A 113,622-nucleotide genomic window follows, 5' to 3' on the forward strand; every position below is an offset into this window, starting at 1 on the left:
AAGCTATTTTCTACAGTGGATTTGAGCCTCTCTGCAGGAATGCTCAGTTTTTATGGGCGTGCCACGCTGGAGACTTGGAAGTAAACGCCCACGGCTAGGATTGGATAAGATTTGCATATTTAATATGTAATAAGGTCACTGTAAAATAAAGTGTTACCAAATTGTGTATGTTGCACTGATACAGCACATCATAATCCATGTATTGTTACACCCAAGATAGCCTGGTACATTTCATTTGTACAGAGAGTCGGGCCACTCTCCAATGACAGGCGTTAACTTCCTTGAAGGCTCTGGTTAACTCTGTTGAAGTTTAAAACGACTGGCTCTGCCATAACCAATCGCTAACGTTTGGTCGTGACGCATGACATCTCAAAATAGCACACGACACTGTTTGCTGATTGGATCAGTTAACATTTGTTCGGAGAAAACCTAATACACCGCAATCCCAGACGGAGTACTGAAAAATTGAGCGGAAGAACGTAGGAGGGAAGAGCCACGCTACACCCTAGCACCCTTCCTGATGTAATCCCAAAGGATGCATTTTAATACCTTTACACAATCAATGCAAATCACCAAATCAAGCACATCAAGACAGAGTAGAGATTCTAGTAAGGAACGGGGTACTTTTAATGTAAATAGCAGAAAAAACAAAACATGGCACTACAGGGATTAAACGTGTATCACAAAATCAACCTCAAAGAACTCTTCATTTAAAAAAAGTAAAAAATAAGGGTCAGATCCAATTTTCTATACATTTCCAAACCGCTCGGCACGTTTTCGCTTCTTCGCCTAGAAGAGAAAGAAGGGTGGAGCTTGAGGAGAAACTGGAGATTGTAACATGGCTTGCTTTCAACACAAATCAACAACCAATCCTACAGTTAAATAAAACCTTTACACCAATTCTTAGAAAATGCACAAACATTAAAGGATTAGTTCACTTCAAAAGGAACATTTCCTGATCACTTACTCACCCTCATCTCATCCAAGATGGTCATGACTTACTTTCTTCAGTTGAAAAGAAATCAAGTTAATTAAATCCTGGAACATTTTTTTTTTTGACTGAAGAAAGAACGACATGAGGATCTTGGAAGAGATGGGGGGGGGGGGGGGGGGGGGGGAGTAAGTGATCAGGAAACGTTGAATTTGAAGTCACCTAATCCTTTAATAGGACTTGTGGTTTTCTTCTGATCAGAAGTGCTTCTCCAGCAGATCTCATACCTCTGAATCCTCGGCTCCAGCGGAGGCTGCACTTGTGACAATGCCAAATCTCTCCTTCCTCTTCTTAAGCTTTTCATCATCCTCAAACTGTAAAACACACAAAAAGTACCATAACAAAACATCCACAACAGCTGTACAAGACACCAGTCTGTATGAAGCACTTCTGTTATTGAAAGGCCCTTAAAGCGACACTGTGTGATATTTTCCCCCATCTAGCGGTGAAAAGGTTTATGACCATCCAGTGAATAAAAGTTTCTGTTCCTCTCAATTCTGATTTCGTTTTAACTCCTACGGTGGCCGATTTAGTCCAAGATTAACATGACAATCCCACTCTTCACATTCGACACGGTGCCATCGAGTGTTAAAACGCGAAAGGCGAAGCTTAAATTTACGGGTATGTCCCTCTTTGGCTAATATACTTTCAAGATGGAGGGCTAACATGGCGACCGGCATTCGAACCCCTCACCCGTTTGTATTTTCAACGGCATATTATAAACTTACGAGAATACTTTATTACTTGAAAGAAAGAAATATACATTAATGAGCACATATATTTTTGAAAGAACTACGTGTTTTTAGCTAAGAATAAACTAAAAAAGTTACACAGTGTAGTTTTTAAAAAAAAAGATCATTCAAGTGAGGAACAGCATGAAGATTACATTACTTTCTGAATTATCCTAAAATTAGATAATAATGATACATTTATATAGTGCTTTTCTAGGTGCTCAAAGTGCTTTACATGGAAGGGGGAATCTCCTCAACCACCACCAATATGCAGCACACACTCCTGCAACGGCAGCCATTTTGTGCCCACCACACACCAGCTGATTGGTGGAGAGGAGACCGAGTGATGAAGTCAATCAGTTTATGAGGATGATTAGGAGGCCATGATGGACAGAGGCCAATGGGCCTGAGTTACACCCCTACTCTTTATCGAAGGACATTTTTAAACTGAAAGTCAGGACCTCGGTTTAACGTCGCATCTAAAGGACGGTGCTCTCTGACAGTATGGAGTCCACTATTCTGGGGCGTCAGGACCCACACACACACCAGGGTGGTCAGACGGCCCAGGCTGTTGTGATTGGTCTACTCTGCTCTGGTCAGACGCCCCAGTCCCAGATTTCTATAAATAAATAGTCAGGATTGTACAGTCTTGTTCAAAATAATAGCAGTACAATGTGACTAACCAGAATAATCAAGTTTTTTAGTATATTTTTTATTGCTACGTGGCAAACAAGTTACCAGTAGGTTCAGTAGATTGTCAGAAAACAAATGAGACCCAGCATTCATGATATGCACGCTCTTAAGGCTGTGCAATTGGGCAATTAGTTGAATTAGTTGAAAGGGGTGTGTTCAAAAAAATAGCAGTGTCTACCTTTGACTGTACAAACTCAAAACTATTTTGTACAAACATTTTTTTTTTCTGGGATTTAGCAATCCTGTGAATCACTAAACTAATATTTAGTTGTATGACCACAGTTTTTTAAAATCTGTGTGGCATGGAGTCAACCAACTTGTGGCACCTCTCAGCTGTTATTCCACTCCATGATTCTTTAACAACATTCCACAATTCATTCACATTTCTTGGTTTTGCTTCAGAAACAGCATTTTTGATATCACCCCACAAGTTCTCAATTGGATTAAGGTCTGGAGATTGGGCTGGCCACTCCATAACATTAATTTTGTTGGTTTGGAACCAAGACTTGGCCCGTTTACTAGTGTGTTTTGGGCCATTGTCTTGTTGAAACAACCGTTTCAAGGGCATGTCCTCTTCAGCATAGGGCAACATGACCTCTTCAAGTATTTTAACATATGCAAACTGATCCATGATCCCTGGTATGCGATAAATAGGCCCAACACCATAGTAGGAGAAACATGCCCATATCATGATGCTTGCACCTCCATGCTTCACTGTCTTCACTGTGTACTGTGGCTTGAATTCAGAGTTTGGGGGTCGTCTCACAAACTGCCTGTGGCCCTTGGACCCAAAAAGAACAATTTTACTCTCATCAGTCCACAAAATGTTCCTCCATTTCTCTTTAGGCCAGTTGATGTGTTCTTTGGCAAATTGTAACCTCTTCTGCACATGCCTTTTTTTTAACAGAGGGACTTTGCGGGGGATTCTTGAAAATAGATTAGCTTCACACAGACGTCTTCTAACTGTCACAGTACTTACAGGTAACTCCAGACTGTCTTTGATCATCCTGGAGGTGATCATTGGCTGAGCCTTTGCCATTCTGGTTATTCTTCTATCCATTTTGATGGTTGTCTTCCGTTTTCTTCCACGTCTCTCTGGTTTTGCTCTCCATTTTAAGGCATTGGAGATCATTTTAGCTGAACAGCCTATCATTTTTTGCACCTCTTTATAGGTTTTCCCCTCTCTAATCAACTTTTTAATCAAAGTACGCTGTTCTTCTGAACAATGTCTTGAACGACCCATTTTCCTCAGCTTTCAAATGCATGTTCAACAAGTGTTGGGTTCATCCTTAAATAGGGGCCACCTGATTCACACCTGTTTCTTCACAAAATTGATGACCCCAGTGATTGAATGCCACACTGCTATTTTTTTGAACACACCCCTTTCAACTAATTGCCCAATTGCACAGCCTTAAGAGCGTGCATATCATGAATGCTGGGTCTTGTTTGTTTTCTGAGAATCTACTGAACCTACTGGTAACTTGTTTGCCACGTAGCAATAAAAAAATATACGAAAAACCTTGATTATTCTGGTTAGTCACATTGTACTGCTATTATTTTGAACAAGACTGTATGTTACAATCTATAATATTAATATTACCAGTCATGTCACTGTTTGAAATTTATTGGCAAATGAAAATGTAACCATTCTAGCCCTTTTTGCCACCTGGTGGTGTTTTTTTTGTGTGACAGAGCTGTAACTACCACCATGGCCTTGAGCACTGCAGCATTTCAGCTGACATTGTTGGTAGATTTCTCATTTAGGTTCATTAACTAAATATCCCAACAAAAAAAAAAAACAGAGGTAAAACATGAATTCACTGTAAAAAGGCAGAGGAAGAAAAAAGACCAGTGGCTCTCTCATTTAAAAATATTTTAGCTTCACTTAGCATACTACTTGTCATTTGTGACCAAGATTTTTTAATATATATGGAAAAAAAGTTACCTTTTTAGAAACTGAGGACACATTCATGCCAAAACGTTCTGCTCTCTTCTTTAAGACATCAACGTCAACCTAAAGAGTGACATGTTTAAAAGTGATTTAAGTCAGTAGTTTTACATTCCAATTTCAAAGTTCTCTCCAAATTTGCAAGAAAATTACTTACATTTACTTTCGCTGGCGTTCCTAAACAAACAAAACAAAACACATCACTGGGTGGGCATGTCCAATACATTTTCATTAATTAACCATTGAACATGCGGCCTTAAATTTGCAGAGAGAGAACACGCAACGCTCAACTGCTCTGCCCTCACCTGCTGTACACAACACACACAGCGCAAGCACTGACATATGAGCCAGGAAATAAAGGCTTACTTTAGTCTGAGAGTCTGTCTTATTGTTTAATACATTTTTAATAAATATACTATTCAGAAAGTGAATAAATGGCCTAAACGCAGATATTTTTATTGACCGCATTTTCAGTTTTAATGCTTCACAAATGAATCGTAATAACGTTTAAAAAAACATGGTATGATACTATTTTAATTGAACATCGTAAAATAAAAGTGGATTAGTGTAACAATTAATGTGTGGACGTAAAAGATAAATTATGCGGAACATATACATATACATATACATATACATATACATATACATATACATATACACACACACACACACACACACACACACACACACACAGCACAAGGCCTCTTGGGAACACTTGAGGTGCACATGTCAACTCACCTTTGGAAGATTCAGGTGCTGTCAACCCAAACCTAATAAAACAAGAAGAAGAATTCAGATTTAAGATGTTTCACAACAAACATCACAATTCCACAGGTTAGTTAGTACATCTATCTTTGTGAGGACATTCATTGGCATAATCCCCTTATCCTGACCTTAAAGGGGCGGTGAAACACTCAGTTTCAGTCAATGTCAATCTTGAGTACCTATAGAGTAGTATTGCATCCTTCATATCTCCGAAAAGTCTTTAGTTTTATTATATTTATAAAAGAAATATAGGCTGTACCGAGTCTTTCCAGAAAAAACCGAGCGGCTGGAGGCGTATCGTGTGGGCGGAGCTAAAGAATGACGAGCGTGCAAAGCGGTGACATCCTCAAGCGTGGAGAAACCCAAGGCTATTGATCAGATTCAGTTAATAGATATGATCCAGAATCAAATCTGGAGGATGAAATAAATTGAACAGTAGAAGCAAACCAGGAGGACGTCCGTCTCTGTGGTATGGACTGTATTTAGTGGCCTGTCAACATTTGTGTGTGTTTACTCGCAGTCTATGAGGACATGATTCGGTTTATGGACTATTGTATGCGACTAAACCTTAGCAGTAGCAAGCAAAACGGTTTTCCACGTCAGACTAGTGTAACGTTATACAGAACAACAATGGAGTAACGTTAGCGCATTTGAATGATGAAGCACGCGATCATGTCGTTTACTGATGTTTACTCACGCGACGATAGCCGACAGCACAGACATTTGAAGCAGTTTTACTCACCGGCTGCTTCCAAAGCAGGACCGAACCTTTATCGCTGGGACCGCTCCGTCAAAAACACACTTCTTTGGTATGATTTGGTGAAGTCCATCAGCAGTGAACGGTGGAGATCCACTTTGCGTCGCGACTAAAGCGATGTTGTGAAGCTTCCCGTCATTTCTGCGTTCAAACAGTGCAGATACAGTGTTCACGGACGAGTGGATCTGCAGCTGAGCGAGTGTTTACGGGCGTGCATTTCCTCTCTCGCTCTAGTGACGCGCGCGCACCCTACCGGGAGAAGAGCCCGTACGGCCCATACAAGGACCTTCCGTTCTGTTCACGTCAAGCCAAGCCATACTCGAAAAAACCGGAAGGAGTATTTTTAACACAAAAATACTCCATCAAACGTCCAACATTAGTTTTTGAAACTTTGTCTATGTTTAGGATGGGAATCCAAGTCTTTAACAGTGTAAAAAGCTCAGTATGCATGAAACAGCATTTCACACCCCTTTTAAGGTGTCCGACCATACATGATTACATTACTTGCCCACAACGGCACCAACCCTTACTGTCGCTTTGCTTTTTTTATAGAAATAAAAACCCATTTAGTTTAGTTGGACAACAGATGCTACAATTCTAAACTGAAAGCCTCTGCACTGCTCCATATGGAGTTAGATTTCACTCATTACATGACAGACGATGGTGGAAGATTTAGTGCCACGTGTCAAATGCGAGTTTTTACATTTGTATAAATTCTAACAATGCAATGTTGAAAGAACATTAACATAAATGTATGACGTTTAAGTCTTGGTCATTTAAATAATTAAGAGCAAGGTGCAAAAGGAAACTCGATATCGTTACTCATTACTCGCGGATTATTCCCTGTGTGAAGACCAAAGTGAGTTGTTTCACAACTTCTTGTGCTTGAACAGACAAATTCACAAATTAAACTCTGGTCTCTGCGAGTATCCTAGTAAGCTATGGCTTAAGTTAACGTAAACAATAGAGAAAGGTGTTATCAGTATATTGGATCCGTGCATTGGGGTGTATTCCAGAAAGCAGGTTGTGTGACATACCTGGGTATGCTTACGGGTAAGTGAGCGTAATATATTAATTCTAAATTATAACAACCATTATAACAAGGTAATGTTTAAATGTTAATTAAGTTCAAATATATTTATTTCTTATTTTATTCTCATCTCACACATGGAATTGCATTTAATAAATTAGCATCAAACAATATAATTCAGGGGTCTCAAAACTCAGCTGATTTTTTGTGGCGCCCTCCTTGACATCAAAGTTTAATGCTAGTGCGGCCCACACGTTGTTCTGAAAAGCACCTTTTTGCTGAGTCGTCGCTTGCTGCCTCACTTTGTGTGTGTGTGTGTGTGAGTGTGTGTTAGCTCGGCCCTCCATCATGTATGCAGTATAATTGGTTGACACCGTGTGATTGAGAGGAACAGAATTTGAGTAACAAAAATATTATTAGTCCTGTGATTCCATGATTGAATAAATATGTAGATCTGCTGCTAATACTAGAGTTCCCCAGCGGTCTAGACTTTAAGTAAATCGTCTTAAAAGTTCCAGTTTCTAAATCGCTCATATAGTTGTTTTTTTCTTCTTCATTAAAATCAAAGATGTTCATCAATGATTGTATATTAGGAGCATGGGCACGTTGCATTTTGTGTGTATTTAGTTTTGCGATTTCACCGGAAAGAATAGTCTCTCTCCACAACAGAATTAAGCAATAGATTGATGCACTTGTGTGTATGTGTGTTTAAATGTATATTAGTTAGGCTAGTAGTTTAATCTGGGGTAATAATTGGAATTAAGAATTGTGAATTTTCACTGGTATCTAAAATGTGTCGTAACTGCCCGTTTTTGCAACAACAGGTTCATGGTCAGTAAAAAATATTTACGGCTGAAAAATCTTAAAAGTTGCAGTGAACGATTTTTCAAACAACGCTGTTGAAAAGCTGGTTCAGCTCCATACCCAGAACTACAATGAATTACAATGCAGTTGTTGTAATTTTTAGCCATTGTTACAGGACAGTTGGTCATTATTTTTCTCAAACTCTTGCTTGTATTTGCTCATGTACTGCATATTAATTTAGTTTGTGCTTCGTCATACAATCATCATCTTAGCAAAATTTTGCTTCATGAAAAAAAGCAATGATAAACAGACATCTACTCTGGCAAAACATGAGTAATGGAGGCCAGCTAGTGACACTAGACTGGAGAATGCGATGTTTAGCATCCTTTTTAGTGCGCCGGCCTCGCATGCCGTGGATCAGTGTTCGAGACCAGGCTGTGTGGGCTGTAAAGAGTTTGTGAATTTTGGAGGTGGAGCAATAAAGAGAGGGGACGGGTTTGTATGAGTTGATTTCAAATATTAACAGAGTTCAACAACAATTCTGGGAGATCACTTACTGCACCTTTAAGTCAGCGGCCATTGGCAGATGTGGCAAAATGTTTTTGCCCTGTGCGCAACAGATCCGTAAACCTCAAACAGTACTTTAAAGATGTGTCAGAAAGTAAGGACCAGCCAAAAGATCCTAACAAAGATGGTCTAAAATTCAAACTAGTTTAACAGTTACAAAATCAAATGTAAAGCATATGGAAGAAATAAGCCACACAGTAGCATATATGATCACAGCACAAAGCAATTGTTCAATAATTCTTCAGTTTTTGACCCTCTTTTAAAGACATTTCTCCACTCTCTAAAATAGGCAAACCTTGCAGCTCGTGCGGCCCTTTTGGTGTCCACAGTCGGTGGAACATTAAAGCGCTCCGCTCTCTTCTGAAGTCTCTGCAATGAACAAAATTGTAATAGTTTAAACAAGAGCACATTCAACATAAATTGCCTCATGACAATAATGTAAGTCTGTCCCGTTACTGTTCCAAATATTCTAAATGAATTGTGTTCAAGTGGAAAAAAGTATTTTTTTAGCCAGACTTTTTTTTATTTAAAATAACACATTTTAGTGATAGATTATCGTACCGGCCCATACCTACCAGCTCATAAACAAAATCACTCCATTGAGTGCATGGTTCTCCAAATCAAATTGAATTTATATTCATGAATGATTAACAATTCTTAAACGATTTCATAATTTCAATAGTTAAAGGGTTCAAATAAACAGATGCTTTGCTTGGTCTTAAAGGGGTCATTGCCTGAAAAATCAAAATTCCCTTGATCGCTTGACATGTAAGAGGTCACTGTACTATAAAAACATCCTGTAATTTTCAAAACTCTCATTAGTCTAAATACTGTTTATATTGAAGCCAATCTACCATAACGATTGGATGCGAAATGCGGCACTTTATTTCAAAATAGTGTAGCTAAACCCCACCTCCACAGAAGAAGATCAGCCTGCCTCTACATCACTACCTGTTTAGCCCCGCCCACTGAATCAGTCTTGCCAGTCAGGATTATTTGGTAAATTTGCAAACAGACTTTTATGATATGGACTCAACAATAATACCACAATATTTAAAGTGCCTGTGTTAAAGGAAGTGTATGTAAGATTGTGGCCAAAACTCGAGGCTGCCAGATCAGGCTGCAGCATCTGCAGGAACGTTTGTAGATCTGCAGCTGTGGTAACTAGAGCAGATCTGGCAACCCGTATACCGAAACACTACTGACTTTGTGATTGGTTGATAGGTGGAGGGCGGAGCTTTAGGCCAAAACACAACATGTCAACATCAACATCAGTTGAGGGCTGCAACAACACCTTTTAAATGACAATATCCTGGCCAGACTACTGTTGTCAGTGATATTTGAAATTAACATGATTTCTTAATGTCTAGTGACATATCAGGGCCATTTTATGATTAATTTGAATACATTTCTCACATACAGTTCCTTTAATTCTAATACCTGATCTGTGATCTGAAATGTAATTTTAATGTACAGATTGTTTCTCTTAGTAGGATGAAAATCTTATTTAAACTGAAATAATATATAGAGAGCGATCCAAGAAAGCTCCCTTTACAATCGGTAGAGCTGTCAATCAAACAGCACGAGTGACACTCGCCAAAAGTCTTGTTATAGTCCACAAATCTCTTATTTACATAGTGTTTGCACTGTAAGTTATGATGAAAGCATTTGTTAGTGTGCAGAAATTGAGTTCCAATGATGAGATTACTGAATTCATGAGCTCAACATGGCTGTGATTGGCTACAGCGCTCATCACTGCAACCTTTCATGGCACAATCTGACTATAATGTCACAGATCTAAATATACTGCTATAATCAACAGTTAACACGATTAGTTAACCTTGAGAATTGTAATAGTTAAAACATGCTAAGAGCTTTTGAGAGAGTTCTACATGTAATACTTTGCCATTTACAAAGATGTCAGCCAATCACAGCAGTGGTACTTTGTGCTTTTAACATTTTATTCGTTTTTTTTTAATATTGCCATTTTTGCTTGAGTTAGTTTTAGTTGTTTATTTCAAGTTTATAATTTTAGTGCTTCAACTTAAACTTATCTCAGTTTAGTTTATGTTTTTCAACTCATATTTCTATTTTATTTCAGCTTTATTTTGCTTTTAGAGAGCAACTCTGGTGTAGAGCCTAAACTCAGTCGCTCAGTGAGAATATTTAAAGGGGTGATGAATTGAGAAATCAACTTTCCCTTGAGCATTTGATGTATAAAAGTTTATCGTGATATGGGAATATCCTGTAAGTTTCAGAGCTGAAAACTTCCTTGTTGGTCAAAGAAAAGCTTTTATAGACACCAGGCCCAGAAAACGATAGATCTCAGAATATGCCGACCCTTTACGTCATCGTAACCTGAAAAGCCGCCTCAACAGAAAAATATGTACGTCTGCTTCTGTAGCCCCGCCCTTCAACTCTTGGAGCTAAAAGGATCGCGTTACCGAGCATTAAACAATAGTCTCAGTTTCTGAGCCATACGTCTGTATGGGCCATTTGGTTCACTCTTTGGTTCAGACACAGAGCTTATAGCATTTTGAGGCACAGTCACAATGTAAAGACTAAAGATGACTGAAAATACACAATCTTTCAATATATAAAACATCCATTAGATAATTACCTCAACAACTGTAGCAGGAGGGCTCATCTTCACCAGTTTTTTCTCAGTCACCCTGAAATCATAAGCACAATAAACAATTTGCTTCCCCAAAATGCGTTAACAATAAGCCTCAGACAAAGCTAAAAGTTGCCATTTCAAAAAAGTACTATGGTGCTAAAGGAAAAACTTTAGTATTCTAGGACTAATGCTTTCCATCGTTTTGTTGCTATTACAGTAAGGCCGATTTATTCTTCTGCGTTGGACCTGAGTAGGTTATGCGTTAGTTTTAATTTATACATCTACGTTGTTGTCCGCGTCAATGTGCAATTACACACGCAAACTGCTAGTAGGCAGCGTCCACGGGCATGTTGATGGTATCAAGGTAAAAGCCTAAGAAGTATCAAGGTAAAAGCCTAAGAAGCAGGAGCTTCTTGTGTGTGTTGTCGGAGTAAAGGCTGATTTATACTTCCGAATCGGACGCACACTCAACATTGTGTATTAGTATTTTCCAGTAAATATCCTGTATTTTAACCTGGGTTATTAAAAAAAATTATAATACCAGAGGTAAAAAACAAAAACCTTTCCAATCTGAGCTCTGTAACTAGCCTCGCGATAACTGCCATCTGCAGTAGCCTACAGTACTCTAGCGGCCGTTATCACGAGGTCAGTGTGTGAGGTCAGATGACGAGTGACAACGCGGGAAAAAAACAAAACAGAGACGGATGATGGACGTAAGAGACGGAAGGCACTCCTGCCAAAAAACAAAACCCTCATGTAAATACCGTGATCAATGGGACTGCGAATTTATTTTTTGTGAAGGAGCAGGTGGGGGACAGTCACGCGTTTGGTAAGTTTTGTAACTGCGACTTCAGCATCTCATATCCATATCATGTGCGACAGCAGAAGATATTTTAAAGTGACAGTAATCACTTATGACAATGTAAAGAACGAAAGTAATTGCTCACAAAATATGCTCTGCTCTTGACTAAATAACTTCAGTTCCTTTAATAAGGAACTCTATATATAATTCATAACTTATGCAGTGCAAACTGATAAGTTATGAATCAGTGATGATTTGGTCTTAAAGTGACCTGTTGCAGTCTGTGTCATTAACGTTAATCGAACAACAAAAGAAAAAGACACAGTCTTTGAAAACCCCTGGTTTAAGTGGTTAATTGCAAAATCAGCTTTATGTTAGCTGACACAGATGTTGTGTCTGATGTATTAAAGGAAGAAGTCCTTATTGAAAAAAAAAAAACAACTACATACGTTTCAGGTGGACTGAGCTCTTCCTTCTGGTCAGCGCTCTCTTCTTTGGCAAATGACTCCTAAAACACACGTGAAGTATGTTTACTTGAGCGAATCAATCACTATGACTGTTTGTGCCATCTGGAAACACTTGTACATTAAAACCCATCTGAGCTGATCTGACGGCCACGGGCCCAAAACATTTTGTGATCTGATTAATGAAAAACAAAAAGAGGCAGTCATAGATCCACATGATCACACTAGCTTATAGTGTAAACTTTTATTTATTTTGATGCTTCCTGGACATAAAATAACACCTACTCACCAAGTGCCCTCTGTTATGCTTAAATAAAACTAGATGTATGATATGACAGTACATCTTGGAGATATAAAGTGTCTGCCGCCATAAATAAATATAGCCAATGTTAGAACTATAAAGGAGGATTTATGAATGGAAAAAAGAATGGGATGTAACTGATGTTAAAAGTTGTTATTAAGGGCAATTATTTCTTCACGTGTTTTCGAAGCTTTGATTATGTTTACAGTGTGCAATATAACATGAGTTCATGTTTCGCGTGTCAAAAAACACAGTATTTTTCACACAATTGACTTATCTGTACAGCGCTGTTTCCTCTGTCCTAAAAACGGCCTGATGATTTCCTTGTTCTATGAAGTCCCTCCTTCAGAAACACGTAACGAGTTCTGATTGGGCCAGCGCTTCCCGTGTTGTGATTGGACAGCAGCTTAGCGCTCTTTGCCCGGAAAGGTCCCGCCTTTTGCCATAACGGGGAGATGCAAGTGCTGAATGCGTGCTCTTCCCCACGTGAGAGAGCAATGAGACCACGGCCCCTATTTTGCGAGTTCTTGTGTGCGGAGGGTTAGTCAACAAACGGTTCTAGTGACGTCATTAAAGCAGGAAGTGCAGCGGTGTAGTCCAAACCGGCCGTTCGCTGTAGGCTTTGAAAGGGAACTTCTGTTAAATAAAATATCTCGCTTGGCATTGAACTTTGAGCTTTATAATTTTACAGGTATTATTTATGCTCCAACAGCAAAATTTCACACTAACTAAAGTTTGAAAGATGGAATCGCGAAGAACAGGACCTTTAATGTACTATATGAGAACTTGAGACCAAAACCTGACTAAAACCACATGATTACTTTAAAACTCTCTAACTCTCGCAGGTTAATTACCATCAGCTGCAACTCGTTGTGAGCATGCCTAATGCACCGTGCACACTGTGCGATTTTGGCCACGATTTGGCCGTCTGAGACAAATTTAGCAAATCCTAAAAGATTCCTCTGATCCTAGGCTAAAATCTGACGTCTTTGGTCGTTAGTTTGACATGTACACCGGCAGCCGATTAATGAGCGCTGCGATCAAATTTTACCTCAGACGAAATTCTGGCAGTGTCAGAAGATTTGGCACACAATCCTGCAGTGTGACTTCTCCTACGACGACAGTCAAATATCTCCGTTTTTCAAGACAAACTATGACCAAAACGAGTGCTAGAGATTTCTTTGTAGCCAGCATTTCAGCCCCGTGTGTAATGCAGCTCACTGTCACTGAACGCGTCGTTCATTGATGATATAAAACTCCAGGTGAGTTTTCTTGCGCGCGTCCGTTTTTAGCGCGCCTTCACTATCGTGCAGTCTGACATTAATGCCAACTGAGATCTTACAGTGTGACATGGCGATCATGTTCGTACAGTCTGACAAGGGACATTCGCAAAGGATTTTGAAAAATCGCACAGTGTGCAGGACCCATAAGACTGAGCAGAGGGGTATATAAGGATCAATCAGAACATGCAATGGAGAAGAACACTTATCCCCAGCCTCAAGCTTGGAACATACTCTGCAAGAACAAAGAAATTTGTTTGTTTTCTCGAGGTGGCAAGAACAAGAACAAAGTTCGTTTTGGCCAGTGCATTCATACTTCACGAGAAAAGCAGGACCCAAATATCTGCATTTCTCCACATTAACCTCGCCCACTTTAAATGTCTGACCAATCACACAATAGTTCTCGGACACCCGCAAGAAAAAAGTTCTGCTCAGACGATGTGTCGAGAACAAGCTGCGAGAACTCCCAAACCAGGGCTGAGAGAACAACATGACATTTTGTTCTCGCAGCCCTGGGAGCGAGAACTTTTTACTCTGTTCTTGCGGAGTATGTTGCAGCCTTTAGACTGCAAACAATCTTTCTGTATGTGTAGCAGAGATCAATAGTGATGGCGAAGTGAAGCTTTTTTGAACCAGTGAAGCTTTCAGCACAATTTAATTACTCGAAGCTTTTTATTATTAATTTCATCGAGCATCAGAGCTCGATGAGGACCTCTTCTGTTGAAAGTGAAGGAAAGCGATGTGTCGCAAAATGTTTTAAAACCATTGTCTTATAAGTAAAAAAAAAAAAATAATAATTAATGAATAGATGTTTAAATGAATTAATCAATATGTTAAATACATGACAACGTGTTCCATTGCATACTCCTAAAACCTAAATTTTGTAAAACTTGATACAGAATAAAGCAAGTAGACTAACACACACACACACACACACACACACACACAAACTCAATAAACTAGCACAATACAAGTTCTAACCACCCGTGTCGCGCTTTTTGAATCTGAGTACGAAGCAGTCACGTGGGCGTGTGTGAACCGAAGCTTTGGACGTCATAGCTCACATGATTTTGATAGAACGAATCAAGCATCGATACAAAGCTTCACTGAAAATCATTTCATTTTTTTGACACAAGCTTCGGAGCTTTGGTATCACTGTTAACATCACTAGAGACCAAGTGTTTATCTTTGCGATAGAAGTGGAACCTATACTCAATAACTGTGTCATCTACCAAGTTTGTCCTCTAGTCTGTGAAGTGGTATAATTTTAGCTGACTTTTGTGGGTAACTAAAAGGTAGTCACATTTTGTCACCTCTAGTATTTTATTTGTTGTGGTTTCTTGGGAGAGGTAGGGAGAGTGTGCCTTTTTATTTTGTGTAATATTTTTCTCCTGTTTTTTGGTTAGAGAGGAAGCTCAGGGAAGTTTATGTTGTTCATTTCCATCTTTGTTTTTGTGCAGGGTAGTTAGCTCTTTTAAACCTTAGTTAGCTTCCGTTTTGTTTATTGTTTTAGGCCACACTCTCTCCTGAAGATTTATTCCCAAGTTTTTTGTTAAGCTTTTGGTTATACGTAGAAAATAAATAGAATTACTTTTACTTAAAATGGTGTTTTGTTTTCACTCTGAGACTGAGGTTGAAGTGTTTTCTCTACGTTTCTCTCATTTATTTACATATCTATGTTAATTTCCAGGTAATATCTTTGCTTTTCAGTTATCATCTACCCTCCTGGCCCCTAGACTCAGAGGGGAACGTAACAGTTGGCATGAAACAGAAGTTGCAATAGTCACTTCCCTTTTGTGATGTACACTCTACAGGGATAACATTGACCACTGACAGGTGAAGTGAATAACATTGATTATCTCTCCATCACAGTACCTGTTAGTGGATAGGATATATTAGGCAGCAAGTGAACATTTTGTCCTCAAAATTGATGTGTTAGGCTGCATTTACACTGCAGGTCTTGATGCACAATTCCAATTTGGTGACTATATCCAATTTTTTTGACGACCCGCCTACATCTTTTCAAAAGCGACCCGTATCCGATATTTGCATTTGCACTGTACACTGGCGAAACAGCCCAAGACGTTCTTAACCGGGGAAAGGAAGTAAAACAGCGCGATATGCAATGGACGCAGACAAAATGATTGCACAATGTTTTACTGTCTGCACTGTTCCACACATCTTTAAAGGACGGCAAAACATTTCTCTCGTAAGGCGAAGAAAAAGAGGAGAGCCCTAGACAGAACAAAACCCGTCCAATTGCAACTTCCGTGTGGTCCAATCAAACAGACTTTAGTACTGGAGCTCAAATTGCTCAAGAAGTTAATGCTGGTTCAGATAGAAAGGTGTCAGAATACACAGTGCATCACAGTTTGTTGCGTATGGGGCTGCACAGCCGCAAAATCAGTCAGTGCCCCCTGTCCCCCGCCGAAAGTGCCAAGAGTGGCACGTGAGCATCAGAACTGGACCACGGACCAATAGAAGAAGGTGGCCTGGTTTGATGAATCACGTTTTCTTTTACACTTGGATGGTCGGGTGCGTGTGCATCACTTAACTGGGGAACACATGGCACCGGGATGCACTATGGGAAGAAGGTAAGCCGGCGGAGGCAGTGTGATGCTTTGGGCAATGTTCTGCTGGGATATCTCAGGTCCTCCATCCATGTGGATGTGACTTTGACACGCTCCACCTACCTAAGCATTGTTGCAGACCATGTTCAGCCTTTCATGGAAACGGTATTCTCTGGTGGCTGTGGCTCTTTCAGCAGGATAATGCGCCCTGCTACAAAGTAAAAATGCTTCAGGATTGGTTTGAGGAACACAACAACGATTTTGAGGGGTTGACTTGGAGTCCAAATTCCCTAAATCTTAATCCAAGCCCCACCGCACAATTTATAGGACTTAAAGGATCTGTGCTGCTAACATCTTGGTACCAGACACCACAGCACACCTTCAGGGTTATAATATATATAGCAAAAGGTTAAAATATTAGGTTATAATGTTATGCCTGATATCTTGTGCATATCCGAGTTAAACGGCTTCCTGAACCTTCCTGAAATGTAGGGCAGGACTTGATATTGTCCTGGGGAATTAATTAAATGGTTGGATGTTTGTGGTTAGCGATTTTTTATGCACGATGTGATAAATCATTTAGTATAAATATAGCAATATCCCAGAAGAAATTTAAATAAATGTTGAATTCGTTGTGACTTTAAATGAGTAGGGGAAGGTGTTGCTAGAATTTCTCATTATATTTTCAATGTTACTCAGAGGTCTGATTTCAAGTACAGTTCTTCTGAGCTTTATATTATGTTATCTAGTGTAAAAAAAAATCCCTTTTGACATTTGTACTGGCTACTGTATACAGGTATCCACACATCAAAGAGTTTGCTGACGTTCTATCAAAGAATGCAGATAAAGTCTTAAAGTTCTGAGTCTGACTAACGAAAATGTGTGCATGTAATCATACCTAGAGGGGCACTGTAGGGTACAGGGAAACCGGTGCGTGTTTCGTGATGCATGTAGTCATGAAATCAGAGAACCTCCCCTCAAAACCCATTCATGGCCACATGTGATCAATCAGCCAAGACAGATCTTAATACCAGGTGTAAACTAGTTGAGCACATTAGTGCACACACACTCTGTATTGCTCTTAAATAAAAACACTGGAGCTGGTAAATTCAGTGTATCTATTTTAGCTTTTGCACTGAAACTACCATAGAAATGCATTACATCCAGGATATCTTACCTCACCCTCACCCTCGCCCTCACCCTCAGCATCAGCATCACCATCACCAAACACTCCCAGAACTTCCTCTTCATTCACTTCTTCTAAAAAAATAAAATAAAAAACACATGCATACACTTCAAATGTTAAACAGGCATTATAACAAGGGTGCGATATTACCATTGCCAATCTGACACTTGCAGGTGAAAATAAACAGTGGCAAGTCATGCAAATCGACTCACTATCCAATTTAGTGCATGGCAGGTTGTGATTCATAAATTATGTCCTACCACCACTTTGCATGCTCTCTTTATCAGAGTCCCTCGCCAAAGAGGAAGCTCCAACATTAGCTAAATAAAGTATTAAGAGGACCACACAATGATAGAAAAAATGCAAACATTGTTTTCTATGAGAATACTGCTGTAAATGTCCTCTATGATTTACATTCACATTTATCAACAGAAAAAGGAGTACATTGATAATAGGACCAGCAAATACACTTTGATATGAAACATTTAAGAGCATAATTTTAATCGCATCTGTTAAAGAGCTGGACCATGATGAGAAAACACCTACCATGCTCTTCCAGGTAAGCCTGCAGCCGAGCAATCAAATCGCTTTTATTTCCTTTGGCATCCAGTCCTCGAGCAGTACATTCTAGCTTCAGCTCCGCCAACTGAGGAGATCAGTTCAATTTTAATGACTGGAGTGACATTTTAATCAACCACAAATAACACATCAGCTGTGTCAGAACCAATGCTTTGTAAGTCCATAAAAAGATCTGAACACACACAGCTATTTCTGTTAGACAGCTGTGTGTGAACAAACTGAACGCTATATGAAATTTCTAGAACAAAAGAATGAGAAAGACAGAAAGAAAGAAAGAATAAAGACAGATGGTCAGACAGAAACTTCTAAATAGATGAGTTAAACTAAACTGAATAAAATATGACATTTCTAGAAAGAAAGAATGAGAGAGACGGACAGAAAAAAAGAAAGACAGAGGGACAGAAAGAAAGACGGACGGTCAGAAAGAAGAACGGACAGACACAGACAGACAGACACACAAACAGACGGCCAGAAAGACAGACTGACAAAAGGCATACAGTGACAGAGACGAACATACATACATTATATATATATATATGGCTTTTATTTTAAGACTGAAATGTGTGAATGAAAAAAAAGTAACCAATGCATGAAAATGTTTAACTATGCTGTTAAAACAAGTAACGTTAATCCTAATATATTAGCTCGTGATTCTGCAGGCGGTATCAAGTATCGAGCTTATCTCAGTAAAAAAATTTAGGTGGCGATATGTACATATAATGGCAAACACGTTCTTACGCAAGAAGCTCGCTAGTGTTTCTAACCATCAACGTGTTACTCCCAAAAATAGGGTTTAGGAAAGCAGGTAAACTATATGCTGGTGAACTATGATGGCCAAACACAGCTAACTTACTTTTAATACTATGATGGCAACAACTCACTTTTTAGATGGACAGGCACGGACAGGGAGAAGAACGTATGCTGTTAGGTTTTATTGTATTTTGTTAAGTTAATAAACCACAGCAAGAGTAGATTGTAATATGTGAATGGTGAGGGAACAAAGTAAAAGTCGCATTTTTAGAAAGTTCTTAAGAAATGCTGTTTAGGTGAACAGGTTACCTAGAGTCAAAACGCTGTCTGTCTATTGGAAGCTCATTGGATTTCAAGAAACAGAAGTGCTGGATGAACATTGAACTGTTGAATCAATTATTATCTAATCATCACAATTCAACTTAGCAAAGCTTACTGCTATGTTCATATCTAAACACTAATTAGAAAGTTAAACAGTCCTTTGTACTAATCTCTTACCTTGAGTTTATGCAGCTCCACGACTTCCGCCATTTTCTCTGAGAGGTTTGTATTTTGAAATCTGCGTTCTTCCGGTTTTAACGTGATTAACGACAATTTTGCGCTGCAGCGCCACCGGTTGGTCAGGAGGACGAGACAACCGGTTAGGTTGGACGTTAGTTAAAGGGATAGTTCACACAAAAAGGAAAATTCGGTCATAATTTCCCCCCCCTCAAGTTGTTCCAAACACAAAAGAAGATATTCTGAAGAATATCTGTAATCAAACATTTTCCCCATTGACCTCCGTAGTAGGCCTATGGAAAAACGACATTCTTCAGAATATATCTTTTGTATTCAACAGAAGAAAGAAATCTATATAATATATTCTATATATAACATATTCTAATTATTCTTTTGTAGAATAATATAGAATATATTCATTATAGAACAATATACAATGTTGGCTACTATTCTCTGCTGTTTCCTGCATTATAAGTTGCTTATGTCTTGTTGATCAAAATGCATTATAATGGGTCTCTGTTGAATAGTCTCACCCCCCACAACATTTAATGTCATAGCGTCTTTACATGCAAAATGGTTGAACTAGTTAACATAATATGTCAAGCATGTTTCTATACATTTACATTAGACGTTCACATTTCTACTTTAGTTTTTTTCTTTGTGCCATGCAGTGCTGTCTTTTCCTTTCTGTATCGCAATGACATGGTCTGTCAACAAATTACAGTACAGTAAAAGCTTAAATGTGAATCCTGCCCAGTCTCTTGCGATCAAACTTCCACATACAATAACCTACAATTTACAGTAATTGTCAAACCTTTTGCCCCAGTATTGACAACATGACTTAAGCAATTGGACTGTCTTATCCGTGCAAGGACTTGTCATTCTGATGGCACTGGCATGTTCATTGACAGATATTTACTTCTGAGAGATGAACTAAGGATTTTGAGCAAGAGAGTGCTTTTGCTGGAAATCCATTATGTTTTTCTATTTGTACGAATTGTTTTGAGAAATGCATTTACTGATTTGCAAAATTTCGAGGATGATTCAAGAAATGTACCAAATCAACTGAAAAAAACTGTGCAGATTTAATGCATGAATAATTCTGACGACTTGAGTCTGCAGGGTTGCCAGGTCTGCGTTAACTAGCCCAATGGTCAATCAAACATAGGCCAAAAGTAGCCCATGACCACATCCCAAATATTATCCAAAATCAAAATATGCCTTTTCCATACCCAAAATACATATTTTTAGGATCCCGTTTTCAAAATGTTGGTGTCATTTTACAGGAAACCCTTTGAAGTTACATAAAACACTGCTAAAAGTGATAAACATGTAAGTAGTTTGTCTGTAATACCCCCCCCCCCCAAAATTTTTTTTTTTAAAAAAATTAGACACTTTTTGATTTGTTTGTTATTTTATAAATTCAGTTTGTGTAACTCAGGCCCAGTGTGCTCTAGGTTCCTGCAGACAGTTTGGGCTGTTTCCACTAAATTCCAGAAAATAGTGGAAAAAAGAAGTCATGTTGTATGCAAGATTTATTCAAATTGATCTGAAGAGAGGACCCCAAATAATATAATAAACACCAAACTTTCCGCAGGGTGCTAGAGCTCTGAGTTACATACTTTCACAAATCTTTTTTTTCTTCTTTTTCCCAAGGTTTACAGCGTAGACAACCTATACTTCGCCTGTTTAGAAGTAGCTCAATTCTGTGGAAAACAGATATGATAACAGATAACGTGAAATATGCGTTGATTAATAGTCCAAATTATGCCATAAAAACATATGAGATTTTTAATCTCACCTTTTTAGACAGACGGATGGGCAGAAAGACTGACGGACAGACACAAAGACAGATGAATGGACAGAAAGACTGACGGACAGACACAAAGACAGATGAATGGACAGAAAGACTGACGGACAGACACAAAGACAGATGAATGGACAGAAAGACACACAAATGGACAGAAAGACAAATGAATGGACAGAAAGACAGACGAAGTGACAAAAAGACAGACGGATGGACAGAAAGACACACAAATGGACAGAAAGACAGACGAAGGACAGAACTAGGGCGTAGTATGTCGTAATTTTGAATTAAAAGTTGAATTTATGCCATAAAAGTCACTTATGACATATTAGATCTCACATTTCTCACAGAAAGACAGACACATCTCACAATCTGAAATTTTAATCTCATAAATACGATTTATGTCATAATTATTAGTAGCATGGAATAATTTTGATTTTTTTACACAATATATATTAGCCTATATATAACAAGGTATGACATAAAATTGCAATTTTCCATAATTATTTTTTTAGTATGTCATAATTTCAAATGAAAAGTTGAATTTATGCCATAAAAAGTCACTTATGACTTAATAGATTTTTTAATCTTACATTTTTATCTCATAATTATGACTTTGATTTTGTATAATTTTTCCTTCCCGATGATGGGGCTCGAGCATAGACAGTAAAAGAAAGGGCTCGAGCGGTCGTTATGTGGGAGGCTCGTTCATTGGTTTACGTTGGAAGGCTGACGTTTCTTCGGAGGGCGGGGCCTGGTTTTGTGCTTTGTCGCGAGGGCGTGTTGTTTGAAACGCGGGAATTGGCGGTAGTGATGTTAAGTTGTGACATGACTTTCGGTCGCCTGTATTTTTACGTATCAAATGAACGATTTTAATGTTTTTGATCTCCGTTTTGCAGCTAAAAGTACTCTCGCCACACATCTGTTGTTTTAAATAGATTTAGAGTGGAAGTTTCCCCGGAAAAGGGGGAGTTTGACATGGAGTCCTTTCAGAAAGTGGAGAAGATTGGAGAGGGAACATACGGGGTGGTTTATAAAGCCAAGAATAAAATCACCGGGGAGACCGTTGCTCTGAAGAAAATACGGCTAGATACGTAAGTGTTTGTCATTAGTTTCGTGTAGTTGAGAAGCTTTTCAAATTGAAATAACGTTAGCTCGCATAACGTACAGTCAGACTCTTAACGGTAACGTTAGCCTAGTGACCGACTGTTTATTTTATGCTTACAAGCGATACAAACTAATCTCTTCCGTGATTTACGAGTATACGTGCTTTTTAAAGTCAGTTCACCTCTTAGAGACGATCTGTCAAAGCTGTTGTTGATGTACTGGATTCTGTAACGTTACGTTTAAAATGGTAACACTTCACAAAGTTTCCCTTTGTTAGCATTAACGTTATCGTTAGTCAATGCATCGGGTGTCACGACTCACGAGCAAACAATGAACATTTCCTACAGAAGTTGGTAATAACTCATAGGTTCATAAATGTACTAATGTTCATTAAGTCATGTTTGTTTATAATACATGGACTGTTAATATATTCAACTCAACATGTAAAAACATATTGTGTATGTGGAAAAGAGATTAGGTACAGTAGTCATATTTGTCTTAGATGATGGATGTGTTTGATTGACATGATTGTTTGTTTGGTTTCAGGGAGACTGAAGGTGTTCCCAGCACTGCCATACGTGAGATCTCTCTGCTAAAAGAGCTCAATCACCCAAACATAGTCAAGTATGAGCAATGTCTAAACCTTAGTCCGGTTCATGATTTTAACCAGTACAGAACTAGTCCTTCACATCATGATGTAGAGTCCATGCTCAGTTGTAAACATACTAGGCTTCTTGAGTCTTACAGCTGTTTTCTCTCCCACAGGTTGCGTGATGTGATACACACAGAAAATAAGCTTTACTTGGTGTTTGAATTTCTTCACCAAGACCTGAAGAGGTTTATGGACTCATCCTCTGTTGCTGGGATATCCTTGCCACTCGTGAAGGTGAGTTTAAACAGGTCATGGATTGAGAAATCTTTTGACATATAAGAAGTCATTGTACCTCACTTTAGTCCAAAAACAGCCAGGGATGCAAAATTTGCCATTTTGGATCCAAAATAGATAGTGATCCGTCTAGATCAGATGAGTTTGTCTCTGAGGGCAGGCTTTAAGCAGGAGACCAATCACAGACTACTCTGGGTATGACATCAAAATACTAAGGGAGTGATTCGAAAGCATACTTTAGTTTGCTCTCTAATTGCTATTGTGGTAATTTGATGTCATACCCAGGTCGGTCTGTGCAGCACCGCATCAAATCAAACACACCCAGGGTTCTCATAAAATCATGAGAATTATTTTGTTAGTTGTTCAAAAAAAAAACCTCCTCCTGGTTTAACTCATGCAAAAGAGTGAACAGACATAAAAGGGCTAGTTCACCCAAAATGTCAAAAAAGTTCTGTCATCATTTACTCACCCTCATATCGTTCCTAACCTGTAAGAGTTTCATTCATCTTCAGAACAAAAATGAAGAGCTTTTTGCTGAGAGCTTTCTGTTCCTCCATTGACAGCTACACAACTGACACTTGGACGCTTCAAAAAGTTCATAAAGTGGATCCATATGAATTGAACGGTTTAGTCCAAATTCTCTGAAGAGACTCGATCTCTTTATATGATAAACAGATTTAATTTAGTTGCACATCATTTGTGGTAAATCAAGGATGTTCGTTTGAAATGTGAGAACCAATGAGGTTCATTCTTGTGTAATGCAGCACGTTTGAGCTTCAGCTCTGTTATACTATACTGTCATAACCACAGCGTAATTAAATAGTTATCTTTTGCACACACAAGGTGTTTTGTGCAATTTTATAATGATAGGGTTTGAAATTGACTTGAAATTAGTGGTTGAAGTAAAAATCTAATTTGGCCAGTGACGCTGTGAATTGGCTAGCACTGGCAAAGTTTATGTAATCCGTGCAGATTTAGCACACATACTCCACTCAATATGAATATTTAATATAGTTAATATTTAATACGCGCATTTCTGGCTTACTTCAACATCCAAAATGTTTTTTCACGCTGCTGGCTGGTGTTTTCAATTGTTTTCAATGAGAACGCCGCGTTTTTAGAACGCCTGGAGCACGAGGCGCTGAGCGAGTATTTGCTCAGCGTTTTTTACTGGTCGCTGAGAGTTGAAGAATGTTCAACTTTGAGTAAAACGCAGTGCTCCTCACTGTCACCATGGAGATCCACTTTTGCGACACGACTGAAGCGTAATGTTGTGACGCTTCCCGTCATTTCTGCATTCAAATCTGTTCAAATGCAGCGCTGCCTTCCCGGAATGCTGTGCGGGCGCGTTAAAGTCGCTTGACGTCACCCATAGGAATAAAGTGGAGCGCGGCGCAACAGAAGTGTTGCACGGACAAGTGGATCTCCACCTTCACTCTTCACTCAGTCATCCAATCACAGTGGAGGAGGGGCGGGACCAATACTACACAGACCAACTGGCACATTCTGCGTGTCATCATCAGATAAAAACAAGCAATAATAACAGAACAAAATGATTTAAAACAAAAGACAGAGCAAATACTTTACATTGGATCTGCATTTTTATATTGAATCAATACAGAAACAAACTACCTGTGAAATTAGTAAGACTTCCGTGGATTTTCCGTATCATAACAAGCAAAGAGTCTCAACTGAAGAAAAAAAAACGCTGCCTGCCAAAACGCTCTCAAGCGCTCACAGCGAGGCGTTTTCAGCCGGCTAAAAACACTTTGGTGGACACACGGCCTAAGGAACAAACTTAGACGCACTGGTTTGTATGCTTTGAAGTGAATAGTGCAAACCCAAGAAACATAATAATGTGGGCTAACTAACCCCAGTATAAAAAACAAAACCACCTAGCAACGATGAAAGCCTCTGCCGCTTTTTAGCAGACCCTGACCTATCCTGTCTATTTGTCTATTTTTCCTTTTGTGTCTAATGTCTCTCTGTCTGTTTGTGCATTTTTTCAGAGTTACCTGTTCCAGTTGCTCCAGGGATTGGCTTTCTGTCACTCCCATCGGGTTCTTCATAGGGATCTGAAACCACAGAATCTCCTGATCAACGCTCAGGGCGAGATCAAACTGGCTGACTTTGGTTTGGCCAGAGCGTTTGGTGTACCTGTGCGGACTTATACGCATGAGGTGAGAGGCAGAAACATTGATCTTGAGTTTTAAAGCAAATGCTTGGTGTGTTTCTATCCTAAATCGGATGGAATAATATATTGCAAAACGTGTTTGCTACGGCTGAAACTTCTTTTTAGGTGTTTGCTGGGAATTAGAGCCGCATTATTCTGGATAAATCACAATCACGATTCTCCCATGATGCTGAATAGACAACTAAACAAAATGCTAATTTCTGCAGTCCTTACATTTTTTTAATTTGATTTTTACTCTGGATGCCAGCCGAACTCAGCCCCGCCCACAATTTTTTTAGGTTGGGCAGTTCGGTCTGGGCTCGATCCATAGAGGAGTAATTATCCCCGAACAGAAACTGTTCGGACCAATGAAATCATCAGGACGGGCTTTAGACGATGACGGACAGATGATCAACAGTAACGTAATCATCACGTCATCAAAGGGGCTTGGATTATATTATTTGATTTGTTCAAATCCTAAACGGAGAGCTTGTTTGTAAATGCATTCACCTTCACTATTTCTCTCAGAAATGATGATCATGTTGGGTAAGTGCTCTGTATCAGTAAAATATTTTATTTTTTTACAACATCGGAAAAGATTGTTTATTCCAGCCTGATTCCAGCGCACATGCAGACAGGGTTGCCAAGTTTTTACAACAAAACCTGCCAACTGCTAGCCCTAAACAATGGCTTCTGGGTTTTCTGGGGAAAAATGGCGTTTGGGGGGTAAAATGTGTGTTATTTTGGCAAGGTTGCCTGCTAAAATTCACACTCATGGGTCTAAATATCACATAATAGTCGCTTCAACCCGCGGACATAGAAAACAACCCGCGGAAAAAACGTGGACTTGGCAACACAGTGAACTCAGTGACATTTGACAATGCCCTGCTCGGTTGCTCTGATTGGTTGTTATTCTCTATCCAATTGATGTCTTTCCTGGTTCGGTTGAAACACGCCTCAGTTGGAAAAATATTGACCTATTCAATTGTAACTATATCATCCTGACCTAATCACTAGTAAAAATGTGAATTGTTGTTGTGCCTTTCTTAGGGCTGGACAATAATTCAATATCAATATATATCGCGATATAATTTTTTTCAATAACGGTGATATGATTTTTAAACACATTTCCGATATTTCGATAAATACATTACAGCGTTCCTCACTGACTGACGTTCTGGGCGCAGCCGTCAGAAAGAGCAGAACACGATTGGCTACTTGCGCGATGACGTACACCACAGAAACGCAGTCAGTGCTCAGCAGTAGTACATTCAGAACAGTGCTGCCAGGATCCTAATGAGGATAAGAAAATATGACCATATCACACCCATCCTTCACTCGCTCCACTGGCTCCCTGTTTCATACAGGATTAATTATAAAATCATCTTACTTACCCATCAATGCATCCACGGAAACGCACCCCCCTACTTAAAGGAACTACTCGTCGCAACACAAAACTCTTCACGCAACCTCCGTTCTGGAAATAAAGCCCTTCTTCAACCATCCACAACTAAGCTCCGCACTATGGGGGATCGAGCCTTCTGCTCAGCCGCACCGCGTCTTTGGAATTCCCTTCCAGAAAACCTAAGGGCTCCTCAAGCCATAGACTTTTAAGAAAGAACTAAAAACCTTTCTTTTTAAACAAGCATTTTTTACTTTTTGCTAATAATTTTTATTATTTTTATTTTTTTTGGTTTTTAATTTTGTTTTATTTGTTTAATGTGTAGCACTTTGGGATTGTTTTTAACTATGAAAAGGGCTTTACAAATAAAATATATTATTATTATTATTATTATTAGTAGTAGGCTGATAGATCCAACCCGGCAAGTTTTAGCTACAAAAGAGTTTCCCTGACCGCAACACAAATGTGACTGAACGAACTTCCACAAGTAAGGAGAAAGAAATAGTTGATAAGAGAAGAAAGACTAACGTTAATTCAGTGGGGTGGAAGTGGTTCGGCGTGTCCCCGGCACTTTTAATAAAGTGTATTTTCATCCCCCGCACTTTTACTGGGTCTCACCGGTCCTAGTCGACCCGCTCCGAGCGGGATTCGAAACGGCATTACCCGGAGCGAGCAAGTTAACAGGGACGCTAAAGACCGCTTTCTCTAACCTCGGTTGATTGCGCGCTTCTTGGGGTCACGGGCAAGTGTATACATAGAAACCAACGTGAATACATCAAGATTTAATTTCAGAGAAAAAAATAATCTATTCATGACCTGTCATTTTATTCGTGTCTAAATATGAGGAGGGCGCTCTCACAGATCCTAAAGTGGAATCGTAGAAACTTACTGTCACACTGGAGCTGCAGCTGAAGGAAAACAATCGTTATGAGCTGAAAGGTGACGACGACAGTCAGACGATTGCGACAATATATGAAAGCAATGAAGGAGCATCATGAGCAACAAAACTGTTTTCAACACTGATAATAATCATAAATGTTTGTTGAGCATCAAATCCTAATATGAGAATGATGAGTGACACTGAAGACTGGAGTAATGATGATAAATTCAGCTTTGATCACAGAAATAAATTACACTTTACTATATATTCACGTAGTGAACAGATGATGTAGATCAGAATAATATTTCACTGTATTACGTTTTTTACTGCATTTTTAATTAAATAAATGCAGCATTAAATATATGCTATAGTTTTGCATAAATGGAAAATAGAGCGCTATGAATTGTTCTTCACTGAAATTTAAAACTTAAAAGAAAATGCTCAATAAACTGCGTCTGCGGCATAGGAGCGCTGTACGCTGTGAAGCAGATCCACCATCTGAAGAAGATCCATCCGCTAGAATATTCTGAGTCAGGCTGAATCCTGGCTGAAGCACTTTTGTTTAATCTATATTAAGAATAATATAATCAGCCTATATTATAGTTTAAACTTAAAGATATTAATATTAATAAAGTGAGAGTCTTATGTTTATTTGATGTTGATTTCACATTTCTTTTTCATATAAAGGCTAAATACAAATAAAAGGTGAACATTAATTTATTTGTACTGGTTTTATTTCTAAAATATTATATAGTTTTATAGGAGGACTATTCATAGACTTGGCAAATACATTTTTCAGAAGTTTGTAGGTACAGACATTCTTTGTGGCAGTTCTTAGTAGTTTTTTCTAAAGCTTTTATATAGTTCATATCGATATCAGAATTATATCGTATCGACTGAAATTAAGAAAAATATTGTGATATGAATTTTGGCCATATCGTCCAGCCCTAGCCTTTCTCAATTGTCAGCATTCCTTCATCTAACCAGCACTAAATTAACAAGCGTTATTATAACAGGCCAAAAAAAACAAAAAACAATCAACACTTACTGCTTCACAAAATCATCCTGGGACCTTAAAAAAAACTTCAAATGGAGACTCTTCATCTCTACTTGTAAAGGCAATATGTAAAACAAAACATAAGATTAAATTACAATATGAAAAACTAATGAAAACAAGAATCTGTAACACAGATGTATATTTGCTTGTTTAAAGCAACAAGCCTCCATAGATTACTATTAAGAAATCAAATGATGTTCTTAGATCCCTCGGTGTAAACTTCAGTTGTTAATTATTAATACATTTCTATTAACCAACTTTGCATGAGTGGATGACCGTGTACATAAGCTACCATCAAACCCTCTGTAACTGCCTTAATTTGATCCTTTTTCATAGGTTGTGACTTTGTGGTACAGAGCTCCAGAGATTCTCCTGGGATGTAAATATTATTCCACAGCTGTTGACATCTGGAGTTTGGGCTGCATCTTTGCTGAAATGGTATTAGTATTATTTTTTTGTGCACATTTGATCATCTTGCTTTTATGGCTGGCTTAAGATGTTTATTTACTTTCTGGCTTTTCATACCAGATTACTCGGAGGGCATTGTTTCCTGGAGACTCTGAAATAGACCAGCTCTTCCGAATATTTCGAACACTGGGCACTCCAGATGAATCTATATGGCCTGGAGTCACCTCAATGCCAGACTACAAACCCTCCTTTCCCAAGTGGGCACGACAGGAACTGTCTAAAGTGGTGCCTCCTCTGGATGAAGATGGTCGAGATCTTCTTGGGGTAAGAGGCCTGACTGGGGCTGGTGAAGCTACTTTGTTGCTATAATTTATTGAGCAGCTTGTAGTTTGACAGAATGCAAACAAGCTGCACTACACTAAAGTATAAGCTAAGAAAAGGTAGTTAACACTTTTTTTTTATTAATGCATCCGCATCTGATGATAGGTGTAATCTGTCCTGACCTGTCTCTAAAACCAAGTCAAATGAACTAAAGATTTGACATGTATTGTGATGATAATCGTTATCGACTGATAATGATTTTGCCATGTCGCCCAGTCCTAATCTAATGTGAGCATGAGGTTTAGTCCAGAGATAAAAGAACAATGTATTTCAGATCAGTATGTTGGCGATTCATTATTCTGAGGCACTCACTCAGTTCCAGTGTCTGTGAGAACAATTTTTCTTTCACAACGCTGGAGGGTGCATAATCAATTTAAGTTGACCGTTTCGCACTGAGAGAAGGTCAAACAAACTTTTTGACAGTGATGGAACCTAATGGATTTGTTTATAAAGCATATAAAATAGCAGCTTTTTTCCTCATTTTTCTTCTTTATACAAATGACCAAAAAATGGACAGTACGTGGATTGGAATATCCCAGCTTTATCTTTAAAGGTATTGACATAGCATTTGTTTTTGATCGGCTCAAGAAAAATTGGACAACTTTGTGTCTCACATTATTCACACTACACATTATTCAATTAAATTCAATATATATATTTCCCCAGTCTTGCTTGAACACACTGATTTCGATGAAGCCCCTCCTTCCGAAATACGAAATGTCCTGTGATTGTTTAGCTGGCCCAGTGTTGTGATTGGCACTGCTTAGCATGTGTTCAGGAAGTGTGTGCCCCCCCCTGAATCGTTTACAGTTCCTCAAAATAGCAACACACCAACAATGCTCCTGAACACGCTTGGTTTTCAGACCATGGGTGAACAGATGGGCGTGAGTGGATTTTGCTTGGACGCCCTTAAGGATGTGCCCAGTCCTTTATTTTTAACCATGTGATTCCTATATTCCACTAGCCTGACAAGCCAGACCCACATCAAGATGTTTGGTCTGGGAACTCACCAACATAAACGGTTGTCTTTCAAACTCCCTCTGCACGCGATAGGATAGCGCTACAACCAACCAGAGCAACGAAGGTGAAACAGAGCTTGTTGATAGATTAAACATTCGCCGTATCCGGTCGGCTAAACTCCGAACACATCTTCCCTTTTTAAGAATGACTTCAGTGCCGCTCTTTGTTCTTTTCTCAGAGAAAAGCTCAACTCCAAGTCTTCCACAGGGTCCCCGCGGAGTCTTAAAAAGTCTTAAAAAGTATTAAATTTCAGAATCAAAATATAAGGCCTTAAAAAGTCTTAAATTCGCGGAAGCATTGCGTTCTAGGTCTTAAATAGTCTTAATTTTCCTACGTCCATGTAACGCTACCTCATTGAAACGCTCTCGCCTCCCGCAGCACGCGAGCACGTGTGTGTGTGTGTGTGTTTGTTCCGTGGTGTTTGTAGTTCTTTCTTTCGCTAGACCAACTATTGTTCGCTCTATTACAACTACAAATTAGGCAAGCATGCCACTTATATTGCAGCCAATCAGCTTTCGTGTTATTGGCACGAGCCTCTTTCTGATCGTACCCCACAGACGCATAAAACAGATTTTATTCTTCAGCTGAGTCTGACGGTCCTTGCAGTTCCGCGATCATGAACGCGAAGGCGAATCTTTCTCACCATCTTGCATAATGACAACATAAAAGTGTAATATACCCGATTGCACTAAATAGAGTTAATAACAGTGATGTAAACGCCGAACTCCGATGTCAGACTGTAACGTTATGTGTTTGCTGCCTGTCAGCGCTCGCGCGAGTGTATTGAATGTGTTATTTTTAGGCTCATTAGCCTAACGTTACTCTTGAACGATCAAATATACACATTATGCATATGTCTATATCCTGATTTGAGTTAAAAAGTTTGGGAACTGTCAGTAAGTACTGGATCTGGGCATTAGTAAGCTCTCAAAGTGAAAGCAAACTAATATAGCTTAACAACAACACAAACGGGGAAAACAGCGCTTACACTTAAAGGAACACTCAAACTTTTTTAGAAATCGGGCTTATTCTACTTTGCTACATTTAGATATGTGGGGAAATGCATTTTAAGCTAAGCTAGCGGCGACCCTGCCAAACTAAAACAATGCATGCACTGAGACAAATGCATTTGCCAAAATATCTAAATGGGGTTTATCCAAAAGAAGTTGAATAAGCCCTATTTCTAAAAACAGTGGAGTGTTCCTCTTTGTATGCATCTTTATGTTGTATTTATTTTTCCTATTGTCATTTGTTTATAAGTATATATTTTATTACTGACCGATTACTTGATTACGTAATTACAACGTTTTACTTATATTAAGCAATTGCTTATTGCTCTGGTCTACTTTTAAGATGTTGGTCATATTTCCCACCCCAAGCGATCGTGTTATTAAAGATAGATAGTGCACTACTGGAACAGCCTTTTTTGTTTCTGTACTATGCCTACCAAACAAGATTCATGCATTTTGTTAGTTTTATTGCCATGTGTGATCATTGTGCATCTAACATAATAATATGGTTAATGTTGCATCCTAATTATGAAAAAATAAAAATGTATGAAAGTGACCACCAAAAAAAAAAAAAAAAAAAAAAAATATATATATATATATATATATATATATATATATATATATATATATATATATATATATATATATAAATATATATTAGGGCTGGGTATCGATTCAGATGTTCAGATTCGATTCGATTTTGATTCACAAGTCCTCAAATCGATTCAATTTCAATTCTCAATTCGATTTTTGATTCAACTCAAATGAATATAGATTTAATAAATACTATAGGTATTTATAAAAAAGAACAGTGAACATAAATGTGTAATTAAAAAGAAATGAAGAGCCACAATCATGTATGTTAAACTTTTTATTTTAGGTACACCTGAGTACATTAAAACAGAACGCAACTCTATATTTCAAATCCATACAATTGTTAAATACAATTTTGATGCAACTTTATTTAAAAAATGTATCAGTATTTTATGGATATTTTGATATATTTATTCTAAAACATAAAAAGCTAGGATATTGGATGTTTTTTTATAGCAATTTTCAGTACACGACAAGCTTTTCTTGCAATTTTGCTGCTCATGTGTGCAAATTTACTTTTCATACATGAGAAATGCGTCCATTATTTTTTTAGTCTATGGGTGAGTAGTTGTCGTGGTAATGGACAACAACACCTTAACTGACTTAAGCTGACTGTGGACTAACTATTATTAGAGGAAATCTGTTTATAATATAAGCTAATAGGGTTTGAATTATTGATCCTGCGCTGTATATGGACTATAATTTGAATATGTCTATAATGGCTAACGTACGTGCTTAAGTGACTGCTCAAGTTTGATCCTAATGCAAGGCAAGCATTCGCGTGTATGTAATTATTTTTAGCGGTTGTGTGATTGGCTGTGTGTGTGTGTGTGTGTGTGTGTGTGTGTGTGTGTGTGTGTGTGTGTGTGTGCTCGGCTGTGTGAGTGTTGTCACATAAAATGGTTCCGTAGATTTTTAGTATTACTACAGCATTTCACCTCAGCTTTATAAAATGCGACAACGCACCGGATGCTGCCATTTAAACACTGAATGGATAAATGATGTGTGCCTCTTGCTCCTTTGTAAGATCACGCAAGGCAAATGGGTGACATCTAGTGGAGAAGACTAGCAATTAGATTTACGTTAAGCTTATGTTCAATGTTAGCGGAAATAAATATTTTTAAAAATCGATTCATGGCATTTGAGAATTGATTCCGAATCGACCAGATTTTAAAAACCGATTAATCGAAAAATAGATTTTTTTTGCCCAGCCCTAATATATATATATATATTAATCCTGGTGGGATTGAGCAATGAATAATAAGTTCACTAATACTTTGTTCAATTTAAAATAAATTAAATAATATAAGTTTAAGTAATTGAGTGATTCTGGATTTCTTATGCATGTTTTTTTATTGCGCAATATAGGTCTTAAATTTTATTCATAATGGTCTTAAAAAGGTCTTAAAAAGTCTTAAATTTGACTTGGTAAAACCTGCAGAAACCCTGTTCCAGAGTCGCGGTCAGAGCTGATTCGAAAGACCGCCGTTCGCCAGTTTCTGTGTTTACTAGAAGCACGCAAACGAAACTCGGCCGCCATTATGTTAAGCCCCGCCCACCGACTCTATTCACGATGTGATTGGCCCGACCAGAGTTTGGTTTTTACAGCTCAGAAGTGTATTGAGTTGCTAGACGATACTCGTGGCAGATTAGATTTGCTGCTCTAGATTTCTAGGCTAATATTCCACAATTTTTACCTGAAAACAGTATTCAATTTATTTTAATATTTCTAGTTTTTAACATCTTTTTTTTTGTCCACAGCAAATGATGATCTATGATCCTAACAAGAGGATCTCGGCCAAGAACGCTCTTGTTCATCGGTTCTTCCGTGATGTCACCATGCCAGTGCCTCCCTTACGCCTCTGAACTGTGATCATGTGACCAGAACTTCAGCACCAGTGGACTGAGTGTTGGGTCCACTTTTTCTGAGAATGATTTCCCTGCTGTTTGGAAATTGTTCAGTTTTATAATCTATGATCAGTTGTACCTTTTCTCAAGTCACTCCGGTTTATTTTAATCTGAAGTTTATCCATTGCAACCTTTGCATCTCACTGGAAAACTGTTGTGCTAGGAGTAAGCATTTCAATTAAAATGACCTGGAAGATGTAGATTTGCATAGACGAGATGTGGCGTTTCCTCATATCCTCGTAGTTTGGAGATGACATTCCAAGGTTTTGCCAGAGGCTAATATAACGTGTGAAATTGTGTTATTCATGTATGCCGTAAGTGCATATCACACTGAGTGCTCTGCCTTAGACCGAATCAAACAGTTTAGACTGCCATTCTTTTTTTTTTTAAAGATTATATTATTCTATTAATTATTTTAAACCTGATTTGATTCATAAAACAGTTCTCTGCAGCTTTAATTAAACTCGTTACATTTTATTTACATTGTGTTACATATTGCTTCCACATTCTGTTTTCTCAACCAATCTTTCCAACAGGCTAATTATAAAGGTGAAATATTAAAGGGCGTGGTCAGAGTATTAGATTTTAAAAGCTCTTTATCAACGCACCATTTAAATGGCAATACACATAATGGAATAAAACCATAAAGAATTCATTTTCATTTAAAGCATCTTGTCTCAGTATAAAATGCTAGTTAGATCAGTTTCGGTCTACTCATACAAGTCATGCATTACTTTGGAGAACTCGATAGATATTTTTGATAGTCAATGTAAGGAAATGAATGATATTGATCAAACTAAAATAAGTAAAGTCATTCATGTTCTGTTAAAACCATATTTTGTGCTTCTTATTTAAGCTGTTTTATGTTTAAGATTATTAAGCTTGCAGCAAAAATAAATCCATGTTGTAAATATGCTGCATACACTGAAGTATATGCATAAGAAACGCATCAAATCCTTAAATACATTTGAGAAGAGACCTAGCCTTAAAACGTACTTATTTTCATGCTAAAAGTATTTCTTTTTTTAGATAGTATCCCATGACGTACTAGAACTTATTCATTAGCTAGTGCTTATTCGTTAGGTGCCTATTCTTTAGATAGTACCTTTTTTAAAGACCTTTTTTAAAGAAGTTATTCATTAGATAGTAGTTCTTATTTTGTTTAGATTCTGGTGCTCATTCATCAGCCATAGTTTCTATTAAATACACTAGTACTTATTCATTAGCTACTAGTGCCTATTAAATTGGTACCAGTAGATTCTAGTGTACTTATTACGATAGTGACTAGTAACTAATGTGTTACTAGTAACACTACATTTTTGCCATTGAATTCAATGTGGAAACTGTCATTCAGATATCAACTATTCAGTTCTGATTAGTATGTATTTATTAGATAGTAGTTATTACTTATTTTTTTTCGATACTAGTACCTATTAAATAGATATGAGTACTTATTTATTAGACACTAGTATAATTTTTAATTGTAGCTAGTGACATTTCTTATTTTACTTCTCTTATGTTATGACTAGTCACTTACTAGTATCCAATAATACGTATTAGTAACTAATGAATAAGTACTAGTACTGATTTAATAGGCACTAGAATCTAATAAGTTGAAGAAGTGGCTGGCAGTCCCGGATTCATGAGAAAAGTGAGGATCCCTGATAATATGAGTCTGCATGTGACAAGGGATGTCATCTTGACACCCTTGCCCTTAAGGCCACCCAAAGGACCCTTCTCTTGCCAGTAGACCAAAAGGAGCACCATCCCTAGTACTGTCCCTCGAGAAAGCACCCGGCCCCTCAGAACACCTAAAGAGCCCACAAGCAAAGGTTAGTTGCTCATGCCTCTCAGTTTTATTTTCAGAATTATGAAAAAAAAAATGAAACACTGTCTTGTTTGTTATGCTCTATTTAGAAAACTTTGTATATTTCAGTAACATTCATAGACCACCCATGGCAAAACAACTGAAGTTTTATGTCTCGTTCCCTCTTTCCAGCTCATTAAAGCTGATTATGTCCATTTCCTCTAGGAATATGTAGGTGCATGTAAATCATAGTATGCACGTTGCCTGAACAACACATTAAAGACAATTTCACAAAACATTTATCCATATATATACTCTCTCTCACACACACACACACACAGAGTGGGTACGGAAAATAAGAAATAAACATTTTAAATATATCAGTCTGTGTGTAATGAATGAATATAATATACAACTCTCACTTTTTGAACGGAATTAGTAAAATAAATAAACTTTTTGATGATATTCTAATTATATGACCAGCACCGTATATATATATATATATATATATATATATATATATATATATATATATATATATATCAAAGAGGCAATTTACTGCATTGTATATAGACACACAAGACCCCACTTCACTTACATTAAATGGGGATGATTTTTCCCACCATACTAATCAAGGCTAGAAATATGGCAGGGAGGATTATAATTGACAAATTGTCAGTGCACTAGCCACATTTCACAAATGCCTGTTTTCCTCACTCTTTTGCTTAACTGTTTCCCCGCCAGCGTTTTAAAGAGCGGACTTTTAAACCTCTTATTAAAATAAAAAATAGACAAAAAGCTGAGAAAATCACGTTTTCATCAAAGTCAGATTCAGAGCGATAATCAAACCCAGGACTAGATCGAGTCCATCAACACCCCTAATGCTTACACAGTCCTGTAGCTCGTCATGGGTCACCATTTCATTCAGTAACATTAGATAGTTTTGATTTATATGATGTTTAATATTAATGATTACGTTATTTTACATGTGCATCTGCTTACATACGATTGCTTGTTTTACTGCGTCTTCTTCTTCTGTGTTTTGAGCAGAAGATTCTGTACTCATTTAGAAAATGTGTAATAGTTCCGCCTAGTGTATAACAGTGAAAACACGGAAACTAACTGATTTCTGATCTTGATTGAATAACTAATACATTCAGGGCCGTACTGGAACAAACATTTCACTCTGAGAAATGGCACACTCATTCAGGCCATCCAATAGCCTAGGAATCTAGACGCACCCTAGCGGCAGCAAATCTAAGCTGCCCGCGAGTGTCGTCTAGCAACTCTCAATACCCTTCTGAGCTGTAATCACCAAACTCTTGCCGGGCCAATCACATCGTGTATAGAGTCTGTGGGCGGGGCCATAATGACGACGGCCGAGTTGCGTTTGCGTGCTTCTAGTAAACACAGAAACTGGCGAACGGCGGCGGTCTTTCGAATCAGCTTTGACCGCGACTCTGGAAGACTTGGAGTTAAGCTTTTCTCTGAGAAAAGAACAAAGAACGGCACTGAAGTCATTCTTAAAAAGGGAAGATGTGTTCGGAGTTTAGCCAACCGGATACGGAGAAAGTTTAATCTATCAACCATAGGCTATCCTATCGCGAGCAGAGGGAGTTTGAAAGACAACCGTTTATCCCGCCCCTCAGATTGAGCTGACAATGGTGAGTTTCCTGACCAAACATCTTGATGTAGGTCAGGCTTGTCAGGCTAGCCATTTAATACACCCTCAACAAATTCTGAAACCACAGACAACCCTATTTTTTGGCTCATCACATAAAAAAGGTTTAAATCCTTATTCACTCTTAAACTGCACCTTCACTTCCATTTGCGTGCGTGCATGTGTGTACTTTTTTCACAAATTTTCTTGTACCACTTTTTCATCAGCATGTCTGTGGTTATGAACAGAACTCTCTTCACCTTGTACACAAACGACAACCTCATTGTAATATATTTGAAGATACATTTATTTTTAGTTGAATTGAAAGTATTACATTATGACCACGTGTTATTATTTTATCTTAAAATTACTTAAATACTTGAGATTTAAAAAAGCTATTTTCTAAATTGCCTAAATGTCAAAATTAGTACAATAATAACTACATTAAAAAGATATCTTTTTAAAAAATCCTAAAATTGAACATGTTATATGTTACTGAAGATGTTATATGCTAATGAATATGTTATTGTTATGAACATGTTATATGTTATTGAACATGTTATTGCATTAAGTCATGCTTTTTCCCTTAGGAAAATTAGCCTATTAATACTGTTTACAATAGATAATAATGATGTCTTTTAGCATACCTTATTTTGAGTGATGATAGTAATGGAGTGCTAGTGCTAACAGTTGCAAACAGTTTAATGCTTAACTAAGTAAACAAAGACAAAACTACAGTATTTTACAATCACAGATGAGAACTGCACAAGGAAATAAACATGGCAGACTGGGTACAGCTCACTCAGGGCGGGTCTATGCTAATAGGGCGGAGTCTGTCAGCAGTCATGGGCGGGGCTTAAGCAATGTTAAGTCACATTACTAGAGTCTGCAAACGGCTTGTTCTGAGACACTGATTATGAATCATGAAGATTAAATAAAGAGGTGTGGGTGGATTCTTACATCAGAGCAGGGTGATTGTTTACACACACTGACAATACGCATTTATGTTTAAACACCATGTAAAAGTGAACTTAATTATATTAGGTCCCCTTTAAAAATGTAAAAGTATTGGTTGAGAACCACTGATTTAGAAACAGCATTTCTGTTTTTGTCATGTATATATGGTTCTTTATGAAGGCTGTCGTGTGACTGCATCATGAAAGCACGATGAAAAGAAATCAAACACTGTGGCTCTTGTTTAATGTCAGCTGCTCTCAGAGATGTTGCATTTTTAGCACTGGTTAAACAAGAGCAGTTTTGCATGGACACCAAAGTTTTGACACAGAACATTGAAAAATGCCTTCTAAAACTCTATGTGCCGATCACTAACATTTGACTGATGGTGGTCTAGTCAGTGGTATTCATAGAAACTCATTTGTCCCTTTTGGTTGTTGTACAGTTATGTCAATAACATGTAAATCCTAGGTCAACTACAGAACAGATTTAGTCATATGGTACAGTGAGAACATTTACTGCATTGGCAGCAAACTCTGTTCTAGGCTCCAGCACAAAACCTCATGGTCGTGTCATATCTGGAGAAATTCTATTGCAAACATTATGGATTTTATACCTATAATGTATTTTACTGTAATGTTTCTCTAACATTTTTTAATTCAGCAACACGGCTTATTTGAAACATATTTTGCATTGTTTGATATGAATGAACTGTTGGATAAAATTTGTAAATTGAAAGAAGATAGCCTACTATTGTGTTGTGGTGATTATACAAAACGCTATCATGTTGTGTCTTGAACAATGACTGAAAAGAACAATGTGGAAAGAAAACATGTTAAACTGGAATCAATAATCTGATGGTGCTGAACAAAACGGACACACCAGGTTGTGACACTGTCACACAAGGCACGTTTTAACCATTCAATATATTATAATGATTTTATGTATTTTAGAATTTTATTAGGTTTACATGTTGTTTTAGTCGTTTTAGTCCATTTTATTCCTCTAATCTGTTTTAATGTGTATGTCTTTTAATATTACCGCGTCTGCCTGTGATGTGACTGATCACATGACAGGAAACAGGCAGTAGACATGCATAAAGGAGGCAGTATGACAAACCAACACATTTATTATAATACAGTATGAACACAAATGCAATAGCATGTTATAAAAAGCATGACAACACAAGTTATAACTGTAATTAAACTAAACTATCTGTTGTATCTTCATGCAGCAGATATTCTCTGATCGTACAACAGTTCCCATATGAGCGATTTATAGATTATCATGACAGAAAATGCTAATTGATGACTTGAAGATCGTTAACTCCATAATACTAATTGTCTCATTCTACATGCGGCCACTTCTTCTTGAGTCTCTCCATCACTGTCAGACTCCGGTTTGAACATAAAAGATAACATGAAACATTTTCTGTGTGTCTGTAATCGGAGCTGCCAACAGGAGCTCTTGAAACTCCGCCCTCTGTGCCAGAAACAGCAGCTCATTTGCATTTAAAGGCACACACAGAAAAAAAGTGTGCTCTTGCTCGCACTCAAAAGCGGAAAAAAAAACTGCATGTAAGAAATGTATTTCAATTAATCATAAAATGGCTTTGATATGTCACTATAGACATTAAGAAATCATGTTAATTTCAAATACTTATATCACTGACAACAGTAGTCCGGCCAGGATATTGTCATTTAAAAGTTGTTGTTGCAGCCCTCAACTGATGTTGATGTTGACATGTTGTGTTTTGGCCTAAAGCTCCGCTCTCCACCTATCAACCAATCACAAAGTCAGTAGGGTTTCTGCATCCGGGTTGCCAGATCTGCTCTAGTTACCACAGCTGCAGATCTACAAATGTTCCTGCAGATCCTGCAGCCTGATCTGGCAGCCTCGAGTCAGGGGGGGAGGGAGGGGATACACCACTCTACAGTCATTTGAAAGTGATTGCAGTACCAGTTTTGGCCACAATCTTCCATAGACGTCCTGTACCATGCTATAAAGGTTATCTGTGGGGTATTTTGAGTAAAAATACAAAAAAAAAAAAAAAAAAAAAAAAAAAAACTACATCAGGGATGCAAAACTCAATCAGCCTTAGTTCAGTAGTCAGGGCACTGATTAGGAGTCGGCCATTTTAAGGGCTGTCTCAGTGGCAGAATCCTTCCAGTGCATTGAAATGTTCGCTCCCTAAAAACTCCCACAATGCACCGCAAAACCCAGGGGGCATCGATGCTCACTATGTTCCCTTGGTCCAGAGTCACGACAGCACAGAGCGGATCATGTGATCGAGTCGGTCCAGAGTCACGACAGCACAGAGCGGATCATGTGATCGAGTCGGTCCAGAGTCACGACAGCTCAGAGCGGATCATGTGATCGAGTCGGTCCAGAGTCGGAGCTGCCAACAGGAGCTCTTGAAACTCCGCCCTCTGTGCCAGAAACAGCAGCTCATTTGCATTTAAAGGCACACAGAAAAACAGTGTGTTCTTGCTCGCACACTGACACGACAGCAAAGAGAGGATCATGTGATCGAGTCGGTCCAGAGACACGACAGCTCAGAGCGGATCATGTGATCGAGTCGGTCCAGAGACACGACAGCTCAGAGCGGATCATGTGATCGAGTCAGTCCAGAGTCACGACAGCTTAGAGCGGATCATGTGATCGAGTCGGTCCAGAGACACGACAGCTTAGAGCGGATCATGTGATCGAGTCGGTCCAGAGACACGACAGCACAGAGCGGATCATGTGATCGAGTCGGTCCAGAGACACGACAGCACAGAGCGGATCATGTGATCGAGTCGGTCCAGAGACAAGACAGCACAGAGCGGATCATGTGATCGAGTCGGTCCAGAGACACGACAGCGCAGAGCGGATCATGTGATCGAGTCGGTCCAGAGTCACGACAGCACAGAGCGGATCATGTGATCGAGTCGGTCCAGAGTCACGACAGCACAGAGCGGATCATGTGATCGAGTCGGTCCAGAGTCACGACAGCACAGAGCGGATCATGTGATCGAGTCGGTCCAGAGTCACGACAGCTCAGAGCGGATCATGTGATCGAGTCGGTCCAGAGACACGACAGCACAGAGCGGATCATGTGATCGAGTCGGTCCAGAGTCACGACAGCGCAGAGCGGATCATGTGATCGAGTCGGTCCAGAGTCACGACAGCACAGAGCGGATCATGTGATCGAGTCGGTCCAAACACGACAGCACAGAGAGGATCATGTGATCGAGTCGGTCCAGAGACACGACAGCAAAGAGAGGATCATGTGATCGAGTCGGTCCAGAGACACGACAGCTCAGAGCGGATCATGTGATCGAGTCGGTCCAGAGTCACGACAGCACAGAGCGGATCATGTGATCGAGTCGGTCCAGAGTCACGACAGCTCAGAGCGGATCATGTGATCGAGTCGGTCCAGAGACACGACAGCACAGAGCGGATCATATGATCGAGTCGGTCCAGAGTCACGACAGCTCAGAGCGGATCATATGATCGAGTCGGTCCAGAGACACGACAGCACAGAGCGGATCATGTGATCGAGTCGGTCCAGAGACACGACAGCACAGAGCGAATCATATGATCGAGTCGGTCCAGAGTCACGACAGCACAGAGCGGATCATGTGATCGAGTCGGTCCAGAGTCACGACAGCACAGAGCGGATCATGTGATCGAGTCGGTCCAGAGACACGACAGCACAGAGCGGATCATGTGATCGAGTCGGTCCAGAGACACGACAGCACAGAGCGGATCATGTGATCGAGTCGGTCCAGAGACACGACAGCGCAGAGCGAATCATATGATCGAGTCGGTCCAGAGTCACGACAGCACAGAGCGGATCATGTGATCGAGTCGGTCCAGAGACACAACAGCGCAGAGCGGATCATGTGATCGAGTCGGTCCAGAGACACGACAGCACAGAGCGGATCATGTGATCGAGTCGGTCCAGAGACACGACAGCAAAGAGCGGATCATGTGTGATCGAGTCGGTCCAGAGTCACGACAGCACAGAGCGGATCATGTGATCGAGTCGGTCCAGAGTCAGGACAGCTCAGAGCGGATCATGTGATCGAGTCGGTCCAGAGACACGACAGCACAGAGCGGATTGTGTGATCGAGTCGGTCCAGAGACACGACAGCACAGAGCGGATCATGTGATCGAGTCGGCCCAGAGACACGACAGCACAGAGCGGATCATGTGATCGAGTCGGTCCAGAGTCACGACAGCACAGAGCGGATCATGTGATCGAGTCGGTCCAGAGTCACGACAGCTCAGAGCGGATCATGTGATCGAGTCGGTCCAGAGACACGACAGCACAGAGCGGATCATGTGATCGAGTCGGTCCAGAGTCACGACAGCGCAGAGCGGATCATGTGATCGAGTCGGTCCAGAGTCAAGACAGCACAGAGCGGATCATGTGATCGAGTCGGTCCAAACACGACAGCACAGAGAGGATCATGTGATCGAGTCGGTCCAGAGACACGACAGCAAAGAGAGGATCATGTGATCGAGTCGGTCCAGAGACACGACAGCTCAGAGCGGATCATGTGATCGAGTCGGTCCAGAGTCACGACAGCACAGAGCGGATCATGTGATCGAGTCGGTCCAGAGACACGACAGCACAGATCAGATCATGTGATCGAGTCGGTCCAGAGACACGACAGCGCAGAGCGAATCATATGATCGAGTCGGTCCAGAGTCACGACAGCACAGAGCGGATCATGTGATCGAGTCGGTCCAGAGACACGACAGCACAGAGCGGATCATGTGATCGAGTCGGTCCAGAGACACGACAGCACAGAGCGGATCATGTGATCATGTCGGTCCAGAGTCACGACAGCTCAGAGCGGATCATCTGATCGAGACGGTCCAGAGACACGACAGCACAGAGCGGATCATGTGATCGAGTCGGTCCAGAGACACGACAGCGCAGAGCGAATCATATGATCGAGTCGGTCCAGAGTCACGACAGCACAGAGCGGATCATGTGATCGAGTCGGTCCAGAGACACAACAGCGCAGAGCGGATCATGTGATCGAGTCGGTCCAGAGACACGACAGCACAGAGCGGATCATGTGATCGAGTCGGTCCAGAGACACGACAGCAAAGAGAGGATCATGTGATCGAGTCGGTCCAGAGACACGACAGCACAGAGCGGATCATGTGATCGAGTCGGCCCAGAGACACGACAGCACAGAGCGGATCATGTGATCGAGTCGGTCCAGAGACACGACAGCACAGAGCGGATCATGTGATCGAGTCGGTCCAGAGTCACGACAGGTCAGAGCGGATCATGTGATCGAGTCGATCCAGAGTCACGACAGCGTAGAGCGGATCATGTGATCGAGTCGGTCCAGAGACACGACAGCACAGAGCGGATCATGTGATCGAGCCGGTCCAGAGTCACGACAGCTCAGAGAGTATCATTTGATCGAGTCGGTCCAGAGTCACGACAGCACAGAGCGGATCATGTGATCGAGTCGGTCCAGAGTCACGACAGCGTAGAGCGGATCATGTGATCGAGCCGGTCCAGAGTCACGACAGCGTAGAGCGGATCATGTGATCGAGTCGGTCCAGAGTCACGACAGCACAGAGCGGATCATGTGATCGAGTCGGTCCAGAGACACGACAGCACAGAGCGGATCATGTGATCGAGTCGGTCCAGACACGACAGCACAGAGCGGATCATGTGATCGAGTCGGTCCAGAGACACGACAGCACAGAGCGGATCATGTGATCGAGTCGGTCCAGACACGACAGCACAGAGCGGATCATGTGATCTAGTCGGTCCAGAGTCACGACAGCACAGAGCGGATTGTGTGATCGAGTCGGTCCAGAGTCACGACAGCACAGAGCGGATCGTGTGATCGAGTCGGTCCAGAGACACGACAGCTCAGAGCGGATCATGTGATCGAGTCGGTCCAGAGTCACGACAGCTCAGAGCGGATCGTGTGATCGATTCGGTCCAGAGACACGACAGCACAGAGCGGATCATGTGATCGAGTCGGTCCAGAGACACGACAGCTCAGAGCGGATCATGTGATCGAGTCGGTCCAGAGACACGACAGCTCAGAGCGGATCATGTGATCGAGTCGGTCCAGAGACACGACAGCTCAGAGCGGATCATGTGATCGAGTCGGTCCAGAGACACGACAGCACAGAGCGGATCATGTGACCGAGTCGGTCCAGAGACACGACAGCACAGAGCGGATCATGTGATCGAGTCGGTCCAGAGACACGACAGCTCAGAGCGGATCATGTGATCGAGTCGGTCCAGAGACACGACAGCTCAGAGCAGATCATGTGATCGAGTCGGTCCAGAGTCACGACAGCTCAGAGCGGATCGTGTGATCGAGTCGGTCCAGAGACATGACAGCACAGAGCGGATTGTGTGATCGAGTCGGTCCAGAGACACGACAGCTCAGAGCGGATCGTGTGATCGAGTCGGTCCAGAGACACGACAGCTCAGAGCGGATCATGTGATCGAGTCGGTCCAGAGACACGACAGCACAGAGCGGATCATGTGATCGAGTTGGTCCAGAGACACGACAGCTCAGAGAGGATCATGTGATCGAGTCGGTCCAGAGACACGACAGCTCAGAGCGGATCATGTGATCGAGTCGGTCCAGAGACACTATTATAACAGTTCTAGTTATAGCATAGAGTTGTAGTATAGTATCCTGCTGTATGTATAGGTGCATTAAGTTACAGATTTCAGTAATAAGCTTTTGTGAAATATGTCTTTATTCTCTTCTTAATAGGGTTCTCATGACTTTAATCTTGGTAAAATGATCAAATTCTTAATCAATTTCCTGGTTCACAGTGCCTTCATCTCTTCTAAATCAAAAGTTTTCTACCATTTGTAATAGATGTTGGTGACATCTTAGAATACAGAATTTGGCACTCAAAACTCTAGCACATTTCAGTAGCCGATGTGTGAAGAGTTCGGTTTGAACAAACGTGCTCTTGAAGTTCCCAGGTTTCTCCCATGAGCACTCAGTCTGTTTCAGACACTGACAGCACGGTGTGAAGAAACAGCCCACACATCTAGTGGGTTTGCGCAACATAAACATTCATGTGAAGTAATTATAGAAAGCATTGAGTTTCAAATGTATGTCAAAGTTAATGGATCATCATTTGTGGGTGTAAGTACACAAAGAGTCAATCAACACTTTATGATCACAGTTTCACAAACACGGGGCTATAATATGACTCAAGGGAAAGAGAAGCATTGAAATATTTGTCTATAGGCTGTCAGCTGTGGTTTGCTTCAGGACACTTGTGTAGAGGGTGTGCAAGTACTCCAGCCATACTTAAAAAGTGATGAATAATATACAACTGAAATATGTTATCTGAGCAGTATGGAAGCTTGTTTCTGCCACGGAATCATAAATAAAAAAAAGGCAAGTTTATCATACAATTCAGATTTTTTTGTCACAATCGCAAGTTATAAACTTGGAATCACAAGAAATAAAGTTGGAACTATGAGATATAAACTTTAAAATTGCAAGTGAAAAAAGTCACAATTGCGAGATATAAACTAAAAAATGGCAAGATATAAAGATATTGCAAGATATACAGTAAATTTGGAATTGTGAGAAGTAAAGAGAATTGTGTGATATAAACTCAAAATTGTGAGAAAAATAAGATAAGAATTGCCAGCCTTCGCTCTCCTCATGTGCATCAATGAGCCTTGGCCGCTCATGACCCTGTGGCCGGTTCTCCACTGGTCCTTCCTTGGAGCACTTTTGATAGACACTGACCACTGCAGACCGGGAACAGCCCACAAGAGCTGCAGTTTTGGAGATGCTCTGACCCAGTCGTCTAGCCATCACAATTTGGCCCTTGTCAAACTCGCTCAAATCTTTACACTTGCCCATTTTTCCTGCTTCTAGCATCAACTTTAAGGACAAAATGTTCACAAACGCTGCCTAATATATCCCACCCACTAACAGGAGCTGTGATGAAGAGATAATCAGTGTTATTCACTTCACCTGTCAGTGGTCATAATGTTAACCATAATGTCTGAATGGTGTATAATGCAATAGTAAAGATGCAAACTTTTTTGAAAATTAAGTACTTTTGTTTAATAACCACATATTATATTCTGTACTTGTGACATGTAGAACTAAAGGGAACTATTCTGTTCTATTCAAGGATTTTTAAAGAGTGCATCAGTCCAACTTATAAAAAATAACCCAAAATCAAAACCAACACCAAATCTTGTGTTAAAATGAGGAGTTACAATATAAATATATTTATTCAAGGAACTCACAAGAATATGGTATAGTGTCACAGAATATAGTGTCTGTGGTGTATTCAATTACAAAATGAAACTACAACTAAGAAACAGAGGCGAGTAAAAACCTTTCAACAGGAAGATGTGAAAATGTCTCTTCTTTTGATCATATTTTTTTTATTTAGTACTGTCCTTGAGAAACAACAGAACATGTTTTTCTAGAAGACAAAATAAGTACCATTTACCCTGATCTTCAAATGCAAAAGTTTTCACCCCTGGCTCTTAATAAAAGATGCTGAAAAAACGAAGAATCTTCAGGAGCTGCAGGATGTTTCGGAAGAACGTTGGGCAATGCAACTGCTCAGGACGAACAAGTGTCTCTTAAGCACACACGCACACACACGCACACACCTGTGGATCATCAGGGAACGACCCAGTATTAAAAACCAAGGGTAGGGTTCTTTTGAACAGGGTCATTTGAGTAAATTATACTATTATGTTGTCTTGTGGACTTTGTAAACATCTTTTTGGTAAAATATCTTATTCTGGACAGTACTAAATGAAATAAAAAAAGAAGCAGGTTTTACGATCCATCTTATATTTGTAAAATAGGGGTGTGTAAACTTTTGACCATGTGTGTTGTGTGTGTGTGTGTGTATATATATATATATATATATATAACAGTTTACATACAGTACATACTATTAATATAATGTGCATGATGCAGAAGCTCAAATCAATTCAACCCTCTTAGTGTATTCCCAATATACTGTAGCTTACACCGATTTCATACTGAACAAATTTGAACCTCAGTATTCAGTGTTTTTTCTTCTTCTAAGAAGTTAAAGTATAAGCTATTGTGTAAGACAAAAATAAAATTAATAAAATTATAATAAATAAAATGTCATTAATGATTTTTTTTTCAAACCATGTCTTTACCCAAATACGTACATTAATTATTACATTTTAGAGCTCTTAGGATGGACTATGCAGGAAATTGCAAACATACATCATTCACCCATGCATGTCACATCATATCCGTGGCTTTGGCTGTGGGCGGTGCTAAGCTGAAGGACAAATGTTGCTTAGTGTAGCCTTAAACGTTCACTGAGTTTAAAGAAAAACTATGGGGCAGATTAGCTGCACCTCATCCAGCGGACCCGCTTGCTCAGTGGATATCCAGAATCGACAGACAGTCGCTCATTCACGCGCCAGTACCTGTCCCCCTTGAAGAAATACATCTTCCCATTGGTCCATGTGAAAGCTGCATCAGGATTTGATGGGATGCCAGTAAACAGACGGGAAATGGGTTTGGGATAAATGCTGAGGTCATTATAAACCATCTCATCCCACTGCCAATAGCCCGAGCCCTAAAAAATCAATAATTTTACAAATAGCGAAATCAAATTTTGACATATAGTATAAGAAATCACTGTACTTACATACTGCGAGTTTTAAAATTCAACAATTTGCTGTTAGTCCGAATACAGTTTATATCAAAACCAAGATACCAAAATAAATCAATTTTTACTTTGTCTTTATGAGATAATAGAGAGGAAAATATCAGCACAGAATCCGATCAATGTCTACGTCTTCATCATTGTCTCTTTGGTTCGCTCACTAGTGCATGTTAGTGTAGGGATGAGAAAAGGGGGCGATACTAAAACACGATCACTAGAAATACATTGATTTTGATGCCTGCTAAGTGTGTAGTGCAGTTCTTAGTTGTAAAAGAACATTGTCTCCGCAAACCTTCTGAAGAAGTCTACATTTGGGAAAAAAAATAACAAAGTGCCTGACTGTGTCAGTAGGGCATAATCTTTTGTTCGGTACATTTCACTAAACCAGTCACAAATGCACACAAGCTTTGCAAACACACTTTAACTGGAAGATGGACCTAACCAGCATGTAAGCAAGAAAGATAATCCTTAAGCTTGATCTGTAATTGTAATTGTATTACTATACAATAAATGAAACTACAAATTTAGGCCTGGTTTCAGAGACAGGGCTTAGACTAAGCCAGGATTAGGGCTTGGTTCAGTTAGGACAATTAAGTAGCTTTTAAAAGCGTGCATTAGACGGTGTGGATCTTGTGACAAAATCAATGACAGTGACACACACTATTTTGCCAGAAGCATTGGGACACCCCTCCAAATAATTGAATTCAGGTGTCACTTCCATGGCCACAGGTATATAAAATCAAGCAAATTTCCTCACTACTGAACATTCCACAGTCAATGTTAATGTTATTATAACAAAGTGGAAGCAATTGGGAACAACAGTTCAGCTAAGAAGTGTTAGGCCACGTAAAATCACAGAGCAGGGTCAGCGCATGATGAGGGTCACAGTGCGCAGAAGTCGCCAACTTCCAAACTTTGAGTGGCCTTTAGATTAGCTCAAGAACAGTGTTTTAAAGGGGTTTGGCTTCGCCCCTTAGTTCCAGTGAAAGGAACTCTAAATGCTTTAGCATACCATTTTGGACAATTTTATGCTCCCAACTTTGTGGGAACAGTTTGGGGATGGCCCCTTCCTGTTCCAACATGACTGCACACCAGTGCACAAAGCGTCGGTTCATAAAGACATGGATAAGCGAGATTGGTGTGGAGGAACTTGACTGACCTGCAGAGTCCTGAGCTCAACCCGACAGAACAGCTTTGGGATGAATATAGTGTATATTGCCAAGATTTTCTACATTTTTCTAAAGTTTTGGGACGCCTTCCTTTACATTCACATGAACTGTAAAGACATCCCATTCTTAATCCATAGGGTTTAATATGGAGTTGGCCCACCCTTTGCAGCTATAACAGCTTCAACTCTTCTGGGAAGGCTTTCCTCAAGGTTTAGGAGTGTGTTTATGGGGATTTTTGATTTTTTTCTTCTAGAAGCTCATTTGTGAGTTCAGGCACTGATGTTGGACGAGAAGGCCTGGCTCTCAGTCTCCGCTTTAATTCATCCAAAAGCTGTTCTGTCGGGTTGAGCTCAGGACTCTGTGCAGGCCAGTCAAGTTCCTCCACACCAAACTCACTCATCCATGTCTTTATGGACCGATGCTTTGTGCAGTGGTGTGCATGTTGCAGAGGTGGGACCTTCATGTTGGATGTCAGCTTAACTGCCATGAGCAATTAAAGAAAGAATATAGGCTTTATGTCAAGTGCAGTCACCTTCATTTATACAGCGCTTTTCAAAATGATGTTTCTTAAAAAACTAAGTTCGGGAGAAGCACGTTCAAATGATCTACCTAATCATGATGTCATTCCAACCAGCTGTCAACAATCAGTAATCGACATGTCTACCAATCAGCTCAAGTGGAGGATCACATAAATACCCAGTCAACTCACCAATGTTCCTTGACAAAGTTTGCAGCATTCTGGCAGGTCACTTTTTTTTACCCACGCTGTCAACATGGCTCCACACGCTGCTCGAAGCTATGCTACAATGCTAAAAACTTTCCTTACAAATTCCTAAGCTACCTAAAGCCCCTTTTGGCTGCTTTTCATCAGCATTATTTCAAACCAATGGCTCCTCAACATCACGGTAAAAGAATTCCTGTTTTTTCCAAAGTGTAATATGGTCTTTGCCACAATTCAATCAATGAGGAGTCAATTGTTTGAGCAGCGCTCAGACACTGTAAAGAGTGCACACTGCACAGACTTGCAGCAGGACAGCTACAACAGCTCCTGTCCCAAGAAATAGAAATGTATCTTAAATAACATAGTTCCGGCACGCATCAAGCTTTGTTGTGATCTTGCTGCCTCTGTGTACAACAGACAGAAACTTGTCACACACAAAGTGCATTTGCCGTGGTGATGAACAATAAATTTACTCGCTCGCAAAGCAAATGAATGTATCGTGAGGATAAGTAACTTAAATGTTGACAATACAGCATAATGATTATTTAAGCCATCTTATATTTTGGAGACAGAAACATACATCACATCTTCCTAATTGTGATTAAACTTTTGAATGTGGCACCGTGTTGTGTTCAGAATATTACAGTTTCAGAGCATTTACAATCAATGTATGGCGCCAAGTTCTTATGAGCCAGGACTGTTTTCTTTATTGTGATTATATTGTAATGTTGTATGCTAAATTTAATAAGAGTTGGACCCAAATGGGTCTCTTTCAAAATAAGAGTCCCATTATGGTTTTACAAACATGCTTTTCCATTTTGTTCCATCTAACTTTTTCTCCACCACAGCAGCAGTGATGTTCCTTCTTCTCCCACAGGAGCTCAGTTTCTCTGGCTAATTTCTCCTCTGCCATAACAGTGCTATTCTCTCTGCTCCCGCAGGAGCTCAGTTTCTCTGGCTAATTTCTCCAGTGTCCATGACAGTGTGTTTCCAAGCAGTTGTTGTTCCCTCTGCTCCCACAGGAGCTCAGTTTTCTGGCTAACCATTTTTCCACTGCTCCCACAGGAGCTCAGTTTTTCTGGCTAACCGTTTCTTCACTGCTGCAGCAGTGCTGTTCCCTCTGCTCCCACAGGAGCTCAGTTTTTCTGGCTAACCGTTTCTCCACTGCTGCAGCAGTGCTGTTCCCTATGCTCCCACAGGAGCTCGGTTTCTCTGGCTAACCGTTTCTCCACTGCCAAAGCAGTGTTGTTCTTTATGCTTCCGCAGGAGCTGAAGAAAATCAGCATTTGGTCCTGCCCATTGCAATGTCTGAGAATGAATTTTATCCATCTGACGAAGATCCTCTACAGCATCCCACAGCTGCAAGGAGCACCACGACCCAACAAGACACCGTGACTGAATCTCCAGCAACACAAGGCCCAGCCGAGCCACATCCCGTACACCGAGACGCAGAGGCTTGCCATCGCCTCCACCTTTAAGACATCCACCATCTCCAGCTTCCTCCTACTCCTCAGTACAACCTACGATTCCAGCAATAGAGAAATGGACCGTACTAGGGTTAAGACAAGTGCTAATCAGTGCCGATGATAATTTTTCCAGAAGAATTAATAAAGCCAAATTATACAACCTGTATGTGTCACTTCAAGCAGCTTCTCCATCTCCAAAATCCACTCCACCTTCCAAAACTACAAACAGGTCAAGTAAACATAAGGATCCGAACTCACGCTCTCAAAAGACCCCTTCTCCCACAGAACTGGTTCTTCCTCGAGCACCAGGCCACTGCAGCAGGCCCTCAGCTAGCCCGGGCCGCGCCCCAGTTCCAGCCACCGCTGCCATCGTCGCCGCCACCCAGCCCAACTCATCTCTCTGCTCCGCCGGGCCAGAGACCGTGGGTGTTTCCAGCATTGCACCTCAGGTTACAATACCAGTTTCCTCTGCCCCAGGCAATCCTTTAAGCGTAAGTACGCTTCCGCCAGCAGCTCAAGCTTTGTTTCACAGCCTTTTCCTGTCACTTTTTCTAACCCCTTCCCTTGGCCTGCAGCCCCACCATCAAACTCTAGCGCGAGGCTGCCTCCGCTAGCGGTGCAGGCCCAGCTGCTTTTTGTCCTCCTTAGCTTTCCTTTTTCCCATACCTCCTTTGTCGGGGACCGACCAAAACGAGAGGTTGCCTCCGCAAGCGGTTTTGGCCCCTGGTTTCTATCCGCCTAACACTTTTTCCCAAACTAGTGCTCCATTCACTCTGTTTTCTGCAACACAGATGCCCTTCCCGCCGAATGCTACAGCCTTGGAACTGCCCCCTGTCGCCAGCGACATTAGAGCACAGATCCTCACAGAAATTCAGGCTGTTGGCGCCAGAGGCGGACCCATTCCCATTCCCAACCCCAGTACCAAAGTATTGAGAGCTAATATTCCCATAAACCACCCATTGAGACCCCTCATTGACGCTTCTCTCAATTCCATCCTTCAAGCTGTTTCCCCCAGAACCCTTCAATCCTACCTAACTGCATGGAAGTGTTTCAAGTCTTTTCACTCCATATACAAGCTGAATTTTCCAGATTATTCTTTGCTTACCATCACTTCATTCATATCTTATCTCAACAGCACCAAGAACCTCCAAGTCAGCTCCATCAAGGGTCATCTAAGCTGAATTCAACAAACTTGTTTGGTCTGCCCTCTCCAGAAATAACCAATTCACAAACATCCATGCTCATCAAAGGCATCCAAACAACTCAACCCACCCACCCAGACAACCAATAACTCTAGACATACTTACCAAATGTATCTCCGCCAAGGCTACCACTCCACCAATACTGCCCTCACTCTGGATGCAATGTTCATATTGGCTTGCTCCGGTTTTCTCAGAAGCTCAGAAATTACCATCACGTCCACCTTCAACCCAAAGCTTCATCCTATAATTTCAGACCTAGCAGTACTAGATGACGAAACAATCTCTTACTTCATCAAACAAAGCAAGACGGATCAAATGAAAAAAGGGCAATCCAATAACATTTTCAACCTTCCATCACCTATCCAGCCATATCAATCCATTTTAGCCAACCTACATTTCAGAAGTTTGCAGACTAAACTTTTATCTGAACCACTCTTCACAGACGATGCTGACCGCTCTGTCACACGTTTCTGGTTCCAAAAACACCAAGTCTATACTGATTCTATCCGGCATCTCTGCAGACAACTTTTCTAGCCATTCATTCCGCATAGGTGCAGCAACCACAACTGCTCAAAAAGGTCTCTCCCAGCACCAGATCCAAAAACTTGGTCGCTGGTCGTCAGAGGCTTTCAAGAGCTACATCCGCTCCAATCGCTCCCACATCAAAGAAAGCCAACAGACCCTCATCAGCTAAAATTGTTTCAGCTTCAGCTTGTTTCTATACACTCAATCCTACAGGATCACCACATAGATACCTGACATTCAACATCACCAAAATCACTAAATGAATCAATAATATTCACTGCCGTAGCAGCATCTCTCCAGTCACTCCCGCAGGAACCCACCTCAAATTTTTCACTGCAGCAGTGTTCTAACAGAAGCTCAGGATTCTCCATCCAGCTGGCTCTCACTGCCGCAGCAGTGTTATCTCCTCCGCTCTAACAGAAGCTCAAGATCCTCCATCCAGCTGGCTGTCACTGCCGCAGCAGTATCTCCTCCACTCTAACAGAAGCTTAGGATTCTCCATCCAGCTGGCTCTCACTGCCGCAGCAGTGTTATCTCCTCCGCTCTAACAGAAGCTCAGGATTCTCCATCCAGCTGGCTCTCACTGCCACAGCAGTGTTATCTCCTCCGCTTCAACAGAAGCTCAGGATTCTACATCCAGCTGGCTGTCACTGCCGCAGCAGTGTTATCTCCTCCGCTCTAACAGACGCTCAGGATTCTCCATCCAGCTGGCTCTCACTGCCGCAGCAGTGTTATCTCCTCCACTCTAACAGAAGCTCAAGATCCTCCATCCAGCTGGCTCTCACTGCCACAGCAGTGTTATCTCCTCCGCTTCAACAGAAGCTCAGGATTCTCCATCCAGCTGGCTGTCACTGCCGCAGCAGTGTTATCTCCTCCGCTCTAACAGAAGCTCAGGATTCTCCATCCAGCTGGCTCTCACTGCCGCAGAAGTGTTATCTCCTCCACTCTAACAGAAGCTCAAGATCCTCCATCCAGCTAGCTGTCACTGCCGCAGCAGTATCTCCTCCGCTCTAACAGAAGTTTAGGATTCTCCATCCAGCTGGCTCTCACTGCCGCAGCAGTGTTATCTCCTCCGCTCTAACAGAAGCTCAAGATCCTCCATCCAGCTGGCTGTCACTGCCGCAGCAGTATCTCCTCCGCTCTAACAGAAGTTTAGGATTCTCCATCCAGCTGGCTCTCACTGCCGCAGCAGTGTTATCTCCTCCGCTCTAACAGAAGCTCAGGATTCTCCATCCAGCTGGCTGTCACTGCCGCAGCAGTGTTATCTCCTCCGCTCTAACAGAAGCTCAGTATTCCCCATCCAGCTGGCTTTCACTGCCGCAGCAGTGTTATCTCCTCCGCTCTAACAAAAGCTCAGGATTCTCCATCCAGCTGGCTGTCACTGCCGCAGCAGTTATATCCTCTGTTCTAACAGAAGCTCAGTATTCCCCATCCAGCTGGCTTTCACTGCCGCAGCAGTGTTATCTCCTCCGCTCTAACAAAAGTTCAGGATTCTCCATCCAGCTGGCTCTCACTGCCGCAGCAGTGTTATCTCCTCCGCTCTAACAGAAGCTCAGGATTCTCCATCCAGCTGGCTCTCACTGCCACAGCAGTGTTATCTCCTCCGCTCCAATAGAAGCTCATCATTCCCCATCCAGCTGGCTCTCACTGCCGCAGCAGTGTTATCTCCTTCGCTCCAATAGAAGCTCAGTATTCCCCATCCAGCTGGATCTCACTGCCGCAGCAGTGTTATCTCCTTCGCTCCAATAGAAGCTCAGTATTCCCCATCCAGCTGGCTCTCACTGCCGCAGCAGTATCTCCTCCGTTCTTACAGAAGCTAAGCTTTTCCATCCAGCTGGTTTTCACTGCTGCAGCAGTGTTATCTCCTCTACTCCAATAGAAGCTCAGCATTCCCCATCCAGCTGGCTCTCACTGCCGCAGCAGTATCTCCTCCGTTCTAACAGAAGCTAAGCTTTTCCATTCCAGCTTGTTCTCACTGCCGCAGCAGTTATCTCATTCGCTCCAGCAGAAGCCCAGTTTCTCCAACTGACTTTACTGCAAAACAGTGTCATCTCCTCCGCTCCAACAGAAGCCAGTTCCTCCACCCAAAGGCCTCCACTGCCACAGCAGTGATACCGCCTCAGCTCCCGCAAGAGTTCCGTTTTTCCATTCAACTTGCTTGTACTGCCGCAGCAGTGATTTCTCCATATTTCCGCAGGAGTGTCAGTTCTACGTCCAACCCGGCTCACTGGTTTCAAAAAACAAGTTAAAATGGCTCGTCTCCACGGCTGCAGCAGTATCGACAACTCCACTCTCGCAAAGCCCGATACGCCATTGAAACTCGTTTCAATACCACAGCAATGTCATCATCTCCATTCCCACAGGAGCCCAATCGTCCGTGCAAATTGTTCTTTGGATAGTTGGAAAGCAAGTTGAAACGTCTCGTATCCTCTGCCGCAGCAGTTATAGTCAATTTCGCTCCCGCAGGAGCTCTGATACGTCTTTTCAAAACCTGTTTCACTGTCTTAGCAGTCTCACCTTCTCCACCCCACTGGAGCCCAATTCTCTGTACAACTGGGTCTTCGGATAGTTTGGAAAGCAGATTTAAAAGGGCTCATCTCCACTGCCACAGCAGTATCACCAACCTCACTCCCGCAGGAGTTCTGTTCCTCCATCCAAACTTGTCCCACCCCCACAGCAGTGTCATCTTCTCAACTCCTACAGGAGCCTAATTCTTTGTACAGCCAGCTCATTGGATACGTTTGAAAGTATGCTGAAACAGCTCATCTCCACTGCCACAGCACTGCTATCTCCTCTCGCCTACATGCAACCACCCCAGCTGACTACCAACGAGGTTCACCTTTCTGATATCACGACCATACAATAATGAACAAGATCTCCCGATCCAGTGACTATCCCCCCCTTCGATTGGCACAGCACCAGTTCATGCTCTGCAACTTTTGGGGGGCATCAACATCATTTACTGGCTGCTGTCCTATGCTAGTAGCAATTTTTTGGGGGAGTACTCTGGGTTCGGGCCAAATACCGAGCTCGGAGCCCTCTCCTCGGACAGCACGCCAAATACGCATACCATTTATTCTATCTGAATTATTTGTAAGTGTGAACTCGTGAAATGATGTTTCTTAAAAAACTAAGTTCGGGAGAAGCACGTTCAAATGATCTACCTAATCATGATGTCATTCCAACCAGCTGTCAACAATCAGTAATCGACATGTCTACCAATCAGCTCAAGTGGAGGATCACATAAATACCCAGTCAACTCACCAATGTTCCTTGACAAAGTTTGCAGCATCCCTCCACCACCCCTTCTACCTCACACGCACCTGGTTACTTTCCTAACCAGAAATACGGGGGGAGTACTCTGGGTTCGGGCCAAATACCGAGCTCGGAGCCCTCTCCTCGGACAGCACGCCAAATACGCATACCATTTATTCTATCTGAATTATTTGTAAGTGTGAACTCGTGAAATATAGATTGTTTCAAAGCAGCTTTACAGTGATAATAGGAAATTAATGGTAGATTGTTTTGGCTGTTCATCGGCTCTAGAAATGTTATTGTCCAGAAAATTTGTGATTGATTCATTTCCATTGTAAAGTCATTAGTTATTTACTTTGAGGCCACTTACACAACACCATTTTCTATATATTTAAAATGGCTATTTATTTAACGAAGCACATACAAAAGACCTGAACTGGCAACCTGTTTTACAGAATACAGAAGTTTGTTGCACATAACCCCCAGTTTCTTAAGAAATATTAGTGAAGGGGTAAATTATTTGTGACGCAGCATAAGTTCAGTTCATGCAAAGTGATGATTTGAGTTAGGTGTGTAAAAGAGACGAGAAATAATCGTGTAGTGCTTTAGGTCCACATGAGCGGAGAACCACTGACTTAAATAGAAAAAATCTAACACGTTTTACAGGCGTGAGGCCTTCTGAATTTATCATGTTTTTTTCTCTCTTAAAAATAGGTTGTGTATGATAATGTTAAAATCTCACTATACCTTAAAGAAGAAAATTTTCTTGTTCTTCTCATAATACACAGCAGCGTCGATGTTGGCAGGGATTCTTTTTAGCGGTTTGGGGTACCGATAGTCAAGCCGGTAATTTGTGAACCTCCAGACTTTTTCACCTGAGAAAGAGGAGCAGGTGGGTTGAAGAAAAGATTTCAGTTAAGTAATGACACATAAATCATCCATTTAACAGATCCGGCAAGATGTGTTTTTAAAGAAATATTCAGAGTTCTGTACAATTTAAGTCTAAACAACATCACTTGTGGCCTAATGGTACTGTATTACTGTATTTACAATCATTTTTACATGACCCTCCAAATACTTACAGATTTTATAAAACATTTTATTACAAATTTGGTATTTTTACCATTTGAGCATTTTATTGTTAATTTATTTTAAGTTTAGTAACCTAAAACTTGTTTTGCTCAATTAAATACACCCCTTTGTCTGACTTAATATTAACTAGATTCAATCTTGCGAAAGTGTTAATTAATTTGCTAAACTGCTTTTAAATGACTATTTTCACATCAATCTACACTCCACTTTAATGAGAAAGGGACAAAAACCTAAATAGTATTTAAAACTAAATACATACATTGCATAAGTATTCAAACCCCTTAAAGTACTTAGTTAAAGTGGCAATTACAGCCTCAGGTCTTATGAGTCTTATGTGACAAGTTTTGCACATCTGCATTTAGGGGTTTTCTGCCATTCTTCTCCTTAAATCCTCTGGTGGACAGCCATTTTCAGGTTTCTTCAGAAATGTTTGACTGGGTTCAAGTCCAGCACTAGCTGGGTTACTCGAGTACATTCACACAGTCGTCTCTAAGCCACTCTTGCACTGACTTCCTGCGTTAGGATCACTGTCCTGTTGGAAGGTCCTGAACACTTTAGACCAGGTTTTCATTCATATTTCTTAACTTAAGTGCATTCAGCTTTCTTCCTAGCGTGACAAGTCACTGCCCATGACTAAACACCTCAGTATCACAATAATCAAAGTTGACACAGCAGCCTCTTATCAAAAAGGTGACGAGATCTCATAATGTAGATCTGGGTTCAAGTTTAAATATTTTGAAGTGCTTCATTTCACGCTTTATAATCCAAGTCACTTGAAACCGCAAGCTCACACAAAGACAAGACCATACAGAAACGTCAGGGCTCTGTCACTTAACTAAGAATAAACTAGACTGAAGTGACAGAGTCTTGACACAGCTGTTTTAAATAAACGGCAAACAGGAGAGTCTGCTTGCTAAAAGAGATCAAGTCAGAGCTCATAATAAAACAAGAATCAATATTGGCTTGGTTTTTTGGAGATGTTGAGAACTAAGGGATCTGAAATGTTGTAAAAACGACGTGGAGCATTATCTATTGTAAAGGCTCATTTCATGATTGTTGTAGTGTCGTGCTGCAATTTATTTTTTTAGGGAAGTACAGTGTCTATTAATGGGTAAAGCTCCAATAACATCTTCAGAAAGACAGCTTGAGATTCTTTCCATCTAAACTGGTTATATCTCTTAAGTTTAGTGATAAAAGTGTTATGAGCAGTAGGATAACCAGTCATGCAGAGCCAAAGCACAACTAAAACGAAATGCATGAAGTTTTGTTTTTTAACTGATAGAGGGCCAAAAGTAACATACATAACGTATATTTAATAAAACAAAGATTTTGTATGAAAGAGTATGTTTTACTTTTACAAAAAAAAGTTTTTGCATTTTGAAATGTCATGTTTCAAAGTGATGGACCATATTCAATGTTTTACTTGCCATTTCTTTGTAATAGTTTGCAAAATTTACTTGATAAAATCTTTGTAACAATTTGCACTCAGTTTTTCTAAGTAAAATTTACTGCTGTGATATCAAGTACAACTTACTTGCCAATATCAAGTAAAATGTACTTAACTATAAATGTAACATTTGCAAAGACATTAAGTAAATGTTACTTAATTATATTTAACTTAGCATGTTGTATTTATTAAAAGTAATCAAGTAAATTTAATTTTAAAAGGAGCATAACTATTGTGAAAATTTTATAAATCTGTATTATTTACTCTTATGAAGTAATTAAGTAGATTTTATAATGTTTGTCCATTTGACATTTTGTATTACTTAGTTGAATTAATTTATATTACTCACTATTATTATGTAAATGTTGCTATTTTAAACCAAATAAATGTAATAATTTTCTCTGCATCAAATACATTTATCACAAATCACACAAATACAATAAAGTTGAACAGTTTATTATGTCAAAATTTACAATTAACCATTAAATCAGTAATGTTCACATCAACTGATTAAGTAGTTAAGGTACATTCATTATAATTTACAATAACTGTAGAATTAACCATGTATGGTTCAACTAAACATCAGCAGCCAACAGTGGCATATACAACTGCACTTTTAAGTATAATCATGGGCGTCGGAAGCAAATAAAAAGTAGGTGGGTCAGTAGCGACTGGTGAAAAATATTATAGGTGGGGCAATTGTTTTGCGGGGGTCTGGTGGTTCTCCCCCAGAATTTTTTTTTTTTTTCGTAGATGTGATTTCCTGGATTATGGTGCGTTTGAGGCCATATCCCTTGCCTATACAAAAAAAAAACCCTCAATCCAGTCAATACCAATAGTCTAATAAAAAGGCTATATTCATTTAACTGCCATAGCCTAAGTCAACAGTTTCACAGAAAATGAACAAGTTGCATGTTTTTTATGCTCCGTGCCCAGATAGAAAAAGTGGCATTTACTAAACGATTGATTGGGACAGACAAAATGACAGAAATCACTGAATTATTTACCATGGCATCAAATTTTGACGCAAATCGATCAGAGGTTCGAATCCGTCTTTTGCCACACTCGCTCTACTCCCTTTCCCCGTCACATATCAGATCGGAAAGGTATTTATTTTCAATAAAAAAGAGAAAATATTAGAAAGGGGGAAATAAAGCCTTTAATAATATGTTTATTAATAAGTTTCTCGGTTAAGGGGTAGCCAAGGTAAACAGACATGTGCTGAATTAGAGACGATAAAAGTGAGTGGGTCCAATATCATTGGTCTTAAAAAGTGGGTGGGTCTTGTCCCACACACACACATTGGTTCCGACGCCCATGTGTATAATAATAATGTACCTTTAAAGAAGTAAGTCTTGTTGGTTCTTGGGGAATATACAGCTGCATTCAGGTTTCCCGGCAGCCCCTTCCATAGCAGACTGATTTTCACTGGAGAGTTATGGCCCGTATCTGTTACCATCCACACATAATCCCCACTAAACGCATACGTGTTACGCCAGGGACCTAAGACAAATATTTAACGTGTTAGAACATTTTCTATAACATGTTTCAAAATATGATTAGTCATTGAACAAGCAAGTCTACTGCATTTGTTTAACTTGAATGAAATGAGGTTGTGTGTACTCTTTAACGGCACGGTTTTCTCACCCAGCATTATAGCATCAAGTTTAGCATTGCATGGATCTAGCACATCACTCCTGGGGAACGGGGCCATGGTAGTGAGATATGTTACGTCATAGATATCATCAGCAGTAGTTGTACTGGAGATCTTTTTACCTGAATTCATAAGAGTAATTAGCATAGGCAGTTATATCCATTGGCAAATATTCCTTTATTAAAAAATTAACTCCTTTATCTTACCATATATGGCTTGGATTCCTCTGATATCATCAATGTGCAGTCTGAAATTGGCTTGGTAACCAGTGTAGTGAGCTGCCATAAGAGCACCACTGTACTGAGAATGACCCAAGCCAAGAGCATGGCCGATCTCATGAGCCGCAACAATTCGCAGATTGGAACCATAATACTTGCCTTCAGTCCAGAATTCATCTTCATCAAAGTGAACTATTCCTGATGGAGGGGCTTCAGCATGGGCAAGAACATGTCCTAACAAAAGATTATTATGTCACACTTTAGAATAATGGTCCATCATCATTACAGGACAACTCCGGTGAGAATTGAACCTAGGTGTAATTAACAGGTGGTTACCGAGTAGATCGTTCTCTGCGATGCGTTTTCATGGAAATCGAATGTAAAGAGTTTTATCTCTAAAAGCAGATTAGCTTATAGCGCTTGTCTATGGGGCACAGGGTAAGTGAAATTAAATCGCTAGTTAATACCACTAACAAGGCTAAAAATAGCCTCACACTAACACGGCAGCATAATGAGGGTCCCTACATGCAAACCGAAGCATTGAGAACTTTGTAAGTGTACAAACAGTTTAATAAGAAGATACTTTATAAACACAGCGCATTACGCGTTCACGGACAGACGCCATCTTGGAAAACAGAGCAACGAGCGTTGTTCTAAGTGATGAACTGTGACTTGGAATATCATATGGTCCGTTGTTTCCAGAAGAAAACACTGAACGCAACAGAGAAAATACATTTTAAAAAAATGTCCATGTTATTACATTTCACAAACTTAATTAGAACAGCGCTTGTGGATTGATTTGTCGAGACTGTTTTCTGTTTTCTGATCTGTTTTTAGAGATAAAACTCTTTACATACATTTTCATGAAAACGCATCCTAGAGAACGATCTACTCGGTAACCATCTGTTAATTACCCCTAGGGTCATTTCTCACCGGAGTTGTCCTTTAACAGATAACTACACTCTAAAAAAATGCTGGACTAAAAACAACCAAAGTTGGCTATTGACAGGAATGAGAGAGGGAGAGAGGGAGGATTTTTCAGCCGGGACTTTTTACTACGCCGAGTCGAAGTACTCTCAGAAGTGCTATTCCCCCATACATTATATTTCTCCATCTTAATCCGCGTAGAAATGCGCCACGTTTTATTTTATGTCATCAAACATGAAAACTATTCGTGTAACTGTATTTAAATAGGGAAAACGTGCAGGTGTTTGGTCGCTTCTAACTTGATCTCTGATTGGTACCATAGCGAATGAACTGGGCTTAGTGGGCTAAGCTAAATGCTATCAGATCGTCACCGTGCATTAGAGAGACGAGAGAGGTATGTATCTACTCGTTTTAGTTAAGGGAATAACATAGTTTAATATGAAAAAGCGGTGAAGTATCCCTTTAAGACTCTATATGGATTGTTTTCTTTGTGACCTGATGGTGTCTAACATTAGATCTCATTGAATTGTAAGACAGGAGTCATGACATGACCCCGCTCTGTGATTTTACGTGGCCTACCACTTCATGGCTTGTTCCCAATTGCTTCTAGCCTGACGTGGTCATACTCAATTCTAGTCAGAATATGAGTCTGATGCTCCATTGGGCTGTGATTATAGGGCGTGTTTGAACTGAACCAGGAAAGACATCAATTAGATAGACCTACAACCAATCAGAGCAACGAAGCGACGCATTGTCAAATGTCAACACTGTGTTGCCAAGTCCGCGTTTTTTTCCGCGGGTTGTTTTCTATGTCTGCAGGTTGAAGTGACTATTATGTGAGACCCATGAGTGTGAATTTTAGCAGGCAACCTTGACAAAATAACACACATTTTAACCCCCAAACACCTTTTTTTCCCTGGAGACCCCCCAGGGATAACACATATTTTAATATACATATAATATATTATATTTTATAATAACACTAACAGTTGATCGTGGCATATTTAGAAGTGAGGACATTTCACGAATGGACTTATTACACAGGTGTCAATCTATCACGGTACCACGCTTGAGTTCACTGAGCTCCTGAGAGCGACCCATTCTTTCACAAATGTTTGTAGAAGCGTCTGCATGCCTGTGGCCATGGAAGAGATTGAAACACCTGAATTCAATTATTTGGAGGGGTGCCCCAATACTTTTGGCAATATAGTCTATATAAAACACTATTTAATTGTATTATGTTCCATTATTTTTTTTTATGATTTGTATTATTATTTTAGATAATACAATTAATTTGGTGAGATTTACTTACCAGGACCATCAAAAGGTGAAGGGCAGCCATCCCTCTTGTGAAATGAGATTCTAATATCAGCGAGCCCATAGTTAACCTCTTTAAAGCTTAGTGGGGTGACATCACTCCAGTAGTTAAAGGCTGAGCGTATGGCTGTCTGTGTGGCGCTTTTCCCCATATCTGGTGTGTGGTTGTAAATTCGATATGTTAAGTTTTTTTTCCGCCAAAATCCTACAAAATAAGAAAGACAAACTAAAAACCCAAACAGCTGTTTTCTTCATAGAAAAGTCACTGATTTAATAATAAAGGAGGTTGACTATTATTAAACAATCGAGAGGTATAGGCACCCACCACCAAATCGCCTGTATTTGAGAGACTTTTGGTTGAAGGGATCCTCAACGCCACACCGCGGCTGCCTCATTTTGAGAAGAGTAGCTCTGTCAAGATTTCCAGTGACTGACAGCCCTGACACCTTCTGAAAGAGACTTTCACAAATACAACACAGACTACAATGTGAGTGTGCTCCACGAGAACTTTAATAAAAAAGTTGGTAGTGAATGGCAGTATAATCAAGCATTTGAGCATGCATATATATATATATATATATATATATATATATATATATATATATATATATATATATATATATATATATATATATATTATAATATATAATATATTATATATATATATATATATATATATATATATATATATATATATATATATATATATATATATATATATATATATATATATATATATATATATATAAAAACATTGATTTTACCTAACAGCCACTTTCATATCCCACTCACTGGAATCTCTCTGAGCTTCTGGGTTCAGTGGAGTATCTAGATATCCAAACCGCCTCAGGTATATCTATTAAATGTGAAAAGATATGCACTCTAACAAATACGACCCTATTAATCATTAAAATTTATATAGTATGTATGTAAAATTATATAAGGGGTATTGTCAAAACCAGCAAAGGTTGGTGAGCAGGTGAGGGCAGTAAGGTTTCAAGTCAAAAAGATCAATTACACAAATATCTTTGTTCTTTAACTGTGTGTGAAGCATGCTGCTTTCAAATACCTGCTCAAAACTTTTGCAAAATTTGCTAAATTATTTTAAATTCTTACCTAAACTTCCAATATTATCATATATTTATGAAAGCCAATGAAGTGAATACAACAAAGAAACATGGAATATACAGACAAGACTCTGGATTGGTTTTCAGAGCAAGATATATATATATTTTAAAATGTTAGAATTCATATTTGCGAAGTTAATAAAAATAACTAACAATTTCGCCAAAGTAATAGGCTACTTTGGTATTTTTGGTCTTCCAACATCTGCTAAAAAAAGACTTGCTCAACATAGAGTTGTAGGCTATTATGCTATGTAATTCATACAGTAGAAAGATCGTGTATGAATTACAGTTTAATTGTATTAATAGACAGGACTAGTACATTACAAACACATTAATAACACACACACACACACACACAAATATTACGACTGTCTCAATATTATTTTAACTTATCGTAATGTTTAAGATCCATTCAGATTTCCTGGGTTTGGTTTTCTTAAGTCTGTAGTTATTAGCGTTGTCTTCTGGCTGTTAGACTTAACTCTCCGGCTATTTAAGCGATACTTGTATGAAATATTTCGAAATAGCTACATTTACAACACAGCAGTCATCCAACGACATAGACGTGTTGTGTATTTATCAATGTAAGTTATCGACATATTTCAAATTTTTGTTGTTGTTGTTGAAGTGTTTACAATAAGGACAATTTTTAAATGTGTTAAATGTGCTTAAGGACCAAAAACCTAAAATAAACAACACCTACAAAAACTTGCAAAAAAAAGCAGGTTTTTGTTACCTGTGCCTCTGTGAACTCTTGTTTTCTGCTCGTCTCAGTAGATGACCATACACGTAGAACAGCAGTCAGAAATATTGTATATTGCATCCATTGAGCCATAATCCCGGTCTCCACAGAGCTCCAGTGGTTTGAGCTGTCGAAAGATGAAATAATTTGTGGAGCTGAATGGAGTTGAGTCAGGCGCGCGCAGGGGCGTCTTGTGGTTTTACTGTAAATCGAGCGCAGAGCGAGACTCAAGAGGATGATGATGGTGATGATGATGCACTTCCTCCTGTATGCTGTCCTTCAGAAAAACGCGCTGCACAAACTTTTCAAAGTTTTACAAATTATTGGAATCGTTGCAACAAATTTGCAAAGTTTTGAAAATGTACCGTAATTCAGTAGCCTACGTGTGTGTTGTTATTCATTAATTCGGATGACACCTTTTTCGAAAGAGCCTATGGCGTTTTAAATTATAATCTAACATGACATTTCCAGTTCTCACTGTAAAACTGCTCAAACTAAAGTAGCCTACTGCATTCATTGTAATGAGTAGGGGGAAATACATCATACACATTATTTGAAATCAATTAAACTTGATGAGTAGGCTATTTCAAACTTTTTAATTCAAAATGTTTCATCATAAGACCATTATAATTGTCAAAACAACTGAATTTTCACTCACTGACCACCAAATGTTTACAATGAATGTCTGGTATAGGCTACTGTGTTTTTATTAGGGTTGGGTATCAACAAATGTCATGATTTGATTTAATTCCATGGTTTGATTCAATATCAGGTACAGTAAATGTTTATATTTCTATATAAAAAATAATAATAATAAAAAGACTGAACAAATGCCCTAATCCTGTTAGCTGCCATTTGTCAATGTGTGGTCAGGCAAAACAAGGAGAAGGATATAAATGCAGCACTTTAAAACAAAAGCAAAGCTTAATTCACAAAGAAGATTTTCACTTAGTATGATGTGGCAGCATAGACAACACAAAGCAAAGAACTGAACAAAAAGGCTATATACACAGATCAGGCATAACATTATGACCATTGGGTTGGTTTCCTTTTGCTGCCAAAACAGCCCTGACTCATCAAGGCATGGACTCCACTAGACCCCTGAATGTGTGCTGTTGTATCTGGCACCAAGATGTTAGCAGCAGATCCAGTAAGTTGCGAGGTTGGGTCCCTATGGATCGGCACATCCCACAGATGCTCGATTGGATTGGGAATTTGGAGGCCAAGTCAACATCTCAAACTCGTTGTTGTGTTCCTCAAACCATTTTTGCTTTGTGGCAGGAGCATTATCCTGCTGGAAGAGCCACAGCCAGCAGGGAATATCATTTCCATGAAAGGGTGAACATGGTCTTCAACAATGCTTAGGTAGGTGGAGCGTGTCAAAGTAACATCCACATGGATGGAGGACCTGAGGTTTCCCAGCAGACCGTTGCCCAAAGCATCACACTGCCTCCGCCTGCTTGCCCTCTTCCCATAGTGCATCCTGGTGCCATGTGTTCCCCAGGTAAGCCACACACACACACACACACACACACACACGGCCATCCACGTGATGTAAAAGAAAAGTGATTCATCAGACCAGGTCACCTTCTTCCATTGCTCCGTGGTCCAGTTCTGATGCTCATGTGCCACTGTTGGTGCTTTCGGTGGGGGTCGGGGGTCAGCATGGGCACCCTGACTGGTCTGTGGCTATGTAGCCCCATAAGCAACAAACTGCAAGTTTTTTTTATTTTATTTTTTTAAACAATCTTAACTTCTTGAGGAATTTGAGCTACAGTATTTTGTCTGTTTGATCGGACCACACGAGCCAGCCTTCGCTCCCCACGTGCATCAATGAGCCTCGGCCGCCCATGACCCTGTGGCCGGTTCTCCACTGTTCCTTCCTTGGAGCACTTTTGATAGATCCTGACCACTGCAGACCGGGAACAGCCCACAAGAGCTGCAGTTTTGGAGATACCCAGTCATCAAGATTTGGCCCTTGTCAAACCTGCTCAAACCCTTACGATTGCCCATTTTTCCTGCTTCTAACAATGTTCACTTGCTGCCTAATATATCCCACCCAATAACAGGTGCCATGATGAAGAGATAATCAGTGTTTTTCACTTCAACTGTCATAATGTTATGCCTGATTGGAGTATAAACAGCACAAATAAAAGGAGCTAAATGAAATGCATGTAAAACCAGTAACCATGAAACCAAAATGGCCTACACAAAGGCTGTCTAATATTTCCTCCATACCCTTAAATGGGACAGCCATTTGGCGTCTGAAACCATAATGGATGTTAATGAGTGCACTCATTCAAACCCACAATGACAGTTGTAAAATTCATAAAAGTTGTGTTAAAATCTGTGATAATTATCTTGATATCATAAACTTTTGTTGATCACAGAGCTAATTTTTTTTGCGATAATCCAAAAGCCAATGGGGAAATCCTGGGTTTTTCTTGAGGCAATCAGCATGATGCGAACTGCCAGTTGGCCAACAAAGTAACGTCATACCTGCAGCCCTCTATGTAACTACAGTGCAATATCATACAGGTATAAATTCCTTTTTTACTTTAATTAATTGTTGAATTGAATTTATGCATAGTTTCCATGACAGAGTTTAAAGGGGGGGGGGGGGGGGGGGGGGGGGGGTGAAACACTCAGTTTCAGTCAGTGTCATGTCAAACTTGAGTACCTATAGAGTAGCATTGCATCCTGCATATCTCCGAAAAGTCTTTATTTTTTTTATAATTATATAAGAAAGATGCGCTGTTCGGAGTCTTTCCGAAAAAAGCCGAGCGGGTGGGGGCGTGTCGTGTGAGCGGAGCTAAATAATGACGTGTGCAGCAGCGCGCTGTGTTGAGTCGAGTGCGTCGTAAAGCTGTGTCAACAGCGGGAAAAAAACTTTATTCAAAATAAAAATATGGCTTTTAATCAGATACAGCCATACATCTATGATCCGGAATCAGACCCAGAGGCTGCAGTTGAACAGGAGCAGCAGCAAAAACGACTAGAGCAGGACGTCTGTATGTGGTACAAGTTATACACTAACTATATATGGGTGTTTCTGCAACTACGGGCACTTTTGAGTCCCAGCAGTGAAATTTTAGATTTATGTTAAAATTTGTCATATAATGCTTTATAAATATATTCACAGTGCCATTACACACCTTGACAAAAAATATAATTACTGAGTAATGTGATTTAATATAATATTATGAAGCGTTTATAGCTCAAAACACCATTTTTGTTAGTGTCCCACACCTGTGGTCTCAATGTTGAGATACATAACATAAGCTAATTTAATTAAAATTTGATATTATTTCAAATGGACTTGTTTAATATACAGATTCATTTAGATCATCTTAAAATTATTTGTATTATTTACTGATCATTTTTATGATTTTTTAAACTAAATGTGCCTGTCCCACACTTTTGAGTCCTTACCGCAACAATGAAAAAAAACTTTTATTATGAAATGTCATCAAACAAAAACAAGTCTAGTTTTTATAGAAACAGAAATTATCACTTGAGCACATTGCTGACAGACTGGGCCACCACACTACCTCACTCAGAAGATGCCAAAAAAATAAGGTAAACATGATCTTTTCTGCTCTAGTATTTATTGTGCGTCCTTACCATTCAGCTTAATAACTGTGTATTTTGGACTACATTCAAAAAATAAATGTAAATTACTGTTGAATTATTGTATATTAAGATGCTAAGAGTCAAAACTAATGTAGTAGGCCTTGCTAGCTGCAATTAGCTAAAATATTAGCAAAAATGTCATTACCGCAACATGTCTTTACCGCAGCAAATTTAGGTGTTGCGGTAAAGACCTTGTGTCGCGGGTAGAGACAAATTCAAGGTTTACTTTACATTCTTTTTAAATTAAATGACAGTATTAGTACTGAAATATATATTATATATATATATATATATATATATATATTATAGTAGGTACGGAAAGTATTTGTTATATTGCAGCCATTTGCTAAAATCATTTACGTTCATTTTTTTCTCATTAATGTACACACAGCACCACATATTGACAGAAAAACACAGAATTGTTGACATTTTTGCAGATTTTTATAAAAATCTAAACTGAAATATCACATGGTCCTAAGTATTCAGAGACTTTGCTGTGACACTCTTATATTTAACTCAGGTGCTGTCCATTTCTTCTGATCATCCTTGATCCACACCTTCATTTGAGTCCAGCTGTGTTTGATTATACTGATTGGACTTGATTAGGAAAGCCACACACCTCTCTATATAAGACCTTACAGCTCACAGTGCAGGTCAGAGCAAATGAGAATCATGAGGTCAAAGGAACTGCCTGAAGAGCTCAGAGACAGAATTGTGGCACGGCTCAGATCTGGCCAAGGTTACAAAAACATTTCTGCTCCACTTGGCACTGTGGCCTCCAGAATCCTTAAATGCAATGCGTTTGGGATGACCAGAATCCTTCCTAGAGCTGGCCGTCTGGCCAAACTGAGCTATCGGGGAGAAAAGCCTTGGTGAGAGAGGTAAAGAAGAACCCAAAGATCACTGTGGCTGTGCTCCAGAGATGCAGAGCTGGGAGAAAGTTGTAAAAGTCAACCATCACTGCAGCCCTCCACCAGTCAGGGCTTTATGGCAGAGTGGCCCGACGGAAGACTCTCCTCAGTGCAAGACACATGAAAGTTTGCATGGAGTTTGCTAAAAAAAACACCTAAAGGACTCCAAGATGGTGAGAAATAATGATTCTCTGGTCTGATGAGACCAAGATAGAACTTTTGGCCTTAATTCTAAGTGGTATGTGTGGAGAAAAATATCACCAGCATGGTGGTGGCAGCATCATGCTGTGGGGTGTTTTTCAGCTGCAGGGACAGGACGACTGGTCGCATTCGAGGGAAAGATGAATGCACCCAAGTACAGGGATATCCTGGACGAAAACCTTCTCCAGGGTGCTCAAGACCTCAGACTGAGCCGAAGGTTCACCTTCCAACAAGACAATGACCCTTAAAATGTTCTTGAATGGCCCAGCCAGAGCCCTGACTTAAACCCAATTGAGCATCTCTGGAGAGACCTGAAAATGGCTGTCCACCAACATTTACCATCCAACCTGACAGAACTGGAGAGGATCTGCAGGAGGAATGGCAGAGGATCCCCAAATCCAGGTGTGAACAACTTTCCCAAAAAGACTCATGGCTGTATTAGATCAAAAGGGTGCTTCTACTAAATACTGAGGAAAGGGTCTGAATACTTAAGGACCATGTGATATTTCAGTTTTTCTTTTTTAATAAATCTGCAAAAATTTCAACAATTCTGTGTTTTTCTGACATTATGGGGTGCTGTGTGTACATTACTGAGAAAAAATGTTGTGGTGAGATGTTGTTAGTGCTATGGGTTTGTGTTATTTTATTACTAAGGTTTGTGCAGCATCAACTTTAGGAGACAATGTTTTTAGCACTTAACTTTCCATTAATTTTTGTTTGTTTGTCCCAAAAAAAAAAAAAAAAAAAAAAAAAAATAGTGTACTGTACTTATTAACTGAGACTTCTTACAGCTCTTACAAGCTGTTGCCCTTGTTTGTTTCGTTGCTTCTATTGCTCTCCCCTTTTTTGTAAGTCGCTTTGGATAAAAGCGTCTGCTAAATGATTAAATGTAAATGTAAATGTTTTTAAAGCAGTTAAAAGAGTTAATTAAAAGAGTTATATAGTAGCAGTTTTGCAGTATCTTGCATGCAATACCTGTTTCTTTTACTGTTGTTCTTTAGCCTGTTTTTGATTTCGTGGCACTTTAACATTGTGTCCTTACCGACACAAGATGTCATTACCGCAGCACTGCTCTATTTCTATTTTTTTCACATTTTAATTTGCAAAAAAAATATTTTAACACTTAAGCTGACATGATTTACACATTGAAATTGCAAAATCTGTTACAAAAAAAAATAAATGTTAAATTTTGTGCGTATGGAGACAATTGACATCTAAGGTTTCTGTAATTTTTTTACATGGCATAGAAAAAAACATGAAATTCCCTATTTTCTATATTATTATTTTATATCAGTATTTACAAAACTGCGTAAAATTTGAAAAAGCTATTTAAATATGATTTTTTTTTTTGAAACAAATAAAGGAAAATGTATGAAATGAACGTTACTGTAACGTTGCGGTAAGGACACTTTTTAAGAAGATGACCCAAAAAACATAAAAAATAAACATGTTCCAGATTAAAATCTTAACGACTACATTACATTTTGTGTACATTGTTATATGTATTACAGACCATGATGGTTAAAATGTAAATTCAAAAAGGTTGATTTTTTAAAAATTGGGATAGTCAAAAGTGCCCGTAGTTGCAGAAACACCCATAATATGCTTAGCGGCTTGTGTTATTTACATATTTATACTTGAATTATATCGTTGTATTTTTGTCTTTGAAGGTGTACATGTGGGAAGTGCAGTTGTGCACGTGTGTTTGTGTGTTTACGCGTGGTTTGTGTAGACAGTAAGCGGACTGGTTTTGCACGGCAGGTTAAGTTAGTGTTTACATAGAAAGACACGGAATAGTAGCGCATTTGAATGAAGAAGCGCGCTTATTTAGTTCAACATATTTCCCCACTCTTTGTGTATTGTTGTTTGGAGTGCTTTTACAATACACAAACATAAAGTTACACATATAGTGGCCAGCTAAACAAATGTACACGCACTACACATCGCATGCTCCATTGATCAACTAACTATACGTGATCATGTTTGGGCTACTTGATGAGCATAGACACAGACATTTGAAGCAGTCTCACTCACCGCCTGCGGTTCTATCGTTGGGACTGCTCCATCCTTCAGCATTAGGCGATCGGGAAAATCCGGCGTCGAGCTGGGCCTTGTTTATGAAACAGTCGGTACCGAAATGCAGCGAACAGATATAAACATTTGCGCAACTCAGTTGCTGATCCGGAAAAGCAAATTACATCCACTGTTGCCTTAACGCGGGGTTTTTGGGGAATCTGTGCAGGACTGTCTTGGTCTGGCAACCAAAAACGCACTTTTTTGGTGACATTGTTATGTGCACATCACCTGTCCAGCATCCTACAAGCCAGCGCTTTGATGGCCGTAGGCTGTTACTTTCGCTCTCTCCCTCTCTCTCTCACGCTCTTCCGGTAGAATTGTCCGTAAGGCCCATACAAGGAAATTCCGCCCCCATTAACGTCAAAGGGGACGCATGATCTCAAAAAACTTGCCGAAACTTATGACTAACCGGAAGTAGTATTTTTGACAAAGAAATACTCCCATCAAACGTCCACCTTAACTTTTGAAACTTTGTCTATGTTTAGTATGGGATTCCAAGTCTTTAACAGTGTAAAAAGATCAGTATGCATGAAACAGCATTTCACCCCCCCTTTAAGATCAATCTTTTCATCTTAGGCCACTAGGAGCTGCCAGTTTGCAAAGTTTTGAATAAGTATTAAACAACAAGCACAAACTATGCAAAAGTGGCAGCCCTTCCGGCATTTTCATTCTCTCCTTCAAGTGTACGATATTAGTGGAGTAATGTAAGGAATAGTGAATAAGGGCTTAGGGAGATATTCAGACACAGCCTATAGGTCCATTAACAATGACAAAGAACACAGGCAAACGGAAACAGAGTATACACGCTGGAGTGTTATTACTAAAGATTAAAATGAACAACTGATTTGATGCAATTTTTATAATAATAAAGTCTTTTAATGGTGTAATAACAATAGAGTGATTTTGCAATGAGTTACTTTTTCTGGCTATCGGGTTTATACTGAACGTTTTTTTTTGTTTTTTGTTTTTTTTTAATACTAATTGCATGAGACATTGCAGGAAACACTGCTCTATTTTGTTGAACTAATGTGGTCAGTTTATTCATGGGTAGCTTTGTCTCTACAGCAATGCATCATTCATACTATGGTGGTTGAATGGAAACGCACCCCATTGCCATTTTTGATGTGCATACGTTTACAAAATGCACAACCACTGTTGTAAATTTAGAGAAAATACAAAAATGCGATCTAAATTTACACGCAATAACATACTAACTGCAAAAATGTCCATTTATTTCAGCTACGGTGCAAAATGAGGACTGAGCCCTGCCCCCTACTGTTCAAAAGAAGACATTACTCAAGCTGTTGGACTGAGCTTGCCAAAGTGATTGACTCACATGATTTTGAGTTTGATAGTTAAAGTGTTTAATATTTGCATCATTGGGATAGTTATGGTTATAGTTATGATAGTTTTGTGGTGATCTATCCCTTTAAAGGAAAGGATCTTACCCCCAGGGCAAGTATAATGCATGTCAATGGGGATTAGAATTAGACCCCACTGACATGCATTATCGGAGCAACGGTTGGAGTTAAAAATCTTAATTTGTGTTCTACTGAAGAAACAAACACACCTACATAAATCTCGGATGCCCTGGGGGTCAGCAGATAAACATCACATTTTCATTTTTGGGTGAACTATTCCTTTAATACGAACTTTAATTGAACTGTAATTAAAGTATGTATGCAAGTATGCAGTTAGTTAGTTCTGTTAATTTATTGGATGGATCAGTGTAACCCAGTTTACAGGGACGGAACATCCCCACAAGATTTTGTAACATTACATACAGGTTATGTATATGTTAGGATAAAACTGAACGCTAAAGCAAGGAGTATTTTGTTAAAGTCTGTCCACATGTTAAGACTGTGTGGACCATGGAAAGCTATGTGCTCTGCCAATGTAAAAGGTTATGTCCACATATTTATTTAGTTTCATTCAGGCAAAGAGTGACTGACCATTAACCCTCAAGTCATTTATTTGACTTAAGCTTTAAGGCAGTCATTTCAATGAAAACCATCAGAGACTTTCGGTCCTGGATAGGGAGTTGTCATATTAGGAACTGTGTATTCTCGAAACCTGTTTAAATCAAAACAGTAATTAAACAAGCTAAATCTTCTGAATATCATCAGTAAATTACTTCCATATGTGGGATGTGTGGTTTCCTGAGCCACAATTTATGTAATCATGGCAAAAGCGTGGTATGGCATGGTGCAGTTTTACAGAATTGGATCAGCCTGACAGGGTCGAGGTTTTATGCTGTGGCACCATAAAAACGCCCCAGGTTTGCACGTAAAGGGGAACACAGGAGAGCGTTCATCTGAGAGCAACGTCATTACTGTTTACCGTCACGTTTGCAGGATTGGCAAGTCAAGCTTTGGATAAAAGCGTCTGCTAAATGATTAAATGTCAAGTCGGCATGAAATTGAACCTATTTTCTTTCTTAATCAACATTGTCTTTTGGTGATCAAGTTGATTCACAAAACAAAACACAAAACTAAAAATCTTTTTATCAAAATCTGAAAATGTAGGCTACTCTTCTGGTAAGGCCTTCCTTGTTCCTTCTTTGATGATCTCAGCGAACTAAATGGAATGCCCACTTTTAATATCCAATCAATTCTCAGCGGGCACAAGCCACGCCCTCTTGGTTCTCTCATTCAATACTCCGTTTCACTCTGAAAACACGTCACAATACCGGAGAAGTTAATCGCAACTTCTGGTTCACGGTGACTTTAAAACTTTCTCAATTGGTAGGATGCATACCTGGGCTGCCATGGCATCAAACTCAAAACTCAAATTGAAAAATCCTTGGAAAGCAGCTTTCATTTTGTGTCCTTCATTTGTAGTCAGGTCCGAATCTTCAAGTTTGTGTAACCCTGTAGGCATTTGTAAGGAAAAGTTAGAAAGGACATTTTTAGAAAGTTTAATGTCTCCTGAATAAGGATCCACCATATAACATTGAAATAAGGGTCCCATTTTCTTGTAATTGTTATCGAAACTATGGGTGCAATAATCACAGCCGAAACACTACAGGTGGTAAAATGTTATATATATATATATCACCTTAAAACTTTTCCAGTTTTTCACTTACATAGAGAAAAAAAAATTGTATTACAAGTTTCCTGAAATGTCATGTTTACATATGCAAATGAGGCATTATCTATTTAAAGCTACACTGTGTAACTTTGTTAGTTTATTCTTAGCTAAAAACACGTAGTTCTTTCAAAAATATATGTGCTCATTAATGTATATTTACTTCTTTCAAGTAATAAAGTATTCTCGTAAGTTTAGAATATGCCATTGAAAATACATACGGGTGAGGGGTTCGAATGCCGGTCGCCATGTTGCCCCTCCATCTTGACAGTACATTAGCCAAAGAGGGACACACCCGTAAATTCCAGCTTCACCTTTCGCGTTTTAACACTCGATGGCACCGTGTTGAATGTGAAGAGGGGGATTGCCTTATCTTGGACTAAATCGGCCACCGTAGGAGTTAAAACGAAATCAGAATTGAGAGGAACAGAAACTTTTATTCACTGGATGGTCATAAACCTTTACACCGCTAGATGGGGGAAAATATCACACAGTGTCGCTTTATGTGTTAATTTGCATAATCTAAACTTTCATATCGGAATATAATTCCACAGAATAGACAAAGTGTAGTGAAATTAACAGTTGTGCTTTGTATTGCTGTGCATTTTCTTTGCACTGATCTGAAGGAATACAAGTTAAGGAAGTAAAATAACACAAAATCTACAGTAATTTGACCATGCACTGCATTAAAAACTGTGTTTTTGGTTGTACTTCAAAGTTAAATAGTGCCATGAGCATGATGCAGGGATCAAATGTCTAGCCCTTTTTGTAACAAATTTTTTGCAGTGCCACCAAAACAGGGACAACAGCAATGTCAGTGAAGTCTCTTTTTCATTATAAATAAGACATATAAATTTCTTCCAATTTACATTTCTGATTCACCTGATCATGGAAGCTGTTTGCAGTCTCAAGCGGATGTCGGCATCTAGTCGTAGTTGGGGAACTAAATTCCACAAACCTTTACCCCTACATTATCTCTACTGACAGTGCATTCCCGGCTTTAGAGAATGAACCTGCGCCTGAAATTGAAAAGTAATACCGTTACTTGCGGGCTGATGGATGGGTTCTCTCCTGCGTAGTGTAGAATTTTTCATCGCTGCTGTTTATTACACAACAGCATATTATAGGCTAAGTAAATAGGCAAACACACATGAACTCACAGATGAGACGTACGTGAGACAGCCTGACACCTAACTGCCTAACACAGCCATCAATCAAACTCATCAAGCATTATGCAAAAACCATGGACTGTAAAAAACACATTTGATTTATTTTAGTATATGAGATGTTATAATAATTTTGTAATTATTTTGGAGGGCTACTCATCATAGTCAGGCTGGCTACGCCCCTGCTCCCCGTTCACCTTACTCCTCTTTCTTGAGAATTAAGCACGACGACTGCCCTCCCATCCAGAAGCCTGGCAGAATATTCTCTGTTATGGGATTCTTAAACCTGTGAAGAAATTTCACTTCTTTTTTCTTTGAATCCTCTTCTGTCTCCACGGCGTAGAAGCAGATGAGGCCTGCGGGCTGATCCACATAGACTCCTATAGTGGAGCACTGACGAGCGTCCTCCACCCTGATTTTGATTCCTTTATGCCATGCGTCATAGCAGGATCCGGCCCAACCCAGACCCCAAGACTCCTCGTTCTCCCCGAGGCCACAGAGCCCATCGCCTGCCCTCCTCCCCGCACCCTCGTATGTCACCCCTATAACCACCCATCCCGTGTACAGCACCTCCCAATAACAGCGCGATGCCCACATAGACTCCTTACACAGCACCTGCACAGAAACATACAGGAATCGGCTTTATTAATTTGGAAACAGTGTGCATGACAAAGATATACTGTGTCTTACAAAGTATATGGTTTCCCAATACGTGTCTTTAATTGAATATATTTATCAAGTTATATAGACTAATTAATGTAATAATATTTATTGGTTCATTAGTTTAGTTTATTAGTTACATTGTTATTGCACTTTGCAGAAAAACCTTCACAAAAGTAATGCTCTGTAACATTATATATATATATATATATATATATATATATATATATATATATATATATATATATATATATATATATATATATATATATATATATATATATATATATATATATATATATATATATATATATATATATATATATATATATATATATATATATATATATATATATATATATATAGGTCCTTCTCAAAAAATTAGCATATTCTTAACTTTCATATATTTTAGATTCATTGCACACCAACTGAAATATTTCAGGACTTTAATTGTGTTAAAACTGATGATTTTGGCATACAGCTCATGAAAACCCATCTAAAAAAATTAGCATATCATGAAAAGGTTCTCTAAACGAGCTATTAACCTAATCATCTGAATCAACTAATGAACTCTAAACACCTGCAAAAGATTCCTGAGGCTTTTAAAAACTCCCAGCCTGGTTCATTACTCAAAACCTCAATCATGGGTAAAGACTGCCAACCTGACTGCTGTCCAGAAGGCCATCACTGACACCCTCAAGCGAGAGGGTAAGACACAGAAAGAAATTTCTGGACGAATAGGCTGTTCCCAGAGTGCTGTATCAAGGCACCTCAGTGGGAAGTCTGTGGGAAGGAAAAAGTGTGGCAAAAAACGCTGCACAACGAGAAGAGGTGACCGGACCCTGAGGAAGATTGTGGAGAAGGACCGATTCCAGACCTTGGGGGACCAGCGGAAGCAGTGGACTGAGTCTGGAGTAGAAACATCCAGAGCCACCGTGCACAGGCGTGTGCAGGAAATGGGCTACAGGTGCCGCATTCCCCAGGTCAAGACACTTTTGGGCTACAGAGAAGCAGCACTGGACTGTTGCTCAGTGGTCCAATGTACTTTTTTCGGATGAAAGCTAATTTTGCAAGTCATTCGGAAATCAAGGTGCCAGAGTCTGGAGGAAGACTGGGGAGAAGGAAATGCCAAAATGCCTGAAGTCCAGTGTCAAGTACCCACAGGCAGTGATGGTCTGGGGTGCCATGTCAGCTGCTGGTGTTGGTCCACTGTGTTTTATCAAGGGCAGGGTCAATGCAGCTAGCTATCAAGAGATTTTGGAGCACTTCATGCTTCCATCTGCTGAAAAGCTTTATGGAGATGAAGATTTGTTTTTTCAGCACGACCTGGCACCTGCTCACAGTGCCCAAACCACTGGTAAATGGTTTACTGACCATGGTATTACTGTGCTCAATTGGCCTGCCAACTCTCCTGACCTGAACCCCATAGAGAATCTGTGGGATATTGTGAAGAGAAAGTTGAGAGACGCAAGACCCAACACTCTGGATGAGCTTAAGGCCGCTATCGAAGCATCCTGGGCCTCCAGAACACCTCAGCAGTGCCACAGGCTGATCGCCTCCATGCCACGCCGCATTGAAGCAGTCATTTCTCCAAAAGGATTCCCCACATAAAAGGATTATGCATTGAGTGCATAACTGAACATAATTATTTGAAGGTTGACTTTGTTTGTATTAAAAACACTTTTCTTTTATTGGTCGAATGAAATATGCAAATTTTTTGAGATAGGAATTTTGGGTTTTCATGAGCTGTTTGCCAAAATCATCAGTATTAAAACAATAAAAGACCTGAACTATTACAGTTGGTGTGCAATGAATCTAAAATATATGAAAGTTACATTTTTATCATTACATTATGGAAAATAATGAACTTTATCACAATATGCTATTTTTTTAGAAGGACCTGTATATTATATATATATATATATATATATATATATATATATATATATATATATATATATATATATATATATATATATATATATATATATATATATATATATACTGTATATATATATATATATAAACATTTGCTAGTTCGGTTGGATATGGGATAAGCAAAGACCACAACATTTTAAATTGAGATTTATACATCATATGAAACCTGAATAAATAAGCTTTCCATTGATGTATGGTTTGTTAGGATTTGGCCAAATAAATTTATTTGAAAGTTTTGGAATCTGAGGGTGCAAAAAAAAAAAAAAAATCTAAATATTGCAAAAATCACCTTTAAAGTTGTCCAAATGAAGTCTTTAGCAATGCATATTACTAATAATAATACTTTTAAATATATTTATGGTAGGACATTTACAACCCCAAATCAGAAAAAGTTGGGACAGTTTGGAAAACACAAATAAAAAAAGTAGTGATTTGTAAATTTACTTTGACTTGTATTTCATTGCAGACAATATGAACACAAAATATTTCATGTTTTGTCTGGTCAACTTCATGTCATTTGTAAATATGGATCCTTTCCTGTCATTCAGACCTGTAACACATTTCAAAAAAAGTTGGGACAGGAGCAATTTAGGGCTAGTAATGAGGTAAAAGGGTTAAATAATGATGTGATTTGAAACAGGTGATTGAAATTATGATTTGGTACAAAAGCAGCATCCAAGAAAGATCTAATCCTTTAGGAGCAAAGATGGGCCGAGGATCGCCAGTTTGCCAACAAATACGTGAGAAAATTATTGAAATGTTTAAAAACAATGTTCCTCAAAGAAAGATAGGAAGAGATTTGGATATTTCACATTCAACAGTGCATAACATAATTACAAGATTCAAGGAATCTGGAGGAATTTCAGTGCGTAAAGGACAAGGCCGCAAGCCTAAGCTGAACAACCGTAATCTCCGATCCCTCAGGCGGCACTGCATCAAGAATCGTCATTCATCTATAAGCGATATCACCACATGGGCTCAGGACTACTTTGGCAAACCTTTGTCAAGTACCACAATACGTAGTTACATCCACAAATGCCAGTTAAAACTGTACTGTACCAAAAGGAAGCCTTATGTTAACAGTGTCCAGAAGCGCCGTCGACTTCTCTGGGCTCGGAGGCATCTGGGATGGACCATCACACAGTGGAAATGTGTACTGTGGTCAGATGAATCAGTATTTCAGGTATTTTTGGGAGGAATGGACGCCGTGTGCTCCGGAAGAAAAGGATCATCCAGACTGTTACCAGCAACAAGTCCAAAAGCCAGGGTCTGTCATGGTATGGGGTTGTGTCAGTGCCCTTGGCAAAGGTAACTTGCACTTCTGTGAAGGCACCATTAATGCTGAAAAGTACATAGAGATTTTGGAGCATAATATGCTGCCTTCAAGAAGATATCTTTTCCAGGGACGTCCATGCATATTTCAACAAGACAATGCAAAACCACATTCTGCACACATTACAAAGTCCTGGCTGCAGAGGAAGAGGGTACGGGTACTGGATTGGCCTGCCTGCAGTCCCGACCTGTCTCTAATAGAGAATGTGTGGCCCATTTTGAAGCGCAAAATGCGACAACGAAGACCCCGTACTGTTGCCCACCTTAAGACTTGTTTGCAGGAAGAATGGGACAAAATTACACCTGAAACACTTCATCACTTGGTGTCTTCAGTCCCTAAACGTCTTTTAAGTGTTGTGAAAAGGAATGGCAACATTACAAAGTGGTAGACGCTTTACTGTCCCAACTTTTTTGCAGGTCTGAATGACAGAAAGGATGCATATTTACAAATGACATGAAATTGACCAGACAAAACATGAAATATTTTGTGTTCATATTGTCTGCAATGAAATACAAGTCAAAGTAATTTTAGAAATCACTTCTTTTTTATTTTATTTGCACTTTCCATACTGTCCCAACTTTTTCTGATTTGGGGTTGTACAAAATATGTTCATGGAACATAATGGTTACTTATTTTTTTGCATAAAAAAAATAAATAATTTTGGCTCATAATGTATTGTTGGCTAGAATATACCCTTTAAACTTATGTTCTTATGTTCACAAGACTTCTTTTTGTGGTCAATGGTCACAAATAGTTAAACAACAAGTTAATTAAGTAAAACTATTCTCTCTGTCATTTTGATTAAAATTCCAGTTCAAAGCAACGGGCTTAATGCAAGTTCACATATGATTTAAAAAAGAACCATTTGATTCTCTAAAAGTGTGTTTGTGTTTGTTTGTGTGTGTGTGTGTGTCTGTGTGTGTGTGTCTGTGTGTTTGTCTGTGATTCACCTGAGGGCTGTAGTCAAATCTCTCTCGTCTGTCCAGGTAAGGACACACCTCATCTGTCAAGCGGGACACTTTAGCCCCGCCCTCTGCCAGCCACAGCACTTTATTGGCAGTTCGTTCGTCCAATGAAATATTGAGCCAATCTAAGATGAAAAGAATAGGTCAGTTACTGCCCACTATTATTGTAGTATCATTGATATACTATTATAGTTATTTATTTATTTATTTTCGTTAATATTTTATTTTTATATTTTCTGTTTTCATTTTAATTGTAGTAAAAGCAACTTTAATTTTTTGTTTTTTGTTTTTTTTGGAGAAATTCATCTATCAAGTTTTAGTTTGATAGTTTTAGTTTTTTTAGTACAAAATGAGAAATGTTTCTTCGACAAAGCTGATATAAAATATGTTTAAAGGTGCCCTAGAATAATTTGAAACAATATGTTAAATTGTTCTCTGATATCTGCATAGAGGGTATGTAGGGAAACAATTGTCCAAATACAGTTTTACAGGTCCATTTACAACCCTATAAATTCTCCCTAGGATGTAATGCTCTGTTTTTGCCTTATTTGGAAGGGTCATGAATATTCATGTTGAGCTCTGCTCTGATTGGCTTATTTCAGCAGCTAACAGCTCACAAGCAGTTTAGCTGTTCGGCTTGTGAGTCCTGACAGAACACAAACCGACTGAATGACACTTTAAGCAGAACATCTCAAGTGGAGATTGATAAAATGCAGCTTACTTGTTTATTTGGTGTTTTCAGATCATCCCGCGCACGAGAAAGAGCTAGATTTCAGTAATTAAATCCCCCAAACAGAGCTTTTCTGTGAAAAGAAACCCGTATACTCTCCGGTTTTTACCTAAACACGTCCAATCTGGCAACCATATGCACACGAGCTCTTTCTCGCGCATGGACAATCTGAAAACACCCATAAACAAGTAAGCTGCATTTTATCAATCTCCATTTGAGATGTACATTTTAGACTTGAAATATAAATAGGCAAAAACATCATAGGAAACACCATACTTCAGTTCTCAAAAATATAAATATATAACTTATATTTTTACAAAATGAATAGCCTTGTCAAATGATTATCGTTTTAACTTATATGGTATGACGTTTGCTATAAGGATCGAGTGAACTATCTAAGCAAAGTATCTACGGTTGTATTTTGTGATACAAAATAATATTACCCTTTGTCATTAGACACACTATAGTTTTGTATGGTACTTGGAGTTTCCTATTGTTACTGTACTAACATCTTGCATTATCTAGACAATGTGGTCTCTCTAAGAAACTTTCAATTTAATAAAAAATTGTTTAGACAGTCAATAAGTGGATAAATCGCTACTTACTGCTTGCAGGAATACAGTTGTAATTGCCACTTTCTTCAGTTTAAGACGCAGAACGAAGCTTCCTTGAAATGGGCCGAACAAACGAACAGTCTTGAATTAAATTGTTGTGGTATCGGATTATAAACATCAACCATGACTGTTGACATTTTTATCTGTGGGAAGGGCAGAAAGTCCTCATAACAGCCTGGAACATGAAGTGTGTCCATGCGAGCAGCTTGTTTTGATGATTCGCTCCCATTTCCGCCTGACAATGCACACGTTTGGACAGATGCAAATGTTGGGGGCGTGCATATAAATGATCCCCAATGCTTGCGTCACAGTTGGCGTTATGTTGAGAAGCACTTTTTTTCCCTGGAGTTTTGGATTCACGAGATTTACATATGAAGGAGGAGGCAATGGTGTTTGAGAGTCACGGCATGTGATGTCCATGTACTGAACTCTTATTATTTCACTATGGCAAGGTTAATTCAATGTTTCATTCTAGGGCACCTTTAAGGTTTTTTATATTTTATTTCACTTCAGTAGGCCTATGTTTTAAGTTTCAGTTAACAATAATAACCTTAGTTCAGACTGGAATGGAGCAGAGCCGCGTTTCTAGTGCATAAGCCGAAATTGATCATAAAACTTTCCCCCCAATGGTCTCTACAACCAATTTAGGCTTACAATGCTTTTGGGAAACGCATTAACTAATATTGTGTTATAATTTGAGTGGTACTGGTAGCTTTCCACAGGAAATTCAAGCATGGCGAAGTGCGTCTTTGCGTCATTTCGTCATGTATGTATAAGTAAAGGAGTCCGTTATATCGCATGTGAGGATATGCAGGTGGAGGATCATTTACAGTCTTTTCTCACAGCGGCTGGAATAATTACATTTATAATTTTGATGGCGGATTTTAATCCAGAAAGATCCAAACGATAATCGTCAGTGACAACTGGAGATTCACCCAAAGTCAGGATCACGTAATGCTTAATGTTTACATGAACAATTTGAGAACTGTTATAAATTCTTATTTTGGTCAAACTCTAAGACGTAGAATCTGTGATTCTGAAGTACAGTATCCACATGTGGTGAATGATTGACAGCCACACACACTCCTCAAAACATTAGATTCATCTGTGTGGAGGAGCCGTGCCGATGCAATTCCGACTGTAATTCCCAGCAGAGGCAAAACTAACAGACTGCAGCTTTAACCACTGTTAACAAATGGAACCTTATTGTAAAGTGTTACCCCCAGTCCGTACTGGTTTAACTAGCCAATTAGATTTTTGTTGTGTGTGTGAGACTCACATTTAAGCAGCTCCTCTCTGGACGAGGGCTCTGGGATGTTCGGCTCATAAACTGGAAGCTTTTCTGTAAATTGAAATTAAACACCAGTAAATTGACAAGCACAAACCTTCATTTAAATACTCTCCTCCCATAAATGTTGTGCCTGAAAGGGAAAATCCTACAAATGAATATGCAATAAGTTCAGCCTCAAAAATAACCCTGTCCATGCCATTTCAGTGCTAATTTATCACTGCACACCTTTAGTAAATCCTGTTAGTAGTTTTTTAGCTTTAGACATGCTTAGATTGTAAATATCATATATTAAGTTGGGCGTAAACCTTAGAGATAACCACCATATTTATAATAAAACCCATCATATTTCATAATAAAATGTATTTATTGTTACTGTAATGTGATCTCATGAAATGCTTTCCGAATCTTTACTTTTTAAAATCAACCATGTGTGGGGTAAAAGGGCTACCCCTGATTTTTAGACAAACAAACCACTTTTATGATTTATTTTCACACAAAATCTATTACTCCATCAACTTTCAATAAAACAGATATTTTTATTTCTCTTTTCCATACACTATGGGAGCACATTTTTCTTAAAGAGGTGATGAATTAAGAAATCAAATTTCTCTTGAGCTTTTGATATAGTCCACATCAAAGACCACATCTCGAAGACGGCTCGGTCATGCAGGTTTGCATTGCACAATATCAGGAAAATCAGACCGTTCCTTACGGAGCATGCAACACAGCTTCTTGTCCAAGCCCTGGTCATTTCTAGACTTGACTATTGCAATGCGCTTCTGGCTGGACTTCCATCTTGTGCAATCAAACCGCTGCAAATGATCCAGAACGCTTCAGCACGTCTTGTATTCAATGAGCCCAAAAGGGCTCATGACACACCTCTATTCATCTCTCTGCATTGGCTACCACTCGCTGCCCGGATCAAATTCAAAGCCCTGACTCTTGCTCATGGATCTTCCACAAACGCAGCACCCGCATACTTCGACTCACTCCTACGCGTCTACACACCCACCAGAAGCCTTCGCTCAGCTAATGAGCGAAGGCTTGTGGTACCATCACAGAGAGGCATGAAATCCCTCTCTCGAACTTTTTCTTTCATTGTTCCTGGTTGGTGGAACGATCTTCCGTCCTCCATACGCACAACAGAATCACTCACTTCATTCAAAAGACATGAGGTAAAAACTCATCTCTTCCATGAGCACTTAATCTTACATTAAAAAAAAAAAAAAAAAATTATTTCCCTCTCTATTTCTCCTTTCTTCTTTCCTTTTCTGGTCTTTGCTACTCTAAGCAGTGTACAAATCTTAGTATTTAGGGCACTTTTTGTGTTTCGTTGCCTCTTCTTGACGGATCACTTCCTGTTCTTCTGAGTTGTAAGTCGCTTTGGATAAAAGCGTCTGCTAAATGTAATATAAATAGTCGGGTAATATAAGAATATTATAATAATAATATAAGAATATCCTGTAAGTTTCAGAGCTGAAAACTTCCTTCTTAGTCAAAGAAAAGCTTTTTTTTTGTTGAAAAAAAGTATCATAGATGAAAATGAATTCTAATCATTATGCCTGTGTTTCTTGTTTGCTATGCTTGAATGTTAAAATCAACAGAGGCAGACACCGTGACCAGCTCTCAGGACCTTAGAGGTCACTGTGCACCTAAATGTGGGTTTCATGACCCCAGAGGTCAGGGTACATCTAATTTTGAGGGTCCAAGCATCAGGATGAAAGTTATTTGAGGATGTGTGGAAAATTACAAGAGGAGTACAGAGATGCTGACCTTGGGAATGGCATAAAAGGAAACTCAATTGTTTGGTCTGCAGACATTCAGGATGGCTGTATGACTGTTGCCTCTTCTTTTGCAAAAGAATAAACTATTTTATTATTATTAGCCGCAACAGCGGTTTGAGGTTATATCCACTGTTCGGCGGGCCAAGTAATAAAAAAAGAACATTCCAATCAATCACGGGTGGATGAGAGATAAATCATTTTTTGTTTGATAAAGACATTTTGTGAGCCCCGTGGGCGAATCATTCTGGTTGCCGTTGCCCCACACTGTAAAAAAATATTTACAATATAAGTTACCTGGTTGCCTTAAAATTTTAAGTTAATTGAAATTAAAAAATTGAGTTAATACAATTAACATTTTTTGAGAATTGATTTAAATATTAATAAAATATTTGTATTTTCTAAAGAAACATATTGGGTTATTGTGTGTGTTTTATTTCTGATGACGCAGTGAAACATGCCAAATTGTGCTATTTTCATGATTTATAAATTTTTTATGTTGTTCAGATACAATAATAATAATTGAGTTTCTATTTATTAAACCAATTTTCTTCATTGTATCAACGCAATTTTTTTTATTTCAATAAACTCAAAATTTTAAGGCAACCAGGTTACTTATAGCCTGACGTGGTCATACTCAAATCTAGTCAGAATATGAGTCTGATGCTCCATTGGGCTGTGATTATGAGGCGTGTTTCAACCGAACTAGGAAAGATATCAATTGGACAGACCTACAACCAATCAGAGCAATGAAGGGATGCATAACGTTACTTGTCAAATGTCAACAGAGCTCAACTGCACTGTGATGCCAAGTCCGCAATTTTTCCACGGGTTCTTTTCTAAGTCTGCGGGTTGAAGCGACTATTATGTGATATATAGACCCTGGAGTGCGAATTTTAGCAGCAACCTTGCCACAATAACACACATTTTACCCCCCAAATGCCATTTTTCCCCCAGAGAACCCCCCGAGAAGCTATTGTTTAGGGCTAGTAGTTGGCGGGTTTTGTTGTAAAAACTTGGCAACCCTGTCTGCACGCGCGCTGAAATCAGGCTGGAATACACGATCTTTGCCAGAGTTGTAAAATAATTTAATGATACACCGATCACTTACCTAACATGATCATCATTTCTGAGAGAAATTGTGATGGTGAATGCATATACAAACAAGCTCTCCGTTTACGATTCGAAATAATATTATCCAAGCCCCTTTGATGACGTGCATGATTACATTACTGTTGATCATCTGTCCGTCATCGGCTAAAGCCCGCCCTGATGATTTCATTGGTTCGAACAGTTTCTGTTCGGGGATAATCACTCCTCTATGGAGCAAGGCCAGACCGAATTGCCCGACCTAAAATTTTTGTGGGCGGGGCTAAATTCGGCTGGCATCCAGGCTAGGTTACTTACTTTTTTAAGTTAAACCAACAATATTTTTTTACAGTGCACATGCTTTCAAAACCTTTCAATCCCTAATGTGAACTATCAAGGGAGCTGAAGCTCATTAAATATGCAAATCTTGTCCAATCCTATCCTATCCAAGTCTCCAGTGCGTCACGCCCATCAAAACCCAGCGTTCAGGAGAGAGCCTCAAAACCAGTATAAAAAAAGCCTATTACTTATTAGTTATGATGTTTTTTTTAATGTAAAAACGCAGCGAATGTCATTAATTGACCTCAGTCAACATATACATTTTTTTTTTAAAGCCAGTTCATGACACCTTATAGCGTGCCTTTAGCCCTGTTTTACTCTATTCATGATGATGATTTTTTTAAGTATGCAGACAGGGTTTAGATATTTAGTCATCATACCAGCAGGAGTATTTCTGGCTTTGACTTTCCTTCCTGGAACAAAGAAAAAAGATGTTGAAAAGAGTGTGGATTTGTGCCAAAAGACGAACCATTGAAGAGGGCAAACTATGGTGATTAATTCTGTCAAGTTAATGTAGTTTACAGCATCAGACCCGCGACATGTATGGCATGTACTGTGTGTATGAATGTGTGAAGTGTAACCCAATGACCCAATAGCCCAATTTAAAATCATTTAACACTTGGCAACCCGATACCTAGAGTCAAGCAACACACCGACACAAACACTGACTATGTGCAACTGGATCATTTGCATCATGTTATCATAAGTTATGAATGTTTTTTTGCACTTCTCTTTGCATTACATTTATTGACAGATTTGCTATAATTACATGACATTCATGGACTTTATGTAATATCATACATGTATACAATGTCTAATATACTTATTATATTGTGACATCATTTTTTTTGTACCTTTGAAAAAAACCTTTGAAACCTTTTGTTTATTATTTAGACTTATTGCGGTTAATCTAACGGTGTTCAGAACAGCATTATTTTACTATCATTGATATAGTTTTTAATACATCAAATTAGATTTTATTTGTACTTTTTAATTTTTTGTTTAAAATGCTTGTAATGCGTAAAACAGGTTAGTTCTGTATTATGATAGTTTTGCTTTACCTGTGTTCTTGGTTTGATGCTTTGTCACTCTTTGACTGGAAGGCATTTTGATGATTGAGGTCTGTTTGTAATGAGTGTGTAAGGCACAGCGGCTCTTTTATAGTCCACATACAGTGGGCACATGGCCATTAGAAACCGTGAGGAGGGCGGTTCCAGTGTCAGACATCAGTGAAGTGGGGGAACAGATCACAAACTGGGTCAAATTACACACACACACACACACACACACACACACACACACACACACACACACACACACACACACACACACACACACACACACACACACACACACACGCACACGCACGCACGCACGCACGCACGCACGCACGCACACACACACACACACACGTTTGTTTTTGTGACATATGGGGACATTCCATAGGCGTAATGGTTTTTATACTGTACAAACTGTATTTTCTTTCCCCTTACACTGCCCCTGCCCCTAAACCTACCCATCACAGGAGACATTCTGCAAAAAAACCTCATCCTGTCTGATTTATAAGCATTTTATAAAGTGGGGACATGGCCAATGTCTTAATATTTCACCCTCTCCTGTAATACCTGTGTCATACCCATGACATTATACACATTTGTGTCCTTATATGTCACAAAAACATGCCCATACACTTTGCCTGCTAAAGGGGTGCTTGCCGTAACTCTTTGAATAATAATTAAAAAAAAATGAATATGTTAATTAGTAGATTCTGAAACATAATCTAAAATAGTTTAGTTTTACATTAAAATAAAACTTTTTGGATTTTTCATTTATATTTATTTTTAATATGTTATTATGTTCCATTGAGTATCAAATCGGTATTTTTGGGACAATTTATAGTATTTGACACTAGATTTTGGCTACCGAATCACAAACAAGTTTGTTTTTTATCATAGTGGGGACTATTAGAGGTTTTATTCTGAGCTAACAATATTATTTACCTCTAAACCTAACGTTCAAATAAAGGTTTCTGTATTTCTAGGTTTTCATTATTTCATTATTAGGTCAACTGTTTCTCATGTGGGCAAAAAACAACTCACGTTTGTGAACATTAATGGCACTAACAGAGTAGCCTAACGAAAACAAAAGTGTGTGTGGTCCATTTCTGAATTGTCAGATGAAGTTCCACAGACACATTCCCCTCACACTCAAGATCCTGAGATTAGCAGGTCTGAAATACATACATGTGCTACTGCTGCAGTGAATGCATGCGATGCGCACTCCTCTGAAACTTTAACCCGACCTCAGAGCTCTTATCCTTCACAGAGGAAGCTAGTCAACGTCCACGGATGACGACAGTAAATCAGGGATAGTGAAAATTGCTAATAATGTCTTTAAACCCGTGCTGCTTTCACAGTAATATCAGTATTGGTCTTGTTTCCAACACACTGAAGCTGAGAATCGTTTTTTTTATTATTATTTTGTTTTCTCATTTTTTTTTTTTTTTACATGTATCATTGTAAGTTTACTAAATAGATTGCTTGCACACTCTCTCAGCTTTGTTTTTATGATTTCCACCTTGACCTTGGATACTCGCGGATTGTATTGGATTACTCTGTGTTGAAATTCCTCTTACTGTGAAATTCTGACATTAATTCATCTTAACTAAAAGCACTCCATTTTAGTGTGGCATTTGCTCAGCTGTAGCTTTTACAAAAAGATAGTGTGACAAAATAGTTTGTCAATATATTCAGGATTGTCATATTCATATTTAATCAGAGTTTCAATTATACACCAATCAGGCATAACGTTATGACCGGTGAACTGAATAACACTGATTATCTCTTCCGGTTAGTGGGTGGAATATATTAGGCAGCAAGTGAACATTTTGTTCTCAACGTTGATGTGTTAAAAGCAGGACAAATGGGCAAGCGTAAGGATGTGAGTTTGAGAAGGGCCAAATTGTGACGGCTAGACGACTGGGTCAGAGCATCTCCAAAACTGCAGCTCTTGTGGGCTGTTCCCGGTCTGCAGTGGTCAGTATCTATCAAAAGTGCTCCAAGGAAGGAACACATTAGTGTATTGCTTCATTCATTGATGTAATCCCATCCTGTCGACAAATACAGTCTGGTGTTTACAAACGAATCCGTGGTGAAATGAAGGAACAAATGCGCAATGTCTTCCCCACGTGAGATGGATCTTCATTAAAAATAAAGTTCCTAATATTAGAATCCGAAGGAAGCTTATGCAGCGACTGTGTTCTTCCACAACCAGGCACAGTGCAATTTCTTTCTCTCTTTGGCATGTTTGTTGCTTGGTAGCGCAATCCATTTAGCTCCACGAGTCGTGGGCGGCCTTGAGGCGATGTTTCGTCACACACTGTCCACTGCCAAAAGCACCAGCAGTGGCACGTGAGCATCAGAACTGGACCACGGAGCAATGGAGGAAGGTGACCTGGTCTGATGAATCATGTTTTCTTTTACATCACATGGATGGCTGGTGTGTGTACTTCGCTTACCTGGGTAACACATGGCACCAGGATGCACTATGGGAAGAGGGCAAGCCGGCGGAGGCAGTGTGATGCTTTGGGCAACGTTCTGCTGGGAAACCTCAGGTCCTCCATCCATGTGGATGTGACTTTGACACGCTCCACCTACTGAAACATTGTTGAAGACCATGAACACCCTTTCATGGAAATGGTATTCTCTGGTGGCTGTGGCTCTTCCAGCAGGATAATGCTCCTGCCACAAAGCAAAAATGGTTTGAGGAGTAAAACAACAAGTTTCTAGATGTTAACTTGGCCTCCAAATTCCCCAGATCTCAATCCAATCAGGCATCTGTGGGATGTGCTGAACAAAAAAAGTCCAATCCATTAAGTGCCAACCTCGCAACATACAGGACTTAAAGGGTCTTCTGCTATCATCTTCAGGGGTCTAGGGGAGTCCATGCCTCTACTACAGGTCAGGGCTGTTTTGGCAGCAAAAAGGGGACCAACACAATATTAGGTAATAATGTTATTGAGATGTCGTTACTGAAACAGAACAGACAACTGACAACACATAACTCCTTCATCCGTGTAAATGTGTAAAAATGTGATCTTTTGAAAAAGCCAGCAGCCATATCACCCTGTAGCCCAAGACTGGTTTCCCACTGAAGCTAAGCAGGGCTGAGCCTGGTCAGTACCTGGATTCGAGACCAACTGGGAAAACCAGGTAGCTGCTGGTGGAGGTGTTAGTGAGGCCAGCAGGGGGTGCTCACCCTGTGGTCTGTGTGGGTCCTAACACCCCAGTATAGTGATGGGGACACTATACTGTCAAAGAGCACCGTCTTTCGGATGAGACGTTATACTGAGGTCCCGACTCTCTGTGGTCATTAAAAATCCCAAAAACCTAACCCTAACCCTAACCCCTAACCCTAACCCTAACCCTAACCTGCCCACTGGCCCCTGTCCATCATGGCCTCCTAATCATTCCCCTCTCCTGATTGGCTTTATCACTCTGTCTCCTCTCCACCAATCAGCTGGTTTGTGGTGAGCGTTCTGGCGCAATATGGCTGCCGTCGCATCATCCAGGTGGATGCTGCACATTGGTGGTGGTTGAGGAGATTCCCCCTTCTATGTAAAGCGCTTTGAGTGCCTAGAAAAGCGCTATATAAATGTAAATGTCCCTTACCTATATGATAATAGTGTGTGTATTAAGTCTCTCTCTCTCTGTGTGTGTAAATGTGTCAAAATGGCAAAATGTTATACAATGTCCCAAAGCCAAAATGATCTTCTCTTATAGCTACATAATAATAGAGTATGTTTGTGTAGTAGAGAAACCAAATGAATCAAGGAATACATTTTATCCCTGCTATAATTTGACCCAAAATATCTTTATGTGAGGCAAATGAAATGGCAAAACATTTAAAATATTCACGTATAGAAATGTATACTTTTAAGAAAATATACAATTGAATGCAGTTTATATCCAATGATCATGTTTTGCTTATTGGAATCAAAAGAGAATAACAATCGAATTAAACAATTTTTTTTAGTGCTTGGCATATGGCCTAGATTTTATGAATTGGGTTAAAATGTCTGTGGTCAATAGTCCCTAGTGCCATAGTCGGGAATTGAAGAGTTAGTTTACACAAAATTCTGTCATTAATTCCTCACCCTCATGCCGTTCGACACCCATCAGACCTCCGTTCATCTTCAGACACAAATGAAGATATTAGTGTTGAAATCCGATGGCTCAGAAAGGCCTTCACTGACACCAATGTCATTTCCTCTCTCAAGACCCATAAAGGCACTAAAGACGTCGTTACAAAGCCCATCTCACTACAGTGGCTCTACAATCATTTTACGAGTAGTTTTTGTGCACAAAATCCGCCAGAAATAACGACTTATATAATAATGGCCCGATATCAAAACACTGCTTCCTGAAGCCTATGAGCTTAATGAATCAGCGTATCGGATCGCGTGTCAAACCACCAAACTGCTGAAGTCACATGACTTTAACGATCCGAACCGCTGATTCGATACACTGATTTATAACGATTCGAAGCTTTACGAAGCAGCCTAGTGATGGTATGTCGGGTGATTGCGAACACAGCCTTTGTGTAATAATGTTTCCCAATTCTGAGGAATTCATTTCACGGAGGACAGTGGGGCGCTAAATATCTCTTTGGCTTTAAATTGATTTTCAAAGCACATGAGTGACATATGATCCTGACAGACCGTTTTAAACAAAACCAGACAAAACCCCAAGAACAGGCTGGAAATGTTTTTATTTAGGGATGATAAAGTGTAGGAAGTCATTAGTGTGGCCACTATCCATTATAAATAACACATCAGACATCTGGAACAAGTGGAATAAGAGTATTATAATAATGGCATGCTAGTTCTACAAAGGTAATTGGGGAAAATACATCATATGTTTTTATTATTAATAGTTAAATGTACATATCAGTTTGCTCCACAAGTTCATTTAGCTTCTTATGTTGTATAAATGCTGAACATGTGGGAAGGTTTTCTTGAAACGTTTGCTTTCCGGTGAATAGATTATTTGATGAACCTGACTATTATCTGATTATTTTAACCCCTTAACTGTCCTAGACCTATGTTTGGTGTTGTTTTAAAGAAGACACAGTAAATCAAATGTACTGTATGAAAATGTTTATTTTATTTTATATATTTTACTCTATAATTTCTACAAAATCAAAGCTATCTAACCAAATCTAACAAAGTTGTGTTCCAAATTTGAGGTTAAAAAAAAAAAGTTCCTTTTGTTTAGGCGCTGTACAAAAATAGCCATATTCCATTTATTTTTTTCACTGCATTCTCCTGTAACAAATGAAACCATAACTGTCCAAATATGGAGCCTTGAGACTCAGACCTTTCCGATGATATGTGTTTTGTCAAGATTAGAAAAGGTTTTGATTATAAAGTAGATAAAATCAATTTTGTAATATGAAACAGTATTGGGTGTAACTAGTTACTAAGTAATTAGTTCCTGTAATTTAATTTCTTTTCACTTAAAAAAGGAAAGTAATAGATATTACTCTTATTTTTTGTGTAATTTAATTAGTTACTACATGAGTAATTGAACTAAATACTGAACAATTATATATAATACAATAGTGGAATTAACACCAAAATGTAACGTCTAACTTTAAAATGCATGTTTTTATCTATTCTTTTCACATCCGTAATACTTTGGTCAGTTATTAAGAATAATTGATGTACACTGTAAAAGATTATATGTTCAATAAGTTATGACAACATATGTTTTTACATTGTTTTAACTCATCAAAATATTTTTTAATAAGTTATACAAGATGTAACTCATTTTTTAAAGTCAGTTTAACATAATCTAAATTGAAATAACTTAAACATCCAAGTCGATTGTACTGCAGGCAAAAGTTCAAAATTTGCCTTTTTTTTACAGTGTAGTTTTATATTATTAATTTGAATGAGAGCCGTTTCACGTCTATCCTTGAATTATTTAACTCGAGGTTGATTTGGAAAGTAATTAATAATATTAATTAAATACTTTTTGGAGAGAGTAATTTGTACAGTAATCTAATTAAACTATTGAAGATGTAACTAGTAATGAATTACTTTTTTAGAGTAACTTACCCAACACTGATATGAAACCGGACACCACGCTCTAGAGGAGGAGATCTTAAGCTTTCCAATGAGACCTAATTTATGATGATTACTAAAATATGTGACATGAAAAAAGGCAAAACGCGGGACAGTGACAGTTAAGGGGTTAAACGAGACAATCAAGCTGCTATCAAGCAGTTTACTTGGGTTGATTCTAGAATGATGATACATTTACATTTCCTATAATAATGGAAGATACTCCCGCCCTGTTATCCACATTACTGTTAGGTAAGGGAGAGTGTAATTTGTTTTCTGTTAGTTTTGGTGTCTCAAGACTTGTTTGTTAATATAGTTGGTTATGAGCAGGTCAGTCTTGTATTGAATCCGTTCAACCCCTCCACTATCATTAAAAAACACACACAAAAAAACACCCTATGTAAATAATGTAAGTAAACTATTGGTTTTAAACAACTTTGCATTGGCTTTTGTACTGCACTTAAAGGGTTAGTTTACACAAAAATGAAAACTCTATCATTCATTTCTCACCCTAATGTCGCTTGACACCTGTCAGACCTCCATTCATCTTCAGACACAGATGAAGATATTAGTGTTGAAATCCGATGGCTCAGAAAGCTCGATACGCTGATTCATTAAGCTCAGAGGCTTCAGGAAGCAGTGTTTTGAAATCGGCCATCATTATATAAGTCGTTATTTCATTTTGTTCTCCCATAAAAACTATTCTCATCGCTTCTTAAAATGATTGTAGAGCCGCTGTAGTGAGATGGGCTTTGTAACGACGTCTTTAGTGCCTTTATGGGTCTTGAGAGAGGAGATGACATTGGTGTCAATGAAGGCCTTTCTGAGCCATCGGATTTCAACACTAATATCTTCATCTGTGTCTGAAGATGAATGGAGGTCTGACGGGTGTCGAACAACATGAGGGTGAGGAATTAATGACAGAATTTTTGGGTGAACTAAGTATATTTTTAATATTGAGTGTTAGAACCTCTTGATCGACTCCTGAGGTTGTAACAAAAACTGAAGAGGAGAAAGTCAGATCATTACAGCCTAAGCTGGCCAACTCTTTTTATGATGACCACATAGAGTACTCTGTAATTCTGCTGCTATAGTCTGAGGCATGTGACATACAAAATATTTGTTATTACAGTACAATGAGCCCCTCATTGTTTATATTCAATCCTCTTGTTGAGACTACACTGTAAAAAAATAAATAATGTCACCAAATGTAAATTTTCTAGTGACTGGCCACATCTAAATTTTTAAGTTGGACAAATTGAATTTTTGTGAGTTAAATTGCATCAATTCACAGAAATTCCATTCGGCCAAATGAAACATTTAGATGTGATCAGTCACTAGAAAATGTTCAAATGGAGTTCAATTTTTTTTTTACAGTGTATGTAATATGCCTGTGCGCAGGGTTAAGGGGACAGCTGTCACACCACTCGGCCCAGCAGGAGCGGACGGCTCTCTGCAGTGGATCTCCGGCTCAGAAGGTTCCACAGCATTAAAGGCATGGAGCTTCTTCCAGAACTGAAACCGCTGCTGCCATCATCTCCTGTCAGTGGACGGTAATCCTTATACCGCCTGCATAAAAACATACTTGCTGTCATAAAGCATTATATATATTTAGTTTCAATTAGGCAGCAATAACATACTCTTAATATTTATTTTGATGAAATGTGTATCTGTGTCTTACTTGTATGTAAAAGCAATGGCCCCAACAGCACAAATAAAAACCAGGACTCCCAGTATTGCTCCAGCCGTATTCCTTGTTGAAGAATTTGTGTCTGTGATTTTAACAAAAAAAGTTGTGAGGTTCTAGGGCAGGTTGAGGAAAAGAAATGTTTATGGGTGTTGAATGTGTGTGACACTTGCCTATAGCCACACTGAGCATCGCACTGGCTACAGCCAAGCTGACATCATTGGTCAGAGACACATTGATACAGAAGGTGCCAGAGTTGTTGAAAAACTGTCGCAGCACCATCTGACACTCAGGGGTCGGAGTCACGTCATTACACTGCAGGCTCTGAACAGGACTTGTGCAGTCGGCGTCAGACACCACGGTGCACACTTGACTAGGCAGGCTGAAGAACAAATATAACAAAAACAACCTCATTATATTTCATTTTATATATATTATTATATACATTTTACATTTTACACATCATACATTTTATTCTCATGTTCAATCTCTGTCATGATTATTACCAGTTTAAAGTAACCATGAAATCAAAATGGACAATTCTTAATTTTTAAGCTTTTTTTAAAAAAACATTTTTTTTGGATAATTTGCACAAAAATGTAATGGCCCATAGAATACTTTGTTGTATGCATATCTGAGCATTCAATGTATCAAAAGAAAGGGCTGACCCTCTGCTTTTAAACAAAAAACTTCATGCATTCCTTTTTATCAGTACTTAAATATGGGTAAGTTTAGAAAAAAAGCAACATTTTGAACAAAAAGCTGAGAAAATCTAGCCTGATGTGGTCATACTCAATTCTAGTCAGAATATGAGTCTGATGCTCCATTGGGAGCAATGTTGATGATCACGTTATTTTGCATATGCATCTGCTTACATATGATCGCTTGTTTTTTTGCATCTCCTTAGCCTGTGTTTTGATCAGGAGATTCTGTACTCATTAAGAAAATACGTAATAGCGCCCCCTAGCGTATAACAGTGAAAACACTGAATCCCGTGTGGCAAGCACCGAGTCGAGGGACCGTGAGAGCGGGCCGGTGGCGAGTGATAAGCGCCAGCTGCGCGCCACACCGGTCTCGTCTCACGACGGAGTGATGGAGTATAAAAGGAGGAGTGAAGACAGTGGAAGACGAGAGAGGACCAGGCCTGGACTTTGTTATGTTTTGTTTATGTTTTGCTGTTTGTGCGGGCAGTCGTCCGTGAGGGGCTGCCCCCGTTACTTGCGTTTTGTTTATTGTTTTGAATTAAAGTTGTTAACCGTTCGCTGGTTCCCGCCTCCTTCCTTCCCATTTACGAATTTTATTACACCCAAAAAATTCCGTGTTTGGCGGGGATGAGTTAATGACTATTGCATTATTCTATGAATATACTTTTTTTAAATTTATTCACGTGCCCTTGTAATCTTTCCCTCCTTGTCTTCTATGATGTTTTTACTGGCGTAAGGGGCGGGATAACCTGTCACTCACATGAGATCCACCGATAGCAAACCAGTGCATTTGTGCAAGTGCATTTAGCCCAGCACACAGCATTTGTTTCGAATGTTTGGTAAGTTCTGTCACAAAACATACGTAATGAAAGCCAACCAATCAATCAGGTTGTGAACGTATCCCTATGCCTTTAGGTTCGGTGTTAAAATGCCAAAGTGAATGCTAAGCGGACCAAGACTAAATGTTTTTTTTTTGTGTTCCGGACTAAATTAACCAATCAAACCGAAATGGAAGTGTGAATACACCATTAGTTGGGTGTGTATGGGTCCTAATGCCAAAGTATAGTGACGGGAACACTATAACAAGCACTGTCCATCGGATTAGATGGGGAACTGAGGTTCTGAATCTTCTGGTCATTAAAAATCCCTTTTCGTAGAGTAGGGGTGTAACCCCGATGCCCTGGACAAATTCCCTCCATTGACCTTGATCAGTCATGGCCTAATAATCTCCATCCTATGAATTGGTTCTATCACTCGCGCTCCTCTTAGCCTAAAGCTGGTGTGTGGTACATAGTAAAACACTAAATGCCCCATTCATTCATTCCAAAAGGAAGAAAAGTCTATTGTAACTTCAGTTTCATGCTGACTTTAAGATTATTATAACAGCTTTGAACAGTAAAGCAGATATATAGTCTAAAAAATGTAATAAATACAGTGAATAAATATTTACCTTCCCTGACATGTGACTGTGAGGTCCACAGCATTTTGCTCGAGCTCCGTGGCCACGATCACCACATTATTCACCTCCACAATCTCAACACTCTCTATTCCCTCTGAAGGGGGAAAACAGACAATATTAAACACATTTGTAGACAGGCTGTTCTCATGGATTTACACAGATTGATTTCAATTTACACAACAGTCTAGACACTAAAGTTGAGGTAGAAGTGGGTAACACTTTATTTTAAGGCGATGTATTACAAGTTACTACATGTACTTACTATACTGTAGCAATAACAGTCATTTATGAATAATTACAAGGAACCCTAAACCAAACCAAATGGTACTGCCTTCATCCATTATAAAAGTAATACACATGGCTCCGGGGGTTAATGAAGGCATTATAAAGCAAAATGATGGGTTTTGTATATTATATATATATATATATGGGCATATATATGGGCATATATATGGGCATATATATATATATATATATATATATATATATATATATATATATATATATATATATATATATATATATATATATATATATATATATATATATATATATATATATATATATATATTATAAAATGTATAAAGTAAAATATCTAGCTTCCGGCAGACTGCCTTCCATATTCATCTTACGAAGGAAGTGTAACGCCTCACGCAGTTTCAGAGCCATGTGGATTACTTTTATAATGGATAGATGCACTTTTTTGGGCTTTAAATTTTAGGCTCTAATTGACTTCCATTATAAAGCTTGGATTAGCCAGGAATTTTTTTTAACTCAATCATTGAACTCTTATTGTGGTCGTCTGAAGAAAGTGTAGAGTAAATCATGGTGAGATTTTCATTTTTGGGTGAACTATCCCTTTAAGCCAGGCCAGTAATGCTGAAGTAAAGCATGGTTCCTCTCTGGGAACAATAATGCCCAAAATATTCATTTTCAGGTGTAATAGTATTGTTTAGTGATCAAAAAGGACTCACGAATAACTGTAAGAGTTGTAGAGAAGGAGCCATAACGATAAATCACACAGTTTGTTTCCGCTGGCATTTCTGGAGCTTGTCGCTTTGCAATGACTAGAGCTGCCTGTGTTGCTTCAGTTCCTGGCACCAGCTCAGCTTCTAATTCACTCACTGTTGCCTCGGGTATGCTAGTTACACCTGCAATTAAAGCAACAACGGAAAAAGATTAAATATGCTAGTCAATTATTTGGTTCTGGACTTAAAAAAAATTATGGTCATCATCTAGCTATATAAAGTTTTTCACCATTGATGGCTTCAGTTGCCTCGCTGACTCCAGCAGCAGCCGCATTAACTGCCTCTATGTCTTCCGCTGCAGGTATAACAGACGCTACAATATCAGTGGCCACTGCCTCAGGGGTGAGGATGATTGTTGCATCACCAGTCGGTGCCACTGTTTCAATGCCTGTCTGAACAGAGGTTGTGTCAACTACAGCAGCAGGGGCTTCTGGGAGAACCGTGGCTGCCAGATTGATATCAGCAGCAGGGGCTTCTGGGAGAACCGTGGCTGCCAGATTGATATCAGCAGCAGGGGCTTCTGGGAGAACCGTGGCTGCCAGATTGATATCAGCAGCAGGGGCTTCTGGGAGAACCGTGGCTGCCAGATTGATATCAGCAGCAGGGGCTTCTGGGAGAACCGTGGCTGCCAGATTGATATCAGCAGCAGGGGCTTCTGGGAGAACCGTGGCTGCCAGATTGATATCAGCAGCAGGGGCTTCTGGGAGAACCGTGGCTGCCAGATTGATATCAGCAGCAGGGGCTTCTGGGAGAACTGTGGCTGCCAGATTGATATCAGCAGCAGGAAGTTCTGTCGCAGGTTCAGCCTCAACAGGTGCAGATGTGGCTACCATAACTGCCACAGCTGTGTCTGCAGCAACAGTGGGTTCTTCCTGAGCGGCATTTTCTAATTCTGCGATGTCAGTTGCCGCCACTGCCAAATCATTAGCAGCTACAGTCACAACATCAGCTGCCACTGGCATGATATCAGCAGGCTGAGGAGAAACAGTCAGCACAATGCTTTCCACTGCTGTAGCATCATCTGGCAAAAAGAAAAAAGGAACCAACTGATGAATAGGCCTAATTTATATTTAAGTGGGAATGCCATTCTAAAATCTCTTTAAAACACTTTTTGGACCAACAACTGTCCTTAAAATGATATCAGAATATGAAGTTTGAATATGAAATTCTACCTATAGCAGGAATAGAAGGAACAACAGTGGCGGCTGGAGTTGGACTGAGCTGACAACCATTGGAGATGGCTGCCATCAAAACCACCTGTGGCCTGAAGGATCCAGTGGAAAGGTATGTGTGGGTAATGGTATTTTCTCGAGAGATGAGAGTTCCACTATTGTCACCGAAATCCCAGTTGAAGCTGATGTCTGATCCACTGAGATACTGGCTCGGGTCATGCAAATTAACGCTAAAGGACACAGCTCTGTTCTGGATAAAGCTTTGGTCGCCCTGGTTGATGTCACCAACCTGAGATAACGTCACTGCGAAAGGAATCTGGTCTAGAGAAGAAGAAGAAATGTCATTAGGGGCTTGCAGGAATATGCTCAGTGAATGACAACATTGGTTTACTCTTCAGTCAGTGGTTTAACACCATGTATTCTCTTAACTTACCACAGCGTCAGGTGAACAAACTAGGCTTAATGTTTTTTTAAGGACAGAGATGATAAAAGAATCCCAACACTCTTCATGGATATTTTCCATTCCACAAAAGGCTCTTTATAGAGTAAAAATGTTCTTTGGATAATATACATTTTCTTCACGCTAAGAACAAAATGGTTATTTTAATAAGAACTGATCACTGAAAGCTTCTTTGGGGAACCAAAAATGTAGAATAGTTCTTCTATGGCATTGCTGCGAAAAACACCTTTAGAAATCCTAATTTTTAAGGGCGTAGATAAATGTGCAGTTTTCAACTACTCACCAGTGATGGAGAACTGGGTAGATGCATAACCAAGAGGAATAAACTTGTCTCTGCCACGGCAGTGATAAATTACCACTTCCATGGAATAAGAACCAAGAGGCACATTATCTGTTTCAATGGTCAGAAGAGAGGAGGGACCATCAGCCACCTGCCAATATTTTCCTGAAAGAGAAACAATGAATCAACCAATAATCAATCAACCAATAATCATCCAAGCTGCCGCTAAGGTCAAAGAAAAATTATTTTAAATTAAATGGTTGATAAAAACACTGGGGGAAAGAACAACAACAACAACAAAACAAAAACAGATGTGTTGAATTTACTAAAAATATACACTATATTACCAAAGGTTTTGGGATGCCTGCCTTTACATGCACATGAACTTTAATGAGATCCCATTCTTAATCTGTAGGGTTTACAGATAAGTGCATTTGTGTTGTGTTTAGTTGAGTTCACTAAACATTTTTTAGCTAAAAAAATAATGAACATAATAGAATCTAAGTTATTGCATGTTGGGTTATCTTAACATTCATTCTAATTTTCATTTTAAAAATAAAATTTATTGAGTTGAAGCAACTTATTTTTTTTTATTTTAGATCATAAACTATTGAATAAAACTGTTGTACAAGCCCCTAATTCTAAGGTTGTTGATCTGGGACTGTGTCCTATTTGCATACATTAATTCCTCGCTCGACTATGGTTGTATGTTTCTATATACAAGACTAGAATAAGACTAGAGGTTTAAACGTTCTCTTACCCCACGTCTTCCATACATAGATGAAGCGGGGCTTTTTGTTAGAGATCTTGTTGAAGGGTGTCCTGTCGGGAAAGACACCTGTCCATTCTTGAGAGAAGTTGGACTCAGGATATACAGTCTGGCCCATAGTATATGATGTTCCTAAAAGACAGATTCAATTCCTTTTAGGTGCAGATATATAAATATACAAATTCGCAACACATTCCTAAAACAAGAAATAAGAATCACATGGCAGCACTTACCTCTTCTACTTTGTGTGCTGTATACATTAAAACATACATATTTTTCTTTACATAAAATATAAATGACGTATATAAATGTAATATTGGTTTGTGAATACATTTGCAATTTTTTTTATCTATGGTAGTGCAAGACCAAAATATTATATGGTGTACTCACCTAAAGGATTATTAGGAACACCATACTGTGTTTGACCCCCTTTCGCCTTCAGAACTGCCTTAATTCTACGTGGCATTGATTCAACAAGGTGCTGAAAGCATTCTTTAGAAATGTTGGCCCATATTGATAGGATAGCATCTTGCAGTTGATGGAGATTTGTGGGATGCACATCCAGGGCACGAAGCTCCCGTTCCACCACATCCCAAAGATGCTCTATTGGGTTGAGATCTGGTGACTGTGGGGGCCATTTTAGTACTTTGAACTCAGTCATGTTCAAGAAACCAATTTGAAATGATTAGAGCTTTTTGAAATGGTGCATTATCCTGCTGGAAGTAGCCATCAGAGGATGGATACATGGTGGTCATAAAGGGATGGATATGGTCAGAAACAATGCTCAGGTATGCCGTGGCGTTTAAACAAGGCCCAATTGGCACTAAGGGGCCTAAAGTGTGCCAAGAAAACCCCCACACCATTACACCACCACCACCAGCCTGCACAGTGGTAACAAGGCATGATGGATCCATGTTCAAATTCTTTTGCGCCAAATTCTGACTCTACCATCTGAATGTCTCAACAGAAATCGAGCACATCAGACCAGGCAACATTTTTCCAGTCTTCAACTGTCCAGTTTTGGTGAGCTTGTGGAAATTGTAGCCTCTTTTTCCTATTTGTAGTGGAGATGAGTGGTACCCGGTGGGGTCTTTTGCTATTGTAGCCCATCCACCTCAAGGTTGTGCGTGTTGTGGCTTCACAAATGCTTTGCTGCATACCTTGAGTGTAACGAGTGGTTATTTCAGTCAAAGTTGCTCTTATATCAGTTTGAATCAGTCGGCCCATTCTCCTCTGACCTCTAGCATTAACAAGGCATTTTCGCCCACAGGAGTGCCGCATACTGGACGTTTTTCCCTTTTCACACCATTCTTTGTAAACCTTAGAAATGGTTGTGTGTGAATATCCCAGTAACTGAGCAGATTGTGAAATACTCAGACCGGCCCGTCTGGCACCAACAACCATGCCACGCTCAAAATTGCTTAAACACCTTTCTTTCCCATTCTGACATTCAGTTTGGAGTTCAGGAGATTGTCTTGACCAGGACCACACCCCTAAATGCATTGAAGCAACTGCCATGTGATTGGTTGATTAGATAATTGTATTAATGAGAAACTGAACAGGTGTTCCTAATAATCCTTTAGGTGAGTGTATGTATCGTATTAAGGAAGCTTGGATAACTAACCATTAATGGTACAGTTTCTGGCCCACACCACCTGTCCATCAGGAAGTACTGTCTGGTTCTGAGGGAAACCAACATCAATGTTGAAAGTGGCTTTGGCTCCTGTCAGTGTTGGTGAATCATTTCTGACTTCAAATGTCACCTCTCCGCCTACGACAAAAAAAAAAAAAAAAAACTTTTGCAGACACAATTTAAAAGAAGGGCAGCAGGTAGGGGAGAGCAGGGATGGTTGCGACACATTTTTGCATTTCCTTGAGTTTCTCAGAGACTATTTGTATAGAAAGCCAACATTTTAACCAACTTCTGTCAGCTACCCATCCACACTGCTACAACATGTGTACATATGATTATATTTGTACCATTTATACTTAAAAAGATAGTCAAATGCTTCAACTGACCCCAGGGGGATGATTGCAACAGTGCACAGGGGCAGTTGCAACATTCATTAAATGTAATATAATCATTCTTTAACACCCTTTTCTAATTTATAACTTGTGCACAGACAGGGTATTCCCTAAGTTAAATCGGCTGAATAAAGACAAAAACTAGTAAAGGAGTGGCAAAAAACCTATGCCAAAATGCATTTTGACGAAAATGCTATAAAAACATAATAGTTTTATATTGAAAATGCTATGACGGCAGGGAAATTGCATGGCCATTAATTTGCATTATTATGTTTAGTTTTTACCGAACATTTACCTCATTCAGACGGTAATACACAAACGTGGATATGTTCACGCAAATAAACTATAGAGAGTTCTGCATTCTGCTAAATACAGGTCCTTCTAAAAAAATGTACATATTGTGATAAAGTTAATTATTTTCCATAATATAATGATAAAAATTTAACTTTCATATATTTTTGATTAATTTCACACCAAATGAAATATTTCAGGTCTTTTATTGTTTTAATACTGATGATTTTGGCATACAGCTCATGAAAACCCAAAATCTCAAAAAAATTGCATATCATGAAAAGGTTTAAACAAGCTATTAACCTAATCATCTGAATCAACTAATTAACTCTAAACACCTGCAAAAGATTCATGAGGCTTTTAAAAACTCCCAGCCTGGTTCATTACTCAAAACCGCAATCATGGGTAAGACTGCCGACCTGACTGCTGTCCAGAACGCCATCATTGACACCCTCAAGCGAGAGGGTAAGACACAGAAAGAAAATTCTGAACGAATAGGCTGTTCCCAGAGTGCTGTATCAAGGCACCTCAGTGGGAAGTCTGTGGGAAGGGAAAATTGTGGCAAAAAACGCTGCACAACGAGAAGAGGTGACCGGACTCTGAGGGAGATTGTGGAGAAGGACCGATTCCAGACCTTGGGGGACCTGCGGAAGCAGTGGACTGAGTCTGGAGTAGAAACATCCAGAGCCACCGTGCACAGGCGTGTGCAGGAAATGGGCTACAGGTGCCGCATTCCCCAGGTCTAGCTATCAGGAGATTTTGGAGCACTTCATGCTTCCATCTGCTGAAAAGCTTTATGGAGATGAAGATTTGGTTTTTCAGCACGACCTGGCACCTGCTCACAGTGCCAAAACCACTGGTAAATGGTTTACTGACCATGGTATTACTGTGCTCAATTGGCCTGCCAACTCTCCTGACCTGAAGCCCATAGAGAATCTGTGGGATATTGTGAAGAGAAAGTTGAGAGACGCAAGACCCAACACTCTGGATGAGCTTAAGGCCGCTATCGAAGCATCCTGGGCCTCCAGAACACCTCAGCAGTGCCACAGGCTGATCGCCTCCATGCCACGCCGCATTGAAGCAGTCATTTCTGCAAACGGATTCCCCACCAAGTATTGAGTGCATAACGGTACATAATTATTTGAAGGTTGACTTTTTTTGTATTTAAAAACACTTTTCTTTTATTGGTTGGATGAAATATGCTAATTTTTTGAGAGGAATTTTGGGTTTTCATGAGCTGTATGCCAAAATCATCAGTATTAAAACAATAAAAGACCTGAAATATTACAGTTGGTGTGCAATGAATCTAAAATATATGAAAGTTTCATTTTTATCATTACATTATGGAAAATAATGAACTTTATCACAATATGCTAATTTTTTGAGAAGGACCTGTATATGCAGTTCATTGCGTATTTACTGTATTTTATGTAATATTTGTACTGTAAGTGATTTTTAGCTAAATGAATCGATATTCTTGTTTCGATTCATAATTCTCACTCCAAGCTAAACTCAGAAATTGGCATCCCTGGATTAAACTGCTCGTCATTTACAAGCAGATTTAGTTAAACAGCTGACATTTTCTGTCGATGAATGTGTCCAGACAGTTGCTGATACATACACCTGACCTGACTAATAAAACACACAATATATTAAAGCGTCTTTGGTGTTTCTATGGTTTCTACAAAAAACAAAACAAAACAGGGTAACGTGGGTAGGATGCCATTGATAGGCGATGCACGAAGTCTGTGTCCTGGTTAAAATCAATTTCTTTGGATTTAAACATTTTTGAAAACATTTGGGATAATTTAAGTACACAAGTCAAAAAAATATATAACAATGTTCTAGTGGTTTCTGGATATTTTAATTAAAAAAACGTACATATTGTGTCTTTTGGTAGGCCAACAAAGTAACAATACTGTGCCACTGTCCACCACTGCTTATGTTTTAGCCTTTAACATATTTTATAATGCGTGCAAATCACTGAATAATAAGCTGAAATAAAGGGTGAATGAAGTTGTGTGTGCGCGCTCAAATACCTTTCCAACAATCTCTGTATCTGGGATCCCCATCCCTCCAGACTGGATACATTTTTGAATTCCATGAACGATAATGTGCAAAGCGGCTTCTGGATTCTAGAAGAATGATGGAAAAAAAATAGTGAAGATCAAATTTATGAAAGGGCATTAAAATACGTTTTCAAATTAATATTTAATAAATTAATTATTTGTTCAAATCACAACCCGTTCGGGGGAACTCTAGACTTTGTGATTTTTAATTTTCCTAACAGGCCCAATTATATGAAATCATTAGATGTGGGAAGTGCACATTTATCTTTTAATTCCCATGCTTCAACTTTATAAGCAACCCTAAAATGACGCATGTTGGGTAAATACATTAATACATGAAATGACAGTCATGAAATAGATATTTCACAAGTTTATTTTTCTTTAGGTATAATACATTTATAAGCTAAAGTAAGTAAACGAGGTAGTTCAGTTGCTTAAGGTTGGCTAAAGTTCATTAGGGTTGAAAAGAAAAGGTCTCTAAGATGAAAAAGCATGAGAATGTGAGGGTTGGCAAATAGAGTCACACGACCTCTACAATCCCATTCAATCCTTTTCATGTGACTTTCAGCTGAGGGTACCAGTGTAATCCCCACTGCTGGAATAAGATCCCGCTGAGCTCTGACGTCTCATTTATCACATTGTATGTCTCTGTGTGTCTAAATCTACGTTTATCTGAATTCTATGCACATTTCTTGCCTTTATATTTTATTCATTTGTCAGATGGTTTTATCCAAATCGATATATTTTTAGGAAATCGAAGCAATGACCTGGTGCTTTACCATCATATTATGCACCAACACTATGAGTTATAAAATCAAAGAATGACAATTATTGCTCTAAATGTGAGCCTTGCAACAGGACTCTTTAAAACACTGACCATATTGGTCATTCAAGTAAAAAAATAAAAATAAAAAAATTGTACAAAATGTATAATTACAAAGAAAGTAAATAAAGTAAGAATTGTAATTGCTCATTAGTAAAAGGTTACATTGGAGGGATGATGTATATTTGCATTTCTACATCCATTGTTCAGTGTTGGAATTTAATTGGTATTTAAAATAATGCAACCAAATTCCAGTTGAGGATCTAACCCAAATATTTTATTATACAATAGATGTAAAGTCATCATTTACTCACCCTGAAGTAGTTCTAAACTTGTATGAGTTTCTTCTGTTGAACACAAAAGACGATATTTAAAGAAATGTTGGCAACCAGACAGTAGCCATTGACTTTCATAGTATTTTTTTTTTCCTACTATGCAAGTCAATGCTACCGTCTACTGTTTAGTCACCAACATTCTTCAAAATATCTTCTTTTGTGTTCAACAGAACAAAGAAACTCATACAGGCTTGGATCAACTTGAGGCGGAGTAAATTATACTTTTTTGGGTGAACTATCCAGTTTATTAATTTCATAATTTTCATTTTTGATTCTGGGATTCCTATTAACATTCTCCATCTCATAATGTGTATTTAGTATTTAAAGAAAAGAAATACTCACGTGAAAGTGCTCCTGAGGAGAATGCCAGAATTAGGAAGATGAGAGCCGTCCACATGATCGCTGTATTCACTGATGACTACACCACCACAGTCCCTGATCCAGCTTTAGAGACCCATGAGGAGTCCTGCACACTCTTCAATACCAGCACCCAAAACCAAACCCCCAACGTATGACATCATGACTCCTCCCACACCCTGAAGTAATCCTACAGAAGAATGGAGTTCAGGAGTATTTTACAAATTCATTGCAATAACTTTTGTAACAAGTCTTTCCAAACAATTGATGAAGAAAAACGTAAAATTCAGCAGTACAACATACTGTTAAATCTGGGCCTTTTTGAAAAATGAATCAAGTAAAATTGTGTCCGATCTTTTTCGACCTTTAATGTAATATTAAAGTAACAAATAAACAGAAATGTTTAAGAAAAAGAAGTACCTGGTTACATGAGTGTACTAAATCCGGACTCTGGAATGAACTGATCACATTAAAACTTCTAAACTTCTGAAAAGTAATTATTTTATTATTAAACTATGGGGCTGTTGAATGCTTGAATCTGATTGGTTGGCAATCACTTTATCACTTTGCCAAATTATTTCAGTTATTTCAAAGGTCCTTACAGCTTAAAACAGTAAAATAACTTACAATTTTGTTATTAGTAGAGACACTGGTGCTGAAAACTGTTGAGAGTCGCACCAACTAAATTTACCAAAGGTGGAAACAAAGATTAAACTCTTTGGACTGAATGACAAACATCAATTTTTGGAGGAATCTAGGCAACGCTCATCACCTGGCCAATACCATCCATACAGTGAAGCATGGTGGTGGCAGCATCATGCTGTGGGGATGTTATTTAGCAGCAGGAACTGGGAGACCAGTCAGAATAAAGGGAAAGATGAATGCAGCAATGTACAGAAACATCCTTGATGAAAACCTGCTCCAGCGCGATCTGGACCTCAGACTGGGGTGAAGGTTTATCTTCCAACAGGACAACGACCCTAAGCACACAGCCAAGATAACAACGGAGTGGCTACACAACAACTCTGTGAATGTCCTTGAGTGGCCCAACTAGAGCCCAGACTTGAACCCAATTAAACGAAGAGATCTGAAAATTACTGTGCACCGACGCTCCCCATCCAGCCTGGTGGAGTTTGAGAGGTCCTGTTTAAGAAGTCTTTCTCATGTTACGCAGCACGTTTGAGCTTCAGCAAGAACCAATGAGGTTCATTCTTGAGTTACACAGCACGTTTGAGCTTCAGCAAGAACCAATGAGGTTCATTCTTGAGTTACGCATTACGTTTGAGCTTCAGCAAAAACCAATGAGGTTCATTCTTGAGTTACGCAGCACGATTGAGCTTCAGCGAGAACCAATGAGGTTCATTCTTGAGTTACGCAGCACGTTTGAGCTTCAGCAAGAACCAGTGAGGTTCATTCTTGAGTTACGTAGCACATTTGAGCTTCAGCAAGAACCAATGAGGTTCATTCTTGAGTTACGTAGCACATTTGAGCTTCAGCAAGAACCAATGAGGTTCATTCTTGAGTTACGCAGCACGTTTGAGCTTCAGCAAGAACCAATGAGGTTCATTCTTGAGTTACGTAGCACATTTGAGCTTCAGCGAGAACCAATGAGGTTCATTCTTGAGTTACGCAGCACGTTTGAGCTTCAGCAAGAACCAATGAGGTTCATTCTTGAGTTACGTAGCACATTTGAGCTTCAGCAAGAACCAATGAGGTTCATTCTTGAGTTACGCAGCACGATTGCGCTTCAGCGAGAACCAATGAGGTTCATTCTTGAGTTACGCAGCACGTTTGAGCTTCAGCAAGAACCAATGAGGTTCATTCTTGAGTTACGCAGTACGTTTGAGCTTCAGCAAGAACCAATGAGGTTCATTCTTGAGTTACGCAGCACGTTTGAGCTTCAGCAAGAACCAGTGAGGTTCATTCTCGAGTTACGCAGCACGTTTGAGTTTCAGCAAGAACCAATGAGGTTCATTCTTGAGTTACGCAGCACGTTTGAGCTTCAGCAAGAACCAATGAGGTTCATTCTCGTTTTACACAGCACATTTGAAATCTCTATCTTTATTTGTGTTTTGAATATGAATTAAAATCTTGCGGGTTTGGAACGACATGAGGGTGAGTAAATTATGACAGAATAAAACATTTTGGCCCAATAATTTCTTTAAACTGTTTCTCATCAGAACAATGTCTTGAGGTGTGGTAACCGTAGTATAAGCAGAATAATTGATTCCGGTCTGCTGAATTAAAATATAATGCACACCCAAGGTTGTATTACCACCTCGAGTGTGCATTCTTTTGTAATAATTCAACAGCCTGTTGTCAATTATTCCTTACTAAAGTGATGCTGATTATATCTAAATTCAAAATCACCTGTTTCTGTAGGATTTTCATAGCATCATCTTGGTCACATCTTACTGCTGAAGCCATGGCCCACAAAGACATTACAAAGGATGTGTTGGGATCTCATTGTGAAGAGGTACTGAACCAATCTGATGCACACACACGTCTCTCCAAAACATCAGATGTCATGAAGGCCATCATCAACAAGAAGACAATGGGGCATTCCAAAGAACAGAGAGCCTGTCAAACACTGATGGGAAAACAATGATATCAATCTGGAGCCGTTTAGCAAGGATAAGTGGGGGAAAACTGACAAATCAAGATGTGCTAAGATGATAGACTCTTATGCAATAACATTGACTGCTGTGTTAAAAGCAAAAACTGCTGTGTTAAGGTGCACATGTTGCATTAAAGGTGGGAAAAGATCTGACATGAATTATTGTTTGCATCTCAAAAACTTGCAATTATAACAGGGGTGTGTAGCCTTTTTTACCCACTGCATACAATAGATACATCACCGCCAAGTTCTACATTAAATTCTCAACTGTACAGAAACTATGGATTTGTAAATGTCTTTTGATCCTGTCTCTGCAGTTCTTCATCTTGTGATCATATATGGATCCTGTGAGAATAAAAGTCCATTCATTTTCTATGAACGAGGACAAGAAAGGAGGAGATCTTCCTGGAGCATCATGTCTGAGTATCATGCTTGCTGGGTCATATTTGTTAATATAACCCAGAGCTGCAATGATGGAGAGTCACAAGATGAGAGTATACGCACAGCCGTGTCAATGATGCTCTTTCATCATTGTTCTCTTCCCTCATGTCTTTACCTCCATGTATTTTTCTTTCCCATTCTTAGCATTCTTGAGTTGGTATTAAGAGGCGTCTTTTCAAAGTATTCTTATTCAAGTTGTTAGAATTTATTACATTTCTACCGCTAATTTATTACATTGAACTGCTATAATACGAAGAGATATAATTGATTACTTCTACTATTAATTTATGTCAAAATAGTTCAAATTTTTCAAAGTTTTAGATGTCTCACTAATTAAAACACTACATTCAACTCATCAGCTTAATCTTTCTATATTTGCCTCGAGATTCTACTTTAAAGGCGTTATATACAATGTTTTTATTATTATGGGCCTATTGTATCCGTTGGCATTATTATTATTATTCTGCTCTTGTGGGAAAGTTATGAAATTTGGCACACAGATGAAGGACAGTCTAAACATTAACACAGCAAATCTGGTGTCTCTAGATCAAACTCTCTAGCGCCACCACTTGTCCAAAGTTTCACTCATGTTTACACCCTATGATATAATTTTCCATCACAAAACTTTTCCTGCCAAAAAAACAACTTTTTGAACTCCTCCTAGACGGTTTGTCTGAATTTCATGAAAATTGAATCCAATCATCTATAGATAATGCTGGCATTGTTATCAAAAGCTTTTTGATAAACCTAAACGTTCTCGAATAATGTGCAAACAAATTTGATGAAGAGCACGCCAAATTGGACACTATATCTATAGCCTAGAAATCTAGACGCACCCTAGTGGCAGCAAATGTAATCTGCCCGCGAGTGTCGTCTAGCAACTCTCAATACCCTTCTGAGCTGTATTCCCCTCACTCTTGCCGGGCCAATCACATTGTGTATAGAGTCGGTGGGCGGGGCCATAATGACGACGGCCGAGTTGCGTGTGCGTGCTTCTAGTAAACACAGAAACTGGCGAATTTTCTTTCGAATCAGCTTTGACCGCGACTCTGGAAGACTTGGAGTTAAGCTTTTCTCTGAGAAAAGAACAAAGAGCGGCACTGAAGTCATTCTTAAAAAGGGAAGATGTGTTCGGAGTTTTGTCGACCGGATACAGCGAATGTTTAATCTATCAACTAGCTCTGCTTCACCTTCGTTGCTCTGGTTGGTTGTAGCGCTATCCTATCGCGTGCAGAGGGAGTTTGAAAGACAACCGTTTATCCCGCCCCTCTGATTGAGCCGTCAATGGTGAGTTTCCAGACCAAACATCTTGATGTGGGTCTGGCTTGTCAGGCTGCTATATCTATGCAATGCTTTGGCATATTCAGACAAAACATTGTACATATCATCTCAAGCATGACCTGAGGCAACATGCAACGTATCGGCACAACCACCCCAACTGGTCAAAAGAAAATCAGCTTTTTTTGCTTTTTTATAACTTCAAAATGTTTTTTTCAAAAATCATTAAACTGGTCTCTTCGAATGCCATAGGCCATTTTAAATTGTGTTGTAAAATGCTGTATTTCATGAATGCATTAGCATATCGTTACAAACCTTGGTATGGGTCATTGGCACAATGGAGGAGACTCCTGAAGGAGCCTGAGAAATTTCAAGACAGCACCACCTATTGGTAAAATAAATGCTTATAACTTGGTGTAGTTGACTTATTTTCACAGGAGTCATCTCCTTAGATTTCTGAATTTTTGCAGAGTCCAACGATGCCAAACATACTAGGTTTTGCCTTATGGTTTAACGTTAAAATAACTTTCGTCAATATCTTTGAAACCGTTAGTCCAATCGAGGCAAAATCACTGTAGGAAAATCGGTAAGTGGCAAAAAATTGCAATTGAAGTCGGGTGTGGGGAATGTATATATGTTCATAAATGCAAATGTCTATAACTCCTAAATAAAATATATATTCACCAAATTTGACATTTATGAATGAACGCACTCAAGTGGTGGGACTGTCCCACTTGGTGGCGCTAATATTAAGCAGAACATTTTTCAGTTGGTCTGCTGGCTTTCTTGTTTGCTTCTGTTGTGCTTGGCCCCAATAACTGCAGCTATATTTATTATTTATAGGTGCTGTCCATTTCTTCTGATCATCCTTGAGATGGTTCTACACCTTCATTTGAGTCCAGCTGTGTTTGATTATACTGATTGGACTTGATTAGGAAAGCCACACACCTGTCTATATAAGACCTTACAGCTCACAGTGCATGTCAGAACAAACGAGAGTCATGAGGTCAAAGGAACTGCCTGAAGAGTTCAGAGACAGAATTGTGGCAAGGCATAGATCTGGCCACGGTTACAAAAAAATTCTGCTGCACTTAAGGTTCCTAGGAGCACAGTGGCCTCCATAATCCTTAAATGGAAGATGTTTGGGACGACCAGAACCCTTCCTAGAGCTGAGTTATCTGGGGAGAAGAGCCTTGGTGAGAGACATAAAGAAAAACCCAAGGATCTCTGTGGCTGAGCTCCAGAGATGCAGTTGGCAGAAAGTTGTAGAAAGTCAACCCCATTACTGCAGCCCTCCACCAGTTGGGGCTTTATGGCAGTGGCCTGACGGAAGCCTCTCCTCAGTGCAGGACACATGAAAGGCCGCACAGAGTTTGCTTAAAAAAACAAAAACACCTGACGGATTCCAAGATGGTGAGAAAAAAGATTCTCTGGTCTGATGAGACCAAGATAGAACTTTTTGGCCTTAATTCTAATCAGTCTGTGTGGAGAAAACCAGACACTGTTCATCACCTGTCCAATACAGTCCCTACAGTGAAGCATGGTGGTGGCAGCATCATGCTGTGGGGGTGTTTTTCAGCTGCAGGGACAGGACGACTGGTTGCGATTGAAGGGAAAGATGAATGCGGCCAAGTACAGGGATATCCTGGATGAACACCTTCTCCAGAGTGCTCAAGACCTCAGATTGGGCTGAAGGTTCACCTTCCAACAAGACAATGACCCGAAGCACACAGCTAAAATAATGAAGGAGTGGCCTCACAACAACAGAGCCCTGACTTAAGCCCAATTGAGCATCTCTGGAGAGACCTGAAAATGGCTTACCACCAACATTTACCATCCAACCTGACAGAACTGGAGAGGTTCTGCAAGGAGGAATGGCAGAGGATTCACAAATCCACGTGTGAAAAACTTGTTGCAATCTTTCCCAAAAAGACTCCCG

At 39.3% G+C, this 113,622-nt stretch overlaps 5 protein-coding genes across 8 annotated transcripts; 1 reads left to right on the forward strand and 4 right to left on the reverse strand.

The window, feature by feature from the left end:
• Window positions 1-603: 603 nt before the first annotated feature.
• Window positions 604-19,448, reverse strand: sarnp (SAP domain containing ribonucleoprotein). 2 transcript variants are annotated; one of them, XM_067431077.1, is made up of 11 exons: window positions 19,334-19,448; window positions 18,053-18,152; window positions 17,498-17,577; window positions 12,155-12,213; window positions 10,907-10,958; window positions 8,582-8,655; window positions 5,102-5,133; window positions 4,521-4,540; window positions 4,361-4,429; window positions 1,219-1,305; window positions 604-789 (listed from the first exon to the last, which is right to left on the reverse strand). In XM_067431077.1, the coding sequence occupies exons 1-11, from the start codon at window positions 19,364-19,366 to the stop codon at window positions 748-750; spliced, it is 648 nt and encodes a 215-aa protein (XP_067287178.1). In that variant the 5' UTR covers window positions 19,367-19,448; the 3' UTR covers window positions 604-747. The 2 variants fall into 2 exon arrangements, with proteins under 2 accessions (XP_067287178.1, XP_067287177.1); XM_067431076.1 differs by having other exon boundaries at window positions 17,498-17,580.
• A 2,453-nt stretch (window positions 19,449-21,901) lies between these two features.
• Window positions 21,902-34,447, forward strand: cdk2 (cyclin dependent kinase 2). Its single transcript, XM_067431075.1, has 7 exons — window positions 21,902-22,234; window positions 22,794-22,871; window positions 23,013-23,133; window positions 25,143-25,313; window positions 28,982-29,083; window positions 29,174-29,377; window positions 33,820-34,447. Exons 1-7 carry the CDS (start codon window positions 22,119-22,121, stop codon window positions 33,922-33,924), a joined length of 897 nt encoding a protein of 298 aa, XP_067287176.1. The 5' UTR covers window positions 21,902-22,118; the 3' UTR covers window positions 33,925-34,447.
• Window positions 34,448-47,565: 13,118 nt separating this feature from the next.
• mmp19 (matrix metallopeptidase 19) lies at window positions 47,566-65,104 on the reverse strand. Of its 3 annotated transcripts, none has more exons than XM_067431613.1 (9): window positions 64,943-65,104; window positions 63,844-63,935; window positions 63,405-63,538; window positions 63,075-63,284; window positions 60,824-61,069; window positions 60,611-60,739; window positions 60,302-60,466; window positions 57,172-57,299; window positions 47,566-47,996 (listed from the first exon to the last, which is right to left on the reverse strand). In XM_067431613.1, exons 1-9 carry the CDS (start codon window positions 65,039-65,041, stop codon window positions 47,763-47,765), a joined length of 1,437 nt encoding a protein of 478 aa, XP_067287714.1. In that variant the 5' UTR covers window positions 65,042-65,104; the 3' UTR covers window positions 47,566-47,762. The 3 variants fall into 3 exon arrangements, with proteins under 3 accessions (XP_067287714.1, XP_067287716.1, XP_067287715.1); XM_067431615.1 differs by having other exon boundaries at window positions 63,872-63,935; window positions 64,943-65,018; XM_067431614.1 differs by lacking the exon at window positions 63,844-63,935 and having other exon boundaries at window positions 64,943-65,082.
• An 11,116-nt stretch (window positions 65,105-76,220) lies between these two features.
• On the reverse strand, window positions 76,221-90,708 carry LOC137058871 (tripartite motif-containing protein 16-like protein). The gene is made up of 6 exons (XM_067432373.1): window positions 90,658-90,708; window positions 90,280-90,502; window positions 87,143-87,175; window positions 83,542-83,604; window positions 80,904-81,043; window positions 76,221-76,637 (listed from the first exon to the last, which is right to left on the reverse strand). Exons 1-6 carry the CDS (start codon window positions 90,706-90,708, stop codon window positions 76,221-76,223), a joined length of 927 nt encoding a protein of 308 aa, XP_067288474.1.
• A 4,548-nt stretch (window positions 90,709-95,256) lies between these two features.
• pmela (premelanosome protein a) lies at window positions 95,257-107,494 on the reverse strand. Its single transcript, XM_067431492.1, has 12 exons — window positions 107,333-107,494; window positions 105,803-105,898; window positions 103,072-103,218; window positions 101,439-101,579; window positions 100,682-100,843; window positions 99,939-100,259; window positions 98,996-99,787; window positions 98,713-98,889; window positions 97,730-97,832; window positions 95,749-95,957; window positions 95,570-95,660; window positions 95,257-95,457 (listed from the first exon to the last, which is right to left on the reverse strand). The coding sequence occupies exons 1-12, from the start codon at window positions 107,385-107,387 to the stop codon at window positions 95,307-95,309; spliced, it is 2,445 nt and encodes an 814-aa protein (XP_067287593.1). The 5' UTR covers window positions 107,388-107,494; the 3' UTR covers window positions 95,257-95,306.
• Window positions 107,495-113,622: the final 6,128 nt, after the last annotated feature.

This window comes from Pseudorasbora parva, chromosome 22 (assembly GCF_024679245.1).
Source record: "Pseudorasbora parva isolate DD20220531a chromosome 22, ASM2467924v1, whole genome shotgun sequence".
NCBI classification, from domain to species: Eukaryota; Metazoa; Chordata; class Actinopteri; order Cypriniformes; family Gobionidae; genus Pseudorasbora; species Pseudorasbora parva.

Coding starts and splice junctions, on each gene's coding strand:
- mmp19 (XM_067431613.1), bottom strand. CDS start 65,041: ATGGCTCAATGGATGCAATATACAATATTTCTGACTGCTGTTCTACGT. Junction 63,285..63,404: donor CAAATACAGGCGATTTGGTG/GTGGGTGCCTAT, acceptor CTTATTTTGTAG/GATTTTGGCGGAAAAAAAAC. Junction 60,467..60,610: donor ACTTGATGCTATAATGCTGG/GTGAGAAAACCG, acceptor TATTTGTCTTAG/GTCCCTGGCGTAACACGTAT.
- cdk2 (XM_067431075.1), top strand. CDS start 22,119: ATGGAGTCCTTTCAGAAAGTGGAGAAGATTGGAGAGGGAACATACGGG. Junction 25,314..28,981: donor TGCGGACTTATACGCATGAG/GTGAGAGGCAGA, acceptor CCTTTTTCATAG/GTTGTGACTTTGTGGTACAG. Junction 29,378..33,819: donor ATGGTCGAGATCTTCTTGGG/GTAAGAGGCCTG, acceptor TTTTGTCCACAG/CAAATGATGATCTATGATCC.
- sarnp (XM_067431076.1), bottom strand. CDS start 19,366: ATGGCGGAAGTCGTGGAGCTGCATAAACTCAAG. Junction 18,153..19,333: donor TGGAGCTGCATAAACTCAAG/GTAAGAGATTAG, acceptor TGATCTCCTCAG/TTGGCGGAGCTGAAGCTAGA. Junction 4,541..5,101: donor AGCACCTGAATCTTCCAAAG/GTGAGTTGACAT, acceptor TTGTTTGTTTAG/GAACGCCAGCGAAAGTAAAT.
- pmela (XM_067431492.1), bottom strand. CDS start 107,387: ATGTGGACGGCTCTCATCTTCCTAATTCTGGCATTCTCCTCAGGAGCA. Junction 98,890..98,995: donor GGCAACTGAAGCCATCAATG/GTGAAAAACTTT, acceptor CTTTAATTGCAG/GTGTAACTAGCATACCCGAG. Junction 95,458..95,569: donor GCCATTGCTTTTACATACAA/GTAAGACACAGA, acceptor GTTTTTATGCAG/GCGGTATAAGGATTACCGTC.
- LOC137058871 (XM_067432373.1), bottom strand. CDS start 90,708: ATGGACTCCCCTAGACCCCTGAAGATGATAGCAGAAGACCCTTTAAGT. Junction 83,605..87,142: donor AGCCAGAAATACTCCTGCTG/GTATGATGACTA, acceptor TTCAATTTACAG/AAAAGCTTCCAGTTTATGAG. Junction 81,044..83,541: donor CAGAGAGGAGCTGCTTAAAT/GTGAGTCTCACA, acceptor TTTTCATCTTAG/ATTGGCTCAATATTTCATTG.